The following is a 120,378-nucleotide window of genomic DNA, read 5'->3' as shown; positions in this document are numbered from 1 at the left end:
TGCTGCTTCCATTAAGGGCTGGGTGAGGATACAGGTGAGGTGTAGCTCTGCTGAAGCTGTGGCTTTTGTCCCTTGGTGCTTTACAAGATCTTGCAACTTGTCTAAGGATGAGCATTTGGACAGGCTCCAGCAATGTGGTGCCATGTTCCACAGACAGGTTAATCTGCTTCTTTTTAAAAAACACCCCCCATGCCTGTGAAATCACTCATTAAAACAGAGGAAGGAGACGAGACCTGCAGCTGGCACTGTTCAGCAGAGGTCACTTCAAATGCACTTCTCCACATGTCCTAAGCACCAGTCTTCCAAACTCTGATCTTACCATACAATCCCATAGACTTTCCCTCTGCAGCTGGATTTATTCTCCCCACCTCTCTTCTCCAGTGTAAGCAGCACAATACACAGCTAGAATTATCTGCTGGCATTTGCGTGATATGTTCCTACTTTCATCCTCAAAGCAGAAATAAACAGGTCAGGGTCAAAGCTGTGGATTGTGTGTCCTCTGAAAACAGAGAGGATCCCCACTGTGTGTAAGATCCTGTACCAACCCTGGAGGAAGAGAAAGTCTTTCTTCCAACCTCACTCAGTCTAAAGCCCTTTTCTAACCCTTGCATTTGTTTTCCCTTGGGAAGAAAAACGTTGGCACCAGAGGCTGCCCAGGTGCTGCGATGCCCTAAAGGTTTTGTGACACTGCTTTTGTGGGAGAACAATTGCCATCGTTACTGAGAGGAAGTGTTTGAGCTTTGGGAATGCTACCTGTGCCAGAGAATCTAATTTCTTTACCCTAGAGAGCAGATGAGTCACCCATTAGGGAATATCACTGTGTGATACAAAATGAGAAGGAATAGTCTCACTGACTGGACCTGGCAATGGGCACCACAGACACGACTGTGCATGGGCTTCCATCTGCCTGCCTTCCCAGTCATCTCTGGGCTTGGAGGACCTGTCAGTTCACGACTCCTATCCCACTGCCACTGCAGACAGGTCCTATGGACAGCAGCGGTCACGGACATGGTAATACAAATGATCCTCGGGTGTTCAACCATCACACTCTCTTCTGAGTGGTGCTGCATGGACACAGGGATCAAAATACCAGAGCTTGGTCACCTTGCCATGTTTATCCACCTTCACAGAGAGAATTTCTGATTTGATAATGGAGAAAAAGCATCTGTGCTTTTGGACACGTGAGCCCTCCCTCGGGTCTTAAACAGAAATGCAATTCAAAGCTAAACTGAGCTGAGCAGTTGCTCTCAGGTTGGTTGAGCTGTGTGAATCCATGCAGCCATTCCAGGGGGAATGTTTGGTGCTGTGGAGCAGGGGTGGGTTAAGAGGACAGAAGAGATGTCACGCCCTTAGCTCCTATAAGCTTTCTTGGACTCCTGATGGGAGTGGGATTAGTCCCAAGGGTAGATCTCAAAGGAGAGCCCGGCGCAGCCACAGCCGTACATTAACCCGAGGGCTGGCTGAGCAGTGGGTTTCTGTAAGCAAATCCTTTTCTGCACCAGCTAATCCTCAGCAGCTACAGGTTTCTATAGCTCCTTTGATTTAGCAGGTGTTTTTAATGGAAATGTTCTAAATAGACTCATGACTCAGGCCTGTTGCTTCCTTGGAAACAACTGCCTACAGAAGCAGCCTGTTCTGAACAGTTCACAAAGATGACCAGCCCTGGAGATCAAAGCCAGCCAAAGGCACTACCTGGCCAGAAGGGCTCTACCACCTCAATAATCCCCGTGGCAATACAAAGCAGTGACTTAAAGCCTTGGGAACCTGGCAGGTTAGGGGGACTTCAGTATCAGAATGCCAGTAGCTAAAGGGTAATTTACTGGTGAGGGGGAGGAGATAGGAAGAGGAGGAAGATGCCACAGGATCTCAACAGCCTTTCCTCCGTTTGCACAGAAAAGCTTGCTCTGATCCAGAGCCGAGGGAGGGGGCAGCGAGCCGAAACTTGCAGGGTTTTGGGAACACGTCAGCTCTATTCCTGGAAAAAAGACATCATGTACTGGTGTCATGGTACCCTGCTGACTGAGCCCCAAGAGCACTGGAGGGCTGTGAGGCTTTTCTCTTGCTTTTTGGTGTACCCCAAACCAGCCTCAAGGCAAGAGCCCTGCTTCTCAGCAATTGGTGGACATGTCGCCTCAGACAGGCTTTGCCATAGGTTTGGGATGGGGTGGGATGTATGGGATGGGGACCAGCCAGCAGCAGGGCTAGCCTTCCCAAATACTCACATGGATATCGGAAGTAGAAATCATTCTCTATGTCACTGGTCAGGTTCATCTCTCGCTTCTCTTCCTCCCAGTGTGCGTCGGCTTCGGGGCTGAAGCGCACAAAGACCCCGAAGAGGACGATCATGGCCACCTCCCAGAGGAGGCAGACAAGTGGGAGCCGCCAGCGCATGTAGGTGTTCTTTGCCATCCCCTGGTGCCTCGGCCGCTCCATCCGCAGGGATCCCCGGGGGCCCAGCAGACCATCCGGCCAAGGCCGGCGACATATATAGGTCGGAGAGGGTGAGGAGGGGCCCGGGGAGGTGCCCGCAGCAGGATCACGTTTCAGAGCGTGGGAGCTTCAGCAGGCTTGCTCCTCTCACTCCCTTTCCTCCAGGAGAGGAGGGACAGGTCTCAGCACCTTTCCTCTGAGCTGTTCCAAGCGCCTCTGAGCCCTGCCTCCCTGGGGACAAGTAGAAGTGGAGGCCAGTGTGAGTGGGGAGTGGATCCCAGGCGTCCTGCCCCCTGCTCTGCCCGGCCCCACACTGCTTCCCATTCCCTTGCAGGAGCACCCTGACCCCTGCCACCCCGAGCGCCCTCCCTCCCTTGCCACCTCCCCAGCTCTGCAAGCACCCTTCCCCAGCTGGCACCGAGGGGGAAGGCAGGGTGCCCCTTGCTCCAGCTCTCAGCTGTCTCCCTGTCTCACAGGGCACAGGAGCAGCCCCAGGAGGCTCTTTGTCCTGGGATGAGACCATCTTGCTCCTCACTTTGCAGCATGCAACCAGTTGACTGCACCGTGTGAGCCAGGGTGGAGGTGAGCAGGGATGGGCTTGGCACCCCATGCAGGACAGCTCCCAGAGCCTCTTGGGCAACACCAAACTGTCACCAAGGTCCGTTTCCTCCTGCAAGCCTCTGTCTTGGGTGTGGAGATGGGGGGACACAGGCCTGCTGCAGCAGGGGTCTGCCTGGAGCTGCCCACCTCCTAACCAGAGCAACTGACTCTCTTTGATCAAGAACAAATGGGGCTGAGCTCAGGGGCCACACTCCCTTCCAATGACTAGGAGAAGATGGGGTGTGGGGTCTCCTCACATCCCTGCCAAGGCATCCTGAATCACTGGGCTGCTCTTGGGTCCCAATGTTTTCTTTTGGAAAAGTAGTCTGTTTGACAGTCCCAGGAGGAAGAGGAACATGTAGGCTTCAGACCGAATGCCAAGATCATGCACACTTACAGAGACCAGCAACAGCCCTGCCAAGGCTACCAGTTATCTATAAGGGTGTTCAAGTGACATGTCCCATCATTTCCCAGAATGATGTACCCAGTGCATCCTCCCAGCTAGACAAGCTGGGCTGAGGCTGCATGAATCAGCGCACTACTCTGAGATGGTGCTGGAGATGGGGCTGAAGATCTTAGTGCTGCAGCCTAAATATCCCCTCCTCTGGTATGGGGCTTCCTGTACTTAATAAACATAAACACAATACTCATTTTTTCCTACAGTTCTGAAGCATGTGCTCTTTCCCCAAAGAGCCAGCCAAGTCCTTCAAATGGATTCCAGCTCCTTCCTCTGCCTGCAGATCCCCGAGGTGCCTGTCAGTCTTCAAGAGATGAAGGACTGCAGCCCAGGCACGCTGCCCAAATTTGCTGATGGCATCTAATTGTGGCACGCAGGCTGAGCAAACAGCGCTGATTTCTGTGTTGATTAGGCAATAATTTGAGTTTATTATTTTTTCTTGTTTGCTTTTTCTCAAGATGGCAGATGGCAGAAAAATGCTGGGGATGAAGAGACCGATGGCCACACAAAATCATTCTCCAACCTCATCTGGGTCCTGTGCAGGCAGCAGAGCAGAGGCAGCCCTCACCCTGCAGGAGCAGAGCTTGAGCCAGCTTGGGCTGGACTGGGGTCACTTGGTGGGGACACCTACAGCAAGATGGATGTTGCTGTTGTCCTGAGGACCAGCACTGCCTTGAGCGATGCTGCTCAGGGCCCATCCACTGTGTTTTTGGGTCTCCCAGTACACAGGGTTTCTGCAGGGTGGTCTCAGCTCTACGCAGCAGGGAAGAAGAGATCTCCAGCTAGAAAGAGGCTGAAATCCCTAAACAACCCCTGAGCCCTAATCACTAGAAGCACTGTTGATAGTTGCATGTTCTCCTGCCAGCTACGTGGTAGGACCTGTCTTCAGCCGTACCCTAGAGCAAATTTTAGCCTTGAAAAAGACAACACAGAGGCACAGAGGAGGATTTTATAACATAAAGGAGCTAAGGTAGTGTAGCTACCAGCAGTTATGGTCTGTGATTACCCTATAGCAGTAGAAACCAAACTGCAGAGCTTTTGTTATCCGTGGTGTCTCTGCAACAGCAGCCTCTCCAGAGAAGCAGCTTGTGAAACTCTTGCACAGCCCAGGAGCTCTGTCCCACCTGTTGTCTCCAGCCCCTCTCCCCCATGTCTGGAGGCTGAGGACAGAGGCTAATGGCTTCTCTCCTGGTGTGATAGTCTCACCTTGCTGCACTGCCTTGTGCTGCCCCTCCTTATCGACCTGCAGATCAGCACTTGGCCGCTGCTGTCCCATGGGACCGGCATGCTCCGCTGGCTGCCCACACTGGGAGAGACCATTAAAGGACCAGCTTCTCTCCAGGCTGCTTGGCAGGGCCAGGGTAACACTGGAAAGGATGACAGGGCTGTTCCAGCACAGGTCCCTGCCCTGATGCTGACAGATGGCTTCCTGCAATGGCTTAGGACAAATCTTCTGCATGCATCCTACAAGGTACCTAACTGTGTGGTAGGACACACGGGGCAGATTTCACTGTGCCCAAGTCACAAATATCAACTTGCTTAAAAGCTCAGCTGGAAACTCCATGCCAGTGTGAGCCAGCACGTTGTGGGCTGGAAGCAATGCTTGCCTGCTCCACTGCTGAATTGGGAACATTACGTCTAGCACCCATAAAAGTGGCAAGGTTTGGAAAAAAAAAATCATCAGGATGATGGTGGGGGAAGAGGGGCAGGGACATTTGTCCTTCTGCTTTGGAGACGTGGGACCAGGCTGGCAGCAGTCAGGTCTCAGTTGCCTTGGGAAGGCTCTGGGTGAGGGTTGTACAGTACTGGTCTCAGCTGGGTCTGTCCCAGTTTCTCACTTTTACGAGCACTAAAAATACTTCAGAGATGTAAAAACAAAATCTCAAGTGCACGGAAATCCCTCCCTCTTGCCTGGAGGCCTCAGGGCAGCCTCACCCTGGAGAGGAGGGAAGCAGATCAAATTCCAGTCCATTAAGACAGAGAGCAGAGGAATTTGCCTCCCATGGAGGAACCAGTGACCCCCTGTGTCATGCTACACCCAGGCCAAACCCACCTGCAAGGATTTTGACATCCCAGAAGCACAGCCAACCCTCCCAGCTTGCCCACTTCCCCTCTTGCAGCTCCCTCTCTTCTCAGGCAACAGTGTGGAGATCTACCAAGAGGCCCTTTTCCCAGCTTGACTTGCTCTTCCAGAACGAGTGGACAAAGCAGCAGCAGCCACTACCAGTAGCCTTTGGGCACGTGGGGTGGAGAACGATGATATGGGAGGCTCAGAAGCTTTCCCACAGCACAAGTGAGTCTTGGGGCATCAAAGGTGACTTGTTGCTTTTGCAGGTCCTTGAGGAGTGTCCTGAGAGCAAAGCACCTTGGTCAAACCGAAGCAAAGCCTTTTTTGCCTGGCACAGCAGAATGGCAAATAGACTTTTCACTGGGGTCGGACGGAGTGGTGGGAGATGAAACATTTCATTCAGGTCTGGGTTTTCTCAGCCCTTTTTTAAGTCCTCGGCATTAAATATCACTCAGAGAAATGTTGGGAGAAGGTCAAAATAAAGCAAGACTTTTTAAAGTTAAAAAACCCACCCCTATTTGGATCAAATTTCCAATCCAACGTGAGCCCAATCTTAAACTGATTTTTCTTGTGCCCTCTCCTTCCTCCCAGGAACCTGCGTTTATAAGCAGGTAAATGATTGTCCAGAGGGAATCCAAGGGCTCTGCTTGAGAGAGAGGCCCATGTCCTTGGGGAGCAGGGAGAGGGCGAACATCTCTGTGAGCAGCACAAGTGCAGGACAGCGTGAGAAGCAGAGGTGTGAGCAACTGTGGCTGTCATGCTGGGAACGCACAGCTCACCAGGGCACAGCCAACATCTCCGATGGCTTTCCCGAGAGCTGGATGGGCTTCAACAGCAGATACACTGGAGTGAGCAGAAAAGGAGCAAGCTTGAGCAACCCTTGGCAATTCCAGTGTCAGGAGCTGCCAGGCTTTGCTGGGAAACTCCCCCCATGCCCCAGGTTTTTTTCTGGTCCCACGTGGAGCGTGATAGGGCAGGCTTTGGTCACACTCCTCTGAGCGTCCTCGACGGACGCCTGCAGCTGGGCCACGGCGGTGGGGACACGACTGGCTTCCTCGGGGCTCACACGAGCGAGTGATTTATTGACAAGCAGCGTCAGACGTCTCATGGGGCCAAGAGGAACCCCCAGCCAGGAGGAGGGACCCACAGCTCCCCAGAGAGCCCGTGTCCCTCAGACTGCGGGCTGCTCAGCGCCCGCTCAGCCAGGGAGACCTGGTGTCCTTCCCTTGCTCTTGGTGGCAGGTTTCTCCTGCGCGCTCAAGTGGATCAGCCCCTCGTTCCAGCTCATGAAACCTCCTTGTGTTCACAGTCACCACCCGAGCCGAACGGGTGGTTTATTGCCCGCTTGCCTTTGTTGCTTTATAAACACGCCGGGCTGCGGGCGGCACCGGTTTAGGCTGGGGCGGTCAGGCTCTGGGGAGAAGGCTGCGCGGGCACCTCTGGTCCCTCCTCCCTGCGGGACCCCCCCACGCTCGGGTCTCACCCTGCCCGCCAGCGCCCGTGCCGGCTGGGGCAGCCCAGGGTCTTTGTCCGTGACCCCCCGGGCAGCAGCCCCGGCCAGGCACCCGCCACCTCCCCCCCGGCTCCGTGCTGAGCCCCGGGGAGGCGCGGGGCGCGGAGCAGCCCCGGGAAGGCGCGGAGCAGCCCCGGGTGCCGCCGCCCGGGCTCCCGCCGGGGCGGGCAGTGACAGCCCGGCCGTGACGTCACGCCCCGACGGCTCCAGGTTTGAACCCGGCCTCGGCGCGCGGGGGGCGGGACCCGCCTCCGCTGCCGTCACGCGCCCTGACCAATAGGGGCGCCGCGACCGCCCTCGCGCCCTCAGAGGCCAGCCAATCAGCGGAGGGCGCCGCTTGAACCTTCGGCAGCGCCCCGCCCTCCCCCTCCTGCCGCCCGGGGCGGCGCGGGCCAATGGGGAGCGAGGGGCCGGGGGGCGGGCGCTCGGCCGCAGCCAATCGGGGCGCGCGCGGCCGGGGCGGCGGGAGCGGCGCGGGGCGCGCGCCATGGCCGGCTCGCACAGCCTGGTGTTCCTGCTGGACACGGGCGGGCCGGGCCGGCGGGCGCGGCTGCAGCGCGGCGCCCTGCGGCTCCTCAACCACCTGGGCTGCCGCTTCGGGCTGAGCCGCCTCCGCTGGGCCTTCAGGTTCTTCGACTCTCTCGGGGGCCGCGGCGGGGCCTGGCGGGGCGGCGGGTTCCGCACGCCGGGGCCCGGCGCCTGGGCCCGCTTCGAGGAGGAGCTGGCGGAGCGGTTCGGGGCGCGGGGCCCCCCCGCCGGGCTGCCCGGGCCGGCCCCCCGCGCCGCCCTCACCCACAGCGGCCTGAAGGAGACGCTCCTCGGCTTCCAGTGGGACCGCCCGGAGATCGCGTCCCCCGCCAAGCCGCTCCGCAGGAGCCGCAGGACGGGGCCGGGCGCCGCCGAGCCCCCGGAGAGCCAGGACCCTCCCGAGGGCTTTGTGAACGCCGTGTTCCTCTTCTCGCCGTGCCCCCACTCGCGGAGGGAGCTGCGGCGCTTCGTCTGGGGGAGCGACGCCCCTTCCTCCCCGTGCCGGCCGCCCACGGCCCAGGAGCTGGCGGAGAAACTGCTGCCCAGGAGCGTCCGGGAGCTGCTTGCGGACCAGAAAATCACGCTCTTCTGGGTGGACACTGCCGAGTGGTCTCAGGTGACGGGGTCGTGCCGCTCAGCGTGCAGCCATCTCCTGTGTTGCCCTCCCGGATGAGAGGGGAGAGCAGTTACGGGCTTTGAGTGGGCGGGAAGGGTCCTGGCTTTGCTGCCTTGTCGTGTTCAGGGAGAGTCTGAAAGCTGGAACGGTGGTTTTCCCGGTGGAGGTGGAGATACATGAATAACTGAGTAGCTGTTGAGTGTTTAGTGATGGGTTGGCTTGTGCTTTGAGTTAGAGCTGCAGATAAACAGTCTTGACACTTCAGGTCTCTAGATACATGCCTGGAAATATTGGTTGCCTCTTAATTCAGTGGGAAGAGTATTTTCTTTATTGGGTTCCTGTATGTGTTTCTTATGCAGTTTCACCTAGAAGCTCATAATCTGTGTTCAGCTGCGGTTTATCACGTGCCAACATTGACTTGAGGCCTCTCTGTTACTTTGTTTCAGGTGATGGACTCCCCAGACCAGGTTGGATACTGGACAATGTTTGAATTGCTCCGTCAGGTGGGGGGCACCATTTTGCCGTCTGAAGCCTTAGTGCAAAGCTTGAGTCACCACAGGGCAGGTCTTGCTCCTGGCTTTCTTGGAGACCCCAGTTCACCAGTGCCACAAACTGTGCCTTGGACCACATTTCTGCCCTTGGATGCCACCTTGAACTGCCTGTTCTCCAAGCCTGATGTGTTTCAAGCAGTGTTCCCCCAGCAAGAGGGAACCATCTTTCTCAGCCTGCCTGGTAATAATAAAAAAAGAAATAGGTGTGCAGAGTAATAAGTGATCTCTCATGCAGGGTCCTTGCTGAGTTGCCCTTGTGAACAGTATGTGTAGGAATAATTCCAGAGATTTAAGAGCCTAAGTTCTTCTTCTAAAAAAAAAAAAAAAGTCCTGCATGTGCTTTGGTTTCTCTGCTATGAGACCTATAATCTTGTATTTCTGATTCAGTCTCTTCAGTCTTCCCTTTTTCCAATAGCTTGGATGCCTGAAGAGCTTTTGCTGTTCCCACCTTATATAGATGTACACTCTATTCTTCTACATGCTTTGTCTCAGCTTCAGTTTGGCTAAACTGAAAGTACAAATTAAAAAGTCCCTTCAAAAGAAAGCAGGTTATCTTTAAAGCAACATGAAGTGTGCATTGTCTCTTCAGTGGTCCCTTCATGCACTCAGCTTAGGGCTTGGGAAGATAATTTCTGCAATACACTTACAGTAGCATTATTCCTAGTTTAATCTCTGAATTTTTTTTTTCTTCCATTTAAGTTGTCTCTTCATCTAGACAAAAATCCTGTTTTACAAGCTTTAGGACTTTTGCTTTATCCTTGTGCAGGAGGAAAGAAGCAGGAAAGCTGTGCTGTGATCCTGGAACCCCTAACCATGAGCCAAAGACAACTTGATTGTCCAGTCAATATCTTCCTGAGGGGAAGCCTGACAGGATGGAGCTCAATGCAGGCCAGTCAGTTCCTCACAGAGAGCTGGATACTGCAGAGCCTGGGGGCTGGACATAAGGAGTCACTGTTTAACCAACTGCTAAGGACTCTAGTGACTGAAGAACTTCACATGGTAAATCTTCCTTTGCCTTAAACTAATATCTGCTCTGAAGTCAGCTGTGACAAATGGGGTGACAGTGTATCATGTTCTGAAGACAACAGTGGGATTTGTGTCACTGCAAATTGCTAATTTGGAGCTAAATTCAGAACATTCTTTAGAAAATTGTGTGAATCTATAACCTGTTTGTAAAGAATCTGTACTGCTTAGGTCTCTCTATTTTTAGATACTGTAAACTTCCTTTTTTGTTTTAATTAGGTTGCTGAGGTCTCTTTAGATAAAGCTTGGTGCCCCTGCACTGCTGTTCTGTCACCACTTTCTGAGAGCTCTGCACTTCTGGCCATACTCAGTGCTGAGAACAAGGCTGAAGTTCAGCGACGCAACCTTGAGGGAACTGTTGTGGAGGACTCTCCCCAGGACCATGCTCTCTGCATCCCTGATGTTGTATGTAGTGTGTTGAGTAAAATTGACACGTTGGTGGAAGATTGTCTGGCCAATATGGGTAGGTGTCTGGAAATGCAGAACTTAACATCTTTTGATTATCTCTATACCTGATTTAGAGTGGAAGAATCTCAAACTAATTATTTCCTCGGTGAGGAGTCTAATGTTTGGAACTTTTGTCCCCAGATTTGTTAATTTGTCTTGTCTTCTGTGGCTCAGGCCTTGTGCTGTGATGCAGAAATCTGTGCTGATATACCTGTTTGATTGACAGAGCAGTAGCTTCCATTGGCTTGTAGGTAAAGCACAGCTGCTTGTGCTTGGGGATAAGTTTTTAGAATGAGATTTCCTACAATGTGTCCCCTAGGCCATCCCTGGCCAGTGAAGTCTTTGGGTGTGGCTGCAAGGAGGCTGCTGTAGTTCACCTCTTTTGTGTCAGAATGAATCTTACAAATCCCCCCACCTGATGTATTGGCTATTGAATTGCCCCTCCAGGTGCAACCATTTAGAAACCTTTGGTTTAGAGCCTCTGTGAAGGGTGTGACCTTTTGGCACTTCATTTAGCTTCCTTCTGATTTTTGGGTGTGTCTGTTCACAGGAGAAGAAACTTCTGTGCCAGAGTGGGTCCAAAGGGAGCTGTCCCACACAGGTGGCTGGCATCCTTCAGTACTTGAAACATGGTATCCTTCATCCAACCATTGTGGAGCAAGCTCAGATCTAATGGAGTCATTCAGGTATTTTTTTTCTGAAACAAATCTCTGAGTAATAATAACGGAGTTCTGCTTCCTCTTAAGGGGGTGTAGCTGTAGTGTTGCTCCTCCTAATGCTTTTGTATCTGTGCTCAGTTTACTGTGTTCTTTTGCTTCTTATTTCTTGGTGTATAGACAAGAGGAACTGGGAAAAATGGCTGGGTTGGGTAGCAGGTTGTGTGGTTTCAGGTCCTGGCAGTTTCAAGTGTGTTATAGGTTACTTAAAATGACCTAATGTACTTGGGGAAATGTCAGACTTCAGCTCGTCTTGTGGTTTGGTAAGATCCACTGTTAGGTACTGAAGGCAGTGGCTGTTACCACAGTTGGTATTTAGGAGGAACCAATAAGCCTGCTTGCTTCAAAGAGCTTGCTGGGTGAGGCATTAACATAAAAAGGCCAGCTGCAGGATAGCTTAGGTAGCACAAACTCCTGTAAGTTTGGGGTGTGGTTCAGTGGCATATGCACTGTACATCAGGCAGTTCTTGTTTCCAGCTCCATGTGATCCTTTTAAGAGAGTGGTTTGGGTTTTTTGTATCTCTTCAGAGTTTTGGGGAGCAGGCATTGGAAGAGTACTAGCATGTGTTGCTTGCAGTATATTGTTATGCTTCCCCAGGAATGGCACATATCAATCCTGATTTGTGTCCACTGGGATCAAGGGATGTGCCTCCTACTCCCATCATTTTTTATAACTGTATCAAATGGTTTTATATAGGCTTCTGCAGATTCCTTGTGCTAATGGGAAGGATGACACAGACCAATCTGAAGTGGAACTCTCAGAAGGTCTATCTGAGCTCTATCGGAGAAAATTCAGTGAAGGATCTGCTGCAGTTGGACCAGGAAATGGGAAAAAGAAACGTATGTACAGTTTGGGGTTATATGTGCACATGATCAATTAAAGAGGCTAAAGAATTCTCAGAAGACATTTCTGATGCATGAACCCTAGAAATGTGTACTGTCCTGAGTAGTGACATGCTTTAGGTACTTTTTATTTAGAGAGAGTATTATCTACATGTTAACACTGGGGTTGTTGTTTAGTACAGCCCAAATGACTCTTTAATTCAAGGCTGCACAGTGACCAAAAATAAACTTGTTAAAAAAGCAACATGCAGAGCTTGGGAGTTTTTACTTGGAGAAGTAGATGCCTGCTATGTTGCTGGTACATCTGTTTCATGGAGAAATACAAACCTTTTGGACCATTTCCCCCCCCCCCCAGTAAAGGTTACTAATCTCACTTGACAGTAACACAGAATTTGATATCATGCTCTTGGATGGAGTTCCTGCCCCAGTGTCTGATGGTAGAACTTCCTTTTTCTGGTGTGACAGGTGGGGTTCCCCGAACTCCAGTCAGGCAGAAGATGAAGACCATGTCCAGATCCCTGCAGATGCTCAACGTAGCAAGACTGAATGTAAAAGCTCAAAAGTGTCAACCTGATGATGTGCCACCAACAGCGAATGAGAAGGTTCCACAGAAGCTTTCAGCAAAAAGATTGGATGACAAGGTGGAAGAAAAGGAAAAAACACTTAAAATCTTAATAGGTGTGTGTTCAGTTGGGAGTCCTGATATTTGTAGGAGGTCATATGGGATTTTTCTGGAAGGGAGAGGGAAAGATGATAATGGAGAATTAGGTGCTGGGGAGCAGATTAATGTTTGAATTGCTGGATCTTCTTCTTGTTGTTTTTTTTCCACTCTTCTCTCAGTTTCTATTATATATATATTTGTGTGTGTATATATATATTTGTGTGTGTATAAAAAAAAATATGTAGCTAACCCAGACCATTTCCCTTGCAGACTTCAAAACTGAGGAGGAACTGCAGTCCCATTTAACTGCAAGCTACCAGAAGTCTGTTGCTGAGGGAGCTGTTTCATCTGTGTGTGCCCAGCATATGATTGTGGCCATTAAAAGGTTCTTGAAAGTAAAAAATGCTGAAGAGAAAGAGGTAGGTATGAGCACATGGGCAGGGTTGCTACTGATCTGGAAATCAAAGTTTTTGCTACTTCAGGCTACCTTTCCTTCATGTTAACTGATGCTTTTTATGCACAGTTACCCATAGTTAAAAGCACAACCACTAACTAAGTAGTGAAAAGCTGTAGGTAGCTGTAAAGAATGTAGGGAAATCCAGTTCAGTTATCAGTTTGCACTCTTGGGAAAGACTGCAACAGACATCTTTTTCATTTACATTGGCCTAATTCATTCTGATTTCACTTACTCAAAGACGGTATTTTAAAAAACACATTATTGCAAACCATGTTTTTAAAAAAAGGTGCCTCTTCTGGTTATGCTTTAGGTGGCAAATCTAGACCTACTGCTTCTTCAGGAATGAGAAACAATTCAAGGTCTTTCTTAATTGAAGCCTATAAATAACATTAAAGATTGTAACTCACTGAAACCAAAATTGGTAAATTTGTAAATAATGGAAAAAAAATGCTGTGGAAGACAAATTCACAGTCACAGAAGAAGGCCTGAAACTGGAAGTGACCTTCTCTGTCATTTCAAGCTATAAGTTGTTCTGTTTCATGTCAGTGTGACTTTGCTACTGAAAGAAAAAGAGAATTCCTTTCCTGAAAGGAGAAAAAAAACACCTGAGCTGGTTCTAAAATAAGAGAGGAGGGGGTAAAAACCTATCATGCAGACAGGGAACTGACTTGAAGTTTTTGCTGTAATTGTGTGCTTGCAGGTGGCTTGTGTGGAAAGAGTCAGAAACCATCTCCTGAAAACCAGCAAAATGCTCAGACAACAGCATGGCTCACAGAAGGAGACTAAAGTCAGAGAGTATGAGACTCTATTTACTTCAATCTCTGTGGTACTGGGGAGTTGCTTAGCAGTTTGTAATGGTGGTTTTTTGTACAAGTGGAAAAGTATTTACATGGAGTAGATATTCCAAAGAGAATATCTAGCCACAGTAAAAATATTTTATTAATTGCAAATATACACCTGCTGTGTGATAAACATGGCAGCCTGTACCTGAAGTGAGGCAGTCTCCCCTGCCACCAGAATGAAATGCAAACCTAATTATGCTGTCAAAAGGAGCCAGTTCCCCTCCCATTGCTGTTTTGAGCATACCTTTTGCAGTAAATATGCTGTTTCCAGCAGAAAAAAGGCAGTGAACACGAGTGCTTGTTCCCTTAGGTGCCGACTTCAGGTATTTTTGCGCCTTGAGCTCTGTCTTCAGTGTCCTTCACTGCAAAGCAACACTGATGAAATGGAGCAGCTGTTAGAAGAGGCAAGTAAATTATAGACCAGATTGTGTTTCTGGATGGCACTGGAAATGCAGACCTGGAACCTGCTTTCCCTTGATTTTACTGTAGCCATATTATATTCCTTGCTGAAAAATAGTATCTGGTGTTGCAAGTCTCACCTGCTTAACTTGCTTTCTCTTCCAGATGACAGATCTGCTGCGCATTTTAAGTCTGACTGAAGACCCAGGGTATCTTACAAAATTTCTGGAGGAAATACTAGAATTGTAAGTTCTTTAGGATGATTTAAGTGTTGCTAGGGGCTGTGGTTTTGGTTGGGTATCTTTGAGTAAACAGCAATTTACAGCTTTCATTTACAGCATCGTCATGTTCTGCCTGTTACATTTGATCTTGATAGAAAAAGTAGTCGATAAGTAAACTAATGAAAGCCCAGTTGATTTTCACTGTTTTTTTATTGCCACTTAAAAACAAAAATGTAGTTCAAACCTTGGGACTGAAACTGACAGTTTTTGTTGGGGGATTGTATTTAATGTGGGCTCTCTCTGCTCTAGGTATATGAATTCTATACCGAAGACCCTTGGAGATATTTACTATGGTCTTGGTATACAAATACCCCCAAAGCTGGCATCTGTTCTGCCTTCAGACTTCTTCAGTGATGACTCTGTGACTCTGGATAGCAAGTCTCCAGGTCTTCCATTGTCTTTATCATCTGCCCTAACTCCCAGCACCTTTTCCCTACGCACTGAGAGCGATCAGCTGGAGGAGCTCCGCACCCGATCTGCCAGAAAGAGAAGGTAATAATTCAAAATAGGAGGCAGCTTGTTGTTGCCTGAGCTGTGGCTGAGGAGTTCTCTAAACTATGGCTCAGTCATCTTTGTTTCTGCTGTTGGATAGCTGGCGGGGGCTAGCGGGCACCTGCTGGTAGCTCTGCAAGCCTGAGAGAAATATTAAGGGCTCCTGGTTTTTTACTAACTTACTATTGTTGACTATATGAAAGTGTAATCTTGATGCTGTGTGTGTATCTTAGGCACAAGTAGAGTTCATCAGCATCTTCCATGAGAGGAAGATGATGACCTACTCTGCAGTAGGTGACCCTATGTAGTTAAGGTTAAACCCAAGATTTACTGTAGACTTCTATTCTGGAGGCCTTGTGTGTATTTTAGCAAATTGTGAAATAAGTTTTAATACCAACATGAAAGTGAGGTTTAGCTGTTTATATTGCAAATTGTCTTTCAATGTTGTAACCTAAGTTGAGGCTCCAACACAGAATTTGCAGTCTGAATTTAGGTGAAAACATCCTGTGTCTAGAGTGAAACACGAGTTCAATTGTCGTTAGGTTGGTATCTGTCCCTATCTTATTTTAACTTCATGTTTGTGTACTTTCTAAAGGAATAATGTATTAGCCAGACACAGGAGCATGACAGAAGCACCACAGAACCTGCGTCAAATTGAGGTTTCAAAGACAGCCAAGAATCCTGTCAGAAAGGTAAAACTTTTACAGAAGGATTGTGTGGGTGTTGGTTCTGCATGGGAGCAGCAACATTGTGAAGTGACACTCAAATGTTAAAACTCTTACTCTGTATTCACTTAGTAAGTATTTCCTGAATAGCTGTGCAGCGAGCAACATCATTTTGAAGGGGGAATTGCAATAATGTGTGGTTCAGAGCTTACAGTTCATATAATAATTAAATATAACATTAAACTGCCTGTGAGGCTAATTTTTTGTGTGTTTCAGGAGAACTCAAGTTCTTACCTTGCCTCTGAGAAGTCCCAACTGATGCCTTCGTTGCAGAAAGAAGCAGTGCAAGGTATATTGACTTCTAGCTTTTCCATGGAAAGGTGTGTCTTTGGCACATGTTCTTCCTGTAAATGTTAGTGAGCTGTGATGAAATTATGCTGAAGCAGGTTGGAAATCTGAAGGAGGTTTGACTGAATTCTGCAAAACCTTTGAGGAAAAAAATGTGTGTGCTCACATGTAGAATACCTAACTCACTTAGGCTGCAAAAAAAAAAACAAAACCCTTTCAATTTTTCCTTGAATCTTGTGGATATTTCTATCTTCTGTCCTGAGAGAAAACCAGTGAGGACAGGAGTCACCTCTTATATCTGGAAACAGGATCTCTCTCTGCAAGATACTTCACAAAATTCAATCCCCCCTGCATTCTCTGAGCCCACGTGTGCTTCAGTTGAGATGTTGTAGCTCACTTGATGTTACTCTGGGACATTGACTGGATGCTTTTTCTGCTATGGCATCTGCTTGTATCTTATTGCTAGAATAATGCAAATAATCCAAATATGTAAGAGAAGTCTAGGGTGGATTTAGGAGAAGACATTCTAGGTGCCAAAAAACAATTTTTCAGTGTTTTGTGGCTTCCAAAAAGTTGTTTTTCTGCACTGTTATGTGATGTTCCCATCTCGATAGTAGCCTGACAAAATGATCTTTCTGTAATTTTTCTTTTTTCCCCTTTTCCTTTTAATCCAGTAACTTCTTTCTCTGTCTTGCCTCACAGAAGTTACAAAGGTAAGGAGGAACCTGTTCAATGAAAAGATAGCTTCACCATCAAAAAGGTCCATGAAGAAGATGCCCAGAAGCCAGTCAGTGTCTGCTGTGGAAGGTCTACGGTACAAAGGCCCTGATGAAGGCTCTAAAGGTAGGGCATGACTTGCACATGTAGGATTGCTGTGGAAAAGCTTTTGCCAAAATGTCTAATTTTTGTGTCCTCAGTTCTATGAAACAACGAATAACTCTTTTTAGTGAAGAAGAAAATATTTTTAGATCAGTGCTCTAGTGTTTGGATAGTGAACAGGATGGTATTGAAACAGAAGCCTATTTTTTACTGACAATTCTACACCTTGTAAAGAAAACAAGTGTTAAAATGCTTGGTTAAAAACAGACCTGTGAAGGAAAGATGAAGAATAAAAATTATATTAGTAGGTTAAATGTCTGACACAGTCTGAACTATAAATGTTGAGGGAGTGCAGACACTGGACTCTGAAATATACAAGGATAGCTTATGAGTGCTCAGTTATTCCATGTTGGCTGTCATCCTTACATAAACCTGTACAAAAATATTTATTTGTCTCAACTGCTTTGTAATTGTGCAGTGTTACAGCTCTTGCTTGATTTGTAGATCATCGCAAGTTATTGACCAAGAGAGTTGCAGAAACACCCTTACATAAGCAGGTCTCTAGGAGATTACTACAGAAACAGATCAAAGGCCGGTGAGTAAGCTACTCCTGAATTTACTTAGTAAGTACTGGATGTTTAGTTAAAGGCTGAGAGCACAAGAACCAGGTGTTGTCTTTGGGGTCAAAGTGTCATCTTCATCTACAGCAGGAGAACCAGCGGTGGGCAAATTCTATTGTGTGAAAGTGGAGAAATGTTCTTGGCTTCATCATGGAAGTCAGGGTACTTGAAATCCTGCAGCAAACTGCTGTTAAGGTTTATGTGCTGCTTGAAGGGCTTCTGGGCTGTGATTTGTGAAGTCCAGGCTGAAATTTAAAATTCATTTCCATGTAGAACTGTTACCTGTACCACAGCTACACAGTTCCCCATAATCAGAAGTTAATAGGAGGCAAAGTGCTTACCAATTGCTCACTTCAAGTAGCCCCTAAAGCAGTATAATGTTGTAGAATAGAGTATTGCTTTTTCAGTCTTTATTGTAAGTTCCAATTTTGTAACTGTCAGTAGCATGCTAAGGCAAAAATGTTGGCTGTTTCTTGAGGTCTTCTGATCCAGGTTGTGACACTGGTGTTGTAGAAGAGTCTCCAGAGAAGGCCATGAATGGTAAGCACTGTGTTTTGGTTTTTGTGTTTTCGTTTGTTTTTTTTTTTAATTGCAGGTGATTTTGCTTTGTTGTAGCTTGTAAGATAAGCATGTCTCAATAGAGTTAATTCATGAATAGTCAGTACAGAAATATTGTACCATTCTGTTGGTGGAGCACAACCTCCTCTGACAGAACCAGCTGCTGCTCACTGCTTTGACAACCTTGGATAGTAGAAGTTAAAGATGAGTAACTCTTTTAAATGATAATACATGAAGGACTTTGAGGGTAAACAAGCTGAAATCACTAGTGAAAAGACAGCAGAATTAACTGATCATGTAATGTGAATGTAACTTGAATGCAACATGGCTTTCCCTAGTGTACCTTTCCATATAGGTGCTAGAGAGGGGTGAGAGTAATAATAAATTAGAGGAGAAGGCATCATGATTTGGAAGGAGATTTGTATGCATTAATTTTCAAAATCCTCAATGAAGCTGAAGCTTTCTTCTTCACACACTTGCTTCCCTACATGAACTAGTTGGCTGTATGGAAGTTTTTTTTAGTGTTGTTTTCAGTTATGAACTATTCCTGAAGAGGTCCCTGTTGTTGTGGGAGAAAGAAAGTTCAGTCTCCAATATTCTTACCTTTTCAGAAGCAGGTTTGAGAAGAAGCCCACGTATCAAACAGCTGTCTCTGAAGAGGACCTGCTCTGGTGTTTTCTATTCCACTACACAGCCCAGCTCACAAAATCCACAGCAAGTCCATCAAGGACAAGAAGAGGAGAGCTGTGCACTGCAAGATGTAGAAGGTACTGGATGGAATTGGAGCAGGCTGGTACTGCTGAACTGAAAAGCTGGCATGGATGGCTCTAAGTTTGGTTTGATTTGGCTCTACAAGATACTGTAAAAAGCTAAGAGCTATCATGTGATATCTTCTATAGACAGAAATTCATACCCAGTAATTATTTTTGAATTGAGAATCTGAATTTGGAGGATGGTATGGCAGCTATTTCTGTGATGAATACACTGCCAACGTAAGAAACCAGACAGGCCCATCTAGAAGAATACACTGATTGTCTGCATTCCTTAAATGCAATGAAATCTCTGTAAAATATGGGACAGAAATCCTAAAGCTGCTTTCAGTCTACTCTGTAGCAGCATAAAGCAATGACTGATAGGATCTTTTCCGGCTTTCTCAGTAGGATTAACAGCTATAAATGGTGACATTTAGTTCTTTATAGTATGCTTACTAAAATCCTTAGTCATGAACCAGAACTTTCTTAAGCTACAAGGTATAAATAGGTGGAGCTATTTTCTACTTTTTCCATGCTGGAGCACTTTTTCTACAGATATTAGTTTCAAATTGGGAAATAACAGTAATTCTGGTGAGGATTTAACCTTTAGCTGGAAAGGAACGTGCCAGGGCTATGCTTGTACATGCATCAGGAGTGACTGAGACCACTGTTCGTGGCAGGTTACGTGATGTTAGTTGAATTGTCCTCTTCCACTTTCTAGACATTAAGCAGCATTCAGAGAACCCCCCTGTCCAGACTCCCAAGAGGTTTTTCTTTGGTGCAGTCACTGACACGTGTAGCTCTACAGTGAAGCTTTCACCTGGGAGGAAGAGAACAAGGAGGGATGCCTTACACTTAGAGGAGCTGACTGCCTGTCAGGTAGAAACACCTTTTTTTTTTTTTTTCTCCTTTTTCTGTTAATGTTTAGTGAAACCTGCACATCTTGAATTTAGTGATTCTTTTAAGTTTTAATCACTTTTTTGTTTTTGTATTTTAAATCTTGGGAAGTAAATATTAAGAGGGGTAGGTTAATACTGCTGAAATAGAACAACCATGACTTAGTTTTTTTTCCTCTGCAGACTCCTAGAAAAACACCTCATAAATTTACCAAGAAGGCACCAAATTCTGCCAGTAAGCTACCAAGGAGATCACCTCGCATTCTCCACAGGACACCACAGAAGCTGGAGAAGACTCCTGGCAAAAGTCCAGCTGCTAAGCAGACTGCAGCCAAGTGTTTGGGAAAATACTTTTCTGATCCTGTACAAGGGGTCAACTCACCATCTGTCTTAACTGGAAGTAAGAGGGTTCACTTACTGCAAGGAACTTCTAAGGATGGTTCTCCAGCAGAAAGACTTTCCCCTCCTTGCAAAAAAGCTGGCTTACAAATACTAGAACATGAAGGGTTCCCAGTGCTTGATGCCTCATTATTACCTCCAGCAGATTCAAATCCAGCTGCTTCTCCCACCTCTGCCATCCAGGAAGGATGTTCTACAGAACTGCAAACTCCAAGACGTTCCTTGAGATACCTCTCAAGGTTAGCATCTCCAGTTGGTACTGGGAGGCAAATCTTCACAAAGGAAGTTCAGGTGCAGTCAGATCTGTTATCTCAAGTAACTAGAAGTAGTCCCAGGAAACCTGAAGATCCAGGTTCAACATTACGTACCAGCCCTCTGAGTGCAGAAATAGCACAGCTCACTATGAGGCTAGAGCCCCCCTTCAGTTCTCCTCTCTGTGAAAGTTCCAAGAACACTGTGGCAACCTGCTCCCCTTCCCACATGCAGACTAGGGAGTCTGACTGGGAACTTGGTGCATCTGAACCATCTCTTCAAAAATCTCCAGGTATTCCTGGCGCTTCGCTGAGGCCCCTGCTTCACACATCTAAGCAGGTCAAATGTGAACCAAGTTCTGGAGGAGAGAACCTCACATATGCATGTGCAACACCTTCTAAAAGTAAGGACAATTTAAATTATAGTGGTAGTAACTCTTCTGTAGAAACCCTCCAGCTTTGTCAGTTGCAAGTTGCTGACAATACCCCTGTACCGGAGAAAAGTAAACAGATGGATGTAACATCTCGAAAGTCTTTTCCAAGAGAGGACATGAAAAACTTGGAGAAACATTCGTCTCCAAAGCCTTCTGCTGAATGGCAGGTACATGCACAGGATGTTGAGACAGAGTGTGATCAATTGGTTAAGGAGGGGAACTTGAGTGCGAACACCTGTGAGTCCTTCCTAAGTGGTTCTCAAACAGTTAGTGATGACTTGGAACCAAGAACCCAGCTGGGAGAAGAACATCTGGGGCTGAAGGCTCCGAGTCTTAAGAGGCACTCCAGATTTGCTCTGAATTCTTTGCCTCCTGCGCCAAAGTCTCCTCCTGCCTATTCTTTACGCTGCACTGCAGACAGGAGACAGCGGGAGGCTGCAGCACGGATGGGAAATCCTCAACTCCTGGCCAGGTTCCCTACTCCTAAAAGCCGCTGCAAACCAGCCTCTGCGAGCCCGCCGACGTACGAAGTGGAACTTGAAATGCAGGCTTCGGGCCTGCCCAAACTTCGTATTAAGAAAATTGGCTCCTGCTCTTCCCTGGAAGTGCAAGCTGAAGCAAGTGCCAGCAAAACCAAGGGAGGAGAAAGCCCCTTTGGTGATCTTGCTGTGACCTGGTGTAGCAGGCACCCAGGAAAGCTAGCAGCTGCCTGTGTTTCACCCTCCTGCTTTCGCTCTTTCCACAGTACACCTGGGAAAGGTGGAGGACAGACCTACATATGCCAGTCATACACCCCAACAAGCTGTGCCTCTAGTGCCACCTCCCCATCCCCGTTAGAAGCAGGAGTTCCCTGGACACCTTCTCCAAAGCAGAAGGGGAAGACTACTCCTGATGCCATCAAAGACTGGCCTCGGAGAAAGAGAGCGGCAGGCAGCACTGCCAACTCTAGCTGTGGGCAAAGTGAGAAGAATGCTGATGAACAGAAAAGGATGTCAGCAGGCAGAGAAGGAGAGATGAAAGTCTTGGAACACTGCATCAGCAAAGTAACAAATACTCTTGGGGAATTTGAACTAGAAGGGATTTACAGGCTCCAGGATCAGGCATCTCCTAGTGACTCTGAGCCTAGGGCTGACGAGTCTGCCCTGGGAACTTTTGGCTTGAAATCTCGGAAGCGGGTCTTTACGTATCTATCGCCAGAAAAGGAGGAGAAATCTGATCCCAAGAGATCTTGCGCTGATAGATGCAACTTGGATCTCACTGGATTTTCTGCAGATGACGCCAACAGGAGCAAATCAAGCATGCACTCTGTACCTCCTGAGAAACCAGAAGTATGTGCACTCACAGCTCCTGAGCAGCACAGTTGTGCTGGGGATGATGATGTCTTCCTTTTCTCAGGTAATTAAGTGGCCTGACTGACACTCCATTGAAATTGAGATTGTTAAAAATGGGGGGTAGACAAAAACAAGAATAAAACTTTTCTGTCAAACTACCTGAGGGAGAATGAGGTAGAGGGGGACAGTGGGTTGTAAATCACGTAGAAGTTAATTATGTGGTGAGGCAGATTAGGTGTGAGGATTTAATCAATGGAGCAATAATGATGGGTGGGAGCAGAGAAATATGAAAGAACAGAAGGTTGGAGGAATTAAAAGGAAAGTGGGAACTTGGAGAGAGGATTAAAAATTGCATCCAACTGCTATCTTGTAAATAGTGAGAACTCAAGAGTGAGTAAAGGTGGTTTGAGCTAACTACAGTGCACAGAGTGCAATGCAAGCTATGACTGAGGGAAGCAATAGCTCTTCTATTGCAATACATGTTGAAATTAGACCAGGCGATTTATTTGGGTTTGTGTTAATGCTGGTGACTATTTCTGCCCAGCATCCATCACTAAAGGTACTTGTCTCAAGTATAAGGCTTTGCTGCTTCAGTACAAACTGGAGCCTTGGCAGGTTAGTCCTGTGGATGTTGGCATTTCTTGGTGCCCCACTTTTTATCTGTTCTATGTTGTGTTGGTAGGTATTTAATTTTAAACTCCCTCTGCTTTTGCTATGGGTACAGATGATTCAGCTGGCCTGGGTGGAACAAGATGTCTCAGCTCTTCAAGTAAGGCCTTGTGAATTTCAAGTACTTGTTACAGTTACAAAACTTGTAACAAAAATTGTTAAATTAGGTATTTTCAAGGGAGTGCAGCAACTGTTCTATAGTCATGGCATCCCCTGAAGCATTAAGCTTCAGTGTCAGTTTTCTCACAAGGAAAGGTTTGTATCCAGCATCAGCATCTCATTCAACAGATACCAACGAGAAGCAGAGGGCAGACTTAAAGCAACAGTAGTCTATATTCAGGATGTTAAATAGCAGTATTTAGCCTTAAACTGGTCCTATAAGAGACTTTCTGGAGCTACAGACCTTGTTTTTGTATTTACAGACCATCATGTTATAACAAGTTTTCTTCCAGGACATGTGAGATGACTGAAGAGTTGCCATGTTTAATACAAGTGAAGCGCTTTTCTACTAAACCACCTAAGAAAATCAAATGAGCTGAGAGCTAATTCCAGACTGCCCTTTACCCTTCTTAATGCCAGAAAGCCACTGTGCCAGCCTAGATGTTTCAGATAAAGTATCACTTGTACTGATGGAGGTTTTGAGGTAGAATAAGGGCTGTGTATGACTTACCTGAAGGCAACTTGAGTTGTCAGGTTGCTGCAGCATCTCACTGTGTTTCTCCAGGCTCAACTCCACCAGTGAAGAGTGTGCTCTCTGCTAGCAGCCTTCTAGCACTGACCCAGTCCCCACTGCTGTGCCAGGGACAGACCCCACCATCTCGGAGAACACGTGTCCAAGGTAACCAACCACCTGTGCTGCAGGGGAAGGCTGGGTGGGCTCCAGCAGACTGGGTGTGCTCTCCACTTGCTTGCAATTACAGGAGAGCAAAAGCATACTGTGCTAGGGACTGGTCTTTATGCAAAAAGCCTGTTTTATCTGACACTTCTGTATTCTTTGCCTCCATTTTCCATGCTTTCAAGAAACTTGGCATAAACTGGGAAGCCTGGAAGGAAAGGGAGGTAGTAATGAAGGAAGGTAGTAGCTTAGTATGAAGTGCAGCTTACTGATCTTGTTTTCTGATTAGTATTTGGCTTCTTGGAGTCACCAGTAAACTTTGACAAATTGTCAATTTTTTTTTTTATTCTAAATTTTAATTCTTTCTATTTTGTAGAAGAGGAATCTGATGCCTTCCAGATGACTGCCAATCAGGAGCTGTCTCCATTCCACATCATGGCTTCCAGGAGGCGCCCTCTTAGCAGGACTTACTCACGGAAAAGGCTGCTCAGCTGAAGTTTGGAGCCAGAACAGTATGGGAGACTTTGCATTAAGCCAGCTGAACAACATGCTTTTTAACAAGGACCTTATCCTTGGTGCTGGACTGGAGCTGTCTTGTGTTGGTAGGAGACTGGGTGCAAGCATATGACAGTGGAAATAAGGACCATCCTACAAATGTGAGTTTTTTTAGCCTCAATTACAGCATCTCTCCATCCATCATTGGCCTTACTGGTACCTCTTGTGCCTGTGGCAGCTGAATTCTGCAGTGAAGGTTCAATTCTGCCAGGTAAACAGGGAGAATTGTCACTTCTCTACAGCTTTCTTGTAAAATAAACCAATGTGAATTTTTATTGTGTCATTTAATTAGGAATCTGTCTTTTGCCCAAGTGTTGGGCTCAGGATCGGGGCTGTAAGAAGGAGGATGCTGGGGATGAGTGGGTACAAAACAAGCTGTGTCCTCCTGCTGTGTGTTGTTCTGGTGCAGACTTGATCCCTCTGTCAGTTGCATTCAGTTTGCTACAGCTTAGTGGGAAAATAACAAGCAGATTAATTCTGATGGATTGAGTAAATTACTGAGCAATACTTGAGAAATGCTAAAAGAGTATAGGGGAGGGGAAAGATAATCTAGCTGGGAACAGGGGAGGAGTTTGATTCTCCCTCTTTGTAGATTATGGTTTTCTGTATCTGTTCCTGGCCACTACTGGGTAAGAAGGTACTGATGGAGTAACTTCATTGTCCTTCTCTGCAAAATTCCAGGGAGGACTGGCTGGGGAAACTTCCTTGAGAGGTAAAACTTGATGGATTAACTGGAGATGACAGTTCAAAGATTGTTCTTCACCAAACTGAGTCACTGATTACATAGTGACTTAGTTGTTTGTGAAACATGTGCTTGCGTTCTAAGCCCATGAAGACAGCAGGAACTGTGATTCAGTGCCTGAGACATAGCTTACAAGGGGCTAAAATTGTGCATTATCTTGGGAAGGTTGCCATTTTTCTTTAGGATGGCAATTTGTGCACAACAGGGCACCAGGGCAATCCCCCCATGTGTCTAGTGAATGCGCAGGAGGCAGAGACCTATGAAGATCATGGAAGATCTTCCTGCTGAAGGTCTTTGCTTTCAATAGCAGAAAATAAAGGCTCTGAACTTAAGTTGTGTAGCTCAGCCACACCCAGAGCCCTCAGTTTTGTCCCTCTCAATGCCACACCCCTACAGGCAAGATGAAGTATGCAGATCAGAAGGTGGTTCCTGCTTCAGATGCTTTCATGTTGGTGTATGTTACTCCTCAAACGGTAGTTAAAGTAGCTGTGCTCCTTGTGATTTCAGGCTGAAGCAGTGGCTTGCTTTTGGAGTCAGGAAGCCAAGCTGCCATTTTTTTCCCCCTTTGCCCTTCTTAAGTCAGGTACCTGGGCTTTCATTTCTTTCTTTGTCAGAGTTATACTTGTGACCCCCTTCCTGAGGTAAATGGTGTCAGTGTGAAGTTGCAGGATTGTATGTAATCTCCCTTACATCCAGACTGGAAGTTTTGTCAAGTAAGAAAATGCTGCTTAAAGCAGCTTATAAGCTGGAGCTGAAAATGACACTGAACCAGGGTTGCTTTTATCCTAGATGCCTCACACAATTCTGCTGTCTGGAAATGCTTTTTCCTGAAGCAACTCCATGTAGGAAGTCTACCAGCTCTGGCTGTGAGCACTTACAAAGCAGGTACTTAAACATTAAGGCAATGCTGTGACAGCAGCTGAGTTTCCATGCAGTGAGGTTTAAATATAACTATTCCTACATACCCAGAGTAAGTGACAACGAGCCTCTGACAAGTGACTTTCATAAAATTCACTCTGCTTTATTAGAAAAGTTACAGTAGAAATGTAAAAACACCAAAGTTATTACAAAAAAAATAAATCTATGTACAAGTTCTGCAGGACTGCAGAGTATCTCCCTCTGAGGCTGCTAGGGCTGAGCAAGCCCTGCAGCAGAGGTTTCCAAACTGTAAACAAGATTTTAGTGTTAGAGACCAGAGTGGGAGTATCTCCCACTTCCCAGTGCTTAAGCTGCAGAGTGTGGGAGGAAAGGTGTCCAGCCAGTGCTGTGCAGAGTGGCAGCACTCTGTGAAATGCAGGCTGATCCTTTTTTCCCTGATGATGAAAAGCCATGTCTTTTTCCTCCTCAGGCCTCTGAAATGCAACAGGTTTGTAGCTAGGCTTGCTTTTGGGGCAGGAAGGCTCTTAAGCTCATCTCAGCAGTACCTTCTCCTCCCTGCCCTGTGCCAGGTAGGTGGTAAACCTTTGTCTAGACTGGGTTCTTCCTCACGTCTATCATCACTGGGTGGTAAGGCACGGGGGTGACGTTTGGGCTGGCTCTGCGCAGCTCCCGGCGGGGCCTGGAAGCCGGGGCGGGGCCCCGTGGTGGGTGCAGCTCATGGGGCTGTCCTGCTCTGGGCTCAGCCTCCCTCTGCCGGAGCTCCCCGGGGCTGTCGTTGGGCAGGGAGGAACGGCGCCAGGTCGATGGCAAAGGGGCGTGCACCAGGTCCCTGCTCTCATCCCTCACCCGATGGCTTTCTTCAGTTACGGCCAGAGGCACCAGCTGTTCCCCCAGGCTGGGCTCCTCACAGGTGTTCAGCACAGGGACAGCTCTGTCCCCAGCCCCATGAATGCTCCTCTCCATACCTGCTGGGAAAGATTGGGGGTACAGTGAAATGAGGATAGGGAGCTCTCCCTTTTCTCATCAAAATCAGTGCCTGCAGAGCATTTGCTCAAGGCCAGCAATGACCTGTGCTGCTCCAACCTCTCACCGACAGGGAATTTTAACTCCCTTACTTTTAACTTGGTAAGAAACACAGCCCCAGCCTGGGTTTACCTCTCACCTCTGGTCTGTCCAGGATGCAGATTTATGTTACTCAGCCTCTGGTTCAGCTCCTGGTTTGCCCACACGTATCGGCTCAGCTCCTTTTCCAGCACTTGAATCCTTGCTTCATACTGCAGCTTGCTGCTGGCCAGCCCCTCGTCCATGTGCTCTACAAGGAAGAACAAAGCCATTTCAAGCTGCAAGACAGACAAAAGCCATGTCACTGCTGCCTGTTTCAGGAGCTGGGTGGTTACCACGGCTCTGCTGGAGCAGTAACTGCATGTTCTGCTCATGCTCCTTCTGCTGCAGGGTGAGCTGACGGTCCATCTCCAGGCGCTGGCGCTCCACAGCTGCCTCCAGCCAGTACACCAGCTGCTGCTGCTCCTCCAGCTGCATCTCCAGCTCTGAGAAGGCAATGTGCTGCCTGTGCTGATCCTCTCGCAGTGTCACCACCTGGCCAGGGCCCAAGAGCAAGGAACACCTCAGCTCCTTCAGAGCCTGGAAGCCTTCTTGCACCGCTGAGCACAAACAAGTTAGTTTTCTGGTACAGCATGCAAAGGTTAGTAGTTCTGGGATGTCATGTCTGTCTTGCAGAAGGAAGAGCTGCACTTTGAGTATGGTTGCACTGACATGGCAGAGCCACCACAGGGATTCCAGTTAACTATGACTAGTTAAGCCTATCTCCCAGGTGTTGGAACAGGTGCTGTGGGTGGTGCTGTGGCTTTGTGACCTACAGGGCAAAAGTACAGCAGGAGGCAGGCAGAAAGCTTGAAACAAGTCAAACAACAGTTTGGTCAGATAAGGCATCTCAGCCCAGCACAGAGGGCAGTTGTCTCCCACCTTGTCAAAGTACTTGCAGAGCAGAGCTCGGGTCTCGGAGGAGGAGAGATAGCTGAGCTTGGCCATGAGGTTCATCTCACACTGGGACAGCAGGCTGGCCGAGGCCCGCAGGACTCGTTGCCTGCAAGTGATGGACTCGTTCTTGTACTCGATGGCTGCATCCAGAGCCTCGATTGCCTCATCCAGCTGGAACAAGATCCGTTCTTCCTGCCAGAGCAGAGCTGCAGTTACTAGGAAGCAAAGGGCTTGCTCTTTCTCACCCTGCCCTGACCTCCCTTGTCACCTAAGTGCTGGCAAGAAGTTGGGATATACACAGTTTGGGGGCGTGAGAGCAGCCCAGCCCAAGAAGAGGTACCTCTGGGGACAGCAGGGTGCCCTGACGCAGCTTGTTGTCGAGCTCCAGCCTCTGTTTGAGCAGCTGGTCCTTCTCCTGGCGCAGGTTGTTGATCTCCTGGCGGATCTGCTGCTGGTCCTGGGCGCTGCCATGGCGCAGCTGCCCATTCTTCTCAGTCAGCTCCTTCTCCAGGTGCTCCAGGCGGCTGGACACACTCACTATGTCATCTGTCAGGGCCTGCAGCAGAAGATGCTCAAGGGGATCTGCCCTAAAGGCAAGTCAGATCCCCAGCCCTCCTTTCATGTCATGACCTCACATGTGCACCAAAGCCATGGACTATCAAACCAGCTAGCTCAGAGGCACAGCACAAGCAGGCTCTTCTGTACAGGCAGATTTGCTGCCCGCTTCCCATCACCACCTCATGCTGACCTACAGCCCTTTGCCGGACCCAGGATGGCACCCAGATCTTCCAGCCTCCCGCCTCTTCTAGAAATCAAGGGGTTGAGGTGTCACACTCTGGTCCTACCTGGCTGGAGCGCAGTCTTTTGCTCTCCAGGCCGTTTTTCTCCTGCAGCAGGGCTTCCTTTTTGGCCACAATAGCTTCCCGCTTCCGCAGCTCATCTTCCAGCTCATCCAGGGCCCGGCGCTGCTCAAGAACTTTATCCATCTCCATGTCCAGCCACTTCTTCTGTTCCTCAATTTTCTGATGGAAGGAGAGGCAAAGGGCATGTGCGTGTGTGCAGACAGCAGCACCAGTTCCCAGAACTGCTAGACTGAAGAGCAACAGGGTTGAGATCAGAGTGAGAGTTGAGTCCATCTCTGCTAAGCCCTATATGGCAGACCTCTGGTTTTATCCTTCTAGCTGCTCTGAGAGGCAGAGCTGAGCTAAATCCACAGCTGCCAAGGAGTCCTTGAGGGTTGTATCTCCCACTACTGTCCTGCTAACAGAAAAGATTTCACAGCTTCTTTACTAGGATTTAGATAAGAATCCTGGTCCTGGGGGTAAGATAAGATCTAAGTCCTCTGCTACTAGACACAAGTGACATCATGGACTGTCCTCCTTGAGGGCAGGATGGCCTATGTCCTATCTCAAGCTGAAGACCCTGCTTCCAGGCCTACCATGCCAACCAGCAGTCTGCCACAGCAGACTGGAACAGCAGGGAGGTGGCAGGCTGGCTCTGCCTGTACCTGCTGCTGCTCCAGGCTGATCACTGAGCCATTGCTGCCGCTCCGCCGCTTCCTCTGGAAAGCTGCAATTTCCTCTGTTTTGATGCGCAGGATTTTCTGGTGCTGCTCATGCTTCAGTTCCAGTTCCTGCATGGGAAGGAGTGGCTGTGAGCCTCAAGAGACTGTTTGCCCTAGAGCCAGGGGCTGTGGGACAGGTTATGTTCTTTCCTAGCTCTTTGGATACTCTTAAAACACTCTCTCCATCCTCAGCTCTCCAAGGCAATCACAGACACCATCAGAGCTACCCTGGTCTGCTCAGCAGCCTGCAGAGTCTGCCTGTCATCACCCTCACACATACTGCAGTAGCGCCACCCCTCCTGCCCATTCCTACCTTGACTTGGTGCTGCTGCTTATTCACCTCGGTCTCCAGCCGCCGTTTCTGCTCGCTCTCCTCCCGCAGGCGGCGCTGCAGCTGGCCCTGCTGCCGCCGCATCAGCTGGATGTTCCTCTCCAGCTCCTGCACTCTCTTCTCGCTCTGGGCTGAGAGCGACACCAGCCTCTCTGTCGCTTGTTTCTTCTTGCACAGAACCTGTCAGAGGGCCAAAGCTGACCTTGGGCTTGGCACCTCCCCGTGCCCTTTGCCGAGATGCCCCCAGCTCTTCCCTTGCCCACCTCTCCAGGCAGGCAGAGCCCTTCCCACTCACCTGTGCCTTGCTCTGTGCGGCTGCCACACGCGTGCGATATTCCTGCAGCTTGCACTTCTCCCCAGGGTCCCATGGCTCCTTGCCCTCCAGCTCCTGGAGCTGCTTCTGGCTGTCATTCAGCTCTGTCCTCACCTGCTCTGCCTCCTGTTCCAGCTCACTGATCTTCTGGCAGTACTGCCTGTTTAGAGCCTGGGCGTCCTTGCCTGCAACACATCCCCCCTCCACTGTGACCTCTAGGCCCACTTCTCTTGCAGAAAGGATCCTGCCAAAGGACAGACTTTTCTTCTCTCTTCCTCAAATATTTTTGACTACAGAGACTGACTGCTCCTTCGCCCACAGTTACTCTAGGGAAGGGATTTGGGGAGAAACCAATAGGAAGGTTCTCATTCAGCTGGAGGGATGGAGAAAGTGCCTACAGGTGAAGGAACTGGGCACAGACAACACAGAGAGGCAAGGTGAGGAAGGGACTAGAGAATGAGCATCCCAACAAGGAGGAAATTTCATAGGGAAAGGATGCACATTCCCACCAGCAGCTTGGCACCTGTTTTAATAAGCTCCGTGATCAGCTCCTCCTTCATGCGGATGTTGATTGCCAGCTCTCGGATCTTCTGCTGTGCTTGCACCAGCCTCCACTCAGAGTCCTTCCCTGGCAGGCGCTCCCAGGGACTGAGCAGCAGCTCCTGCCTCCTGCAGACCTCTGCAACACAGATTTCTGGGTAAGGATGGTCTTGTCTTAGCAGCTGGATGAAGGACAATCCAACCTAAGAACCGGAATGTTGCCCAGAGTTACCTACAGCTTCCACCAAAACACGCAGCTCTTGCCAGACCCCACAAGTTCAAGTTTCTCCTTTAACCAAAGCAACTAAACTGTCATCTTTCTATATTTATCCTCTGAACTTATCCAGGTGGGACATAGTGCCTTCCTATCAAGAGCAGTTGTGAAGCACCACCAGCCCTAGGAAGACTGTCCAACAACCTATGGTTGCCACTTGCCTTTTGACAACTCCAGCTGCTCCTGCTGAATTAAGGGGGCATTGCTTCCACTCAGCTCCTCGCTCAACTTGCAAATCTCTTTCTTGCTCCAGCTTTGGATTCCGTTTCTAGAAGGAGCAGCAAATTAATCATTTGGGTCTGGGTGCTACCAAAGCTGTGCCCAGTAAGGATCCTCATGATCCACAAGCTTCAGAAGGAGATAGAAACAGTAGCTGTGGTCGGGAAGATGGTAATTAATTCCCCAGTGAGCAGGCAGTAGAATCATAGACCCCAGAGGCAGTGTTTGTGTCTACATCTTGCGTGAGAGCTGAGATGCAGAGGTGTGACAGCTGGGGCTGAGACAGCCTCAACTCACCGGCGCTGGGATAGGGACCGTTTCTCTTCCCACTCCTCCTCCTCCTCTCCTGAGGACAGCTCTGCTGGCTTCTCAGAGTCCTGGCTGAGCTCCCTCCTCAACACTGCATCTTTGATCTCTGCCTTGCTGGTTGAGCTCTGTGCATGCTCCAGGTGTGAACCTGCTGTGTCCTCCTGCTGGAAGGACGAGCTCCTGCCGAGCTGCTGGGGCAAAGAATTACAAAGATAGGAAACATGCTGCATGAGAGCCAGTGTTAGGAAAAGCAGCTGGCTCTTGGCTGGGCTCACTGCTAGACACAAAGAAAAGCTATGAAATGGAGCTGAGAGTGTTTCCAGGAGAACTACGGTGCTGCTAGATGCAGCTGCCTGCCCTGCTGCCTTCTGCTGCTCAGAAGCTGAGCAATCTGGGTCTTGCCTGTAACACTGAAGTACAAGCCTCAGTTTTGAAGCTAGGCTGGCTTTGCCAGAGCTCTGAATCTGACTGGATGTGAACACTGAGCACAGCCCTCTGCACTACACCTCTGACAACGTTCATGTGCAATGGTGGGGAAAGAAGCACTTAACTCACTGGAGAGCATCCGAGTGAAAAGGCAGCTGCTCCTCAGGAGCACAGATTTGCACCCTTACCTTCCTGCAAAGGACTCTTCTGCTTTGTTCAGCAGCAAGGAGCCCAGAGGGAACTCCAGTGAGGCTGTGGGATGGGGCAGCATCCAGAGGGGCTGTGTGGGGTCTCTGGCCAGCGGTCACGAGGTGAAGGTTTTCCAGCAGTTCTGGCACACATGTGTTTGGCATTGCCATCTCCAAGCGTATGTGCAGCTCTGAGATCTTATCCTGCTGCTCCTGCAGCTTGTCACTCTAGGAGGCAATGAGAAAAATGTGGTTTTGTGGATCCTGGACCTGCTGCAGAGGAACTTGAAAACTGAGCTGTGTTCTCAAGTTCTTGACCCTTGAAAGACGAAGGGAGGAGTAGGGCAGGTCCCTACAAAGCAGAGCCCAGAAATACCTGCAGCTTATACTGCTCCATGGCATCCTCCAGGGCAGCCAGGAAATCACGGTTCTCCTCTTCCAGGCGCTCCACTTGCCTCTGAAGTCTGGCAACCTGCTCGTCTTTGATGGACTCAGTCCCCTTCTCAGTGTTCACCTGCCCCTCAAAATAGAAGAGAGGCAGCATCAGCATCCACCTTTGTCCTTCCCTTCCTATGCTTGACATCGCAAGGGCTCAGCTGTTCTGCAGACCCAGATTTTTCCTGTAAAATACATCTCTCAGCTGCAGCTGAATCCAGGTTTTCCCAGCCTGGTGAGAGGACCATATTGTTCTGCTTCCCTATGGCCCCTTGGCCAGTGTACTTCTCCTCCTCTTCCATGCTGTGCTGAGGCTGCTGTGCCCAGCAGCCACCTGATGAACCCAACCTCAGAGCTGCAGCACCCCAACCATTACCTGAGCTTTTGCCAGCGTGGAGCCCTGTGCCTCGGGGCTCTGCTCTTCCGTCGAGGTGCTCTCGATGCCGCTATCCAGCCCGGCCGAGGTCAGCTCGCTCCTCTCGCTCTCCACCGTGCACAGCCACTCCTTCACCCGCAGGATCTGCTCCACCGTCAGGTTGCTGTCCTCCTGCAGCTCCATCAGCAGCCGGTAGGCAGCGTCGGTGCAGGTGCGGTAATGCGCGCACTCCGCCAGCAGCCGCGCCGCGGGCTCCGGCGCGCACGGTTTGGCGGTGGCCGAGCGGTGGATGATGCGGGTCTCGGAGCGGTGCCGCTGTTCCAGCGCCTTCTGCAGCTTCTTTATCTGCAGGTGAAGCTCTTCGATGTGCTCCGTCTCCTTGCGGCAGTTCACCACAGCCTTGTTCTGGATGTTTTGAGCCCGGCTGGCATAATTCAGGGTGTTGAGGCTCTCGTCGAAGTCGGAGGAGGATGGGCTGACACAGGCTATCATCACGGTCTGGGCGTTTCCCCCCAGAGAGTCTTTCAGGATCCTAGAGAAGAGCAGTAATTAAAACAGCTGAAATACAAAATAATGCAAGAACCAGAAGATTTCCAGCCTATTTCAGAGGTGTTAAGCCCAAGGAAAATTATATTCTGGCTATGTGGCTGGTTCAGCACTAGTGAAGTGAGCAGAACCATCAAGCAGAGGAACTGTGTGCTGTACCTGGTGATCTTGGAGTCCCTGTAGGGGATATGGCTGCTCTTCCTCCGAGGGTCTCCCAAGGCACTTATGACGTTACCCAAAGCAAGAAGGCCACTGTTGATCTGGATGCTCTCCTTCAGCCTCTCCCCTGTGTTTCCTGTCTTCACAATTCGCTCTGAGCCTGCCAGGTCCACAAAGTGAAACTTGGAAACCAGGACCTGTCCCGAGGCGGGCGCGGACGGGGGGCGGCGGTGCAGGGAGAGGCGGCCGGTCCCGCGCCGCTGCTCCATGGTCACCGTGAAGATGGTGTGCGAGCGGCTTGACTGCCTGTTGATGTGGGTGGCTCCCGTGTGTTTGGCTGTGTTCCCCATCTCCAGCAGGCTCAGCACCTCGTCCAGCCCTTCCACTTCCAACTCCTTCACGCCGCAGAGCACTGCAACAGCAAATGGAGTTGTGACTGGGAGGGACGGGCTGCCTGAGGGTGCAGCTCCTCTGCGCAGCCTGGTGCTGCTGCCCTGCCTGTACTGTGCCACACAGACCAGCTTTCCATGTCAAACAGGAGTAAGCACAGCAACCTGCTGCAGGAGAGGGACAGAGGGAGAAGACCTGGGATTGATAACCCAATCCTGGCCTCAGGCATGGGAAGAAAAGGGAGCCTTCATGCAGCCACACATACCAACATTCCCCTTGTCATCCTCCCGGATCTGGATGTCTTTGCTGGCTGTATCCACCTGCAGCAAGTCCCGAAACTCCTCCTTGTACACCTCCAGGTAGGACACTCGGACCGTGTAGTCGATCAGGTCATTCTCATCGATGATCCTGAAGGTCTCGGCCATGGCTCGTGGGATGATGCCCTGCTCATCTTCATTGATGGAAGCTGGCGGAGACACACACACGGTCATGGGAAGCAGGGAATGCCCGGGGACCATGTGCTGCAGCACACATCGGCTGGAAAGGAGCAGCCTCAAAACCCTCCCAGAGCTCAGACCTCACAGTCTGGATTAAATACCCCTCTGAGTGTTTTTAAGCCACAGGGCCTTGGGGCAAATCCTGTCCTGCTGGTGTGCTGGATTCTGGCAATGCTGCTTGTTTCCTGGCCTTCCTCAAGAAGAAGTTGCACTAGCCTTTCAGCAGGTAGCAAACACCATGCCTGCAGCTACAGCGTGCTGTCCTTTGAGGACAGCATGACTTCACAAACTTTTGCAGCTCCAAGAAGCTTTTTGTGTGTGTTTGCAGCCTGGCCACAGCACTCTGCTGTCTGAATTTTAGATGGTTTTGCTTTTGCCTCCAACAGCCGTGTAAAAGGGCAATATCTAACTCTGGTGCAATGATAGCCTGAACTGGGAAACTGACAACGGGAAGACTGAAAGCATGGATACAACTTAGTGTTTACAAACTTTGCAGTTAACTAAAGCTGACTGAAACATTTATAGTACATCCTCTGTGGGATATCATAACACCATCAAATCAGCACTTCTAGGAGGGAAAGGCTTCCATTCCCCCCTCTCCTTCACAGACACTAACAGGATGAACCCCTGCAAATCTCCCTCTCCTTAGGGCTTATTTCAGCTGGATTCAAGCCAGGCAACAGGAGCAGTGCCTTAGGAAGATCACCACTACCACCCGACCAGACAGACCTCGTTGTCCTGCTGTGGGAGAGGCAAAAACCTACACACTGATCTCAAAGCAGGTGGGTCTGTGGGGGGGTTGGGAGGAAGGGCTGGTGTGGTGGGCAGGATGGGGACAGGTGGTCGGGTTGGGGGGTCTGGCAGGGTGAGGAGGGAGGGAAAGGCGGAAGGACCGGTTGGGATGTTGGAAGTGATGGAGGTGGTGGTGACGGTGGGGTTGGGTGGAGAGAGCAACGCTGATGGGATGAGAGGGGATGGCAACATGCACGAGATGGGTATGTTGGGGGAAAGGGCCGCGACGGTGGCGTTGAGGGCTTGACCTGGGAGGGCGGAGGGTGCGGCGGCAGCGCTGCGGGGCCGGGGGGGATGCCGGGGAAGGCGCTGCCGGCGGGCAGGGTGCCGCGACTCACCGATGCTGGCCTCCCCGATGGTGTAGGTCTTGCCGGAGCCGGTCTGCCCGTAGGCGAAGACGGTGGCGTTGAAGCCGCGGAAGAAGGCCCGCAGCAGCGGCTGGACGCAGGCCCGGTAGACGGCGGCCTGCCCCGCCGCCTCGGGCAGCACGGCGGCGAAGCGGAAGCGGCGGCGGCCCAAGGCCACCTCGCCGGCCGCGGCGTCGCTCCGCAGGCAGGGCCGGTGCCCCCGCAGGGCCTCCCGCGGCAGCAGCGGCCGCACCCGCACGGCCACCCGCACCGCCGGCCCCTCGCCCGCCATGGCCGCCCCGAGCGCCGCGGGCCCGGCCCGGCGCGCCGCGATGGCGTCAGGCGGCTCCGCCCGGCGGGGCAGGGCAGGGGGCGGCGGGCGGGGCTGGGGCCGGGCCGCCCCGAGGGAGAGGGGCAGCGGGCAGGGATGGGGGGGCTGCGGGGGTTCCCGAGGTGCCGCATCGCTCCTGCGGTTCTCCGCTGCTCCCGAGAGACTCCGTCACCCGTGAGACTCCGTCACCCGTGAGACTCCGTCACCCGTGAGACAGTGCTGCGGTGCCTGTGGGACGCTCCCGCGCTCACAGGAGATTCCGCCACTCGTGCGATGCTCCATCGCTCCTCGGACGGTCCCTCCGTCAGGTCGCAGGCGCTGCAGCGCCCGCGCGGTGCCCCAGCGCTTGGTGTGACACCGCTGCCTCTCTCCGGAGACGCCCCGTTACTCAGAAGACGCTCCACCGCTTGCCAGACGCCCCGCCAGCCCTTGCAGGCGGTTCTCACCGTCACCGTGGGGAAGGGAACAAGGGGCTGCGTGTCCCCGCCGAGGGGCAACGCGCGGGAGGTGCAGGCGTGGGCAGCCTCCTGGGATGCGGTTTGCGGAGCAGCCGGTGCTTCCCGGCCGCCTGCCGCGCTGCGGGCGCTGCCTGCGGGATGATCTGAGCCGGAACAAAGTTGTTCGTCCGTCCGTCCATCCGCAGCTCCCGCTGCACCGCCCCTGCGGATGCGGGGAGGGGTAAAGCCCTCGCGGGTCCCCTGGGTGCCGTGGGAAGCGTCGGCCCCTCGGCTGCGCGGAGAGGAGCCGCAGACGGCGCTGGGACTGCTGGCCGGGCACGGCCAAGCTCGGGATGGGGCTCCGGCTGCCGCTGCGCCGGAGCGCCAGCTTCACCCCCGAGCACCCTGCCCTGATGGAGGTGCCTGCCCCCGCCGCCCTGAAGGTGGAAGCAAATGTTCTCGTTATGGGAGCGGACAACGTGGGGAAATCGGGTAAGAACTGACCCTGAGCTTAGAGAGAGTTCCCAGGCAGGGAGACCCGTTTCTCCTGCAAAAAATACCCTGAAAAGTGCAGCAGCGTTTGGAGAACTGCAGATAGCAACCCCGTGGAGCAAGCTAGTGAGATGGGGCTGAGCTTTCAGGTGTGGTGGTGACTCGAGGTGGGGATGCTGAGCAGGACCTTGCAGGTGGTGGGTGAGTGACTGGGGAGGGTATTTTCTGCTGAGCTGTGGTGTGCTGATGCATGGTTTGTGCTGTGCCTCTGCTCTGCTTGGAGACCAGCGAGGACTGGGGGAAAACTGGAGGTTGCTCCTGCTAGTGGGAGTTAACAGGGGGAATGGTGCCTGACTCTGCTTGAATTTAAAAAGTAAAATGTCTGAAGTTATTCTGATTATTCTTATTCTCTCCCCTGTAGCTCTGACTGTCCGTTTCCTCACCCGGCGCTTTATCGGGGAGTATGGAGACATGGGTGAGTGCTGAGCCAGTTCCTGTTAGGGACAGGGGTCAGGAGACAGGCCTGCTTCTGCCCCCAGGATTGCATTACTTCCTATCCTCTGCTGCCTTTCTCCAGAGCCTTTGTCTGCTGCCAGGGTCTTAACGGTTGTATTTGTTCATTGACCCATCTCTTTGCTCTAGAATTGCATCTCCGGGGTGCAAAAGGTGGCAGCTGGTGGCTCCAGTGTGCCTGGACTGCATACTGGGATGGAAGGAGGCTGGGGCGGTCCCAAGCCCTGGAGACCATCATACTCTGTGTGTTTGTTGACCCCAGACCTTGCCTTGTAGAGCATGGTCTCCCAGCGTGGGTGTGACCAGCTTGTCCCCAGGAGGGGGAAACCTGGCTTGAGGGAGCTATCTCTTGTGTCTGTGAAGATGATAATTTTCTTTCTCGTTCTTTTGGCAGAGTTCATCTACAGCCACAACCTGACTGTGGATGGCCGAGAGATTCTCCTCCACATCTGGGATGTCCCAAATTCCCAGGTGAGAGGGCTCTTCTCCCAAGGCCTGTTTTCACCTCAGGGAGAGAAAAAAGCCTCTGCTAAAAGTTACGTGGGGGGGAACCATTGGAATAGGCAAAACTCTCATGCCAGATGAGACATGACATTGTAGGCAGCTAAACTGCTCTAGCCCGCAGAGCACAGGTTGCCAGCTGCCCCAGTCCTGACAGGCTCAGGAGTGCTGAGCCCTGTGCTAGCAGGTAGGAGTGGAAGGAGGTAGCCAGGTAAAGAAACCTTCCTTTTCCATTTCATTAGGAGCAGACAGAGGAGGGGTCCTCAGAGGAGAAGCGAATCCAGTGGGCAGACAGCTTTGTCCTGGTCTACAGCATCTGTGACCGGGCCAGCTTCAACATCCTGCCCCTCAAAATCCAGTTCATCAGGGCGGCCAAGGAAGGGCAGAGCCAGGAGAAGGTGCCCATCATCATTGTGGGCAACAAACGTGACCTGCACCATCAAAGGGTGGTGTCCAGCGAGGAGGGACGGCTCCTGGCCCTCTCTCTAGACTGTGGTTTCTACGAGGTCTCTGCAGCTGAGGCCTATCACGGGGCTCTCATGGTCTTTCATGGACTGGCCAAGCGCATCCCTGACACCAAACTGGCACTGAAAAAGGGTACGAGGATTCGTGGCATCGTCAAGACTATGTCGGCTGTGTTTGCCCGGAAGCGAACGGACTCCCTCTGAGATACAGCCTGGGTGTTGCTTCTCTCCATGCTGCCCACCTGGACTGAGTCTCCTCCCTGGGTGCTTATGGAGCTGGTGTGAGCTTCCCTAACGGGTGGGTTCCTTACTGCCCTCCTGACCTCAGGATCTGGGTCTCCTGCCATACACGGCCAGTGCAGTTGAGGCATGTAGCACCTTCCTCTGCTCTCTCCTGTAGAGCTCTTTTCTCTGTGGTGGGACAGATGGTGGGGCAGTCTCTTCTCTTTGCTTTACCAGATTTTTAGGTACCTCCTGCTTTCTCCTTCCATCCTTCAATGATAGAAACCACCAGGTGATCTTGCCACCTCTCCAGGCAGCATCATCCCTGGCTCCTTCAGCAGGAGTTGCTTGAGTTTTCAGTGAGTGGGGAGGACATCCTGCTTCTGCATGAGCACCCAGCTCAGTGTCACCCCCTCCTTTTTTAACTCATGTTTTAACACTCATCAGGGTTCTCTCTGGTGACCCTGGAATGGCCAGGACCAGGCAACGAGGAGGGTTTCTCTATTTGGGAGCCACTGGCTGTTCCCATGTGCCTGTTGCTGTCTAAGTGTCCAGAGCCTGAAGCACTGGCTAAATCCCAAGGGCCTCGGTGAGGTCACACCCACCTGGCTTTTGAACCATCCTGGTCACAGGCCCCACTCCCACAGCCTTTTAGTGCCTGCAAATGTTGTACAGCCTGTGCCTGGGAAAAAACAGTCTCCTGGCTTGTTCCTGGGAATCCCACCGTGTGCCTTCCCAAGCTGCTCCTTCTGTAAGGCTGCCTGTCCCTGGGGAGGAGAGGAGGTGGAGAAAGGGGTCTCCAAGCTAATTGCCAAACCCTTCCACTGCTGAGTGGTTTTTTTTTTTTCCCCCCTTGCTTCTCCCCAGCCCCTTCCCCTGGTTCTCCTGGGAGAGCAGTGTGTTGGATGAAGGTTTGTGTCTGCAGGACAGACAGCGATTGGTCTGTTCTGGAAATGCAATAAATTGTTTTTGGCAGGAAGCCCCTGGCTTCTCGTGGCTGTGAATAATTTGTACTTGGGGCATAGGAAGAAACACGTACTGTGCTGGGCATGAGCCCCTGCTGTCCCTGTGTCATGGTGACCCAATGATGTTTTCTGTACCCACTCTCTTGGCCTGGGTTAGGTGTCTCACCCCACTCTGCTCCCTTGTTTGCTGGCTTGCTTTTGTAAAGCAGGTGAGCAGATGGGGCAGGAAGCAGGTCAGAAAGGTTTATTATTGCAGAGGATACAACAAGATGTTGCGGGAAGCCAGGCAGTCCTGCAGGACAGAGGGGCTCCAGGAGATCCATCTGGTCTCACTGGTTTTCTTCCTGAGCCCACCATCCATCCCACCATCAGCTGGGGGTGGGTGCCCAGGGCTTTCTGACATGAGTCCTGCTTGGTTGGTGGGGACCTTCAGCTCCTCCATGGAGGAGCACTCTGTGACTAGGGATGGTCCCTGTGAGGTGGGATGGTATGAGGAAGGATGGGGAACCAGAGATGCCATGTTGATGTTTGATGGTTGTCCAGCCCTCCCTGCTCTGTCTCAGTGCTGTTCTCAATGTGTAAGCCCATCTAAGTCCGTGCTATCTGCTCAACAGAGACCGGGGTAGCCCAGTGCCAGGCCTTGCTGGTCCCTTTCTCACTTTCCTGGTATAACTGCTCTTCATGCATCTCCTTCGCCTCTTTGGATCCCTCTGGTCCCATCTCTCTCTACCTTCTCCTGCCACCAGTTGGGCTTTTGGTTACTTTTATTCCCCCACTGTGGCCCAGATATACTCCAGAAGACATCCCATGGCATGTCTACCACTTCGAGCTCCTGTCCCAGTGCAGGGGTGAGTGTGGGCAGCTGGCGGGGGCCCAGGCAAAGCGTGCTGGCTAGGGGGGGTTACAGGGAGGCCGGGATGTGCTTGTCCTCCCCACCAGCTCAGTCCTTCTTGAAGACAGGGCTGTAGAGGTTGCCATAGTAAGCCCGGCTGTACATGGCCTCGGGGCTGAAGCGGTAGGAGCCCTCGCTCACCCGCCTGTTGTAGGGGGAGAAGGCGGATTTCCGCGGGAAGGGGCACTCGGGCTCGAAGGCCGGGCTGCGGTAGAAGTTGTGCCGCAGGAAGAGGGGGTCCTCGAGGCCCAGGAAGGAGAGGGGGTGATGGCCACGGTACATGCGCCAGTCACCCCTCGGCTGGGATTTCTCCTCGGTGGAGGTGGCTGTAGGCTTGGTGTCCTCCTCCTTTTCCTCCTGCTCTGGGCTGGGCTTGCTGCCCCCAGCTGCCTCTTCTCCCTTCACTGACTGCCTGCGGAGCTGAGAGATGGGGTGAGATACTGCCTACCAGTGCTCTCCCTGTGCTACACAGCCCCTCCTAAACTACGGGGAACTCAGGACAGGCCAGTTTGCTCCCAGAGGGGTCCCTGGCACAGAGGAGTGGGCAGCTGCAGCCCCCAGGTAGATGTGGTGGAGAAATGGTCCTGGGGGAGCAGCGGGATGGGAGCAAGAAGAGGGGACACGGTCTCAGCAGGAACTTTCACCTTCCCAGGAGCTTGAGGTGACACCCTGGGTGAACCATGTGAAGGTGCCACCACTGGATCTATGGGGGTGAACTCACTGTCACTGCTTGGGAGATGCTTAGGAGGAGGGTGGGACCGAGGTGTCCCAACAGCATCTTATCTCCCAGCTCTGGTGCTTCCTGGTACTACCCAGCACTATAGGCTGCTCATTAGAGGAGTTTGGGCAAAATGGGGTTTGCTGGAGATGGACAGGACCTGGCTGGGCACAAACTCACCGGCACATAGCTGTACAGGGTGCCCAGCAGATGCTTGGGAGCACTGACAAGGGTCCCCCCAAGAGCATCCACTGTCTCCATGGCCTTAGATAGCCTGCGAGGGGTGAAGAGGATCAACCCTTCAGCCGCATCCCAGGCCACAGCCGGGACCTTCTTCACGCTGGAGATGCCGGAGGCGCAGGCGCTTTGCAGGTTGTGTGCCACGCTGCCCACCAGCCCGGGGCCATCTCCTGCCTGCTGAGAGAGACCAGGTGAGCTGCTGGCCCTGTCCCACAAGCCCCTCCGAGCAGGACAGGGGTGGCCCAGGGCTCCCCAGCCTCTCCTGAGCCCGAGTGCTTTGAGCTCGCTGATTGCAGCCCTTTGCCACAGGGTCACTCTCTGTGCCCCCGCTCCCAGGCCCCAGGGACCCCCTGTCCTGGCCTGCGCTTCCGCTGCCGGCAGAGGTGAAGAGCAGTGACCCCGACCTGCCACTTCCCGTCCCCACGTCCCAGTGGAGCTGATGCTGGAGATTGTTCCCAGCCCCACCAGCTCACACCAACCCTTTCTGCTGGGACCATTGTGTGTGGGGGGGGGGGCTGGTTTTGAAGGTGTTTAGGGGCCTGGTGGGGTGACACCCCACAGCAGCAAAGGAGTCTTCAGTACGCAAGGCAGGGTGACCCTGCCCTGTGCAGAGGCTGCCTCCAGCCCCCAGCTATGGGGGTCAGGGAAGGGAACTGCTGAGGCTGTGTCCAGCCCCTCCCAACCTGTCCTTGTCTCTTCCAAACTCTCACTGAGCTTCAGCAGGAATGGGGGCCTCGTCCCCAAGGGCACAGGGGAAACATGCCCCCATGTACTGGCACGGTACATGGGCAGGAGTACACCTTGGGGTGCCCCCGGCTAACTGCCCCCCTTTTGTCTGTACCTCCTTGGTGTGGTTGTTGTCTTTCTTCCCTGCTTTTTCCTGCCTCTGCTCCGGAGCCTTGCTCTGCCGCCGGCTCAGCCAGCCGCCCGTAGTGCTCTGCCCATCACCTTGGGCTCGTGGTGCCTCAGGTGTGCTTGGCTTGGCCAGGTGGCCCTGGAAGGGGAGCAAAAAAAAAAGCCGCCACTCGGGGGAAGATGGCAGGTCCCATTCACCCCATCCTGCTTAGCCTAAGGATTTCATGGGGTCCTGGAACATGCAGGGAGCAGAAAAGCTCATTTATGCACATTGGAAGAAATCCTAAGAGCAGCTGGGAGCTCTGGGATTTTGGCACAGGCCAGGGAAGGGGTTCCCACCACAGCACTGGGTGGGAGAGGAGAGGTGCCTCCTTCTCACTGTCCTCTCTGGGGCCCTGGAAGGGCTCTTTGCTTTAGGGAGGATGTTATGGCAAGGCCATAAATCAACAATATAAACTGGGAGCCTGCTAAAAATAACTCATCCCATTAAGACGGTGCAAGGTTATGTGTGAATGTGCTGTGGCAAGTGCTGGTGCTGGCTTGTCCCGCAGAGCGGGGGCACCAGCAGTGCTCACCACTCTGCTCTTGGACGTGCTCCTAGGAACCTGAAATATCTCATCCGAAAGCAGAATCAGCCCTGAAGAGGGGGTGGGGGAACAAGAGCCCAGCAGGTGGGTTTTGGCACTCACCAGGATGGGGACCCAGGTGGCCAGCTCCTGCCCCTTGGCTTTGGCACGCTGGAGGCCTTGGGCGGTTTGCTGGTAAGCGCGGTAGGAGATGCTGCTCACCAAGGCACCGATCCGGCCCAGGGTGCTGGGAGCACTGGGAGTGCTGGGTGCACTGGGAGTGCTGGGAGCACTAGGAGCACTGGGCTGCTTCTGTGAGACCTTTACTGCTGACCCACGTTTCTCTTTGGGCTTCTGATCTAAAGGCAGAAGAGCAGTGGGGGGTTACATCCTGGTGGGACAACCCTCCTAGGCAGCCCTTTGCCAAAATCCAGGGTCCTCCCCCTGCCACATGCACCCCGTAATCGAGGTGCCACCCCATGTGTGGCCAGCCCCCTCCAGATACCTTCAGATGGGATTTGGACTTCAGGACTACCTGCTACTTCGTCCTCCTCTGGCAGCAGGTACTCCATCAGCTTCTCCAGCCCTCCCAGGGCCGTGTCGACCCCTGCAGCTGCCATCTGGCTCACTGAGTTCCTCCTTGCGTACTTTGCTGTTGTTTCTACAGTGCTCTTGGTGGCCTCATAGCCTTCTGCTGCCAGCTCAACGATCTTATCCATGGAGTTGCCAATGGTGCTTTTAGCACTTTGGAGCGGGGTGGAGATGGTGTCCTTCAGTTCAGATGCAAGCTGCAGGTGAAGAGATGAACAGTTCTGCTGGTGTTCTCAGGGTGGCATGGGACAACTGGAGCACCACGGGGACCCCAGCCATGGCCATGCTAGCAAACAGCCCCAAAAGGGCCATAAGAGCTCTCTGCAGCCTGGGCTGGATGTGGCTGGCAGGGGATGGGACACAGGATACTGTTGCTCTATATTTGGGAGCACCCCAACCATTCCCTGGGCTGCAGCAGCGGCTGCAGCAGCTTATGGAGGAGTCTTTGCTTGGAGGTGCTGCCTTATTTCCTCCCCAGCAGCCCAGCACCATCCAGAAACAAGACCAGAGGAGTCATGCTGTGGGCTCTGCAGAGGGGTCCCAGACTGTCCCACCTGTGACTTACCTTGTCAACAGGGTAATGGAGCGCAGGGATCTTCTCCTCCAGATGGTCCAAGCCCCGGCAGGCCAGGTTGTTAGCCACAGTGACTGCCTTGGGCAAAAGCAGGGGGGTTGGTTGGCAAAAAAAGCTCCCAGGCTGTGCTAGGGGGTCTCATGTGCTACTGCCAGCCCTGTCGCACCAAGGGGGGCTCTGGTGGCTCCCCACTGCTGTGTCCCCCCCAGTGCATGGACTCACACTGAGGCTCCAGCTTGCGCACCACGGGCTCCACGCTCCACATGGCCAAGGCTCCAGCGCCCTGCACGCCCCGCTCATAGACCTCACACACCGAGGCCATGAGCGGGTGGGCCTCCTTGGTGCTGACATAGGTCCGTTGAAGGGTTTCACAGGTCGAGCTCACCACTGGCAGCTGCAGGACCCTCTGCAGCACGTTCTCCTGCACATGGCAGAGGGGCATGGGTTAGTCAACAGCCCTTCCCTGAGGAACACCCTGTTGTCTGCAGTCTGGTGGGATTTGGCATGTTGCAGTGACCACAGAGGACCTCAGCTCACGCTGGGAGGATGACATTTCTTAAACCCCTGTTGAGGGTCTCTCAGCTACGTTGCCTACAGCACAGCCATGGACAGCCAGGCTGGCTGCTGCTGCTGAGGGTGCAGCAACACCACAGGCAGTGGTGGAGGGGTGTCAGTCCCCACTACTCTCATCTCTCAAGCCTCACTGTCCAGGTGCTCTCTCTGGATTTCCCCCCTTGTTCTCCTGCTATTTCCATCTGACCCACCCCTTGCTCCTGTCCTTGGGCCAGCAAAGTCCCTCTTGCCTATATGGTACCTCTGTCCTGTCACCACTGTGACAAGTAAGGGATATGGACCTCAAGAAGGAGAAGGGGAGAGAAATAGGTTTGTCTTTGGTGGCAAAAAGGAAATTAGTAGGAGCCATTGAGGAAGAGGGCATCAGAGCTCTCTGGGGCAGCAAGGCACTGTGTTCCTGCACCCTGCTAGCACGGGTGACATGGGGTGCCAGTATAAACCAGCACAAGCAACACCTACGTGTGCTGCCAGTGCCAGAGCACAGCTGGAGGGAGGTCCCTCAACACTAGGTGAGCAGGATAAATCTGCATCCCCAGCAGCAGAACTGCTGGAGGTTTGGGGTCTGCAGTGGGGACGCAGGTAAAGGACAGACACTGCCGGCGGGTATCACTGAGGGCTTGTGTTAGGTCAAGGTTAACCTTCTTGAATCTGAACTATTTAATTTCAAGCAAGCAAAAGGTTATTCTCTTTCCCTTTGATGATGCTCTCAGGTGAAGGTCCATATACAGATAACGGGGACACGTGGGACAGCTCGGGATGTGACTTGTGTTCATCCAGCAGAGCAGGTATGCACCACCTGGCACCCTTGACACATCTCTGCCCTCCCCTCTCTCCCTCTTCCCACACCCACCTTGGCACTTCCATTTGGCAGAGCCTGATTCTTCTTCGCTGTCATCACGATGCACCCACCTGCAACGGCAAGTTGGGAGCTGCAGACTGTGAAGGCAGGGCTGGGGGTCCCCCCCTTCACTCCTACACCCCCCAAGCATGGTGAGGACAGGAGCTGGGCTGAGACAGACACCTCCCATGGGAGCAATTGATGTGGCATTGCCTAATGCTTGACTTCTTACCACTTCAGCTGTAAAAGCGATGACTGGACACAGCCCTCCCCTGCTGGTGTGTTTTAACAGCCAAAGATGCCAAGACTTAGTTGAGAGGCATCTTGTTTGGAGGAGCTACAGTGCAAGGCAGCATAAAGGGCACTGGCAGAGCTGTAAAGCAAACCCTGAGTGATCAGGATAGCAACAGATGTGCATGAGGGCCAGGGTGAGAGATGCAGGCTGAAGCAGGACAGGAGCAGAGAAAGGAGCTATTGGTAGGAATGAGGTGAGCTGCCCAGCCATGGTCAGCATCCCCCTCCCACAGCTCTGCCACTCCCCATGCCAGCACCTAGCCCTGCCCAGCACCAGCTCGATGCAGGGGGCAAAAGCACTGCAAAACACCCATCTCCTCTGCTCCTGGCTGGGTGACACCCACAGCACACCTCCAGCTCCCACCCTCAGCACGGACCCCCTTTTTCTCAGTAGCAGATGAGCAAATTCAGGAGGTTTAGGGAGTGTGGCTGATCCCTGTGCTCACCCCCCGGTCCCACTGAAGCTGTCCCCAGAGTGCCCAGTGGGGAGAGGCTACTCACCAAGGGGCAGCCTGTCCCCAGCAGAGCAGGAGCAGAGGGTGGTGGCTGCACGTCCCTTCGGCCAGGTTCTCTGAGAGTGATGCGCGGAGCTCCAGCCACTACCACCACGAGGCCCCACCTCCCAGTTGCGTAGGTTTGGGAGCTGGCTGCTTGTGGTGGAAACCAGCCAAAGAGCTCCCTGAAGCCACTGTAATTCAGAACAGATGACTGCAGAAAATCCCCTTTTTCTTCCCTGCAGAGCCCAGAAGCTGCGACACAGTTGGGATGTACTGGGTTTTCATGCCACTTCACCAAGAGAAGATGAAGTCACCCTTGGAATTCACCACCTCAAAATCAACAACAGATAATGAGCAGCCAAGGAGAAGGTGAAGTGTCAGGCAAGGTTTGATACAGACAACTGGAGGATGTTGAGTGTGAAGGAGACTAAAACCTTAACCTTCCTGCATTTCTGGAGCCTGGTTATGTATCCCCCTTGGTGGACCTACCCTGAGCATAGTTTCTCCCCAACAGAGTTTACTAAGGACAAGGAGCAGAAGGCAGATATAGGGGACATATCCTGTGCACAAAGATCTAGTTTGGCCAGGTTTGCAATTTCCAAAAGAATCCACCAAGGATTTTGGCAAGGAGGCTTTTAGCTGACATTTTAGGGCAGACATTGCGTAAGAAAGCTCCAGGCATTTGTCATAGGCAGAAATGGAGAAAAAAAATAATGTTGGAAGTGATTTCTGGAAGTCACCTCATCCAGCTCTTACTCAGAGTAGGGCTACCCTCAAAGCTAGATCAGGCTGTTGAAGGTTTCATCCAGTCAAGTCCCAAAAGTCTCCAAGGATAAGATTCCCATCTCCCTGGGGCACAGCTCCAGTGCTAACCACACTCATCATGAACCATTTTTATCTGTTGCAATTTCTACCTGCCACCTCTTATCCTCGCTCTGTGCACCTCTGAGCAGAGTCTGAGCTCCAGTCTGTGCTGGTGCAGCATGTGCTTCATGCCCCTACAAGTAAGTCTTCCTCTCCTAATGATCTTCTCTTAGACTCAGATCATCAAGATCTCTCTTGTGCTGGTGGGGCCATAACAGGACATGGTTCCCCGAATGTAGCCTCACAAGTACTGCATGGAGAGGAACCTTGACCCACCAGTGATGCTCTCACTACTGTGGCTCTGTCACAGCCAGCCTACCTTGCCATGTGGGAGACACCTGCCCACTCACATCATAATTAACAAATTTGTTTCTGGTATTTATTGAAAAGAAAGAAGACACCACCTGTATGAAGCTGCGATTGACTGTTATTGACTACAGAGATCAAGAATGAGCCATGCTGAAGAGACAAGGAGAGCGTGGTGGAAAGAGGATATATTCCAGAGGACAAAGCAATAAACCATGGGGAACACTGGAGATAGGAGGTCCAGGCAGGCTGCTGACACAAGGCTGCTGCATGTCCTGGACCACCCAGCATGAGGCCCAGAGACGTTTGGCGTGTGGCTGCCCAGGCAAGGACACAGAGGTGTGCACCCAACACAACTCCATGGCTTCCTGCTCCTGGCTGTGCTGCTCATACGGGAGACTTCCGAGGGATGTGGGAAAGCCAGACACAGGAGGAAAATACCTCCTTTCTTCCCAAAGAGCCTGGAGTTCGCTTCCAGCCTGAGACTGCAAAGCTCACAGGCCTGCCTGGCTAGCTGGGTCCACAGGGACACAAATGTCCTGGGCTGTCTCCAGCTGGGTGGAGGGTGAGTCAGTCACTGCCCTCCAGAGAGCAGGACAAAGGGCAGCCGCCTGCTCCAAAGATTGCTCTCTTGGCACCGAGATTTTCCAGCCCTGCTGGCCTTGCTGAAAGAGCAGGGAACCTGCCAACCTTCTCTCTGCCTTGGCTGGAGCTGGGATCAACAGATGACAACACAGCCTCTGCCCTACCAATGCCTTTGCTCCTCCCCTTCCTCTGGGGCCAGGGCTGTGCCAGCCCCAGGCTCTGCAGTGCAAAGGTACCACCACCCCTGCCACCCACCCATACTAGAAACACTTTCTGTGTTTCTGCAGGCAGCACTCAGAGCTCAGCACATCGGCTGGGTGCAGGCAAGAAGTTTTACAGCCTTGTCTCCACAGTCTGCTCCCTAGCCATTAATGCACCATGGTGAGGGGGTGAGCCAGATCCCCCAAGATCTGCAAGGAATCATAACACTTAGGTCTGGGAGGGGGCTGGAGAGGTAGCTAATTTATTTCCATGTTCTATAGCAGGATCAGCACCCTGTAAATCACTGCTGGCAGATGCTTGTCCACTTTCTTTTTAAGGACTGCCTTCCTAGGCAACCCATTTAGTCTTCTATTTTACTCAACAGTTCAAAAAAAGTTACCAGTGTGACTTCTCTTTTGCTGCAATATATACGTATTACCCCCTGGACCAATTTAGAGACCCATTTATTGCCTTCCTCTTGGCAGCCAACCATTTAGACACTTGAAGACTTTTCACACCCTCCCCTGGTCACCTTTCCTCTACAGAACCGGTTCATTCAATCCCTCTCTGGAGATGCTGCTGTTCAGACCTTTGATTGTTCTTGCCGCTCACCTGGGAATCCCAAATGGCTCATGCATTTCTTGAAATGTCATGGCAAGCACAGGATCAGCATGAGGAAGGCATTGCTGGTAAGTAGAACATCCTGTTGCACATCTCACACAGACCACTCTTCTCTTAACTGTTTCCATTAAGAAATGTGTGTGAGGCCAGTCATTCGGAAGGAGCCTCTTGCTAAACCACTGCTGAACACGAGCCTTTATACATTGTTCAGGAACTGACATTTTGGAGCTTCCAGTACACAAGGCTCTTAGTGCAGGGCACAGGAACTAACAGTAAGCTCAGTTTAATGGTTATCCTGGCTCCATCCCTCCCCATCTCAGCTGGAGATGTTACCCTTTGCTCCCTGCCCTGAACAGGAATTTGTTGTTAAACAGATACAGGGATTTGCCCTATGACATGAAGACCCATCCAGATGAAAGGCTGTTTCATGGTATGGTCCTTCATACAACTCAGGGATGGGAGGGAGGATTCCTCCTTCAGTATCTCTTTCCCCCACCTTCCAAGTTACACACAGAGACACGGTGTCACACTCATCTCAGTTTATTGCTTGTGTTGAAACAGCTGTCCTTATTCCAACTGCTGTGTAAGAAACAGATTTTTTTTTAAAAAAAAAGGCACTAAAAGGATTTTCTCCATCTGATCATGATTCTATGGCCTCAGTCATATTATGTTAAGGTACATTAAATTTCTAGTCTCCAGCTGGAGAGCAGAAGGCATTAGTGTTTAACATCCAGTAAACAGAGTCACTCCTGGATGCTCCAACCTGCATCATGTAGAATGGGACAGGTAAGGCTGAGCCAGGCTGAAGATGAAATTCTGTAGGCAAAAGCTGGCCAAACCTCCTTTGCCTCATCAAGACTCCTCTTCCTTCCTTACAGAGGTTGCTACACACAGGGATAAGGATCGAACCTGACCAAGGGAGGGACAGAACTCACATTTTCAGAGCTCAAAGGCAAATGGAGTTAGGAAACAAAAAACTTCCATTGTTAAAAAGGTGAGAAAGCCCTTGAAGACAACATATCCCATATATAATGCTCCGTTATGGTATGGACTGCCAGTATGCTCTACTTGTAATGGCGTCCATTTCCATATTAAAAAGCAGAGCAGCTGAAGGCCACATTTGGTCTTCAAGCACACTTATTTATCCTGCCCAGCAAGTTTTTTTCTCAAGCACTCCCAACAGATTAAGCAAGGAGTCCTTGCACCAGAAAATAGGAGAACACACAGGCCTAACTCTGATGAATTAAAAATACAATTTTATCTCATATTTAACGTGCAAATTTTTCTCAGGTGGTGTCGGAACTGGTACTCTGCTAAGCCAGGAGCAACAAAGACTGCAAGCCATGTCAGACAGCTGGACACGGCATTTCTTCTTCAGCCTGGGTTACACTGCCAGGCAGTCATTCCCAGTGAGGTAAGTGATGAGCAATGATGCAGCTGCAGGGCTAAGTGAGGCATTTTCAAATGGCAGAACCCATTCAACCAGTGAGGGAACACACAAGAAATCTTGTGGTCATGAGAGGGAAGGATAGGGAGGGTCAAATAGGAAAATCTAAACCATGAATGCCCAAATCCAGAAATAAGCTTTTCATCTCACAGGGCATTCTGATAGTATGACAACCAACTCCATTCCCTTTCCTCCAGGAGCTTACACAACTAGAAACACACCCTTGCAGTATTTCTGACTCAATGAGCTCTGAGCCAGGCTTCTCTCCTTAACTGCAGGTTCCAAAGCTCCTTATTATACTGGATTTTTTTTCCCATAAAATGAAAACAGCAAAACAAACTCCTTATCTCAATATGATTAATGGAATGTTGCTGCACTTGGAATCACAGGGGTTTGGGAGTTAAGGTGGGTGTGTAATGGGAAATTCAGTGCTTGTGAGTGGTTCCAGATTCACAGCTTTGGAAACCCAGTTCCCTACAAATCACAGCATCATCAGCACCCAGACAAGCTTCTCCCCCACGCTGTCCTTCACCCGAACCCTCAGCCATGGCCTGCTGGAGAAGTCAGACTTGGTGGCCAATGCTCCTTGGCTCACATTATTGAAGGAAAAACAGAAAGTGCTGATTTCCTGGGACACAAGCTGGCACTCACTAGACCACAGATCCAGTGTCACCACTGCGTGTTAAAGAGGTCACGAGAAGGTCAGATCATACCACTCTTCAGTTACCGTCAAACTGCATTCAAACCATTGCCTACAAATAACAGGATCCATCAACCCAAAGCCATCAGAACACTCGTACTGGACTTCAGGCCATTTTAACCACAGCTCCTAACTTGCCTGAACCCACTATAGAAAATCTGACTGTAGGAACCTTTAATTGGTGAACTCCAGTGTTCCAGTGTAAACATTAGTTATGAGTCATATGCCTATTACAGTTGTCTATGCAGTTGTTTCGTAACTCTGTATGAAAATATTGGAACATTAATATTTCTTTATCTAGCAGCCATGGTCCAAGTCCTGTTTTTGTTTGTGAAATATTACTCTGCCTTCTCCCATCTCCACTCCATCAGGGAGTGTGTCATGGCACCAGCCTCATCCGCAAAGACACAGGGAAGGAAAAAGGGTAGAATTCACTCACTCAGAGGACAAAGTTAATCTTGAGGTTACTGTGAGACATGTTCATTTTGAAAGTGCCATATGGAGGATAAAAACCTATCAGAGTATCAAAGCTGTTTGCTCCTTTTATGTCACTGTTTCAGCTTCAGATGTGGGCTTGCTAATGTGAGGATCCCCACCAGGGAGGAGAGGACACCACAGAAACCAATCACTCCTGGGTTGGTCTTGTAGATCCCTAGGGTATCCAAAGGGCCTGAGAGATCACAGAGATTCTTCACCAAGTCCAGCAGCAAAGGAGGATGTCTTCTCAGGATCTGAAACAGCAGGAGGAAGACACCATGCAAACTATCACATTTCACAGAGTTTAGCTCCTGATTGTGCTTGTCCCAGAGGAAATTCTCCTTTGTCTTTTCCTCCTGCACAGCTTGTTCCAGCCTCCAGGAGATCTCATACCCATCCCTGGCTAGATTCATCAGGAGTGAAACGTAGTAACACTTGGCAGCCCAATTCCGCCACTTGGGCGTATCCAGGTGAGGCTGGAGCCCAACGCTCCTCAGCCACAGGACGGCATCGCAGACGAAATAGAGGGCCCGGGTCAGGTTGGAGGCTGTGAGGCAGAAGCGAGCGACCACATCTGGCAGCTCTCTACTCCTCCTGGCTGCCACCAAGGCGTGCACCATGTTGCCCAGTCTGAACACTGCAAGAAACTCCACAAAGGTTAGCATGGCCTGGCCCCTCCCTCAGCCAGACACACAGCCCTCAGCAGGACAACTCAACATGCCACTGTCCACATGGACTTTAAAAAAACTTAAAGGGCTTTGGCATTTCTGTGCTTAAGCATTTTCTTCTCACAGTGTGAGAAGCCAGTGTTAGTGAGGGCAGGGGTGTTCTGTCCTACAGCAGCTCAGGACCTACGCACAAGTTCTGTCAGTCTCCAGGACTTGCAGCCCTCTCCTGCCACTCTGTTCTCAGCACCTGGGTACCCTCTGGACCAGGATCACCAACGGCTCCGAATGAGCCAGTGTCAGCAAAAAAGGGACATCAACAGAGCCTCCAATTTCAGCTGTACACCTCCCTGGACTTCACCTAACTGTGGACAGGAGATGTTAACTGCACTAACCCTGTTGCAACCACAAGCTCCATCTTTCCCAAGCTTTTGTGAATGCTGGTGATTCACGTGTCAAGCACACAGAGACCCAAATCCCTCCTTAGGCCTGAATTTGTCAGAGATACTCACAGCTCCCTCCAAACAGGAACAGGATATTCCATTTCAGGCTCCAATATATGGCAAGCCCGATTCCATCCACTGTGCAGCTCAGGTTTCATCCCATGAATGTTAATACAATATTATGCAAAATACTTTTTATAGCCTGCTGCACACTCACAATAACAACACCCAAGCTTGGTGGAACTGCAAGAGTCCTGAGTTTAGGCTTGATGTCTATGAGATTTGTTTAGCAGAAGCAAGAGAATTATGGCTATGCTGCTAAACCAGCTGGCCTCTCTGCTAGAAATCCCCATCCTCTGGAGCTAACTGGAATAATAATACACATGGTAACACATTAAATTAGAATATTTGCCTCATCTGTTGAAGCTGTTCCAGGATTGAGCAACTGATAAGTAGGTGTAAGATCAACCCTAAAGCAGGCAACACAACTACAGCAACAGCGTGACTGTCAGGGATGCAAGTGTGAAGCAGAACAAAGTGAAGCAAAGGGTGAGACTATGAGAACAGCATGGAAGGGGATATGATTTAGTAGAGTGTAAAAAGCTAAGGAAAATGAATATGCAAAGTAGGATATAAACAGCCATATTGAAGGATGGTCCTTCGGAGGTTATTTTATTGGAATGATGATCTCTAACTTTAGGCCATCTCAAGCCCTTAGCTGGAAGGACTAAGGAGGGTGCAGGCAGTGAGCCTTGCATGGTGACTCTGTGCTCTGTCCTTGGACACAGATGTCAGCTCCATCTCTGCAGCAACAGCTGGCTGATAACTTACTTCTCCGGTTCTCCCAGTGATCATTCAGGCTGCCTGACTGGAGGAGGCTGAGGAACTAACAAACATCTGCTCTGCCCTGTCTAGCCTGGCAAGGCAAGGCAGGGATGAGGTCTATTGACAAGTCTGTGAATATCCTAAAAGAGGTTGTATGGCTCAAGGTAAGTTAACCACAGAGAACACAAGGCCAGGAGCTGTTTTGCTGGAAGGAGCAAGTGAAGCACTTATCCCTCTAGACACCAGGTACTTACTTTTCCGGCCAGAGCTCATGCTAGATTCCAACTGCTTGAGTTTCATTACCAGCTTCTTTTTATGAGGCTTATGCTCTATTAAATAGCTAAGCAACATGCATGTGTACTGAGTGGCTCTGGAACGGAAAAAACGAGGAGAACGGTAGAGAGGTGAAAGGGGGATAACTCGCAGGGATGGCAGCGGCAGGGCAGCTACTGAGGTGTCCCCCCCCCGCAGTGCCAGGCCCGGTTCTACCCAGGGGAAGGGGCAGCAGCGCGGGCGGGGGCTGAGGCCGGGATGGGCACGGCGGGGCGGCCCGGGGCACGGCGGGGCTGGAGCCCCCGCGGGCTGGAGCCCCCCGGGGCAGCGGGGAGCTCTCCCGCCTTAGCGGGGCGCCCTGGAGCGGCTGGGGGCTCCTATGGGGGCTCATCCCCAGGGAGCCCGAGGCCAGAGGGGCGAGGGTGGACACGCCCGGGGCGGCCCCCCGGGAGCCGGCACCGAGGGGCCGCGTCTCGGCGGCCAGAGCCTCCGGCCGGTCCCGCACTCACCGGAAGATCTGGTCGCGGCCCTGGCTGCGGTTGGTGAAGTCCACGAAGCCCTCCATGGCGGCGGCGGAGGGGCCGGGAGCCGCGGGAGGTGCGCGGGGCCGCCCCGCCCCGCTCCCCGCCCCGCCCGGGGAACCCTCCGCTCCGGGGCGCGTTCCCGGCCGGGCCGCGCGGCGTCGCGCCGTTGCCACGGCAACTGTCACCAGCGGCGCCGGTGTCCCCGCTCAAAGCTCCCTCCGGCCGCGGCGCCCGGTCCCGCGGGAGGCGGGAGGAGAGCGGGGCCCGGCCCGGCCCGAGCCCTGGGCTCCCGGCTCCCGCTGCCAGGTCAGGCCGTGGTGCGGGGGGTCGGCCCGCAGCGAGCCCCGGGGGCCCGCCTGGAGCCCACCCGGCGGTTTGGAAACGAAGTTTATAACTTCCCGGTGAAATCGTCCGCTTTCCAGACTCATTGCTGGGGTTTTGTTGGGGCCGAATAAGTCTTTTAGTGAAGGACAAAGCTAATATGTTTGAATGCTGGTCCTGAATCCCTAGACAAGCTCGTGCCAAAGCTTTTGCGCTCCCGTACTCCATAGGCAGCCTACGGGTGTGGGGGCCGGTGTTCCCAGGGCAGGGCAAAACCTCTCAGTAACAGCAGAGGCGGTGCAGCCAGTAGCACTGGGCGCTACAGAGCAGGGTTGCTCTGGCTGCTGCATTGACAGGACCCCCTTCCCTCTTGGAGATGGTTAATTATCTTCCCTCTCTCCCCATCCCCCTGTTACCTCATGACAGTAGATACTCCACGAGTCTTTGCTCTTCTGCATCTGCTGTGATTCCTGCATCTCTGGTGGGCTTTGCATCTGGAAGGGCATGGCTGGGTATACCCGGAGGCATCCCCTGGAAATTCCTTCGCCATCTGAAGAGGACTGGCTAAAGGACGAAGAGGAAGATTTCTTCCTGCAGGATCCCGATCGGAAGCGTGACGTGTTGCCTCAGCCCTTCAGGATGATCAACAAGCTGGTGATGCTGATTTTTGAGAATGCTATGGAAATCATTGAAAGAAGGGAGATGCTCAGAAAAGAGAAGGTCCAGCCCACAGAACTCTTTCCTACAGCTGAATTCCAGGTACAGAGCCCTTCACAGCAGGAGTAGCATTCATCACCGTAGCACTTTCTGCACAGAATGTCCATTCAGTTGATTTCACATCCATCTGCTCATCCCCTTCCTCGGAATCCACCACCATCTCACTGACTCACTTCAAAAGGCTGCAGTGTCTGAGCTTGTCTGGCAGGTTCTGCTTCCCACCCAGCTCTCACACCTCTCTGAAAAGGGAGAAGCAGGTATTACACAGCACTCAGTTCACCTTCTGCTTCTCAGGCTGGCTCCACCCTTCTTTGCCAAGAGGAAGGTGATTAGTCAGTAGCACATCAATGGGCAAACTCAGCTCTCTGGTGTGTGAATACCCTCATGGGAGCACTGGGAGCAGAAGGGCACTGCTGCCTTCCCCAGCTTTACCTGGAGGTATCCAGAAGGATACTCTGGCATCTGCTGGTGTTCTGCAGTTGCCCAGAGGAGCTCAGCACCCCCTTGCAGCTCCGTGTTTGCAGTGGGAGGGCTGAGTGCTCCTGAGTTATTGGCCTTTGAAGCCCCTACTGTTTATTGGAAGGGAAAAGGTGGGAGCAAGCTTTCTCATTCCTAACACAGAACAGTCTTTGTGACAGAGATGAGAGCCCCTTCCCTGCTGTCCTGATGAAAGCTCAGACAAAAATTTTCTCCTTGTAGAATAAATCAGCCTTTTCTGTTGGTGAAAGCCCAGGAGTAAATGGCTAGTATGATGTATCCTCCACTGCTGGCTACACTCACCTTTTCCCTTTCTTGACAGGTATTTGGAAGAGCCAATTGCCTTGTGGTGTCTGGAAAATACATCTTTGTTGGCCTGTCTGAGGCTCTGGCTGCCTTTGAGGTGTCGGACTGTGAGGAGGCCGGTGTTTGGGATGCAGTCAAGACAGAGATTTGTGCCATCCGTGCCTCAGATTTGGGGAATGACTGCCACGTCCTGCTTGCTGTGGATGAAATGGGTGAGTGTGACATGGGTTTCCTTGACCTAGCAGGAGATGGCTGTGCTCTGGAGCTGAACAGCTGGCAGCTGCAGCATGGAAGAGTGCTGAATCAGGAGGAACGTTAGAATGGCTGACAGGTTTCCTAGAAAGCCCTGCAAGGAGGGCATAAGATGAGAGGTTGTAGGGTGACAGAGTGGCCTTAGGGCCTTGTGATTAGTAGAGGGTGTGGGTTTGGTGTCTCTCTGGAGCAGCAGAGGCAGATGCAGAGCTGAGAGTGAAGCGCAGTAAATTTTAGGAATACCTTGGACCAGAGAGAAAGAGCCATTGCTAGGTATGACCTCCTGCCTGTGCTTTGCTTCAGCACCTGTAACTGCACAGCCCTATGGTGAACAGCTTAGTTCTGAAACCTGTCAATTCTGATGGAGGTACTTTTCAAGCTGGCTTATCCATCTTTATGTGTAATCAAGTGCTTGCTGGTGCTGGAAGTAGTGGGATACTCTTCCTTGAGCCCAGGAAAAATTGTAGTCCTGTCCACTATCCTGCACATATTGTAACAGCCATCTCCTGAGAGCCTGGCTACCATCTGTTCACTTCTCCTCATACAGCTACTTCTGTATTTCTATTCCAGGGCTTGTCTGGCTCTTCTGCTTTCACAATGAAAGCTTCCAACTTGTTAAAATCCTAAACGAAACAGTAAGTAGTGTGCTAATTCCATAGACACTGGGAACAGGGTAGTAAGTAATGGAGAGGAGTAATTGCCCTCAGGAATGTCTCTGAGAAAAGAATGGAGAGTGCTGCCCAATATTTATTCCTGTTCTTCCAACAATCTGTCTGGCCTTCACCCTGTTGAGAACTGTGTGAGGCCTCTGAATCAGGCTGCTTTGATGGCAGCCTGTTTTTCTTTGGCAGGAGGATCTCAGCAAGCAAAGTGCTTGTGTGGAGATGGTGCTGTCCCCGGGGGGGCACTGCGCAGGAGTCCTGCTGCAAGGCAAGTGCAACAGCCTGGTGTGTTGGGTGAGGGCTGCTGTGTCCTAACAGAGATACTCTTTAAACGCTCTAAGCGTTCTGTGTTCCCTGCCAGTGTCTCCTCCTGCTTAAGAGACCTGCTCCTGCCACTCCCTGTCCGTTCCAAAAGGTCTGGTGTGGATCCAGACTAATCCCAAAAGTGAGCTCTCTGGGACCGGTTGGTGCAGTTCCCAGAAGGGTCAGTGAAAGCAGGTTTCCCTCTCCTCTCCAGAAGTACCAAACTTTGGTTTGCTATGGCTCACCTTCACACTGAAAAATATGTGAACTTGGAGAATTTTCTCTGCAGACATAAGCCAGCCAGCATAGAGACAGTCTCTAAAAACACTGCAACAAACTTCTTGCTACAACAATCTTCTGTTTCATGGCAGCTGCCTTGGTCAACTCATTTGCTGCTAGCAGGCTTTCTGCTCTTACATTTGGTCGAATCTGCCTGGACACATGCTGATAATTGGATAGGTAACATCCACAGAGAACCAGTATAAGACTGAGTCTCACTTTTTACTTCACCTCAGAGGCTACAGGTCAAATTCTTTGGCTGAGTCACTTGATGGAATTTATTTGGTGGATGTGGGACCTTGAGGACTTGAGCTGGAGGCTGAGATGTCAGTCTCAGTCAAGCATGTCCAGCCTTAGGTGGGAGGACAGGTGGGCTGCAGGAAGCTTACATGTGTTTTATATTTAAAAACATTTCCAAATCTTCTTTTAAGTATGTAAGATAACAGAGGCTGCTTGCTTGAAAGACCTTTTCTCCTGATTTCCAATTGCTCAACATGCTTTCCCAATGCAGACAGCACAAAAGCTTGGCTGGAGATCTACCGGTTGCCTAAGGATTCCTGGCTGAAGGTGATGGAAGGGAGCCCAGGAGCTGCTGGCAAGGAGAGGAGGTCAAGCTGGATATCTATGGTACAAACCAGTGCCATGTCCCACTGTGCCTTCTTCTACGCTTTTGCCTACAGGTCTTTCCCCAAGCCTTGCTCCTGCAGACAGTGGCAGCAAGATACAGGCTGAACAAGTCTATCAGCCCAGGGAATGGACTAGGTATCTCTACAGCTGTACAGCTGCCCATCCCATGTTTCATAAGGCCTTTGTCTTATTGGGACATGTTTACTCTCCCAAAACAGGCTTTCCAGTGAGGATCCCTTGGTCCCTGGGCTAGCATTCCTGCTGCCCCTCCCTGAAACTGGCAGTTCCTTTCCCAGCAGTATTGCCCCATCTGAGGAGGCCCTATGTAAGGGTATTCCCACAAGGCTTCTCCCTTATGTTACTGGGGAAAGGTGAAGGAGCAGAGTGGGAAATGGGCTTGAGACCTCTACTTGGGAGTCTGGTCCCAGCAGGGCCTCTGACGTGGGTTCATGTTTTAGACTATCTACAAGGGGTGTGGTGGGTACGTGGCCAAACCTGCCTGAGCAGGCCAGGGTCTCTGCCTGGTTGCACTAACCACTGTCTTCTCTGGTTCTTTGGCAGAAAAGTCTGGACCTGCATGGAGATGGTTTTTCAGAGATGGTAACTGGCCTCAATGAATGTCCTGAGCTGTTATGGGGATTTTGAAATGTTGAGTTGCTGCTTCACCCCCTCCTGCATCACTTTCACCCTGCTACATTTCACCTCTCAACATACAGGTGCCTTGTGCCCAGAATCCTTAACTTAGCCAAGCCAAAAGCAAACACCCAGGTGTTTCCTCTTCACTGATTCCATGTAAACCAAGTTCCTGCCTCTTCCTTCTCAGATGTGGTTGATCATTTAGCCAGATCTTTTCTGTTAAGTCTGTGTCAGTATGTGTGGGTGGTGGGGACACAGGGGGACACACCTGTGCTGGTCCCCTGTTAGGATTTTCTATTCCCAGCCAAGCACATATGTGATCTTCTCCAGCCCTGAGTTCTCTGAAGTAAATCTGGTTCTTGTGCTCAGCAGCTCTCTGCAAACTCTCCTCCTCCTTTTTTTTTTTTTTTGTTTTGTTTTGTTTTTTGTTTCTTTTCTTTTTTTTTTGTTTCTTTTCTTTTTCTTCCTGAGCTTTGCTCTGCCCCTCCCAGGCCTATGCTACAACAAGGATAATTCAGAGAGATTAGTAAAGCCAGAAGTGGAGGTTATTTAGGGTGCAAAGACAGGAGGTGTCCAGGCAGGGCATCCTTTGTAATGTTGAGAAAGTAGTGTCCTCTCTCGGACTTCTGAGTTTTGGCCTAAAGAATGAGCCTAAAACCAGTATCTTCTAGGCATTGTCAGCCAGTCTTTGCATACAGTGCCTTTAGGAAGCATTTGATTCCCATGAAGAGGTGAAAACTCAGCAGTGTAGGGCACAGCAGAGTTTCCAGACTGAAGTTTTTCTGTTGCAGGAATCTATCGCAAGCAGATCTGGTGTGAAGCTGAGACTCCCAGTGCTGCTGCTGAAAGTGAAACCACCCAAACCCATTACAGGTCAGGACTGTACTTGCAACCTGCAGCCTCCTTCAGGTGGCAAAAGAATCATGGCCCTTATGACCAGAGACCAGGTCAGAAAGTTTCAGTTCTAGTCTCCCTGGTCCCTTCCTGACCTGTCTTTGTAGTTACATGTAATCCTGTAGTGGGGGTTGTTTCTTATCTAACCATCTCAAGTGTCACCTTTGCTTGCACGAAACACTTCAGTGTGTCTCAAAGTGAACATCCTAGACCCTCGGCCTCATTGTGACTGGTGAAGGTGGAGGTTGTTTCCTCAATCCTAGGAACCTGGCACCACCCCTAGTTTGTCACTCTGAGCTCTGGATTTGTAGGAAAATGCTGAGGATGGGGAGGGAGCAGACCTTATGCTGGGACACTGTCAGGGAGAACATCACAGAAAAGCATAGCAAAGTGAGCTGAGTCCTCAGATGGCTTGCCCAAGTCCCTGCCTGCAGATGCTGGAAAATGACCTGGTGATATGGGCAGTCCCACAGAACCCATTCTTGATGTTGAAATACTTCTATCAGGAAGATGCAGTGTGTCCTTCAAGACAGTGCCACCCTGAAGGAGGAAGCATGGAAGTGCTCTGAGCACTCAATGCTATCTGCTCCTCCAGGGCTGTGCCTCTTCCCTTTGTGTTCCAAATCCAGGTACTAGTTTTAAAAGCCCTTTGGATGCCTTGAAGAAAGTGGATTATGGTAGCATGCTTGGCTTGGGGTACAACCACCTAATCAAGGACTCCCAGTGGGAGCAGCACAAAGCAATCTTCTGCAGCACTTATCAGGAGTATCTCGAGGCTGAGGGTGAGACACAGAGAAAGGAGGAGATCCCCAGGTGAGTGAGAACACCAGGATTTCAGTCCATGAGGCTTCAACACTTTTTGAGTGTATATGGAAGCCTTTGTCTTAGCTTTGCCTCCTTCATCCCAAGGCTTCAGGGCAGGGGGCTAGAATAATTCTAGGTCTTATTGCAGTGCTGCCTACTTATCAAGGCCTTTCTTTTACATCTATTTCTTATTTCCTTTTTTTCCAGACATGCTACATTTCATTTTCTCTTGCCTAGCCAGATACTACAGGTGGGACATGAAATGAAAGTACAGTCAGGTAATGCAAATGGGCAAAAAGCTGTTACCCTCCGAGACAAATCTTTGCATGACATTGAGCTTCAGTTAGAGCTCAGTGGCTATGACTTGTGTTCACTATAAAGAATCCATCTCCAAGGACATTTTCCTGGGTAAAAATGTCAGCCCTAAGGCTTCTAAGTCAGTATCTGGCATGGGGTCAAACAAACTTAGCTCCACAGTTGAGAAAAAACAGCACAAAGAACACCCAAACCACCAAAAAATGATGAAGTGGCACAAGGACAAGATAAAAATAATAGGAAAGTGGAAAGTTTGTTGTGATTTAGTTTCTCTGTGAGCTGATTTTCTGTACATCCCATCAGGGAAACCATGAGGGCTCTAATGAGAGCATTCTAATGGTGTTTTAGTGTCCTGGATTGTTTCTTTGTCTTCAGTCTCCTCTCTTTAGTCATCCCCTTCTATGTCCCAGATGCTCCAGCTGGCATCAGTGTGCATTGGGATGGAAACCACAATCTCTGCTTGTACTTCCTTAACTATTCACTTAAGGAGAAAGCAGGTAAGAAAGTCCTGTTCTCTCTAGTTGAGTGGTCTGTGGGAAGTGGAGATACTCAGTGGCCAGTGGCTGTCATTCAGTGAGACCTTCACAATCCAGGGAAATGGGGAATGAGGAGGAGAGCTGCCTATCTTGTGGGTTAAGCTGCTATTTGGATGGTGGGGCTTCATGTTGCAAAGGCTAGCAGAATTTTTGATGAAGCCACTCTGGAAGGAAGCCACAGAATGGTGCATATTTTATTGAGAGACTGGATGCTAGTACCATGAGAGTGGATGCTCTGCACCTTCTTACAAATGTCTCTTCATGTCCTTTTTAGACTCTGATCCAAAACCTGATGTTGTGTGGCCATGTGCAGCTCCAATTGCATGCTCAGCTGTTAGTTCCTGCTCCAGGTACCTGGCACTGGCATGTGAAGATGCAGTAATAACTATTTGGGATAAACACCTAGGTGAGCCGGCCTTTTGGGATTGTGTATTGGGATCACTGTGGATGAATTGTTCCAGTACTTAAGGGGTGGCTCCCAAGAAGATAGTGACTCCGTATTTACAAGGAGTCACATGGAAAAGACAAGAGGTAGTGGGCACAAGTTGCTCCTGGAGAGATTCCAATTGGACACAAGAGGTAAATTTTTCACCATGAGGGCAGTCAAATATAGGAATAGTCTCCCAAGGGAAGTGGTAGATTCTCCCACATTGGACATTTTTAATTCTCAGCTTGACAGGGAGCTGAGCCATCTCATATAAACTATAGTAGTACCTAGAAAAGTTGAACCAGATGATCCTTGGGGTTCCTTCCAACCTGGCATTCTATGATTTTATGAACTGCTCCCTTCCCTAGGAGTTTGAGCCTGGCTTGGCAGCAACAGCAAATCTGAAAATACTTTGGACTGACTTTTTTTATTGGATGCTTGCCCAGAAGTTGCAAATGCAGCGTGGCTGTCCTAGCCCTTGCAGGGGCCATCAACTACTGCAGTGAGAACTGTCTTCCCCCAAGGCTGTCAGACAGTGACAGTCACTATTTTGTCACTTCACCCTGAGGTCACCGTTGAGGCTGTTGTGGCATCACAGTCCAGGCTGCCCTCAGTGCTAGTGTCATCCTGCCATGATGCAGAGATTGTCCTGGCAGAAGAATAATCTTCTGCCATCAGGGTTTTTCTGGTGGCTGCTGCTCATTTTTCTTCCTAAACTTCTGTCTTTGTTTGTTTGTTTGTTTGTTTTGTGGGTTTGTTTTTTGTTTGCTTTGGTTTGTTTTTGTTTTTCATTTTGTTTTTTCCCCTCTCTTCCCAGGATGCCCACTGTCTGTGACTGCCATTCTAGAGGAACGTCTCATCCGTAGTATCCACTTCCTGCAGAGTCCTGCAGCTGCCAGTGAGGTGGCATCTTGCCCTGGTACAGATCCTGCCTGTCCCATCGTGCAGCTTCTCGTGCTGTGTACAGACAGCTCACTCTATTTGGTGAAAGCTCCCAGGGCTGGGAAGTCCAGCATCACACTCCTGGCAGAAAGGTGAGGTAGAGTCTGATAGACCTCACTCCAGCCAAAGGAACTGTGTGCATAGAGGTCAGGTCCAGCAGAGAGCCCCAGATTTCTCTGGGGTAGAGAACTTCCTACTGCTTTTACCCAGATAGCTCTGCCATGCTGCTGTCAGTTTGCTAGGAGTCAGTTCCAGTCCTAAAATCCATGGCTATGCCAAAACTAGGGGTGTTTCTGTGTTCTTTTATGCACTAGAACACAAGTGCTCATGGCACTGTTTCAGGACTGGTGCTCAACCAGCTGGGTGATTGCCAGGGGCACTTTTTCTTCTCTCTTCTCCCCTTACCAGAATAACTTCCCCCTAGAAGTCAGAAGAAGCATTTCTTGCCACCTATCTTTTTTCTTTTCTTTTCTTTTCTTTTCTTTTCTTTTCTTTTCTTTTCTTTTCTTTTCTTTTCTTTTCTTTTCTTTTCTTTTCTTTTCTTTTCTTTTCTTTTCTTTTCTTTTCTTTTCTTTTCTTTTCTTTTCTTTTCTTTTCTTTTCTTTTCTTTTCTTTTCTTTTCTTTTCTTTTCTTTTCTTTTCTTTTCTTTTCTTTCCCCCTTCCCTTCCCTTCCCTTCGGCACAGGGAAGGGTCTCGGGGGTTCCTGCCCAGGAGGAGGCAGGCTTTGTCTCCACAGGGAAGGGGCTTGGCCTGAACATTATGCCAGCCCATGTGCCATAAATTGCCATTGTCACTGTTGCAGCCTCTCATGCCAGGTACATTAAACAATGCCATAATCCTGGGTCTGTTTTTACAGGCCTGAAGATCCAAATCTTGCTATCAGTGCCCTGGTGCCTGTCCTGGCATTCCCCAGTGCAGTGAGTATTCCTGCCTGTTCTCCTAGAACTGGGTGAGATCACAGGTCTGTCTGGCCTAGGATCTTGCTTCCAGTAGCAACTGTAACTGTGTGTCTATAAGAGAAAGAGCAGGGCAATCAGATATGGTATTGCCCTCACATCCTTCCCAGCCTCCAATTATTTTTAGCATGGGGACATGCTGCACCAGTTACAGGTCTGTAAGTAGCTGGTCACTCTCAAAGGATTTCTGTTCCATGATCTTACTCAATATCCCCTTGCACTCATGTCCTCTAATTGACCACTGAGGTGGGAGGCATGAGAGGCCCTCTGCACATGGACAGGTCCAACTGCAAAGATGAGCAGGTTCAGCTGTGAAGCTTCAGGCATCAGGGTCAAATATGAGAGGGCATCATGGTGAGAAGAAGTTACATGCACAGGTTCAGCCAGACCTTTCAAGTGGCCTCAGAAAGTTTTCAAACACAGGCAGGAAAGGACTAAAGCCCCTTGCCAGAACCATCCGTACAGAAGGCTGGATCTAGTTCATTTCTAGCCTGCCCTGCTGCCCTTTTCCAATTCCAACCTGCAGTAATTCCAGTCCAAGTTCCCTGCATGGCCTTTTCTTGATATGCTGTGACCCTATGACTACTGAGCAGGCAAAGAAAATAGCATCATAACTGGGGATATGAAATCCTGAATGTCATTCCATGTCCTTTGCAGGAAATGGTTTTCACTTCTTTTACATCTATTTCTAAGTGTCAATTTGCTGTTTCAGGCCTTGGTCTTTTCCTGGGATGGCACAGTGTCCCTGATGAACACTGCCACTTCACAGATTGTTTCCCACTTCAGGACTCCACCTTCTCATGCTGTAGCATCCCCCTGGCAGCCAGTGTTCACAGTGGATCATGTGAATGGCTGCTTGCTGCTTAGAGGTGGGTAGCACCTTGCAGTGGTCTTAGATACATGGTCACTGGGTGCATTCAGCTCTGCATTGACCCATGATCGTTCTTCTTATGGATGACTCCTGGTACAACAGCCTTGTTCTTGTTTCTGTCTAGGAGATGAGCAGCAGCTTACAGATGCATTGGAGCACAATGGAGTCAGCTGCAGCACCATCTTCATTTTTGACTTTAATTCCTACCCACTGAAGGAGGCTTTCCCAAAGGAACCAGGTTTGCCTCTGAAATCCTTGCAGAACCTGCCATGGCTTGAGAGATGTAACATTTTCTTACATGACAGGTAAGATTCTCCTTCTGCCTGGTAGGTAAGTGCACCTGAATTATTGTAAGCAGTGAGGTTGCTCAGATCCATGCAAGGGCTCACCCTGGAGTTCCTGGGCTCTTCTGTGTGCTGTGAGAAATTTAGGTCTGAGTAAGGTTGATGTTAAGGTAGCTGGATTCCTGACATCTCCCCAGAATCCTTCCTCCTCTCCTTTCTGTCCTCCTGGAACAACTCCTCCTGGAACAGCTATAAGTCAGGATGCCTGCAGCAGGCTTGTCATTCCAGGTAGGGAGGGCTTGCTACTTCTAATGTGCTTTCGTGCAACGTGGATTCTGCAGGCTTGTCAGGGAATATGACCCTCACTCAAGTGTTTTCTTCTTCCTTCTGATTGCATAGCCAGGCAGAAGTGAGATTATTTTGTACCTTGCTCCTTCCCTCCATTCCCGGGTTCATTTGATGATTAAAGAAATCTGTGCTGGGTGTTTCTCGGTTTGAGAAGGGCCCCAGCACCTCCTCCCGAGGTGGATTTCGGAGCTTCGCTGATGCATTGAGCTCATGGCGTCACTAGATGGCAATGTGGCATCTCTTATTGGGCCACCTTTTCCTCGAATCCCGTCTTTTGGGAACTTGGAGCCAGAGCCGTGTCATTGCTGTTTTATTTGTTCTTTTCACTATGCCTTAATTCTCCAATTTGAAATGGAACCGGTAGGCGCAGGTTTGACCTTACAGCACATATTACTTGGTGGGCTTCCCTAATTCCTTGTCTCCAGGGTGAAGCCTGTGGTGTTATCTGGCTATTTAGGTGCAGAAAAGTTTCATTCTATGCTACCTGCCACCAGTTCTGTCCCTCCTTCTCATGAAGCTGGAGAGGAGCCTCTTGTCTGCCTAATCCCAGAAAAAAAGGGGAGGCCTCACTTCCAGGGATACCTTGCTCCCTGGGGACTGAGAACTCAAGGCAGAGCAGCTAGAACTGCAGTGAGACCAATGACTACAGAGGCTGACAGGCAGAGAGAAACAGGGAGGTCATTGCTGTCATGAGCAGTGAACTTGAGATCTCAGTGGCATGAGGGACTCATGAGGTTTTTTGGACACAAGAAATCTGAATTTCTTAATTTGCACTGAGCCCCAGGGACCCCTGGGAAGCCAGGCTAGAGTTGTCTGAGCACTGGGAGAATGGCAGGGACTGTTTTAACTGCCATTTTGTTCCCTCATTAGGCAGCAGAGCCTGCTGGGGCTCAGGGAGCAGTTGCCCGAGTACTGGAGTCGGCTGCAGGCACAAGCAGCTGTCATGGATGAGGAGAGAGAGAAGGTGAAGGGACAGAAGAAGCCATAGTCAGCCTTGCAACCTGAGGACCAAGCTCTGTACTGCCACAGTCCTGCAGACCCACAAACCAGCACTGATATCTTGACAGTGACTTTATTCAGATCTATCCTGCTGCTTTCTGGCCTGGAGCAATTTGTCATCTGAAGCAGCTGCCTGCCTGCCACTGCTCAGCCATAGGAACCTGTTCCCTGCCTCTCTCCTTACCTAACCCTCAGCCTGTTCCAGCAGGGTTCCACTTCTCCTCATCAGAGACAAACACTGTTAATGGAGGAGTCTTGAGGCATGAAAGGCCTCTCACTCAGCACCTGTGTGTTTCAGTTAAGTATTTGTGCTGGAGCTCTGAGTCTGCCCAGGGAACTGGAGCATCAGAGAAACATGGTGTGTTCCAATGTCCCTCCTTAATAAAGCCTTTTCTCCAGTAAAGGTTTCTTGATTTTCACAGGGCTGACATTTATAAGACTCTGATGTTCTCTCCTGTTGTTGGGGCTTACCAGTGTGTCTCATCTTCTGCTCTGACCCACATGGGTAGGCAGCAGCATCCTTGTGCTTAACATGAAATCTGGTCTTTCCAAACCAAGCAGCAAATCAGCCATGAACAGGGCATCCTCCAGAGCATAGCAGGGCCAAGCAGCAGTGGCACTGCAGACTGTTCCTCAGCCTAGTTGTTTCTTTTGACTTCAAAGCAGGCAGCTTTGGGGTAGGACTACTCAGGAATTGCAGTTTGGAAATGGGCAGGCAGGCTCTCTGGTTTAAGGTCAGGCTACAGCTGGTGTTAGAGCCAAGTACTGATGCTACTGAGGAGCAGGATGGAAGCTGGGGAGGTTCAGAGGAACCAGGGCTGTACCAAGTCAAAGACAGGCCAGGAGCATGGCCAGCATCTTGGTCAAAGACCTTAAAAAGCTGAAGCATCAGGCCACACAGGACACTTAGCAGGGGCAATGCAAGGGCCAAGCACCCATATATTTGTTACTCTAGAAATGTATTAAGTAGGTAGCTTGCCCTGTGTACTAGTCAGGTGGGACAAAAAACTATGCAGGCTCTGGGGTCTGTTTTTCACAGACCTGTAGTCCTGTGGGAGGCTGGCAGGACCTAGACATGAGCTGCAGAGTGGGAGCACTCAGTGGGGGGCTGACAGTGTAACTGTGGTTTGCACTGGGCATCTTTGTTGCTCTTGAGGCAGTCAGGGGTCCTCGGGAGCTTGAGGGGCTGTAGGGGAGGAGACCCAAACCATCCATTCTTCCACATAGCCAACATTTGCTTTCTTGAGCATAAAAACCATGAGAAAGCCTCAATCTTTTTACAACTGATTGTGCTTCCAAGATGACTGCCTAATCCACAAAGAATCTGACAGATCTGCCAACAGCCACTCCAATCTGGGAGCATGGGTGAGCTGCATTTTTTCCAGGTCTCCCTCTCATGACTCCCTTAAAGGTTCAGCAAAGCACCAGTGCAGGGTGCCAGGGATGCAGCACAGGCTGAGCTACGTAGGCACTCCCATGCCATGGTCCTGTTTCAGTTGCTCATAGCAAGTTGTCTTAGTTTGGATTAGGCTTTGATGAGAAGTCTCAGTTTGTCCCCTGGAAATGAAGTCTTTTGTGGAGACAGGAAAGGGGAGACTTGTTTCACACTTTCAGATGCTTGGTTTTGCTCTGGAAAAATACAAAATACAAGACCTTCCTATTTGCTACCTTTGTGGAGGGCGTTGAGGGCCATAGCAAAGCCTTTTGTGCTGTCATTTTCCATCTGCCACAGATTACAGCTTCACAGCTCGTCTGGGTGTTATGGACATTGATGCTGGGTTGTGGGAGCACTTGCCATCTGCTTTGGTGCCAAGTCAAGCACGTTAGCTCAAACCACCTTCAATGCCTGCTTGAAATGAGCCACCTGGCTCAGCACTGAAGCACACAAGGAAGAATCCTCGATCCTTTTGTCTGTTCTTGCTGTGGTGCAAGTAACAGCTTCATTATTTTATTTATGTGATAGGTTAAGAAAAAATGGACCTTCTGCCATAACTGGGCACAGGGAAGGAATTCCTACTCCTGCACTGCTTTCTGTGCTGCAGAGAGCCAGCACAAGTCATATGTGGCCCCTTGAACAGCACTGGGTCTAATTCTTGTGCAAACATAAAGGGTTTGGGGCTCTGTGCCCTTAATCCTACCCCATCTGCTTTCCATCCAGAGGAAGAGCAGGGCTTTCCTAGCATCAGAAGAAGAGGCATAACAGGATCTGCTGAAGAGGTAGATGTACTGTGCACCCATCAGTTTGTGTGTATTCATCTCAAGATGTGCTTGTTTGTTTGCAGTTTGAATTTTCTCTAAAACCCTAATCATGTGCTTGGCCAGGCTAACCAGTAGCTGGCAGGTTCCACAGAGAAAGGAAAACAACAAGCAGCTGCAGGAGGCTGATGAAGAGCCTTTGTTTTTACTCATGACTTCAGCAGGGGATCATTTGGTTCCTGCTTCTTCGAAGGAATACAGAGAAATTAGTGTGATCAGTGTGTTGACACACATGTTGGTGATGGAGCTGTGTGCTCAGCTCCACAGCATGTTTTGGAGAGGACCAGAGGCACCTGATTGCTTATTCCAAAGACAATGCCCATGCCAGCAATTCTTCCATTTCTGGTCACTCTGTGAGCTCCAGGCAGCTGTAAATCTGAACCAGTTTGATCTGTTCTGCTGCTGGAAATTACAGAAAGGCCTTGAGAGGTATCATAAATATTCCCATCAAAAGGTGAAACAGTAAGAGTTCTGGCTGGGCCAACTCCTAGCTTAGTGCCAAGTTCAGTGAACTCAGAAGTGCTACCTGGGTAGAAGAGGAGTAAGTTGACTCTGCATTTAAAAATGTAAAATAAAATAATAAAAAAAAATCGGTTGGGGGATTGAGAAGGGTTTGTGAGCGGGAGGAAGAGGAGCTCAGATCCACAGAGAGGCGCTCGAGCAGCATCTTTCCAGCAGAGCCAGGCTGCTGCCCAGCCAGGCGGAGATTGTTGCTGTGGGAGAGGAAGGAGCCTGTTCTTTAATCTCACTAAATTATCTGCTGTTCTCTGCAAGAAGCCAAATGTCATCTTACTTCTTTGCATACTTGCTTGTGCTGTGGAAGCAGAGGAAATCAGAGGCTGATCTGATAAGTTTCCCCCACTCCTGAGGGCCAAAAAAATGTTTGGGCTGTTTGCATAAACCACATCTGTGCTGTTGGAAGGACTGGGGTCCTTAGAAGAGCTGAAGTGTCATGTACTCCAGGAGCTGCACCCCTTGCACCCGTGTTGCCAGCTCTGATGCAACAACACACGTCTACCCTAGTGCCTCACCACACACAACTGAAGGCATCCGAAGGAGGGAATGCAAAGACCTATGTGGTCCATCCTATCTGGGACAAATAATGTCCCTGTGAGATACTGTGGGACTTGCAGTGGTGCTGAGGGCAGAGCAGTCCCAGCAAGTGCTTGCTCTTGTTTGCTCTGGAAGTAGGGACAGCACAAGATCAAGCTTCCTTCCCTGCTCTACAAATTTGTGTAGATAGAGGTGAGCCAGGTATTGCATCCCCTCCCTAATTGCTCAGATAGCTCTCATTGTCCAAACTAGTGTTGCCTCATTACCTCTAATGCCTGTTCCATGTACCAGGGTACAGTTTCTCATCTTCTTTTGAGTCCAGGCTATAGCTGTTGAGTTGTGCTGTTCAGCCAAGCTATGCAGATTAACTCATTTAATCTTCCCTAGTGTTTTGTGCCAGACATTTCAAACTGGTTTCATTTGGGGTTTCTACAAACTCCTAGTTTATCTCTGTTTCTGTTGCAGTTTGTCAGTGTCCAGTATTTCTGGTACTTCTCTGTTTAGGACCTGGTACAATATTCATGTGTGGTCTCACAAAGGGCATGAGGACCCAGGTTCTTCTGACCTTCATACCTGGTTTTGTGAGAGCAGGACCTTTGGCTGGGTAGAGAAATGAGCCATGTTTTTGAGGCCAACATGCAGGAGGAGGTTGTCTGAGCCTAGCTGAAGGTTCTAGAGGGAGAAGAGGTTTGCACAATGACTAGGGTGATGCTGTGATTTGACTATCACCCCATGGAATTTTTAGGCACTTTAGGTGGCTGAAGACAGACAGGGCTTGTGTTATGAAGAAGTAACTCCCTACGTAAGCCAAGTGCTGAGGCTGTGGGTGTAGCACAGCAGACTGGCTGTGCAGTAGGGGAGGATTTGTCATCACAAGAGCCAGATCTGCACGTGGAACACCTCTGTGCAGTGCCATGTGTTGGCTGGGCCCCAGGGAAGTCCATGCTCTGAGAGGAGGGGAAGGCCAATGACTCATGTCACCGCAGGGCTGCCGATTAGGCAGGAGGGAAATGTACAGTGTCTCAATGGCAAATTGGCCTGGGCTGCCAAGTGTGAAACACTTCCACTGCCTCCAGCTCCTCAGGCTGAACAGTTTTGTTAGGAAGTTGGTGTCAGCCCATTTGGAGCACACAGCAGTTCTTCTGCACGGGAAGGGCTGGCTCATTGTTGGGTGGAGGGGGAATAGGTGTGAATTGTGAGGGGGTGTAAGCAGGAGATGGAGATCTGTAGGGGTACAAAAACAAGTCCTGCACTGAGCAATGAGGAAGAAACACTAATTAGGCAAGGAAGAGGAACTTGCCAGGCTGCAATCCTGACCTAACAACCAATTATAGGATAATATAGCATAGTAATGCAGAGTAAATACTAAGTAGAGGATGTTCTGAATTAATTCCTTTTTGAAACACAGTGATCACTTAAAAACATCCGGTATCCTAATTTAAAAATGCCCATCGTGGATGCCAGCACAGTCTGGTAAATTGTCCCAGTTGTTAAACTACCTGTGTTGTTTGAATTTGCACCTTGTTTCTAATCTGAATGGGTCATGTTCCAGCTTCTGGTCACTGGAGCTGCCTGAAGTTCTGGGAGATGGAAGAGCCCACCAGCAAAAGGTGTGGTTTATGTGGAGGGACTTACAAGCCATTATACATGTGCAAAGCAGATGTAGGGAGACTAAAGAGTTCTCAGTGTCCTTGGTGGAGCAAAGTAGTGGGTTCAGGTTATGTACAAGGGGAAATTTGTACTGTCTGTGGGGGCAGCATCAGCATATGCCTGGGGCAGTGTGGGGAGGCAACGGGAGAGACAAACCAGGAAAAAGGTTTGCAATTGCCCAAGTGGGAGTTGAATGCTCAATTCCATGACTAGGAGCTTTTGCCCTTTATGGACCTCCCCCAGGACAGACTCCTGGCAGAGGCTGCAGCAGGGAGGGTGGGTGAGGCAGGACTGCACGGATCTGCCAGGCTGTGCTTCCCTCCCACTTCCATGGCTCTTACTCCTCACAGTGCCACCTTGCAGTGAGTAGGTAGTGGATACTATGGTTCTGTCATCTCTTTTTCCTTCTGGTGCTGTCTCTGTGGAAGTTAATATTTTAGCAATCCATTTTCTTAAACATTTCCAGAAGATCCCTTGCCACTGGTAGATGTTGGCAAAGGCTGAGCTGTGTTGATCAGCACTGCAGACGACATCGGAGCTGGTCCTGCTGAGTGGAGTAACACGGGGTGAAGCAAGTATGAGTGATAAAAAGGAGGAAACCCTGAGTTATTTTCCTTTGCTATGATCACTTTAATCAACTGTTTGCAGGAACAAGCTGTATTTTTCTTCAGTGCACATTATCAGTGTTGCAAATTATCATTGCTCCAGGATCAGAGAGGCTGAGGTTATTTACTTGTTGGAATGAGCGTGAACAGATCAAGACAGAGGCATTTCCTTTACAAAATGAATCTGGATCAAAAGCCTTCCTCTGCATATTCACCACCTCTTGAGGTAAAACCTGAAATCCAGATCTGGATTTTACACTTGAATCTCACTCTGACCACACTGACCCTGATCTTCCAGGTTGAGGAAGAAAGCATGGAGCCTGTCAGGCTACCTGTTCTGCTTGTGCTCTTCTGTTCCAGTCAGTCTGAGCAAAAGTCTCTTACTGAACACATTAGGACAGTCTCATTATAACATAATTGTTTTGTTGAAAGCCATGCATCTTGTTGCCTCATTCCAGAGCTTCCTGAGGAGAAAGGCTAATACAGTTTGCAGTTTGATTATCATTGTGGTGACAGTTGTTTTCCCATTTAATTTTGCCTTTGCTTTCATTCTTTGGGAATGGAGCAACTGCTAGAGCCCCTTTCCCTCTTTCAGAGATGCCATTCTGCAGCTAGGTAATATTTATCAAGGCACTGGGGCAACAGAACAGACACATAAAAGACACATAACAAAACATAATGAATTGTTGGCAAAAAGATCAACCAATTACGATTTTCAACTGTTGTAGCACAAAAAAGACATATTTCCTCTCCCAAAGGTAGATCAAGTACTGTTATGAAATCCTAAAGCCTCTGTAGAGAATTTAAATGCATCTTCCAGCTCTAAGTCATGGACTCGCTTTGCATTACAGTAATAATATTTTCCCAAGGATGAACTCCTCCTGAACAGAACGGCCATTGAAGTGCATTTCATATGTGAGGGATTTCAAGTTAGCAGGAGCTTGTAGCTCTATAAGTAGGGTATGCATCATCTGTTGGGGAGTTAACCATTTCCCCAAGAAGTTTGAAAACAAATCCTGTTAAGACATTATCAAACTATGAGTACAAACCCGGTGTTTCTTTCACTTGTCTTTATTATCTATTCAGAGGCACAAGGTAAAGAAGGAATAAGAACTCTAAGAAAGCAGGGTTTAGTTTTTTATTTTTCTCAAAGGAGAAATATTGCCATTTTTCATTTCATCATTTAAAAAACACCCCACACAATCCTTTTAACTGAAATGGTATTTTGAGCAAAAACGTGTTTCAGCAAGCTCCATGCACGTGCTCAGTATTTTGGGAAATAATAGGGATGTGTTGTTTTTTTTTTTTTCTTAAAAAAAAAGAGTGATCTTGGATGCCTTTACCTTGTGATAGTCCATTAGAGTTCCTTCAAATTGTCTGTTTCTCATTTTCCCCCAAAGGCCTCCTTCAAATCACATCAGTCTTTAAGCTTTTTCAGATGAACATAAGATGCTTGGCTTGAAAATGTGCTGAAGATTTGGCTGTCATTTGTGTGAGGAAGCATCTAAACATTCCATTGCCCCCTGAAATTGCACAGGGCTAATGCTGCAAGGGCTGTTTGACTTGGACACTTTCAATGTCCACCTGAGACTGTGAAATGAACTTCCCTGGGTCAAATTCACTCCTTGTGTGGCTTCCTTGAACGTGTTGACTTCTGGGGATTTACACCAGGGAAGGAACATTTCCTGGTTAAATCAACAGGAGGGGATTTAGCCACACAGCAGACTTGTAGGTGAGAAGAAGGTGAGTTTTACTGCAGGATCCTCCATCTCCTCCAGGCATTGCATCAAGGATATGTTTGCAGAGCACGTCCATTGGGCTTCAGTGCTTCAGAGCAAGGGTTTGCTAGTCCACAGTGACTCTCAGCACCTCCAGGGAAGATGGAGATGGGCTCCATGGGCTTCCAACCAAAGGCTGTAGCAGCATGGCCACCCCAGCTCTGAAATGCAGCAAAGCAACTCTCACATTTATCAGCCTACTTGAACATTAAGTTCTGGGTAAATTGTGAGCTGGACCCTGTGTTTGCTGCAACTCCTTGGGCAGAGCCAAGGGTCTGAAATCAGAAAAGCTGAACAGGGCCAAAATTGTGGACACATCTGCAATTGTTGTGCCTGCAGCCCTCCCTGCTAAATCTCTGTGCTGGTGATAAAGGGCTTGTGTGAATGAGGTTGTCCAGCAGAGACCATGCAGGCAGTGCCCAGGCAGGGGCAGGAACCTGGGGTTTGCCTCCCACTGGCAGCTCATTGCTGAGAGAGGAAGGGGGTTCTGAACTAAACCTGCTGGAAACTCAGGGGCCTTCTGAGAAGGATGCTGAAGCGGGCAGGAAGCTGCAGGATATTCTCTTTTTCAGCAGCAAGTGCCTTTTATGCAATAATTTTAGACCCCCTCTTGGCTTCAGAGCCCTCCACATGACAGTCAGGCTGATTATTTTCACTAATGTCCTCATCTCTGGTGAACAATATTGCTTCTATATTTAATATGAGAGGGTTAGTACAGCATTGTCTAGAATGAGCCATAACCATTATGGGTCGCTCTGTTCTCAAAGCTAGTTTTAATTAAAAACAGCCAATAACTTTTGAGGTCTTTGACTTTTGGAGTTGAAGCAAGAGAACAAGATGCTCAGGTGGTTTTGTTTGATTGTACAACTAATTATTTGAAGGGTACAATCAGGTTTCCTGGCAGCTGAGCCCTGCAGTTTCTGTGCTAGCTGTGAGTGTCCGTCAGAGGCTGGCTAGGCTGGCCTTCCCAACACTTGTGAATATTTGGGAGCAGGTTATAATTTCCACAGGCACATCCATGGAAGCAGATATTATCCTCCATCACTGCACTCAACTTGATTTTATTATGGGCCAAAACTGTGGGAATTCATCTGGCCCAGGATGCTATTTGATTAAACATCCTGGTAACCAGGAATAAAGAGCTGGGTCCTCAGTGATTGCTCAGTCTGGAGTAAAAGCAGAGTTTTCCTGCTCCTCCTGAGCTTCAGCAAACCTGGACATCACATCTGCTGCTCTACCAACCTGTGTGACAGAATACAAGATCATGCCTCCCTTTACCTGCAGAAAGTAGAAAAGAGCCTCACAAGTGCAGTGTTAAAAGACTGAAATGAACATGCAATTAGAGATCAGAGAAGCCGCCTTGCAGGAAAGTGCTAATTAGTCCAATCAGAGATTTCTCTGTCTCTCTTTCCCTGTGCACATCAGAGTTCAAGCTTTTGATAATCACAGTAAACTTGGAAAATCCATTTATATCCAACCCCTGATGGCTGGCACAAACTATGTCAACAATCTTCTTTACTTAGCCCTTTGCCTGTGACCTACACGTGACGGATACACAAAGGCAGCAGTGGTGAGCTCAGGGCTGGAGCTGACCCTGAGCAGTCTGCAGTCAGATACACTCCTTGGATTGCAGCAATTCCTCCTTTTACCATGTCCCTTCTCCACTCTCTTGCCCTTTGAGACTATGAACATATTTGAGAAGTTACAGGTAACACACTGGGCAGATTTCTAGCAGGGAGAGAGGAAGGGCCCCGGGATTTCAATGTAGTTTTGTGAGGAGGGGACCACTTCAACCCCAGGGGCATAATGAAGAATTAAATGGCCTTTTCCTCCCACTTCCTCTGCCTGTGCTTTGATTCCTGAATATCACCTGGTAGGTGGAGGGTTTTCTTCCTTGATGTTGGTCAGTGTGCAATTTCCCTCTGGAAATGATGGGTTTCCACTATTCACTCCCATGTGCCAGTTATCTCTCTCTCTTAGTACTGTAATCTCTGCCTCCAGGAGAAAAATCATCCCAGATTTACCCTTATAGAAGATATACACTCAGATTCACACCCTGTCCCTTTTCTTGGGGCATAGAGGTGTTTGAATAATCTGGAATCCCACCAAGTCATCCACCCCATTGCTGCAATGATATGATTAGAGGCCTTTGTAAGCAATTGTGTGTACTTTGGCTTTATTGCAGTATCTAATCAGTTCATACTGAATCACAATTAACACTGTAAGATGAGGAAAAAGGCAGCATATTTTTTTTTAGAAAATAAATCCAGGCAATGATGGTATGTGTGAGTGATATTCCTTCTTAACTGTGCCATGAAACCATTTTTTCTCAGCCTGAAACTTCAGTCTTAGTTTCCTTAATAACCAGTTCTTTCATTTTGTTCTCCTTGTTTGGCCTTTAAAGTTATTTACAAGGTACGTCTAGAAGCGGGTGATTTAGGCTGTTCTAATGCTTGGTTTGTTTTTGTCTCATCAAATTGCCTGCTGACCTGCAAGCAGTGGCCAAATCAGACTGAAATTAAAAAGGTGGTGGAATATGCCCCAGTCTCTCCTCAATCAATACCAGCCTAAATTACTGCAAACCTGGAGCCATGGTGCATGTAATACATCATTTTCTAACTCCATGAATTGCTTTTAGCCAGTCTCTTCTTTTTAATGGCCATTCAGCTAAGATCTAGAGTAGCACTGGCTTCACATCAGCTGTGAACCCTTCCCTGGGACCCTCTCACACTGGCACTGGGATGAGCTCAGCCAAACTGTTCTAACTCCTGAATGTTGGTAATTTGGAAGTTAACCTGAGATGCCTCCTCTTTATGAACCATGTTCAGAGAGTCAGTTCTGGCTTTGAAGTCCTGCCCAGGGCTCCTACTTATCTATACTTGATTTAAGAACAGAAAGAAGAAAAGTGGAAAGAGGATACTGAAAGTCCTTCCTATAGCTTTTTTTTTTTAGCAAATGGAGCAGTTTCAATCCCCAGTGGGCACCTCCAAAAGCTGTGGTCCTGCAGTCCTCTTGCCATGACCCCTAGAGACCACATCTGGGGAGATGGTGCCCTGGGCAGCGTGTCTCCTGCTCCTGGATCCCTTTGCTTACACAGAGCCAGGTGAGACTTGAAGAGCAGGTGTTGAGCCTCCCCTCCTCCTGAGACAGCCCCGCAGCTTCTGCTGGGATGGAGGATCCTCACCATCTGCCAGCAGGGCTGGCCTGGCCATACCCCTCTCCTTGTGGCTGGTATGGGCCTATAGCACAAAAGCCACTGCAAGAGAGGCCCTGACCTGCCTCTAGAGTGGCCATCTCCACAGCTGAACTGGAGATGTGATGGGCTGAGACAGCCACTTGATCTCCTTCACTGGTCCTTTCTAGAGGCTGTGTCCACAGAGTTGCTTTTTAATAACTTGTAAGAGAGACCCATGCACCCTCCTGTGATACCCCCGCCCTCCCCATCACACCCTCCCTATAGTGCTCATCTGCTCCCACCTGCTCCTGGCAAGACTGACCAGGGACTGGCAGGTTCCCTTCCTCAGCAAATACTATATAAAGAAATGGGGAAGATTTTCTAGAGCTCGGCTGAAAAGAAGTATTTTTACAAGAAAGTAATGAGAACTTTAGGAAGAAAAAGTTCAACTTTTAGGAAGAAAAGGTCATTTGTCTCTGGGTGCCTGCTGAACCACCAGCTATGCTTGGCTCTGACAGCAGCTCCTCTTCTTTTGGCTTTTCTGTTCCACTTCTCCCTGGTGTTTGTCTTACAGAGCTATTAGGAAGAACTATGGAAGTAAGAAGCTGTAATTAAAGTACAGCCTTGGTCTGTGTTGGTGCAATGTGCAAGTAAAGTGAAGCAATTCCCTGGGCTGGGAGGGACATAATGAACTGAATTACCTATAAGGTTCTTAAAATTTGCTGACTTGATCTGTGCAACTTGCAGCACCCTGAAATGAGATTGTAGGCTGTGTTGCAAAAAGCTCCAAACACTTTCAGATGTTCAGAGATCAGATTTTCTTATCAACAGTATCAAACACCCCCTCCTTCCACCAAAACACAGCCTTTTAAAAAACCCCATCTTAATGGGGTATGCCTGGTATGCCTGCTGTTGGAGGGCAGAAATGTGAATGTCCTATTTCAAGTTGGCATTTTAAAACAAGAAAATTTTCATTTTGGCTTGTTTCAAATTTTCCTGGGAGGTGTGTCAGCATTTTCCCAGTGGAACTGCTGTCTTCCTTTCAAATGATTTTTAGTTTGGAAGAAAATAAATTTTTCTCTTGGGAAAGATGCAGGGTCAATCTCAAAGGAAAGAAAACAATTCTGAGGCCTTGGGGGAAAATTCCGTGTTTCCCCCCTGCTGCCAATGCCCCCTTTACTGCGTAAGACACTTGTTTCCTTTTACTTAAAAGAAAGATGGAAAGGGCAGTGTGTGAGCTGGGGGGAGACACATGCAAGTAGTGGCAGAGCAACCCACGAGTAACTGGCCTTTATTTTTTGAGGACCTTAAAGATGCTACCCCTGGGCAAGCCAAAGCAAGTCAGGGTGGGAGTTCCCAGCTCTGGCTGCCAAGGGACAGAGCAGCATCATGGCTTTGAGGCTACTGTGAGGTTTGCCGAACTGCTGCTTCCTTTCATCAGGAGCTGACAGAAATTTCAAGGTGACACGGAGAGGCCATCCCAGTGGCCTTTTCCTCTTGATGGGCTTCAAGTGGATTAATAGCTGCCCAGAAGTCACCACGCTTTACAGGCGATGCAGTTCCTGTGTGTACAACCAGGATGCTGCTGGCAGCTTGGGAGGAGGGTATCACTTATCACTGTTGCTCTCAACAGGGAGTTTCAAAGCTCTTCAGATCTTCTGTAACTGAATAAAATGCACATCCAGCTGCAAACTTAAATCCTTTCCATTTCCCTCTGAATCACAGGAGCAGCATGTTATAGGTAGGTAAGCCCCAATGCTTTTTTACATACCTTTATTTGAGGCTGCAGTATTTAAAACTTTCTGTTAATAATAATGAAAAGCCTTCTTAATTAATAAAGCTTGTAATAGCAACACTGGGATACAGAGCAAAATTTGGGAAGAGAAATGACTTCTGCAGAAACATAATAAGGAACTTGTGTGCAGATCACCATACTGGTAGGCACAATGTACTGCTTCTGGTTTCAATTTGCAGGTTCGACCTTTCACCACAAAAATTAATTTTAATAGGCAATTGATTTAATAATTGGTATGTGTTCAAATCAATATTGGAACAGGAGGGCTAAGTGGCTAAAATAATTGAGGTGTATGAAAGGGTTTTTTAAGATTTTCAGATTCAGATCAGAAGGGCAATGTTAGTGTAGGTTGGAGCTCAGTTCTTTGGCTGTGTTATCACTACAGCAGCATGTACAACCATCACTTTGGCAAAACCACTTGGTCACTTCCCAGCCCACCCAGCAGGATGACTGCTTCTCACAGCCCCACAGAAACAGGCTCCAGTGCTCACTCCTTGTCTCGCACAGAGATGAGGAGGATGTGGTGCTCTCTGAAGCGCCATGGGAAGGAGAACCCAGGAGCACATCCACAGCTGGAACTGCCCTGGGAGTGCTGTCGTGGACATGCTGCTCTCAGCCTCTGCAGCTGCCCCGAGCTGGCCACACGTGGGGACTTTGGGGCTCTGGTCCTGCAAGTAACACCTGTGTGATCCAAGTGAGCTCACATTTTGCAGGTGCAAAGCAAACCCGTGTTTTGCAGAGCAGTGTTTCTGCAGTGGTTCACAAGAAGGTTCCCTTTGGTTGTAAGGCAGGGCTGTCACTCTGGTTTTCATTTATAACACGCAGATAAGAGCAGGGGAGCCTCATCCCACCCTAGCAGCAAGTGCTGGCAGGTATGCAGGTTGGAGACTGCTAAGGACCTGTTCTCTCTTCTGGAACTAATGGAAACAAATTTAAGCCTGCGTATCGAAAGGAGGCACTGAAAAGCAAAGGGGAGGACAGCACAGCATGGTTGGAGATCCCATTCTGAGAGGTCACAGCTCCCACCAGCCCCCTGGCCAGGCTGGTGACCCCAAGCTCTGCTCTTTCTACCTCACCCACCCCAGCTGCATTAGTGCCTTTCTGCACATGACAGTTTTGCCAGTGATTAATGAGGCTGAGTAGACTCCAGGTTGTTCTTCCCTCACTGGCCTGGCCCTGCAGCTGGAGCAGCAGCGCTGCTTTGCTGGTGGCACAGGCAGGTCTGTCTCAGGGACACACCGGCGCTGACCTGCAGAGTGAGACGTGGATGTTTGAAGTACATATGTACACATGTTGTTTTCTTTTTTTAGCAGGAGATGCGTGCTGTGCTGCTGACTCTGCCCCTAACATCTTCATACCTCTGTCATATAGAAAAGTTTGTTCTTTGTCCAGAAAAAAAACAACCCAAACCTGAAACACCAGAAGCGTTTCCATTTGGACACTCGATCAGCCCTTTCCTCTAGGTTGGCCTCTCCTGTCTGTCCTGTGAAGCAACACAAATGATTTGTCACCAAAGTCACACATTTTCTCCCTGGGACATCCAGAGGTTGGGGTAAGAGCTTTCAGGTGGAAAAAGATTGGCCTTTTTTTTTTTTTTTTTTTTTTTTTTTGGTGGTGGTGTGAATCCAGACCACCTGAAAAACATTAAGGGCCATGAGTTTATAGGAGGCCCTTCCCTAGCTCAGAGGGGTAGTAGTGAGTGAGGAGATCAGGCTGGAGGGTTGTAAGATGAAGATCCTTTGAGGAAGAGGATGGCTGTGGGAAGAGGAGCTGCTTGAGAGCCTGGATGGTAGGTCAGGGTGGTGACTGCTCTGGTTTTGCTTGTGCTTGAAACAGCTGCTTCACTCAGGGGCTCAATCTCTTGTGGGGTGCTGAGGAGCAGCAGAGGGCTTGTGCTGGACAAACCAAGTGAGAACAAAAAATTACTGAAACATGTTGAATTGCTCTATTTTTTTCAGGTAGCACAATGGGTAAGGAGGGGTGTTGCAGCTCAAGCTCTTGCAGTTCAAGCAGCTTTCAGTAGAGTTGCTCCAGTTGGTGCCAGCGAAGTCAAATGTTGACCTGAGCTTGTAACAAGAACCCAGGAGAGATTTGCAGGTATAAAGTGCAGTGCTGGCTCTGTTGGTGGGTGGCAATGTGGTCTATGTCCTGGCACAATTTCTCTTCTGGTGTATGTTGATGTCAGGAAGAGGAGACTGAGCTGCAGAGCTGGTTAATGTGCTCAACTCAGGGGAGGAGTAGGAAGGGGAAGGGCTGTTGCATTTGTAACAAATTCTGTTTTCCTTGTTTTTTTGCCTCACCGCTTTTCTCTCTGCTGGCTGCAAATTTTGGGGAACCCATGGATGTGTGTGTCAGCTGATCAGAGAAGTTTATAAAAATAGTAACCCTCAAAACCCAGGGGATTTTGCTGTAGGTTAAGAGTATGTGACAAAGCTACTGTGCCCCTTTGGGGCAGGTCAGAGGAGCTGCCTTGGAGTGTTTTGGGTCTGTGTGGTGGCCTGGGGAGGACCATGGTGCTGCTGGAACCACAGCCCCTGTGGTGTGAGATGCTAATGTGCACAAGGGCAGCACAGAAGTTCTGCATCTCCTGGGAGAGGCTGAGTGTGCCACAGGAGGTGCTTCCTGCCAGGAGACATCTCGCTCCCAGCAGACGAGCATCATTCAAGCAGAGTTTTGCTGCATCTTCTGAAGCTAAATTTAAGAGCCTCTTTGTGAAGAGTTGTCCCTATTTTTAGCCCAGCTCAGTTCCTCAGTCTGCTTTGCTGTGCAGCTGCATGTGCAGCTGAACTGGGGTGATGGAAGGAGCAGCATGGGGATGGGTCAGCAGGGGTGTCCTTGTGGCTGTGCCCAATTCTCTGAGTGCTTCTTGGGTTTGAAGTAGGAGGAAAGAGTAAGAAATTTGATCATTGGGGCTGGTCTGACCCTGGTAGTTGCTGCAGCTCTGCCAAGTCTTCAGGGGTTGTCTGCTGTCTCCATGGTCACAAGTGTTTCTGTTCACCCCAAGCTAGGCAAGGCTCAGTTCCACCTGAGAAACCAGTGTTTCAAGTGCAGGCTGACCCCACAATGGTGTAACCCAGCACCAGTGGTGTAAATCCAGAGCACAGCCTCTGACTTGGCTGGACCCACACCGAGGTTGAGCAGGGTCTGGCTCCAAAAGATGTGTCTCTCCTCTCATCTGCTCTTGGTCTCGGGGCTGGACTGATAAGCAGACTGAACAATGAGATCACAACACTGTTGTCTGTATTTTAGCAAACACTTTGTGCTTTTTAAGACCTTTCTCCCTCCTGAAAAAGGTGGGCAGGAGCTGAAGGACTGGGATGAGAGATGTTTTGCACACTTTAAAAAAAAAAAGTTGTAAATTCTGCAAAATAGGAAACATATTTAGCTGTTTTTGCTCTCAGAATGGAACAGCTGCCAGCTGAAATATTTTTGTGGTGCTTCTGTAAATAAGGTTCACAGGTATGCCTGATCCAGCAATCTGTCATCATGCCAAGTGGCCGCTCCACTCTGTGACTGCAATTTGATTCTGATGCAGAATCACTTCTTTAATATACAGGGGAAATAATCATAGCTTGTTTTCCCAGGATATCCTTCCTCTTGAAAGATAAGAAGCTAAATCCTTCTATCAAACCCTGTTTCTGCTTAATCAATGCATGCTGCAGACCCTTTGGTAGGGTCCCACCTCCCAGGTGTGACAGAGGTGAGCACAGCAGTGGGTGGGTCTGACACTGACAGAAGGGCATGGGGGATAAAATTTACCCTTTTCTCTTTGAGTAACTGGACATCCTCAGCAGTGCATCCGTCATAATGCTGCTGGGATAATCTATCTTCTGCAGCCTGAAATCTGGTAGGATTTGAGACTGACAGCGTGGAAAATAGAAAGTGTCTTGGCATTGAGCAGGCTGGCAGGGAAACCTCTTCTTGGGGGTGGGACTGACAGCACTGTGAAACCAATTACTGTGGACCCCAGGCTTGGCTTGCTGGGGTGCACTGGTGGAGACAATGCTGCTGATTACAAGGGCTCTGCTTGTGCTCAGGTGAGCAGTTGCCATATGTTGAGGGTTGCAGCTTTCAGGGCTTTTGCAAAATTGAACTGCTGTATGGAAGTAGCTTTTATAAAATGCTTTCTGCAGCCATACATTATGTACTCAGACTGTTCTCCAGTGCTACAGCAATGTCTGGAGGTAACAGTGCCTTCTGGAAACATTTCACTCCTATATCTTCTGGAAAGTTCATTCCTGCCTTGGTAAAATTCAATTTTTATTAAAAATGATTAATGTCTGTGAATTTAATCAAGGCGTATTCACACAGCAGCAGCTTTACTATCACACTTTGATTTTAAACAGCTTGTGTCCTGATGCGTGAGGTGCGTTATGTTAGTTGACAGCAGTGACATTTATATTTGTAATTACTAAATGGTGACAATCCATTGGAAAGCCTGTCCCACTTGAGGGAACGAAATGGATGGAAATGCACAGCAACGAAAAGCACCAAGTGTCACAACACATCAGCACATCCCCAGATTAAAAAAGCTGGGGATGACAGTCTCCTACCAACAAAAGCAGATGCTTGTTCCCAAATAAATTGCTGAGTTTTAATTATTTCTTCTGTATTCATGGAATATCCTCTTCTTCTCTATTGCCTGACACAGTTACCTCTTATTTCACAGCACAGGAGCAGCTCAAAAGCAGATGATGTTGTGTGCAGGAGTCATGGGCCTCTTGGGGCCTGATTACAGAATGGTGAAAAATTGGGCAAGTCAAGCTGGAATAGGGAACCCAAATCTGATATAAATCTTGATAAATTGGTCAAGGAAAAATGTTTGGAGCTGCTGTTTTTGAAGTTCTGAGATGTAGGGTAAACTTACAGGCTGGTACAAGCTCTTTTGAAAGTGGCTTTAGACTATCAACACTTTGCAGGTATGATCCCTCCCCCTGCAAGAGGAAACTCAGTATTTATCAAAGCACCTGAGAAAGTGGGGTAGAAGGGAAAGGAGATGTCCTCAGGGATGCTGGGAATTAATGGAACTTATCTCCTAGTTAAGGAAGAGCTGAGATTGCTGCCTGAATTGTGCAGATGTAGTAAGAACATGGAAATCTAAATTAAATTTGTAACTTAGATGGCTTGTGTCACCTCCTGGGGTGTCTGGTGACACTGGGCTGTGCTTGTTCTTGACACTAATCTCCTTTTTTCATCTGTGTGGTCTATCAGAGCACTTTCAGTTTTGGCCTTTGTCCTGGCCGTACAGCAACACAACAGGAGAAAAATAGAATCATAGAAACACTTAGGTTGGAAAAGACCTTTAAGATCATCAAGTCCAACCATTAACCCTACTCTACCAAGTCCAGCACGAAGCCATATCCCCAAGCACCCTATCTAGATGATTTTTAAAGTGCTTCCTAATGTCTAGTCTAAACCTCCCCTGATGCAGCTTGAGGCCATTTCCTCTTGTTCTATCACCAGTTACTTGTGAGAAAAGACCAGCACCTGCCTCTGTGTCCTTTCAGGTAGTTGTAGGGGGTGATGAGGTCTAGGTGACCCTGCTCTAGCAGGGGGGATTGGACTAGATGATCTTTCGAGGTCCCTTCCAACCCCTAAGATTCTATGATTCTCTCAGCCTCCTTTTCTTCAGACTGAACAGCCCCAGTTCCCTCAGCTGCTCCTCGTGGCTGCAGCAAGACTGCACATCAGACTGCAGATGGAAAATACCTGGGATGCCAGGGGCTGGCACACAGCACTTGGAGAGGGATTAGTGAGAACCTATGACCTCAGGAAAAGCTGATTTAGGAGTGTTCTGTCCTGGAGGAAGGGGTTTGCCTTCAGGCTCTCCAGGCTGCTCCTCAGGAGCTTGTGCTATCTGGGTGCTTTCAAGGAGCTCTTGCACACTAACAAACAGCTGAGGACAGTACTCTGACTGGCAGGTGACAGGCTGAGTGAGAAGGTTGCAGCAAAGCATTTGCCACCACATCATACTTCTAAAAGTTTGCCCTGACAGTTGCTGAACGGGTCTGGCTGTAAACAGCAATCTTGTGACTTCAAGTTCATGTTGCACCTGGATTTTTGATAGTCATAATAGTTATTTTTTCTTTCCTTGCATATTGGATTTATCCTTTGCAGGTGCTAATTTATACTGATTGCAGTTCATCAGTCTTGCATCTTGTCTGCCACAGGGTTTCTTATGCTTTTTAATTTTCTGAAGGAAATGTGTATTGACAGCTCTCAATGAATTCCACAATCCAGGAGATGCACAAGGTGCCAAATCCTTGCAGAATGGCAAGTCCCAGATAGTCCCTGACAACACCTGGTAGTTTTATACTCAAATGTTTAATTATATTAATCCAACAATGACAAAAGTAGCACAAAGGATTATCATAGTCCTCTTAGTAAAAATAAAAATACTATAAAAAAAAATAAATGAACTATTTATCATCTTGCCATGGGTTCTTCTGTAGATAGCAAAAACCTGCCTTTTAGATAAGAGTGAAGTCCTCTTCCCCAAGTGGTTTTATAGGTTTTTTAATCAAGCTTTGCTTTCGGGAATGGTCTATAAAGTCTATCAGTATTTATGTAAAAAGAGGTTCATAATTCAAAAGGAAGAAATGAAATATTTAGGTAAGATTAATCCTGAAATCATTACTGCTTTAGCTGTGTAATCATTCATCTTATGACATGGACATATCTGGCTACAAATTTTAATTTGAAAAATTCTAGTTCTATTGCAGCTTAAAATATTAAAGGGGGAGAAAGGAGACATTTTGGATAGGGGCAGTGTGGGGATAGAAGCTGGTGGCATTTAAACCAAAGGTGAAATGCCATATGTCTGGCACAGGAACAAAATAATTAAACCCACTATGTTTTGAAGGTGGTCCCTGACCATATGTACTCACTTAGTGCAGCTCCACAGGCTGCTGTCCAAGATCTCCCTGTGGAGACAGCAGGACAGTGCAGTAGAGCTGCCTTTTCCAGCCTGGGGGAGATGCTCTGATGGCCCCTTTCATCCTGGGACAGGTGAAAGCTTTTAAGGCAAGAACTACCTAAAGAGCATCCTTGCAGCAAAGCAGGTGCTGATCTCTCCAGCATATCCTTTGGTTGCTGGTGGTCCCTCCATCCTGGGGGTGCTAAATCCCTGTGTTCCTGTGCTGTTTGGGTCTAGGGCCACTGCAGAGCTCACGTAGCCCCTGTGCTGTGGTCACTGCATCCTGTGACTGTTTGTGTGCCTGGCTCTGCTGCTGGGTGCCCTTTTGGATCACACCCTGGTGGCTTTGCTAGATGAAATGGAATCTCCAGTGTCCTGAGCCTGAGAGATACTTTGCCTGCTTGTCTATGGCATGTCCAGACCTGAAGCCTGGTGGCTGTTGTGGCAACCTTGGACTTCTGTGGTTTCTCATCTTCCAGCTGAAATGGTTCAGTCTGGCAGGAGGCTGGTGGGGCACAGAGCTGCTTAGGAATGCATAGCTTGTATCAGTAAGGGAAATCAAATCATTCCTCAAAACCATGCAATATGTCACTTGTGCCAGTTTAGTCAGCACTTCACTTTCTTGTTGGCTTTTTGTAGTTAAAACTTTCTTAAAATTCATTGTGGAAATGATATCCTGCCCAGTTTGGTGTTACTGATGCTTGAGGTGTGAGTGGGGTGAGTGACTGGCAGGGAGCAGGACTCCTTCAAGTGCAAGGTTCTGTGAATTCTGCTGGGATATAGATAGGCAGTAGAGGGGTTTCACCGAGAAACTTGATCTCAGGCATGTGGACCCCCATGGATTCTCCAGAATTTGAGTTTCCATGTTGGGACAATCAAAGTAAAACAGGGCTTCAGTGGAGTACAGGGATATGGGGCTAACAGGGATCAGCTGACCTGCTGAGCTCAGGTAACTCTGCAATAAATATCTAGTCCAGAAGATGCATAAAATACCTGGTGATGGTGGCTGGGGTGATGGTGGCTGGGGTGGTGGTGCTGCCCTGTGGGTGCAGGCAGGGGTGAGGGGTGTGCCCAGTGCCCAGGATGTTCTGAGGGAGGCAACTGAGTTGGTAACAGGGCTGAAATTGAGCTGAAAGAGGGAGACAAGTGTAATTGCAGCTGGGAGGAATGCTGAGGGGACGGTCAGAGTGCTGGGAAAAAGCAAGGTGTTCCTCCTGTGCTGTTGAAGAGCAGGAATTGTACAAGACCTGAGTTATTGCTGGGGGCACTGTGCTGAACTGAGAAACCCAGCTGGGACTTGCCTGATCAGAGCTTTGTGTGGCTTTGTGTCCCTTTTCAATAGCAACGAAGTTGTACAGAGTGTGAAAGCAAATGAGCTTCCAGGTGCTGTGCTTCTCTCTGATTTGTCATCAGAAACCAGCATCCTGATGCCAGTCCCACAGGGAAGTGGCTGAGAGCAGGCACTGTATCTACAGCTCCTGGTGCTCTGCAGTGAGCCTGACCTCTGCTCCATGGCAAAACCCCTGCCTGATGCAGGATGGAACTGGAGTGGGGATAAATTAAAGGCCTCATGATTTTATTAGACTAAGTATGAATGATAAAATTGCACTGGTATTCCTGTGGTTCTGTAATTTTACATGAGATTAAATTAGTTTTATCCTGCCTCTGAATTTTTAATTTTTCACTATGTTCAACTTGCTTCCCTCCCTTTCTCCTCTGTAAAACTTGCAGTTGCTTCACAGAAATATTCAGTGCTGAGGAGACTGAAAAATACCAACAGCTTTGCAGATGCTACTGGGGCTTTTGGTATCCACACAAATTGCTGTGTAGGGTTAGGGAAAGAGGGAAGTAGCTGAAGGTTTAACTGAGTGTCTCAGCTACAGGAGGAATCCCAGTCCTGTTCAGGCAACCTGGAAGCTGGCACTGGTGCTGGGATGTGCTCAGGCAGCCTCCCAGGGGAAAAATGGTCCTCAAAGAAAAGGTAAAATACTCATGTAGATGTTGTCAAAGCAAGAGCAAAGGAAGTCCAGACCAGGCTGCTTCTGGCTGTGCTTGTCATCCTCTTTGCAAGATAAGATGCCTTTTAATGAGGGATGCTTATTTCTCCTCTATCTGTGGGATAGCTTTTCCAGACTCACCCTCATCTAACACTTAGACACTTAACCAATGAGTTTGTCTGGGAAATTAAATGCAAAAATTCCTCTTGTGCCAAAACTGGTTTTTGTCTCATGCATTATTGGTGGAAACAGGGATTACTCCAGCTCTCAGTGTAAAAGTAGGCAGGTTCTGATGCTAGTAATCTCCCTGATCTATTAAAAGACTGTAATTGTACCCTAGTCTTTCATTTGCACACTGAAATGAGCTATTTTTAATCTCCTTTTGTGAGATTAAGTAAACATTTACAGTTCTTTGTACCTGTTCCAGTCTGAATTAGATCTGTTCTGAATTGGGTTGCCTGGGCTTGTCCTGTTTTTCAGATCCCCTACTGCTGCCTGAGCAATGACACTAATCCCCAGCTTCTCCTGAGCAGACCTTCTGTAATAATTGCAGAATCTCATTAGCTTCTCTTGTGGCCCAGTCATATCATCAGCTTGTTCTACCAACAAATACACAAAGGTTGTCGTCTTCCTGGGGGCTGTTACACTCAAATGGAAACTCTTTCATTTTCCTGTGGGTAATATTTTTTTTCCTGTCCTTGTTTCAATAATTTCCCTGAAATTAAGACAGGGTTGTTTCAGGATATCTGCAGGCACGTGGGAGACTTGCAGCCATGAACTCTGTGTCACTAAAGCATCTCTTGCAATGGAGAGGGTGAAGGATATCTGGCTAAATCTGTCAATATTGTCCAGCAGTTCTGATGCCTTGATAACAAGTTGAAGGTGTGTTAAGGTTAGTGTCTGGCTGCCCTGCAGGGGAGGAAGTTGAAGGGTTACTCTGAAGATGCTGGGAAGATGCCTCTGTGGTGATGCTTTTCCTCTCCCTGCAGGGGTATTGATACAGACCCTGCAGGGACCTGAAGGGAAGGTTGGTGTGGGCTTCCTGGCCCTTTCTCTACCTGGTTTGGGTAATGGCTGATTACCTGACATGGGAACTTGAATGTGTGAAGGTGGATCTGTATGTTACCATTGTTAACTACCCTTCACTACTTGGAGACTGCACTGTTGTCTTTTTGAGAAGACAAATCAGAAGGGATTTGTGTCTTGTCACGACCTTAGGGAGATGCTTGGGTTTGCACAGTCCAGTCTGCCCCTCTGTGCCTCAAGCTGTCACATTTAAAACTATTTAAATAACTATGACAGTTTTCCTGCAAAGTAAAAAAAAAGCAAATATGTTGTACAGTCATTCTTAGCCAGCAGTAGTAGAGTGATGCTCAACAAGTCAGGTTCTCTCAAGCACCAAAAATTGGCCACTCATAGCAAGTTATAGTTGATTTTTTTAATTGTACTGAATTAAGTAACACACAGGGCATCATCTCTAATCATCAGGTCAATTTCTGTGAAAGAAAATCTGATCAAACCCTTATTTATCTTCAATTGATTAGATAGAACTGGCATGTTGAGGAGACACTTAGAAAGACCACTTCAACCTTAAGAAATCTCAGATTAAATGACAGTTCTTAACTTTCCAGTTGGCTGTGTAGAATTTGTTAAAGCCACGTTCTGTGGAAGCTGGGTCACCCTGGAGAGCTTCCAGTCACTCATGTTGTGCCTTGACAAAGGGGCCTCAGTAGAGCAGCAGATGAGCATCAAAGACATGACTGGCCAAAGATGGTAGATGGCTTAAATTAAAGGAATTGCTAGTGCCCTTGTGAGGGATACAGCTGCTTTAGAGCATTCTGTGCTCTCCAGAAAGGAAACCTTGTTATCAGCAGCATGAAATCCTAATTGGTTCAGTTGGACTGGTGTGTTGAATCTGGAAGTTGCTCTAACTCAGGGTTTATTCAGAATCTTGAGAGGAACTTACTGCTTTTGCTTTTTGTGTTGGCATCTAGCCACCCAGAAGTGCCTGGTCCTTGTCAATGATGTGGGGACCCACAGATGTCGGAGTCTGTTCACACTTCCAAAGAGTCAGTCCATGTGAGATGAAGCTGCTCAGAGCAGAACAAAGCCCAGCTATTTTTGTGGCCATTCATATACAAATAAAGACCCTTTCCACTGACTTCAGTGAACCATTTAATTCCTTAATGGAGCGTTTGCCTTAGCAGCAATGTGAGTGTGAGTTGCTCACGATTTTCTTTTGGGGATGTCTTGCTATAAATCTGCTCTATAATGGTATTAAGCTGATACCCATATAGAGGGGACTGTTTGGTAGTGAGGGTATTAAGGAAAGAGAGAGGGCTGCTTTGTGTATGGGGATGCTACATCTACATTCCAGCTGCTGTTCTTGATCCCAGCCCTCTGCAGGACTGTGGTGTTTGTAGAGCAATCCTTTCACTACTTATTAAAGCTAAATCTACAGTATTGGCTAGACCTTCCTTTTCTGTTAAAATAGAGCTACTGAATGTATGCATAGAGATGTTTTCAAAAGGATTATTTTATAAAGCAGAAAACAAACTCGAGCAGTGCCTGGCTTGAAAAACATAGGAGATTCTTCTTGAATTCCTACTGAATATAGAAATTAGGGCAACTTTTAAAGATTTTTTCTTTGTGAGGCCAAATCTGATCTTGGTGCCACTTTTTCACTGATTTCAAGGAAAACTGTCCTAATTTGTATCCACAGACTTTCTATTACACGAATTAGCAGAAGTAATTAAACTCTAAATGGGCTATTTCTGGCTGGTGTCTATGGACTTCAGATACAGTAACTGCTGTAGGGAACATCTTTTAGCCAGCTGCAGGTGAGCTGTGATCCTTTTTAGGATTTAAGGGAAATGGGAGTTCTGTTAAGAGGAAAAGGCAAAATTTAAAAAAACCTTATTGTTGAGGGCAAATATTCTCTTTTCTTCCTCACATTTGTTACCATCAGTATTGCTGTTGGTGAAAGCAGATGAATGAAGGCTGTTTTCTGAGAGGGTCTGGTGTGGATCCATCAGGGCTGATGAGGACATCCAAGCTGCAGTTTGTTTTTCAATTCACTTTTGGTGACTTGAGGATTAAACCAAGTGGAAAAGTGAAGGAAAACCATATATCTCTTGATTTAGTGATGTAAGATGAGGAGTGCAAGTGAACAGCTAAGATTGGAAATCTAATCCTAGGAAAAACCAGTGTCTAGGTATGAACTGTGGCACAGTCTCACCTCTGTCTTCCACAGGTGTGTGGGAGCAAATGATGTGAGATGAGCTCTTGCTGGGTCTTGGGTCTTCATCCTTCCCCCACTTGAGCAAAGTGTTCTCAAGGGCAAGCTGGGAGCACTGAAGCATTTTTCCCATACTGTAAGCATTGCAATAATGAAAACTTCAAATCATTGCATAACTCCAGGACAATGGGACTTTTTTCATTAAGAGCAAGTACATTTCTAACTCTTGTGGAGAGAAACCTGGAGCTAAGTATGGCCTGAAGCATTGAAACAGACAGCAGATGAAAATAATGTGATGGTTGGAGCTTTTTTAATAATGACTCTTAGGGCTTAATTAATGACTTTAAAGCTCTTGGAGTTGGAAGTCTTAAGGACTCCTGGGGTCTGAGGTACATCAATAACTCTAACAGCCTCTCCATGGATTGATGAGCTTGACTGAGGAATGAAGGAACCAGCTGTGTTCAGTAATGGTGCCAGATATGTCACAACTTGTGAGCAGTGCCCTGTCTGGGTGTACCTGGGGTGTTTTACCTGACAAACATGGACCTGAAGAGTTCAGCAGGGTACCTTGACCTGGTGCAGGTAGGCTGCAATTCTCAGTCAAGTTGGAGACTTCTACATCTCCAGTGTGCATGTGTTCAGGGTAGGCACATATCAAAGATGATGTCCAGACATCAGTGCCCCCCACTTGTACCATGGCCCTTTGTCTAAATGGAAACATATGGTCTTGATTTGTGCTTGAACCTCCATGTCAGGGCCATCACCTGGGGGTTAAGACACCTTTTGCATATCAAAGGACTCTGGTGATGCACAGAAGTCAGATCTTTGGACCTAGATGGTTAAAGGTATGCGTTGTAGCTGCAAATTCATGACCTGTGTTCTTAAAGTAGTAAGGCAATATATCCTGGCTGTCAGGCTGGTGGTAATTCAGGCAGGGCTGCTGCTGCTTGACTGGAAAGCTGTTCCTTTCCAGCAAACAACTGTATGAGATTTCTACTCCCTCTCCATCTGAATGGAGAGAAAAAACCCAACCCATCCTGTTTAGCAGGCAAGTCAGCTCTTCTGCAGTCTGAAATACTTCAGGCTTGATAGTCTTGCTTCCTCCACAGAAATGCTAGTAGCCATTTGCCAGCTGTTTGCTCTGACCTACAGTTGTTGGTCTCTGTCAGCACACTTTGTCAGAGGTGGCAATGTGAGATCTAGCAACAATCAAGTAACCTGCAGCACTGCTAAAAGATCTGCTAGGCAAACCAAGAGAGGCCAGATATGGAAATTGCCCTGTGCTTCCAGTCCTAACTGCAAGAGGTGCTTAAAAAAAGACTTTTGAGTGAGATAAAACAACACTCATAAGCTGTTTCTAGGCAGCCTAGTTTATGTGAGAGCAGCTGTTTGGACTAATGTTGATTTGATTTAAGTAAACAGAGCTGTTAAGTGTTGTGCTTTCTGCATAGCAGTAGGACCACTGTACATCCCTCTGGCTAAACTAAATTTCAAACTGGTTCCCCGGGTGATATTTGTCTGGCAAAAGGCTTTGCTGTATGCTGGATAAAGTAATGCTGTGGCTGGAGGGCTCTGGCTCATGTTGCTGCCATGGCTGGGCTGATGCTCTGAGCAGCTTGAGGGGCTGAGAGAGCCTGGAGGCATTGAAGTGGTGATAGCCCTGTTAGCTGTGTCCATCTGGAAGGTGACACAGGGTCCTCTGCCTGCTCAACTTCAGCCCTAAGGGGCTGTTGCACCACAGCTAGCATGATTTCATGGACATGGATGAGTCTTGTGCAGCTCCTACCTGCTCTGGTGCCTCTTGGCAGTCCTGGTAGCAAGCAGAAGGGGTATGTGCAGCAGAGGGGTTGGTTTTTGGACCTCTGGGAGCTAACGTCTGTACTTCTTCCTCACAAAACTTCTGACTGGGTTTGAGCTGTGCTGTGTATAGAATTGGTTTTGGACATGCCATAAATATTCTGCAGCAAATAGCATCAGCTATAAAACAAACATATATGATTCCATTATCAGCAAAGCACTTGTGCTGTCTCTTGAATTCTCTTCAATCAGAAACTTTGCCAAACCAGCAATTTTGTTTTATTGTTGCAGCTGACAAAGTTTCTTGGAAACAAAATCCCCCTCCAGAGTTAATAAATGCTGATCTGGAAGTTCCCTTTCAAGGGACTGATTTGCTGGGCAGGAATTCAAGTTCTCTTGTTTGCCTGAGGCAGCTTGTTCCTTCCTGAAGCCCTGTGTGCATCCCTGTGCTGCTGTGAGGCAGGACTGGTGCCACCTGGGGTGGCTCCTGCCAGGGTCTGGGACACATCCACCACCAGGACTGGGGTGGCCCTGTGTCCAGCTCTGCAAAGCAGCTCCTGCCCTTGGTGGCCTTGCTGCTGGGCACAGCTTGCTCTTGGCTCAGCATCTCCTTCAGGAAGGAGGTTAATGCAATCTAGGAAAGTGCAAGGAGGTGGAGAAAAAGCCAGTGTTTTCTCTCTTTAGGTGTGGTGGTGGTTAGGATTGAAAAGTCTCTGTGTAGGGACTCATGGGGCAGGATGGCAGCACAGGCTGCATGCAGGCTTGCAGAGCATGCTGCTGCTATTTATGTAGGCTGCTTTGGCTTGGGTTTTTTTCCCCAGTTATGTAGTGTGAAGAAGGTACGAAAAGCCCAACATGTTTCTGGAGCTCAGTGCCTCTTCAAACCTCTTCTTTCTGCACCCCCAGGTTCCTTGTGCTGTCCCCATTGACAAACACATCAGGTAGAGGTTGGCCAGCACATCTTCAAGTGGCCTCTTAGATGCTGTCAGCTACTGTCTCTCCACTCACTGCAGAAATCAGCTTGCACCATTAAGGTGCAAAATGAGCAAATCTTGAGGCCCATCAGCACAGCTGTCCCCAGACACCCATCTTGTGTATTTCCATCTCATGTGTCAAGCACCTTGACTAACCCAGAGATGTGACCTTCCATCCTTGTGACCCACTAACTGCAGCATGAAGAGACATTGCAATGGGGGAGGTGGAAAGCTGCTCAGTGATGGGCCTGGGCATTAATGGTGTCTCATCTTCTGAGCCACAAGAGCTTGTTCAACAGCCGTGGGTAACTTCCTTGGCTTAAGTGTGCATTGAAACTCATTTTTGTGAGGATCAGATGGAGAGCTCCTGAAGTTATGGACTTACCTCAATAATTCTTGTACTCTGAAGTGCAGAGGAAGCAGCTTTGATTTCCTGTTTTCCCTGATGTCCCCTGTTCCTGTCTTGCTTTCCTTGCCAGACAGCAGGATTGGCTGAACTTTGTCTGCTAGGATCAAAGCCTGTCAGAAGCCTGTTTTCATCCAGCAGCTGACTGCAGAGGCACTGCACCTCAAGGGGCTGGGCTCTGCATGGCATGAAGGTGCCTCACCTTGTGCTCTCACTTGTACCTTTGCTTATAATTAAGCTGAAGCTGAGAACACCACAGGGGTGGTGTCACCACTCCCAGCACTGGGCTTTGAGCTCCCTTACCTGACAGCAATAATGATGTGCTGTGACAAGCACTGAGGTCCCATCTTGAGGTTGGAGTCTGGAGGAGCACACCTTGGGCTCCTCCCAGAGGAGGTGCAGATGGAGACCAGCCCATGTGTGCAGGGATTATGTCCCTGCTGTCATCTTGTGCTAGCAGCAGTGACACTGTCTGCCAGCACACTGTTCTCTTCTAGAGCCTCCATTGGTAGGAGTGCTCAATGGCTCTCAGTACTTGCTCTCTATCAGCAACGTATCAGTGACCTGCCTTGTATGCAGAGTGAGTGAACCCAGGCTGAAAATTCCTCCTTTCACAGGGAAGTGCAGCAAAACCCAAATGGAACAGCCACAGCTGTTGAGTTCTTGGCTGATGAACAAGCCAGCAGTTTCCTTGAGAGCAAGTGCAGGTTTTTCTTTGGGTTATCCTCGTTTTCCCTCTTCTGTTGTATTGCTTCTAAACCCATAGCCTACAGCATTGGGTTAAGAAAACAACTGCACTTGGTGAGAGGCAGCAGAGCCTCTGGAAAACACTGCATGGAGACAGAGCTGTTGTCTGTATTTTGCAGAGTAATCTGCACCTAGTGCTTTGGGAGTGCTCTTGGCACTGGCTGTTTGTGTTAATTGGGCATCACTGCTGGAGCCCTAAAACGCCTGGAGGACACAATCCACCCTCACAGCTTTCCACCACTCCCTCCTTGTCTCCCTGACTTAAGTAGCAGAAACCTGTGAGGGTGATGTGTAATGTGCTGTATTCCCCTGTCATTGCAAAGCTGTTAGCAGATGTGGCAAGTCACTGGCACTGAATATAAGGGCCTGTCCTTGGGGTGGTGAAGCAGGTATATTCCTCCTCTCCACCCAGGCAAATACTGCTGGAGTATGGATAAGGAGCCCTGGGGTTGTGGAGGCTTAGAGGGCTTCCTAATTCTTCTGCTGCTGCTTGGAACCACATCTCCTGGTAGACTCATGCCTCCCTTTGACTTATCTGTCCTTTTCCCTTACCTAGGTGACTATTTATCTGAGCCTTGTTACTGCTTCTCTTCCTCCTCCTGAGAATTTCAGTGACTCCATCTGAAGATCTGGTCTAGTTGCTGTCCAACCTTGATTCCTCCTTGTCCAGCTTTGATTTGGGGAAATTATGCCAGAGCAAAACTTCACAGTGGCAGTTGCCCTTTGTGTGCTGCTGCTGCCTCCTGAAGAGGTCTGTGCAGAAGCTGTTTGAGTTGAGCATCAGGATGTTTTGCAAGAGCCTGTGGAAATGGGGGCACACAGTGTGGCCAAGAACCATCCAGCTGTGAAGTGCAACCCAACCAGTGGTCATGTGGGAGGAACTCACCAAAAGCAGATTTAGAAAAAACCTTGACTTGGTCAGTTTGTGGCAACACAGTGGGCCCCGTCCCACCATGAGACAGGGAGGTGAACCTGGATCCCTGTGTGCTCAGCAGCCATCCCTGGTGCATGTGGGGGTGGGAGAGCCAGCAAGGGGACCCCTTGGGTGCCCCTCAAGGGAACATAAACCCTGGACCTTGGCATATGTAACTCACTTTCCATTGTTTAAGAGTTCTTTGCAACAGTAAAGCTGCTCGAGAAATGTCTTCACCAATATTGGCATGAATATGAAGGAAATCCTAGGTTGCAGGTCCCAAGAGTGGATTTTAATTTTGAGAGACTGTATTTTTAACCTATCAGAAGAGTTGTCTGGATATAAAACAAACCAATTCCAGTGAAACTTACTGAATAAGCATTAACTATTTTAAGCTCATTTAATGTGATATGGGTTATTTTCAAGAAAGCCTTAATTGAAAAAGGAACTGAAGACTTAACTGCTTATCTGCCAGTCTTGGCCAGTTTTTCTCTATAGCCAGAGTTAAAGAGGATTTTGTTAAGTTCCACTGGAATTGGATGAACCTGCAGAAAATGAAGAGCCTTGGAATATACCTGTTTTAGATTTTCAAAGAAGCTTCTCATCTGATAAGATAGAGCTGGAGACACACTCCTGGAATGTGATGGCCTCATGCAAAGCCTTTTAAGTCAGTAGGACTGGGGTGGGTTGTGAGAGCATCTGAAGTACTGCCATGGTCTGCCTCACTTGCCTCAAGTGTTTGCTAGAGCACTGAAATTGGTATTTGATCAAGGAAGATTTTTGTCACGTTGCACAGGACCTCTCTGTCAACACCTTGTCAGTGTTGTCAGCTCCCCCCTGTCAGTGGAGCTGAACAGAGGAGGCATTTTGTTGCTCTTGGGCTGAGCCTGGAGAATCAGTTGGACTTGAGAGCACCCGATAAGAACCTCTTCCAACTTAATCTCCAAGACTTCTTTAAGCACTTCCAAATGCACTTCTCAAATTCACAAAAACGTTCCTGAAAAACCTTTTCCCAGTTTAAAGAGCTGTGAAGCATTTTAAGGACCAACATATTTTACTTTGAAATATTGGAGGGCGGGGGGGAGTTGAATCCTCCTTCCACTCATTCCTTGTGCTGGATTTTCTGCAAAGCAATTATCAGCCTTTGCTAATATTTATCAGCATTATTGAATGCTTGTAGTCTTAAGTAAATCTTGCATTCATCTGAGTAGTGATAAGAGTAAAGATTTAAACCCTCTGACAGTGTTGAGCTCTGGTCCTATTGTACACTCAGAACATGTCTGTGCTCCCTTGATTGCAGATCTTTCAGCAGGGATGATTTGCTGGTACCTCTAGCACTAGAAGCTGAGTTATTTTTGGGGTGCCATGGAGACTCATCCCTCAGGGTGGTGTCATGGGCTTTCTCCAGGCCTCAGCATGGCTCTCTAGTGTGTGGGGTGAGCAGAGGCAGTTGATGTAGACAAGTGACCTGCTCCTGTTAAAGTGTGTGTGGCTCCTGCTCTCCAAACAGATTCTGACAAATTCACAATCTTTTTGCCAGGCTTCTCAGCAGCACAATGTGCTGAGTCAGACAAATGTAATTCACCACATATTAGGCAGAATAAGCAATTATCCCTTGTCAATTAAACCTTCAATCAGTGCATATAAGCAGCTGGTGATGCAGAACAGTCTTCACTTACAATTAGAGAACCTTTTTGGAGAGCTTGTCAATTTCCATATATTTACTATATTTTCCTCCTATAAAAGTATCATGTAGTCTTAAAAAAACACCCACAAAAAAAACCAACAAAAAACTCCAACAAATCTGTGACTCTTGGTCTCCAGGGCAGATGATGTATTTTTAGGAGGGACTAATTAGTGGAAGGGGGGAATTGTAAAGAACACTGTCACTTGAAGTATTCAGGCAATGGTTATTATGCACTGCCAGCTGTTTCAGACTTGGAGGGACAAGGCACTTGCCCAGCAGCTTTGCCACAAGCCCAATGCACAGGGACTAAACCCCAGGCAGACCCCAGGAGGGAGCAGCATTACTGAGGGGGTGTGTGGGGTGGTGCTCCATGCTCAGCACTGCTAATAAGCCATGATAAGGCAAAGTGTAGCATGCCTGGCAGTTCACTTTTGCTTTAATTTTATTTAATAGTTCATAACATCTAATCTCAATGTTTAACTAGCTTGAGTAGAATGAACATCTTGTGCACTTTTTATGTTAATTGGCAATATTTTGCTGCTGACTGCTCCTGTGCTCTTAGTCCTCCTAAATCTTTCCCTTCACCTTAATTGATGCTCCCTAGACTTTCAGTTGTGTCTCAGCAGGAATAGGTTCTTTCTGCTGTTTGTTACCACCTTTGGCTAGAAAATATTCATCAAACAGTGGAGAAACAATCACTTAAGTCACTGGTGTTGCCTCCTCAGGTGGCTGTGTGGTCTGGAGAGGTGTGTGGTCAGCCAGGCACCAGATGTCTGAAAAAACTTTGGGGACAATTTTTGCCCTTTCCCTTTGACAATGTACAATCCCACTTGCAGACATCCAGTATTTCCAAACATAACTGCATTGAACCACCTGAGACCAAGTTCAGGCTGCAATTCCAAGTGGAGGGAGGAAAACTGCAGGTCTTTTTCCTTGTTGAATATGCTTTCTCTACCAAAAATAGCTGAATTTATTTTGCTTTGCTAAATTGCTGCTGTTCTAGGCTAAAATGGACTTTACCAAGGAGTGGAACAAATGATACCATTTGGAGGGGATCTGCGATAGATGGCTTGAGATATGATTGGCTTTTGGGAAGAGGCATAAATGAATTAACAGATCTCAGTGTCTTTTTGTGGAGAAAATGCCTTCAGCCCTCCCCCTGAGAGTGGCAGTAATTCTGCACCAGCCCAGCTGAACAAGGATAATTTTTCTCCTCTTAAGGGATCAGGGGTGGAACAGCAGCAAAACCCCTGTGCACTGTCTTCTGCCTGATTACATTTTAGTCAGAGAACTTCCTTCTGTTCACAGCATCTCTGCCTACTGCTCATAAAATGAAGGCAGAACAGTAATTCACCCAGCCTGGTTCCCCTTTATAGACTACATCTTATTAGAAGGTCTAATAGGTACTGGGAGCACTTCTACATAACTCATCAGCATGCTTATGGAGTGCATCTTCCCCTCACCTTTCTCCAGGGTATCTGTAAAAGTACAGATACCAGTCTGTGTTCATCATTAAGCTGCAGGTGGTAGGTGTTAGTGCTTCTCATGGGACTGAAGAGATGGGGGGGGGGGCCTATGTGAACTCATTTGCACCAGGCAGAGGTTAGAGGCTTATCTTCTCACTGATGTTAATATATGGTGATAGGTGCTGATAGCAGAATGAATGATTGACTGAGGTTGATTTGTGTGCTGATTGAGGGTTATGGGTGGAGAAGGAAGGTGTCCATCTCACAAATCACATGGATGTGTTCTATATATGTGTGTTGGATCAACTGCTGCTGAGCAGCTTAGGAGGAACAGGAATTTGAAGCTGTGTCAAACAAACCCAGAATTATTCATGTCTCCATCACTGCTGGTCTTTGCCTTGGCTGGGTCAGCTGGTGTCAACTGTGGGACTTGCATGGATTGGGGTACAGAGGGGGCTGTACCTGGAGGGCTCCTTGTCTTCTCCAGCAAAATCCAGTGTGTGCAGAACATCTTCATGCTGCTCCTGATACAGGGGATCACAGGGTCTCACCTGTTCTGCCCTTGCCATGCTCCTGCCCCATCAGTGGCTCTGCTATAGCACTGCACTGGGATGACTCTCCAGCTCCGGAAAGCCTGGTCTGGCTTTCCTCTCTTGCCAGAGGAAGACCATGTGGGCTAAGGCATTGATTTCTCTTGCTGCTAAATTAGTGTTCCTCATCGGTCAAGTCCTGTACAGCACATGGGCAAGAAATACCCAAAAGCCTGTGTGAAACTCCAATAATGCTGTTGCTGAACAACAAAGTGTGCGTTTTCCTTGGCTGTGCCCTTCAGATAGGGAAACCTGGCAAACCCTCATGATGGAATGCCCCTAGGCAGTAGGGAGGTGTTGGTGGCACCTCTTCCTCCTGCTCTTCTGATTTCCCCCTAGAAATTCTTAAAGCCATGTACTGAGTGGCAGAGTAAATTGATTCATTATTCCCCCTGGCTGATGGGTGAGCCCTACAGCAGTGACTGACCCTTCATCCTGCTGTGCTGCTGAAGAGCTCAGCAGGACTGGTCCTCAGGGCATCTCTGCAGCTAAGATCAGAGTGAGCTCAGCTCTTGGCAAGGGAGCAGAGCAGCTCAGGGTGGGAGAAGCATGGACTATGGCAGCCAGAGCTGTTTGTTCATGGGAACAAATTATCTTCCTACTACACCATTATTTATGTGTATATTGGTCTCTCCCTTACTCTGCCTCTTTTATGGGTTGATGCTGCCCCAGCTTTGCTTGGACTCCAGGGGAACCAGGAGACTGCTACCAGCTGTAATAACTCTAGGAGCAATAACAGGAGGAGCTGCAGTTTAGCAATTGTTAACTATGCTCTTTATTGAATTTTGTTATAGCTGGGCAATTAAGCTCAGCATAGTATGTTACAGCTAATGTGTTTATTAAGAAATCTAGTGAACCAAAACAAACATATCCATACCTGATCTGACAAACTTATTTTCCACTAAGTTAATTAAAGAAGAGGATTCCTCCTGACTTAAATATCTTCTTGCCTTGCACCTTAAATCCAGCTAATTTTAAGCCAATGGGATTGTTACCCTTCTCAACAGAGAGCAGTTCTGACTGCAGGGGTTTCCCAAACACATGGGATGCAGCGGGCACCATGCAGGCTAGGCAGGACTCAGCCTGGTGCAGGGCAGCAGGACAGGGTGCATTTTGATGCTTAGATCAGGCAGCAAGGGGGGAGGCTGGTTCCCTGGAGCCAGGAGCTGAGATGTCTGAAGAAATCCCTGGGACAACTTGGGTTGGGTTAACTCAGCACTAACCTGGAGGTCATGGGATATCTGTGGACTGTTGAATTCCTCACCTTGGGATTTTTGCAGTCTCTGCAATACCTTTCAATTTAGCAGGCCTTTTTGACAGCAGTGCCTCTTTCAGGTGGATGCAGGATGGTTATGCTGTGGGAACTGTTGTGTTGAGGTGGGGCCAGTTTCAGTGTTCAGCAAATTCTGCAAACTCAGTGCTTGTATGTCTAGAGAATGAAGTTTGCAATATCTGTGGTAGGGTAAAAGAAGCAGTGAAGAAGGCTCTCAGGCAAATACGTTCCTTCTTATTTTGCTTTTTCTTTTTTTCCAGCTCTAACAAAGTTCCAGTAAAATATAGTGATTCTTCCTAGAGGCCTTTTGTCTTCCTTATACTCACAGATTAGCCCATCTTCCCCCTGCATGGTGGGTCTGTGGGCAGCAAATTGCTGATTACAGGCAGGGTATGAAGAAACCTGGTGTTTTCCTTGTTAGTGATCCCATAAGCTTTGCTGAGGCTTCTGGCCATGTGATCCAGCTGGACTGGACACTGGAGAGGGCATCTGGGACAGCAGCTGAACAAACTGCACTTGTCAGAAACAAAGCACTCTTTTAATCTCCTTAAATGAAGCCTTTTTGTGAAACCTCTCCTAGTTTTCCAGTGGAAATATTTCCTGTTACTCCTTTGTAAGGATGAGCAAAAATTAAAAAATACTAATTACCAAAGGCTGTGTATTGCCTTTTCCCTTAGTTATTGTTTCAATTAATATTTGACTATTAGGACAAGATGCTCATATTCTCCCCCAAAGCTAATAGTAGTAAGACAATGATTGAGAGAAATAGTAAGAGAAGTTTATGAACTCTTGGCTTTCTTGTGTCCTTTTGAAATCTTATATTTAACTTTCTGGAAATAAAGCTTTATTTTTTTATACATTTCTGGCCTTCTCTGTCTACAGCTGGTATTTCCCAGGGAGCTTCAGAGACAGACTTAAACATTTATAACCAAGCTCTGTTTTCTAAAGAGATACTATCAGCTCTGTCACTTTGTCCAGCTTAACACTTGTAATCTCTTTAAAAGCTGTCAGTGCATCTGCTGCTTGTTAAGTGAGAATGATCTTTTTAATAGTGGAAAAAAATGTTTACTTATGTTTGAATGTCATCTAAGATTGAAAACCATATTCAATTACCTTCTGAATGGTACCTTGGTATGATCTGGTGATGTCCATGTAGTTAATGCAAACTGATTTGATATTCTCTGAGATATTCACCACAGGGAGTCAAAATCCAAAATATATTTCAGTGGTAAATTAATATTCTTCCTCCTCTCATAGAAGATCAAATACTTCAGGTGTTCATATATTTTAACCTTGTTAAGCTTCAAATTGTGGATGGTCTTGTAAAGTTTTCTATTGCCCTTTGTGAGGAGTAGCTGTTTATTCATTATTTCTGTAATGAAAAGTGAGCTCTGGCTCATTGACATTGATTTCTATTTCACAGTGTCTGAACCTCTGGTGACAGGGAGGACAGAGATGTGAGTTGGTGCCTGGTTGAGCCTCTTGAGAGCAGTTACACCATAAATTACATCAGGAGTGGACCTTCTTCTGTCTCCTGTTGGAAAGCAAACTTCTCATTTCAAGTTCTGTTGCTCTTTGCAGGTGCTTTCCAGGCTGGTTGAGCACCGTCCCACCCTGCTCCTAGCCTTCTCCCTGCTTTCTTCACCATACCTAGAGGCTGCAAACAAAGTGCAATTAAATCAAATGGTCTTTAAGATCCTTGAGGGAGCAATGCCCTGGCAAGCCTGGCTTGGCTGTACTGCTCCCATCTTGCCTGCAATGTTCCCATCTGCTCCCTGTAGCAGTGGACAGAGATGTTAAAGAACAGACACGTGTGTTTCAGGAGGGCAGGAGACCCAGACAAGGCTGCTTGGTGCAGGACTCATCTCTTCTGTAATCTCTCTGATCCCTTGCATGCTGCTGGCTGCTCCTGCAAATAGCTGCAGAACCTGAGCTCGGGATGCTTTTGATTAGAGCACGCTGGGATGGAGACAGAATGTGCCTGCCTGATGTTTCCAAAATAGGAAACCTTCCTAGTGCTGCTACGTGATGGCTTTGAGATGGGAAAATTATGCATTGGCTTTCTCAGGAATTTTCATATTGTTTTTTTCCTCTACACCACTTGAGTCACTTAACCTTAACTGGGGGTGGGTTTGGGGGGAAGTTTGTACAATGTAATGCAGCCCAATTTGAATTTTATTAGCAGTTTAGTGCCACTCGGTGTGCAGAGCCTTTCCTGATTGTATTTCTTGAATAGCCATACAGGCAATTTTATGCTGCCAAAGTATCTGCCACTTTGATAATATAGGGAAATTTGTGCCTTCCAGGCACTGGTTTGTGATCTGTGGAGGTGAAAAGCTACTGTGCCTGGGGAAAACTCGGGGTGGGAACATGTTCCTGCAAGGCAAGGAGAAAGTGCCTCAGTGGAGAGGTCTCCTAAGCTGCAACCCAGCCAGCTATGGTCCAGACCAATGTCATTCCTGTTTGGTATTGAACTTGCCCAGGGAAGTTATGCATTGGGCTTTTTCCACAGTAAATTGTTGTTGGGTTTGATGGTGCCAGGCTGGTATTGATTAATGGCCATAAATAAATGCTAAGTTTCTTTGTCTGATTGCAAGGGAATGGTCCAAGTCCTCTGCCAGTGGGTGTTGCTTTCTAAACTACACTGATAGCAGATTTCAAGGGGTTTCCTCACAGTTATGGAGAGCAGCCTTAAACGCTGCAGAACATCACTGAAATGAGTCCATCTGTGGTGGGACAGATGGTTTGCCACATGCTTGATGTCCAGCTTTGGTGGCCCAGCAATATCCAAAACTCAAAGCTGCGATGGAGTATCTGGGTCTCCTCTTGGGCAGCATGAAGCAAACTTCACATCATTTGCTGTGATGTGACTGAGTTTGTAGAGAAGAGACAGAGCATGGACTGAAACCATGTGAAGAAAAAAGGCTGTTTTGCAGCTGTGGAGAGAACTGCAGCCTTGAGGAGCATCAGGACAGGATGTTTTATCACAAATTCCACACATTTTCTGAAGTGAAGGACACACCACTGCCCTTGTCTACTTCAAAGGATAATGTTAGATTTCCTGAAAAAACATCATTCTGTGTGTAGGTTTATTAAGTACTTGGTATGTGAGAATTGGATTTAATCAACCACAGAGACCCAGTAGTGTTTTTAATTTTTCAAGGTTAGTCTAAGATAAAAGATGGGAGGGCAAGAACATAACAGAGAAAATGTTTTGTTGGCAATCAGCCTGTACCAGGTGGGGTGCAGCTACCAGCTGGTGTGTGCTGGTTGGGACTTGTGTCTGTCACCAGGAAGGGTCTGTTGTCTCTTTGTTTTCAGCCAAACTCAAGCTAAGAGGTGGTGTTTTGGTTTTTTGTTTGTTTTCTTTAGAGCAGAAATATTGACCTCAAAGAGGTGATCTTACAGCCATGGGTGGAAAGGACATCATGCTTGTCCAAGTGATGGATGGCATTCAGACTTTCCAAAATATGAGTGATGAAACTGTGCATATATCCCTAAAGGGCACCTTGACACTCTTCTGAAACATTATGCAAAGGCTTTGGGTAACTTTTAGTGGAAATCCCTGACTTGGTATATTTTAGGATTGAATTTCTCTTTTTTTCAAGGCCACCTCTAGACTACACTGAGATGAGCTCATGTCCCCCCTTTTCCGTTCCCCCTTTCCTCATTTGTTACTAATTCTTGTAGCACCCTTTCTTTTTCTAGTTCCAACTAGCAATATATTATGCAGTTTTATTACCAAGTTCCTTAGAGATGTCCAAACAGATTACACCTACCACATTTCCTCTGTTGAAAGCCTTTTTTTTTTTTTCAAAAAAAGAAAGATTGGATCCAGTCTGGCATGAACATCCCTTTGTAAACCTGAACTACATTTTATACCACTTTCCATTAACTGTACTATCTTTTGATTATTGTTCCCTTCATAACTTGTTCAGGAAACCTTGCAAGCTACTGCAGTCAGATTAACAAGCTTCTCTTAATCACAGTTTTACATTTGCTGTTCCCTAGCACACACTGCCATTTATGTCTTGATAGATTTATTTTTCTTAATTACCATTATCCTCAAAAATTACCCAGTCCCCCTAACTTGACTGCGTTAAGCTCTGGGTTTTACTTCCATTTCAGATGGGGGTGATTTCCATTTCTATTAACTCATTTATATTAGTCATCCTATTTGTGTCCCAGAGCTCAACATCCACCTTTTTGAGTGCAAATTGAAGTTAAGTGTGTTCATTTAGTTCTGGGACCATATGAAGTTAGATCTATTTATTGTTGCATTCCTACAGTGTAAGAGCCCCCCCATGGTGGCTGCTGCCCTGAAGAGACCCCAGTCTCAGATGGTGGCCCACAGGTTGTGCAGAGATAAGTACAAGAGCAGCAGGGTGTGCAGTGACTCTGCCCTGGCACAATCTTTCAGTCCTTAGAGATTTGCTTTGAGCCCCCCTGCTGCCACCCTGTGCCTCTTTTTGCAGTCTGCTTTATATGCCCAACAGCATCTTGATGCTTGCCCTGACTTTTTTTTTGGGGGGCAGCAGTGTTTCTATTACCCTAGGACTGGCTTCAGATCCTGCCAAAATCCTCTGGGTCCTGAAGGCTCTTGCTCAGCATCTTTGTACTATCACACACATTCCTGGATTGTTTCTCACTGGCCACATTCAGTTGCCTCCACGAGCTGAACTTTCATTAACTCCATCACCACCTTGAACATGCTTCTTGTAACATCCCTGGGGATTTTCTTTGCTTCCCCTCCCTGCTCTTGGGGACCTTACTCCTGCTCCTAGTGGGGATTACCCACACTCTGGGAATCCACCTGCCTCTTGGAAAGTGTTGTTTGAGATGCAGGAAATTCCCAGGTCTGCTGTGACATTAGTATCACTGCACACCTTGCATTTATTTTCTCCCTTGTTTGGATGTCCTGCCCTATTAGCCCATGCAGGGCAGGTCGAACCTCTGCAAGCAGCACTCTCCACTGATGAGACCAAATGGATAAGTGACATGGTATAGTAAAAGACATCCTTTCTTCCTCTGAATGGTTCTGAACAGCTTCCTTAACCCCCTGTACCACACACAGTGTGTTTTCATACCCCTTCCTACAAACCATTACTTGAAAGCTGAAGGGGGGAGATGCCAGATGGGAGCAATAAGTTCAGAAGAGTAAAAGGACGGAATTGTCCCTGAGGAAGGCTGGTCAGTGGGATGTACTCAAGGAAAGGAACCTGTGTCTGAGCTGGGGAAGAGGGAGGAACAACTGCAGCTGGGGAGAGGGAGGGGAAGACAGTCCTCCTGCCAGAACTTTCTGTAGGTTGCTGTCATCAGAGGCAAGGAAGAAGTTTGCAAAAACCCAGCACCCCTGGAGTATTGAGAGCAGAAGATTTTCTGATTAACCAGAATTTCCAAGTCCCCACACTTGGCCAGAACACAAGTTTCTGTTAGAAGAGGTGCTGGCACTATGCCTCAGAGCTGAGCAAGAAATGCCTTGGGGTTTCACCAGGGAAAAAAAGGAGGAACAAAAAAAAGCCATCCTTCCTGATGTTCAGTGCAGCTTGTTCTGTTTCTCAACACACTCAGGGAGATGCTGTTCCCTCCCTGCTGCTGCCTTTTGCTTCATAGCTATTTCTAATTATGCCATCTAAATTGCTCCTGCCCTGGCCACCAGTACAAGACACCTTTTAGAGAGGGAGAAGGGTAATGTGAACTGTCTGGGTGTTTCTGAGCAGGGAACCAACCTTATAGCCTTCTATGAGAAAGTAACTAGGTGGATAGATGATGGTAGACAGTATGCTCATCAATGATGGGATGATGAGGGAACAGAATGTACCCTCAGCAAGTTTGCTGATGACACTAAACTGGGAGGAGTGGCTGACACACCAGAAGGCTGTGCTGCCATTCAGTGAGACCTGGACAGGCTGGAGAGTTGGGCAGGGAGAAACTTGATGAAATTCAACAAGGGCAAGTGTAGAGTCTTGCATCTGGGGAGGAACAACCCCATGTACCAGTACAGGTTGGGGGCTGACCTGCTGGGGAGCAGTGTAGGAGAAAGGGACCTGGTGGACAGGATGGCCATGAGCCAGCAATGTGCCCTTGTGGCCAAGAAGGCCAATGGCATCCTGGGGTGTGTATCAGAAAGGGTGTGGTTAGTAGGTCAAGAAAGTTTCTCCTCCCCCTCTATTCTGCCTTGGTGAGGCTCCATCTGGAATATTGTGTCCAGTTCTGGGCTCCACAGTTCCAGAAGGACAGGGAACTGTTTGAAAGAGTCCAGCGTAGAGCCACAAAGATGATTAAGGGAGTGGAACATCTCCCTTATGAGGAAAGGCTGAGGGAGCTGGGTCTTTAGCTTGGAGGAGACAGAGGGGTGACCTCATCAATGTTTACAAATATGTTAAGGGTGAGTGTCTGGAGGATGGAGCCAGGCTTTTTTCAGTGATGTCCAGTGATAGGACAAGGGGCAATGGGTGCAAACTGGAGCATAGGAGGTTCCATGTAAATATCAGAAAAAAACTTCTTCACTGTGAGAGTGACAGAGCCCTGGGACAGGCTGCCCAGAGAGGTTGTGGAGTCTCCTTCACTGGAGACATTCAAACCTGCCTGGACACGTTCCTGTGTGATGTGCTCTGGGTGATCCTGCTCTGGCAGGGGGGTTGGACTGGATGATCTTTTAAGGTCTGTTCCAACCCCTAAGATTCTGTGATTCTGTGAATGGCCTCGAGGTGACAGTGGAGGTCTGCCAGGTTGGGCCAGCCAGGGAGAGTGGGATGGATCCAGAGGCAGGAGCTGAGCCCTGTGGCTACAGCCCAGCTTCCCTGAATATTGGCCCACAACTCTTGTTCCTCACCAGGTGTGAGTCCTTGCAAGGCCCCTCCCTGGTGGGTGGGTGAGGTGGGTTACTGAGGGGCAGGGAGACACAGGAGCCCACCTGCAATTAACTTATTGACCAAAGTGCTGGGTGTTGCAGAAACTCCTCAGAGGCTTGACTCCAGCTGAGGAAGAGGCCAAAATCTCCAATCAGATGCATCTGAACCACCTGGGAAAGGGCTGGGGCTGAGCCTGGGGACAGAATTTAGCTGGTTTTTTTTCTTTTTTTTTTTCTTTTTCCTTTAAGCTCAGTGAAGCTCCTCTGGCTAAGACCAGGAAACTCTGCTGCTGCCATGTCTTTCTCTTTGGATGGTTTCAGTGGATGCTGTTCGGACCCAGTCAAGACACAGGATTGTGTTTACTAGAAGAACCTATTTTTGTCACAGCAGTTTAAAAAAACAAAACAGGTCTTGGCTAATGTAGCTTGCTGCTCACTGTGGCAAAGAGGTCACTGTTACTCTGTTATTTCAAGAAGACAAAAATTACAATTTTCTATAAGGCTGAAATCTGCCCAAGAAGAAATGTGTTTGCAGTGTTTTGGTTTTTCTCCTCTCAGATGGGAAAACATGAGGATGCAGCCTGAAAGAGGCCAAAGTCTCACTGTGTTTGCAGGCTTTTTCTGTGATCAAAAGCAGGTCCTTTCAGCTCCCTATCTGCATATATATATAAGCCTAATTTATATTGATGGGGCTGTACAGTGCTCTCCCAATATATTTTTGTTAGTATTTAGAAATAATTGTGAGGTTTGATGTTATTGCATATGTTGAAATTTTTTAAGTTAAGGGCAAACACAGAGTTTCACAGGAGTGTTAATTAGAAGAGGAAAAATTCCAACAAGTAGAAAGTCATGCTAGCAGCCTGCTGGGGATGGGTCTGTCCTCAGCCACAAGAGAACCTGTGGGGCACTGGGAGGCTTAAAGAGCCAAAGTAATCAGGACTGTAGGTCTTTCTGTGCTCAACAAAACAGTGGTAAAATGTGTGATTGTAAAACACAAGCTTGAAACTGTTTGCAGTTATTTGTTAATTAACAGCGTGTCTGCACATGGAGGGTTTTCCTATTACAGCTGGGGGGGGGGGGGGTTACAATTAAAGGACACTTCTTTTTAATTACAAAAAATAATAGCTGTCCTGGTTTGTCAAACTGTTTTGTTGCACAGCAAAGAAAACCCCAAGCAAATGTCTCTGCTTGCTGCATCAGCTGAACTGAGGCTGTTGGGGAGGTTGCACATGAGGAAGGTGGGTATACAAATGGCCTTGATGAGATTGTTTGGGCAGAGTAACATTGAAACAAGTCCCCGGGCAAAATATGACTTAAAAACATGCAAACAAACTGCAGAGGTTTGCAAACTAACTGCTACCTTGCCATGTTAGCACTGGGCTGGAATAACTGTGGGCTGTAATGCCTCCTGGGCACTCTCCTCTGGATTTACCTGCATGGAAAGACTTTTTACTGCTTTAAGTGCAGGGTAATTCATCAGTGTGTTTTTCCCCCTTTTTCTCCCCCTTCTATTTTTTCTTAAATGTCCCTAACCCTGCAAATTAAAAAGGAACCTGTGAGTAATTAGGCTTTTCCTTTAAGTGAATAAGTGATGGTGACAGCTGAAAAATGCATGTTTTTTTCTCTATCAGAGTCTATAGACCTTGAAGGTCTCTGAGTGCAGGAGAGAATGTTCTGAGATACAGATTTTCTTGGATTCCCCACAGAATATTTTTCTCTGGCTTTTCCATTGTCTCTGTCTAAACAGGCCATAAATCTAGTTCAGAAGAAGCAAGACAATTTTAAATGGAATATTTTGTTCAAACTAATTAAACATCTGCCTCCCTCATCATCACAAATGGACAGGAGATTAACTACAAGATAATGGCCAAGTTGGAATTTGAAAGTGGAGTTTTGGAAGATTTAATAACTTGCATTTTCCTTCTGCTGTGTCTGTCACTTTGTTTTCTGGCTGTTACAGGATGTGACTGGTAACCTGGGTTTCCTTAGTCACTGTAAAACAGACTTTCTGTTAGTAAGTATTCAAGGAATGGAAAGTAATTAAGAGCACCTCCTCCAAGAGTGCTTCTTACTCCCTTACTCATGTCTTCATCTGCAGTTTGTAGGCAAATCTTATCTTCATGCATCATGGTTCTCTTACAAATCACACTGTTACAGAAATGCTGGGAGGCACTTGGCAATTTTGGATCAGACACCTTTATTTGGCTCTGACATTTTGATGTAGGCAAGGTCTAATTAGGTTTTGAGAGGGATTAGCATTCCTCCGGGTGGCATTCCTGTGGATAATGTCTTCCTGCAAGAGATGTTCACTGACCACTCTGCCTTGCCAGGCTCTTACTATGGACAACAAGCTCTTCTGTTTCACTTGCCTGTTCCTGCTTTTTGCTCCCAAAAACTACACCTGTTACTGGTCTTTGGTGCTTTTGGGTTGAAACTTGGTATTGAGTTGTCTTCAAAGCAGGCTGAGCTGGCAGATGGGTGGGCTGCTTTGGCAGATGGTGGGGACCTAATGCTGCTCAGTTCACACCTCTCTGCTTTCACATTCCTCATCCCTGCTTGTTCCTCAGGTTGCTGGCTGAGCCCTGAATCTGAACTGATCTACATTTGGTTGGTGTAGTTCCTGGCTGGCACCATGGTTGTCCCTTCCCCTGCTTCTGGACATCTGCAGGAGATGCCATTCCTCTAGATCCAGGCACTGGGGGGTTATGGTTTGTGCCTGGGTGTGAAATGCTGACGGAGTGGTGTCCTTTGGTTTTGGTAGTGGTGACATTTTATACCAACGTGTACTGGAAAATCAGGCTGCTGTCCTTGTTCCCCAGTGCCAGGAGACTTCTGCTCCTGAGATGACATGGTGGTGTAGCCAGACTGGTTGTCCAAAAGATGGCAAAAAATGGTCAGTTTGTATTGCCTTACACACTCAGAAAGAGAAATAACTGCAAAAACATCCTTCTTGGCAGTGAGGAGAGCTGATGGCTGGGGAGGAGGAATTCCCCAAAACATCTCCCAGAAGGACAGTGCTTTGCACCTGGCCTTGTGGTTGGAAAGGCTGTGAATTAACTTGCTTGGTGGCTTGTAGGTGAGTGTTTTGCTCTCCCAGACTCAGATCTCAACTGAAAAACCACCTCCCTCTGCTTTGGCCAGCCTGGGCCGAGGGGAGCTGCTCTGCCAGGAGGCTACAAGAAACCCAGGTAGCAGGTTTTGTCTGCGAGCTGCTTAACTCCCTGCTGATCCTCAACAAGGGCAAGCACCAGCAATCCTCTCTACATCTGCTGAGCTTCAGATGAGGGAAGAAAGTTGAGTTCACTGCTGCCTGCTTCCCTGTCTGCTCTCCCTGTCTCAGTGCTGGGGATGGAGTAGAGGGTTTGGCCATTCCAGTCAGTCTGTGACCCAAACAGGACCCTTGTCCTTGCACTGTCTGTCAAGGGAAGGGTAAATCCAGCCCCTGAGAAGCACTTGGGCTCTCATGGATAGTGGGAATGTCTTGGGATCCCAACTAAGTTAATTCAGTCAGCATCTCTGCTCAAGTTTTATTTATTTATTTCTTAATTGTTCAGCAAGTTCTTTTAGTATTTTCTGTCCTGTTTTTCTGCCCTGGTTTCAGTTGTGAAAAATGTGGTGAGAAATCCATGAGTGCATTGGCCTGATATTCTCCCAAGCTTAGTATTTTGTTGTACCTTTTTTAGTTTCCTTTTTTCTTTTGGCACCTCAACCTTCATTTGTTAAAGAAAGGAACCTTCAAAATCAGAGAGTATTTATTGTCCATTATGTCATAAAGAAATGAGCATGGACTCTGTGATTAATGTACCTTTATGCAGTGTATCATTGTACAAGGGGGGAAAATACTTGTTTTCTAGAGCATGTGCAGAGACTTGGGAGACAGTGTCCAGTATTTTAAGAGAAGGGAATGGAAATAAAAGGATGAGGATGCTCTGAAAGCAGAAAAAGGTTATTTTAAAAGACGTAAAGTATATCCACACTGTGTTTTATTTAAATCATCCCATCTGCTTGTTATCCTGAGGGGTGGTGTAGCTTTTGTGCTCATTTCCTTGGCAAGATCTGTGATGGATGTAACTGCCTTCATCTTAGTCAGGTCTTTGAACCTAGCAAGCCTTGACATCTAGTGCTGTTTGAATAATCAGCAGAAGCAGATAATGAAATGCCGGTGTTGAGAGGAAAATTCCCACAGCTGAATGTCCCAGTGCAGAGCATGGTGAGAAAGTACCAGCAATTTTGTGACCTGCTATATTAATAATGGAGCCAACCAAGCCACATAAAGTATCTTCCAATGTGCCTAGAAATTAACTTTTAAAAGCCAGTGGATTTTGTCTCTTGATGTTTGACTTGAGGCTGTTGAGTTCTCTAAGATTTGGAGTATCTCTCCTATGAGGAAGACTGAAAGAGCTGGGACTCTAGCCTGGAGATGAGAAGGCTGAGGGGAGACCTTATAAATGTACACAAGTATCTAAAGGGTGGATGCAAGGAAGATGGAGACAAGCTCTTCTCAGTGGTTCCCAGTGTCAGAACAAGGGGCAACAGGTACAAGCTGTAACATCGGAAGTTCCATTTAAATATGAGGAAAAACTTATTTACAGTGAAGGTGATAGAGCCCTGGAACAGGCTGCTCCAAGGAGGTTGTAGAGTCCCCATCTCTGGAGATATTCAAAACCCACCTGGATGCAGTCCTGAGTAATGTGCTCTAGGTGATCCTACTTCAGTGAGAGTTGGAGTAGATGATCTCTAGAGGTTCCTTCCAACTCCAGTGATTCTGTGATTTACAGGGTTTGAGTTCACTAGGTGACACAGAGTTGGATGAAACTTTGGCCTGGTTTGCCTAGGAAGCCTAGAGGTTCTTGAGCTTGGGATTTTTTGTGTTGTTGGTTGCTTTTTTTTTAAGGCATACTTTGCCTAGCACTGAGTAACACGGAGCAGGTTGGACCCCTGGTGAACTTCCTGTAGCCTTAATATCCAAAGCTGTGAACCTTCAGGAAGGCAAATAGTAATATAGAGCAAGAGGCACATCTCTGCTTTAATAAAATCCCATTGTTTTGCCTAGCAGCACTTCAGATGACTTCAAGTTGAAATTTACCTAGTTATTCAGATCCTTTTTCTTTTGTCTTTTTTTTCTCCAGAAAAAACAAGGCTTCTGAAAGAGCTGTAAAATACTTCCAGTACCTTTGGCCTAGCCAGGATAAATATTTTAGCATTTTCTGGGGAGAAAATGAATATGGAGAAAACAGTACCAAGCAAGGGCAGCTTTTCAGCCTCTGTTTCTGACCTCAGAGAAAGCACAAGCATCTGGTGGAGAGCCAGGCCAAGCTTTGTGCTGGTTGCCTTGTCAAAGGTCTCAGCAATTCCCTTGCTCTGTGTCTATCCTGCTGTGAGTGTTCAACATGGAAGAGGATTTGCATTTGCTGTTTGCAGTCATGGAGCCAAATCCAACTTGATCTGAGTGCTTTTCTGGGTTTTACAGATGTTGGAGATCCTGATGCGAACTCGTGTCACTTGCACAAGCTGCTGCAGATGCAGGACAGGAGAGAAAACTCATTCTCCAAATTGGCTGGGGGCAGGTGAATGAACAGATTTCATTATGCTCATGTGGGCTTCCTTAGTCCATTTGAGTGTTTAATATGTTTAAATTAATGCATGGCAGCATTAACAAGACATTGATTGCTGACCTGCATGGTAACCACTAATACAGTCTCCAGCTGCTTTTCCAATATTTTCCTTTGCTGTGCTCTTCTATTGACAACTCATCTCCTTTATGCTCCATACAAAAACATCCCTCTCCAGCAGAACATGTTTCTCCTTGGAGGCATTTCAGACACATTTAAGAACAAACTTACTCCAGTGACTTATTGCAGGCCCACAGGAGTTCTCTAACACCACTTCCATACGGCATCTTTTTTTTCCTCTCTTTAGCAGCTGTTTTCTCATGTTTGCTACCAGTGAAAGGCACTTCTTGAGACAGGCCCATGGGAGCTGTTGTTCTGTGCTTTGATTAACCCTTCCACCACTGTGGGCAGTTTGTGCCTGCCGTGATGGAGTGAGCCTGTTCTTTAAACTCTCCCACACTCTTGCTGCCTTTTGCAGTCCTGCACCAGCTCCCCTTTCATCTTTTTCTACCTGCTCCTGGGCACTTGGGTCACCTCCTCATCTGGTTTAGGTCTGGAGTTGGTCCATCAGATCCAGTGGATCTGGGTTGCTTTGGGCAGCTGAAGACTTGGTGTGAGGCCACCCATAAGATGTAAAACACTGGCCATGAGCAAGGGGAATTTAACATTTGCTGTTTCCTGATATGTGCTCCCAAAAGATGAAGATGTTTTTCAAGCACCTGTGTAACAGGGCTAGATGCTGAGAACATCCCTTTCAGGAGAGCCTGGGAGATTAAGGAGCCCAAAGTCCAGTACTAGTTTTCCATTCCTGTGTTGTTTTTGGAAATGGGGTGCAAGGCTCATCATGGTTATTAAACATCACCCTGTAATTACCTGTACAGGAGAATCCAGGGTTTGCTGGAGATGTAATTATTTTGGCCTTGTTAACAGGTGCCACCAGTGCTGTTCTCATAAGCAGCAGGGTCCCTCTGGGGAACATGATGATTTTTGGATGCCGTGTGCCCATGTGCTTGGTGATATGTCCTACCAGCATGAGGAGAACAATCAAATGAAGAGTGTGAAAGGCCACCTGCTGGGACCAGGGATGCTGCTGACTGCCCTAGACCTGGGTCTGGGGAAGAAAGCTGATCCTTCTGCTCAGGTTAGCTGAAAATGGGTGAGATTGAAATAAAGACAAGCTTAATCACACTGAGAAAAGCAGTAATAACCTAGTTTTGAGCAGGCTCTCATCTCCTTTTCAGTCTTTTCTGGAGTCATTGCCTTAAGAGAGAAAGGATGGGGAAGAAAAAACAGATGTCCCAGATACAGCTGGTGTTGCTGGTAACTTGACTCTTAAAATAATCTTGCTTTATAAAAAACCATTTTGTTCTTTTTCTTTTACAAAGAACAATACAGAGTGAGCTCTTTCTTTTCACAAATCCTCTTTGAAGGAACAGCACCATATAAATCAAACTCTGGTTCAGAGTTTGTGTTTTGGGGAGATTTTTTTTAGTCTTTTATATTAAAATTCAGACATCAGTTTGGACTGACATGCTCATTTTGAAAGGGTATATTTTTTTCTTTAACAAACAGATGTTTTCCCTTTTGATAGAGCCTTTATATCATTATAGCAGAAAAGGAAGAAGCTACAATGCTCCCCTGAACTGTATCACAGTCATGAAACCTTGTTTTCTTTTCCATGGATTCAGAACAGAGTAAGACCCCATATGTTTTATCTTCTTATAAAGCACTGGCACATTAGGAAGGTTGACAGTCCATGAGGATAAAAGCAAATCCCTGGGTGTGTGAGGCTGCCTTTGCTGCCCTTTTTCCTGAGTCCTGGTGACCATTACACCAGTTGGAGCCATCACTGAGTTGTGTCCCTTGTGGGGCCTCTGGCTTGGTAAAATGGCTGCATCTGCAACCCCCCCAACAACTGTAAGAGGTGCCCAGCTACATCAGTACATCATGTTTCAGAGAGAAAGTTGCCAGAGCCAGAAGAGCTTTTGAGCAAACAGTCTATTAATTTTTTTCCTGAAGGTTTTCTTTATATAGAAGAGAACGTGGTTGAAGATCCAGCAGTAGGTATTAAAATGAATGTGTTTCTGTTCCAGGAGTTTGTTCAATGTGCAAATAAAATCAGCCCTTGTGCACAGAAAATCTGGAAGGTTTCAATTTAAAATTCATTAGATTTTCTAGAGAAGCTTATGGGGTTTCTGTGTGTGTGTAGAAATATATTGAGAAAGATCCTCATCTGCATAAGCCATCAGAGAGCAAATGCCAATTATGGATTCATAGAGTAGCAAAAAATATCTGTTACTCTTGATTTATCCTTGTGATAAGATTTGCAAAGAACAGTGATTCTCTGCTAAAAAGAATAAAAGAATTATTCCAGCTGGTATAAATAAAACCAGTAAACTTAATGGCAACAGTGATAATATCAGCCTGCAATATGATCTGAACAGTAAGGAGCAACACAGAAATAGGTAGTTGATGTCCAGAGGAGATGAGTGTTTCCTGTTTGCACTTGGGGGATAAATGAGCTCATTTGGGTCTGCAGGAGAGTTCTCATGAGTGACTCAGAGCAAGAGTAATGAGAATTATGGTGCTATTGCCCCTCTCATTGAAATACCAGCACACACTTCAGGCTTCTGAATTTGGCTTGTTCATTGCTAGATTGGTTGGTATGTTTCAGTGTGAGGTGCAAGGACTTAAAATGCACATGTCTCAGGAGCCCTCCATCTCATTTCATTGCAGACTGCAACCAAATTTAAAAGCAAAGTCCCACATTAATTGTGTGTCATCAGATCTGCTCTGCTGCAATAATGTAAAAATACTTCAGAAAATGGTGTATTTGCCCTGAGAAAAAACTACTTGGGGAAGATGATGAAATAAATTGTCTGGTGGAGAAAGACCATCCAAAGAGTGAGTGTGAATGTGCTGCTCTGAAAGCTTCAGCATGACAAAGTGAGGCTGTGGAGCCTCTCTGCAGGGAAAGGAAAGGTTGTGGCACTGGTGGAGCTGGGAAAACCATTCCTGGCATTGGTGCTGGTCTCCTCTCTGACCTTGACAGGAATGACTTTCAGGCGTCTTGCAAGGCTAGAGCAGGATAACTCAGCTGAGGAGGGATGATCAAAGTACTGATGAGTTGTGACATTGACTTTCTCTGCCTCAGTTTCCCACATCATTAGGATCATGGTGCATTAACTATTATGAGGAATGGTATTTAGTGAGCCCCATGATAATGCTGCTGGGTAAGTATGGATAATTATTTTTTTTTGCATGATTTAAAAGCCTGCTCTACCACTAGCATAAGGATTGAGTCCAGTATTATGGTGTCTGATCCCTATTAATGTTAACCATCCCATAATTTTGAGCTCTCCTTTGTATGAATCCTTCTTGCTAAGCCTTGCTCCCTTTAGGAATCTGCTTCTGTCAGCAGAGGATGCTCTGGCACATGGCAGTGATCAGAAGAGTGGTCCTGCAATGATGGAGGGGATGTGGGTGGCTGTGCAGAAATAAACAGGGCTGTTGGTAACCTCAACAGAGCAGGATGTAGGCAGAGAAGGTGGCTCTGTTGATCCACCCTGGGGATCCCAGAAAGAAGCAGCACTGAGCTGTGTGTCCCCACTGTGGTCCCACAGCATGGCTGTGGGCAGTGTCACTCATCCACCAAGCCCTGCAGAGCCCTGCAGGATTCACCTGGTGAGAGGGCAGGACCTTTACCTGGTGGTGGCAACCTTGTTACTGTCATTCTTGCCGTCCTCACCAACTCCTGGCACTCCATTCATGCAGCATGTAGACTTCCAGACTTTCTGAGAGCTGAAACAAGGGAGAAATCCACTGCCCACTTCCCAAGGCTGAAGGTTTGACTGCTTTGAAGCAGCCCAGCTGCAGGCTCTGCCGAGGAGGTGCTCTTCCATCATCCATGGCCTTGCTCTTCCATCAGCCTGGACAACAAACAGGCACCTGGTGAAAGGTCTGGCTAGAAATGAGACCTATTGCTCTGTCTGCAGCATGTGTGGTTGTGGTGGCATCTGTGCCACTTCTTGGCACTGCCACACTGATGCCAGAATCCAGGGCAGGATTCTCCGTGATCCTCCTGGCCCGTGACCAGGAAACCACAGCCTTAGTGAAAACCTCACCTTTAAAAAAAAAACCCCACACCCAAAACACATGAAACTCTTGGAAACTTTGCAGGTGTTGTGTTGAATGGAGGCTTGGAGACCTCAGTGATATCAGAGATACCAATTGCCAGGTCTTGTGTTTGCTTGGCTTGAGAGCCAAGAGCTGGGAGGATGGCTTGAGGGCAGCATACTGTCATCCCACCCAAATGTGCTGTACAAACCTGTTCAATAGCTGAGCAAGTCTGGGGGGAGAGGGGAATCTTATTCTCCCTGTCTGTGTGGTGATTTAAAAAAAATCAGTTCTCTGAAGAGTTCTTTTTAGTCTAAATTTATTCTTCGTCAATTTACATCTATTTGTTCTTGTGCCAATATTCTCCCTCAGCTTAAATAGCTCTTCTCTCTCCCTTGTGTTTACCCCCTTGATGTATTTATAGAAAATAATCACAGCCCCTCTCAGGCTTCATTCTGTGAGGCTAAATGAAGCAGCTTGTACAGTCTCCTCTTACAGCACCGGCTCATCCCAGTTACTTCTTGCTCTGAATTGGACGTTGTTGAGCAGGGGAGACCTTGTGAGGCAGAGTATTCCCAGCAAAGTTGTGACATGTCCTTGCCCATGATGCTCCTCCTGGTCTGTGCCCTGTAAACGTGTTTGCCCCTCCCCAGTAGCTGTGTGCAGAGCTACTCATCCTGTCACCTTTGCTTTTCAATGGCCACAGGGTGTCAAACACTCCTAAACATCCCCTACTAGAATAACTGCCCAGGGGGAATAGAATTCCCCTTGCTCCTACCTGAGAAGCTTCCAGGTGCTCACTGGTGTTCTTGCTGGTCCTGAAGTACAGAATCAGGGATCTCTTTGTTAGCCCCATTCCTCTGGTTCTGTGCAATATTCAGGGTTTCTCTAGGAATTGCTCCCAGTTTTCTGTCTAATGCCACTGAAGGCAATGTTTTTCTGCTCTGTCCAGAGGTCATTAATGAAAATAGTAACCAAAATGTGTCCCATTCCTGGAGAAATTCCTCTAGCAACCTCTACCCAGCCTGCTCATCCTCCTTTGGAAGCAGTGTGATGGCATCTCTCCTCCAGGGTAGGTGGGAAACTACCAAGTGGTTTTGAATTAATCCAAATAATTTCCAATGAACTTCATTTTCCATGTCAGCTGTTGTGCTGAAGTCCCGTTGAGTTATAAATGTGTATCAATGTGTATTGAAAAGCATTTCTTGCTGGTGAAATCAGACTGAAGATCCTGTAGTTGTCCAGATTACTTGTCTACACTTCCAAAAAAACCCCCAACCTAGAGTATAATCTTTTCTTATGCTATCTGATTGCACAGATTTATTAAATCCTTGCCTTGTGGCAATTTTAGATTCAGATTTCCAAACCAGTACAGGGAGGGGGCTGGCTCTTTTTGTGCAGGTCTTTTTTTTTTTTTCAATAAATTTCATCAAATTATTCCTTGTCACCATGCCTTTAATAACAAATGCAGGCAAAGCACCCTTGGGGACTCTCATTTTTCAAGCTCTGTATAGGTAGCATGGCTTCAGATTGCAGCACTGCCTCTCCATGCATTTAACTAGCCCACCACTTGCAAAAACTAGTAGTTCAGCTATTCTAGGAGGCATTTGGCAAAGAATGGTTTGCTCTGAGCTTGGTTATCATAAAGAGGTTTGTCATTAAAGTGGAATATCCTGTGCAGACAATCCAACTTTGATCATTCTCCAAAAAGTGCAAGCTAAAGTGGTATTAACTGAATTTGTGTGATAGATGGCTGTTATAATTTAATTAGTTGGGAAGCATTGACCTTTTTGATGTATAATGTTTCTGAATGTGAGCAACAAATACAAACTAATGCTTTTATGAGTTTGCTGGGTGAGTTTAGCCATCAATTGACTCATGATAAATAAGACATTCTATGCTCCAGTCAATGGAAAACATGTTTGCAGCTCCTGTGCTTGTATTTCTCTACTCTGTCAAAGCAGCTCTGCAGGCACACATTACTCAGGTGTGGCTTTTATATTACAAGCTGAACCCAAATGTGAATTCAAGTCCTCAGAGGACCTTATACTTGCTGGATAATGATGAGCCCAGCAGCTAGTGCTTGGTGTTAATTGTTTGCTCCTTTACTGCATGGCAAGATTAACTGACAGCAACCTGATGAGATTTCTGCTGTTTCTGCAGCACCTCTCCTTGTCAAAAGAGTTGTAGATCAATAGCTGTTACCTCCACAAGCCATTTCAAAAGTGGAGTTATATAGGAAATGCAATTAGAAGAGAGGAAGCTATTTGCAAAGAACTCATGTTGATCTTGTGTTTCTGCAGTTTGGTTTTCCCAGCTCCAGAGCAGAAAATGAAAGTTTACTCTCTCTTTTATTTAGTTTGGGTTTGACAGAAAAATCACTGTTGCTCTAACCTGGGACATTTTATTAGTGTTTATCTGGCCATGATAAATTCACATACTACTGCTTGGCAATAGAGTCAAAAGAAATGATCTCCAGGTGGACAGGGTGCTTGGGAAACTGATGGCTCTGATCTACCTCTCCAAATCCAGCCTAGGTCAGGAAGCTTGTCCTGAAAAACATTGACTTGCTATCTCATGTGAAATGAGCTGATGTGCCTCAGCCTACATAATAACTCCTTCAAAATGGCAAGTGCTTGGAGCAGGAAGATTGCCCACTGCCCCTTGTGCCTATTTGCAAAGGTAGCTGCTTCCTGGTGGCTTTGGGTTTCTGCACCTCATTCCTTTCATTCACAGTTTGCAGTCGTTTTCTTGCACACAAGAGCCACCAAACTTCCCTCCACAGCTGAGGCTCACCCACAGTCTAAGAGCCTGCAGCTACAGCAGCTTCTTGTAGTTACTATTGATTTAGATAAAAGCATAAACGTTGCATTCTTCCAGTTGCTGTGTCTCTGGCCTCAGGCTCCTTCTTTTCCTCTGTGGGATCAATTACCTTCTTCAATGCAGAGCCTGGCATGTCCTGTCGAAGCACAGAAGCAGGGACACTGCCAGAATGGATTGGATTGAAAGGATTGCCCTATGCAAGGCCTTGTCACCAGGATCCAGCAGCAGATATTTTAGGGATCACTGCGGAAATGCATTGCCATGGCTTAGTCTTCATCTAAGAAAAATGCCATCATACTTCCTCCAAAGTGAAGTTGTATAAGCCATGAAAGAACAAAACCAGAGCAACCAGTTACTGGCAGAAATGCAACTCCTTCCATCACTGCTTTTGTATGTCTCTGTTCCTCTCTCTGTCTTTGGACACCTCCCAGTTCTTATCTGATGCTTATCACTCCAAGTCTAGATAGTACCACTATCTATATAAGACTTCAAGAATCCTTTTAAACTCTTGACCTTTAGTAGTAGTTGGTGGCAATGAAGCTTACAGTACTGATGCTAGACTGTCTTTTCTGGCTCTCTCTGAGAGTGTTAATGGAAAGTAAGAGATTTTAAAAATCTGTCCTGCAAGTTCTAGCTGGACTACATGCAAATGTCCAATGATGGCAATGGGATAAACCATCCCAAGGTGGCCCAGGTAGGGGTGAGAGGGGAGGGCAGTGTGAGGCCTTTCCTGTCAGAGGCGTGGGAAGCAGTAGCTGCACTTCCATCCTTCCCAGCTTCAGCTGGGAGCTGAAAACAGGCAACACAGTAGCATTGCCTGTGGGGT

At 48.2% G+C, this 120,378-nt stretch overlaps 7 protein-coding genes across 11 annotated transcripts in view; 3 read left to right on the top strand and 4 right to left on the bottom strand.

The window, feature by feature from the left end:
- Positions 1-2,443, bottom strand: part of RHCG (Rh family C glycoprotein) — a 7,973-nt gene extending 5,530 nt beyond the window's left edge. Inside the window, exon 1 of the mRNA XM_051628300.1 lies at positions 2,223-2,443. Coding sequence (XP_051484260.1) covers positions 2,223-2,433 — 211 coding nt within the window. The 5' untranslated portion in view covers positions 2,434-2,443. The remainder of the gene's footprint in view (positions 1-2,222) is intronic.
- A 5,112-nt stretch (positions 2,444-7,555) lies between these two features.
- On the top strand, positions 7,556-24,344 carry TICRR (TOPBP1 interacting checkpoint and replication regulator). The gene is made up of 22 exons (XM_051628624.1): positions 7,556-8,212; positions 8,659-8,944; positions 9,530-9,762; positions 10,006-10,249; positions 10,784-10,919; positions 11,647-11,789; positions 12,258-12,470; positions 12,724-12,872; positions 13,611-13,705; positions 14,063-14,156; positions 14,317-14,396; positions 14,682-14,924; positions 15,520-15,616; positions 15,866-15,938; positions 16,640-16,780; positions 17,261-17,351; positions 17,855-17,916; positions 18,546-18,701; positions 19,408-19,565; positions 19,766-22,061; positions 23,391-23,504; positions 23,878-24,344. The coding sequence occupies exons 1-22, from the start codon at positions 7,556-7,558 to the stop codon at positions 23,994-23,996; spliced, it is 5,880 nt and encodes a 1,959-aa protein (XP_051484584.1). The 3' UTR covers positions 23,997-24,344.
- Positions 24,345-25,794: 1,450 nt separating this feature from the next.
- Positions 25,795-35,696, bottom strand: KIF7 (kinesin family member 7). 3 transcript variants are annotated; one of them, XM_051628507.1, is made up of 18 exons: positions 35,373-35,696; positions 34,011-34,211; positions 33,356-33,767; positions 32,651-33,182; positions 32,216-32,353; positions 31,840-32,067; positions 31,214-31,416; positions 30,859-30,965; positions 30,407-30,562; positions 29,866-30,068; positions 29,553-29,750; positions 29,183-29,308; positions 28,521-28,697; positions 28,016-28,231; positions 27,661-27,867; positions 27,075-27,273; positions 26,840-26,989; positions 25,795-26,645 (listed from the first exon to the last, which is right to left on the bottom strand). In XM_051628507.1, the coding sequence occupies exons 1-18, from the start codon at positions 35,671-35,673 to the stop codon at positions 26,266-26,268; spliced, it is 4,134 nt and encodes a 1,377-aa protein (XP_051484467.1). In that variant the 5' UTR covers positions 35,674-35,696; the 3' UTR covers positions 25,795-26,265. The 3 variants fall into 3 exon arrangements, with proteins under 3 accessions (XP_051484467.1, XP_051484464.1, XP_051484465.1); XM_051628504.1 differs by having other exon boundaries at positions 25,795-26,642; positions 35,373-35,687; XM_051628505.1 differs by having other exon boundaries at positions 31,214-31,413; positions 35,373-35,687.
- Positions 35,697-35,818: 122 nt separating this feature from the next.
- On the top strand, positions 35,819-39,321 carry LOC127388843 (ras-related and estrogen-regulated growth inhibitor-like protein). The gene is made up of 4 exons (XM_051628734.1): positions 35,819-36,641; positions 37,063-37,116; positions 37,549-37,625; positions 37,898-39,321. Exons 1-4 carry the CDS (start codon positions 36,503-36,505, stop codon positions 38,321-38,323), a joined length of 696 nt encoding a protein of 231 aa, XP_051484694.1. The 5' UTR covers positions 35,819-36,502; the 3' UTR covers positions 38,324-39,321.
- A 214-nt stretch (positions 39,322-39,535) lies between these two features.
- On the bottom strand, positions 39,536-46,166 carry PLIN1 (perilipin 1). Of its 3 annotated transcripts, XM_051628617.1 has the most exons (10): positions 45,949-46,166; positions 45,386-45,526; positions 45,166-45,224; positions 43,965-44,163; positions 43,734-43,816; positions 43,113-43,365; positions 42,701-42,936; positions 41,998-42,150; positions 41,097-41,333; positions 39,536-40,618 (listed from the first exon to the last, which is right to left on the bottom strand). In XM_051628617.1, the coding sequence occupies exons 3-10, from the start codon at positions 45,208-45,210 to the stop codon at positions 40,247-40,249; spliced, it is 1,578 nt and encodes a 525-aa protein (XP_051484577.1). In that variant the 5' UTR covers positions 45,211-45,224; positions 45,386-45,526; positions 45,949-46,166; the 3' UTR covers positions 39,536-40,246. The 3 variants fall into 3 exon arrangements, with proteins under 3 accessions (XP_051484577.1, XP_051484575.1, XP_051484578.1); XM_051628615.1 differs by lacking the exon at positions 45,386-45,526 and having other exon boundaries at positions 45,949-46,142; XM_051628618.1 differs by lacking the exon at positions 45,386-45,526 and having other exon boundaries at positions 41,097-41,330; positions 45,949-46,139.
- A 2,879-nt stretch (positions 46,167-49,045) lies between these two features.
- On the bottom strand, positions 49,046-53,963 carry PEX11A (peroxisomal biogenesis factor 11 alpha). Its single transcript, XM_051628603.1, has 3 exons — positions 53,861-53,963; positions 53,333-53,448; positions 49,046-51,782 (listed from the first exon to the last, which is right to left on the bottom strand). The coding sequence occupies exons 1-3, from the start codon at positions 53,914-53,916 to the stop codon at positions 51,217-51,219; spliced, it is 738 nt and encodes a 245-aa protein (XP_051484563.1). The 5' UTR covers positions 53,917-53,963; the 3' UTR covers positions 49,046-51,216.
- Positions 53,964-54,594: 631 nt separating this feature from the next.
- WDR93 (WD repeat domain 93) lies at positions 54,595-66,204 on the top strand. Its single transcript, XM_051628727.1, has 16 exons — positions 54,595-54,955; positions 55,713-55,908; positions 56,519-56,583; positions 56,800-56,878; positions 57,704-57,809; positions 58,314-58,343; positions 59,261-59,328; positions 59,979-60,162; positions 60,361-60,431; positions 60,879-60,965; positions 61,279-61,410; positions 62,249-62,465; positions 63,231-63,291; positions 64,043-64,199; positions 64,326-64,506; positions 65,704-66,204. The coding sequence occupies exons 1-16, from the start codon at positions 54,701-54,703 to the stop codon at positions 65,819-65,821; spliced, it is 2,007 nt and encodes a 668-aa protein (XP_051484687.1). The 5' UTR covers positions 54,595-54,700; the 3' UTR covers positions 65,822-66,204.
- The last annotated feature ends 54,174 nt before the right edge of the window (positions 66,205-120,378 follow it).

Source organism: Apus apus, chromosome 10 (assembly GCF_020740795.1).
Source record: "Apus apus isolate bApuApu2 chromosome 10, bApuApu2.pri.cur, whole genome shotgun sequence".
NCBI classification, from domain to species: Eukaryota; Metazoa; Chordata; class Aves; order Apodiformes; family Apodidae; genus Apus; species Apus apus.
The sequence above is the reverse complement of the archived record's forward strand: the minus strand, read 5'-3'. Positions and strand labels throughout refer to the sequence as shown.

Excerpts from the sequence above, each read along its gene's own strand:
- TICRR (XM_051628624.1), top strand. The coding sequence starts at position 7,556 with ATGGCCGGCTCGCACAGCCTGGTGTTCCTGCTGGACACGGGCGGGCCG. Across the intron at positions 16,781-17,260 it reads CCCTGATGAAGGCTCTAAAG|ATCATCGCAAGTTATTGACC; the intron begins GTAGGGCATGAC and ends CTTGATTTGTAG. Across the intron at positions 18,702-19,407 it reads TGCACTGCAAGATGTAGAAG|ACATTAAGCAGCATTCAGAG; the intron begins GTACTGGATGGA and ends TCCACTTTCTAG.
- KIF7 (XM_051628507.1), bottom strand. The coding sequence starts at position 35,673 with ATGGCGGGCGAGGGGCCGGCGGTGCGGGTGGCCGTGCGGGTGCGGCCG. Across the intron at positions 33,768-34,010 it reads GGATGACAAGGGGAATGTTG|TGCTCTGCGGCGTGAAGGAG; the intron begins GTATGTGTGGCT and ends TTGCTGTTGCAG. Across the intron at positions 33,183-33,355 it reads AGGGACTCCAAGATCACCAG|GATCCTGAAAGACTCTCTGG; the intron begins GTACAGCACACA and ends GCTCTTCTCTAG.
- LOC127388843 (XM_051628734.1), top strand. The coding sequence starts at position 36,503 with ATGGGGCTCCGGCTGCCGCTGCGCCGGAGCGCCAGCTTCACCCCCGAG. Across the intron at positions 36,642-37,062 it reads GGACAACGTGGGGAAATCGG|CTCTGACTGTCCGTTTCCTC; the intron begins GTAAGAACTGAC and ends TCTCCCCTGTAG. Across the intron at positions 37,626-37,897 it reads GGGATGTCCCAAATTCCCAG|GAGCAGACAGAGGAGGGGTC; the intron begins GTGAGAGGGCTC and ends CCATTTCATTAG.
- PLIN1 (XM_051628617.1), bottom strand. The coding sequence starts at position 45,210 with ATGACAGCGAAGAAGAATCAGGCTCTGCCAAATGGAAGTGCCAAG. Across the intron at positions 44,164-45,165 it reads TGCCAAATGGAAGTGCCAAG|GAGAACGTGCTGCAGAGGGT; the intron begins GTGGGTGTGGGA and ends TGCCATGTGCAG. Across the intron at positions 41,334-41,997 it reads ACAACAACCACACCAAGGAG|CAGGCAGGAGATGGCCCCGG; the intron begins GTACAGACAAAA and ends GGTCTCTCTCAG.
- PEX11A (XM_051628603.1), bottom strand. The coding sequence starts at position 53,916 with ATGGAGGGCTTCGTGGACTTCACCAACCGCAGCCAGGGCCGCGACCAG. Across the intron at positions 53,449-53,860 it reads GGCCGCGACCAGATCTTCCG|AGCCACTCAGTACACATGCA; the intron begins GTGAGTGCGGGA and ends TTTCCGTTCCAG. Across the intron at positions 51,783-53,332 it reads CATGAGCTCTGGCCGGAAAA|TGTTCAGACTGGGCAACATG; the intron begins GTAAGTACCTGG and ends AGTTTCTTGCAG.
- WDR93 (XM_051628727.1), top strand. The coding sequence starts at position 54,701 with ATGGCTGGGTATACCCGGAGGCATCCCCTGGAAATTCCTTCGCCATCT. Across the intron at positions 54,956-55,712 it reads TTCCTACAGCTGAATTCCAG|GTATTTGGAAGAGCCAATTG; the intron begins GTACAGAGCCCT and ends CTTTCTTGACAG. Across the intron at positions 59,329-59,978 it reads ACCACCCAAACCCATTACAG|GTACTAGTTTTAAAAGCCCT; the intron begins GTCAGGACTGTA and ends TTCCAAATCCAG.